The sequence below is a fragment of the Drosophila nasuta genome, chromosome 2L (genome assembly GCF_023558535.2).
Source record: "Drosophila nasuta strain 15112-1781.00 chromosome 2L, ASM2355853v1, whole genome shotgun sequence".
Taxonomy (NCBI): Eukaryota; Metazoa; Arthropoda; class Insecta; order Diptera; family Drosophilidae; genus Drosophila; species Drosophila nasuta.
The window spans coordinates 22,732,121-22,850,694 of record NC_083455.1 but is presented as its reverse complement, the minus strand read 5'-3'; the positions used below and the strand labels follow the sequence as shown (position 1 = coordinate 22,850,694).

Below are 118,574 nucleotides of genomic sequence, written 5' to 3'. Positions count from 1 at the left end.
TATTATCCTTCAAATCCTTGAATGCCAATCGATATTCCCGTTTGTTGTGATTAGAAAAAAGTGCATCCTTGCTAGATCCTTAAGGATTTGGCAGAGCTATGTCTAAAAAACCAATGGCCTTTTCGAAAACAAGCTATATCTCGGTCATATCCTTCGAAAACAAGCTATATCTCGGTCATATCCTTGCACATTTTCAAAGGACGTGTATTGCCAGGATCGCAAGGACGAACTCTATCGATCGGCATCAAAAAAGTATGGGGTCATCTAAGGATCCAACACTTGTAATTTTTCAGTCCTGGGGCCCAAGAAAACCGGCCGAAATCACAAATTCCAGGATATCTAGAGAACCGCAAGGACGATTGGGATGCAATTTGGCAGGATAATAGTCCTTGCCAAGAAACTTCGATTGGCATTAGTCCGGGATGGATCGGACAGGATATGGCCGAGATATAAGCTATTTTCTCTGAACAAAAAAGTCCTCGTAACTTTGTTGCTTACAGGACATTCGTCCTTTTTGGTATGTCAATCGGTTTGTATTTAAAAGATCTATCCTTCTGCCAAAGGACATCCGGATCGTCCTTCTAATGGCCGAGATACGGCGGATTTTCTGAAATTTTGACAATTTTTCTACACCTACCCCTTGAAAAATTTCAAGTGCATTTTTGGTATTATCCTTCAAATCCTTGAATGCCAATCGATATTCCCGTTTGTTGTGATTAGAAAAAAGTGCATCCTTGCTAGATCCTTAAGGATTTGGCAGAGCTATGTCTAAAAAACCAATGGCCTTTTTCGAAAACAAGCTATATCTCGGTCATATCCTTCGAAAACAAGCTATATCTCGGTCATATCCTTGCACATTTTCAAAGGACGTGTATTGCCAGGATCGCAAGGACGAACTCTATCGATCGGCATCAAAAAAGTATGGGGTCATCTAAGGATCCAACACTTGTAATTTTTCAGTCCTGGGGCCCAAGAAAACCGGCCGAAATCACAAATTCCAGGATATCTAGAGAACCGCAAGGACGATTGGGATGCAATTTGGCAGGATAATAGTCCTTGCCAAGAAACTTCGATTGGCATTAGTCCGGGATGGATCGGATAGGATATGGCCGAGATATAAGCTATTTTCTCTGAACAAAAAAGTCCTCGTAACTTTGTTGCTTACAGGACATTCGTCCTTTTTGGTATGTCAATCGGTTTGTATTTAAAAGAGCTATCCTTCTGCCAAAGGACATCCGGATCGTCCTTCTAATGGTCGAGATATGGCGGATTTTCTGAAATTTTGCCAATTTTTCTACACCTACCTACCCCTTGAAAAAATTTCAAGTGCTTTTTATAATACCCTATAGCGTAGAAGGGTATTATAACTTTGTGCCGGCAGGAGCACACTCGACTGTAACTTTCTTAATTGTTGAATTTGTCATTTTAGCTGCTTTAATGAGAATTTCCTTTTACATCAGTATAAATACATTGATAATCCAAAATGTAGATATTTTTTCATATGATTTCTAACAGATTTTCAATGTCGCTTCTCTGCGCTTGTATCTATGGTCAGAAGGACCACAAGCAAGAGTTAAGCTCTTGAAGCTCATATAATATAAATTAGTAAGAAAGAAATAGACTTACATACGTATCTTATACCTATCTTATATTTTTCCTTGTGTTAGCGACTGTCGATGTGGTTCAGCTGTGGGGAATAGAATTAATAAAGCGTATGCGCATGCGTAAAAGCTGATTGCTATGGCCTGCAAGTGAAGACAAAGCTGTGACAACGAGCTTTTGTTGTTGGCCGCTATATACATAGTTATTTTAATGTGGGGACTTTTAACATTTGAATAACGTTTATACGTTTAATACGTTTGTACGTTTAATAATTTACAACGTGTACATGAACTAATTATTGCATTGAACTAAATAGTGCATTATAGTAAATCTTTTCCTAGGTATTCAATATGCAATTAATTAGATAATTTTTTAGGCATTTTGCTAGATTCTTAACGAGGTGCATAATCTGTTGACAAAATAAATAACTAAAAATACTTATAACAAATATTTACCTTAAGATAGAAAACGGCACTTTACAAAATCAATGTGGTTCTCCTGTGGTGAACAGACAGCTTTAGTGGACAAGGCTAGGTGCACTTTTTTTGTGAAAGAGGATTAACAAATGGGTATAATGGCGATAATGTTGGTCTATCTTTGCATTCAAACTATCAGTGAGTAACCCGTTCACTGAGTTTTTAACTTTATCCTTTTTTTATCACATATAACTTTACTAAAGGTTAACTATATAACCTGCCAACATCCCAATTGAAAGCAAAAAAAAAACATTTCCGGAAATCTTTGTGACATTTATTCCTACTCAAAGAGGTAATCGCTTATTCATTTTATGCCTGTCTTAAAGCGATTAGCTTTTCCAGTGCAATCCAAGCTTTTTAATTTGCCAGTACCATGTTTGATCAATAGATGGCGCTTTTTCAAGCTTTCGCAAACCAACCACGGACAAAGATACCTCCCACTTATAGCAAGCCCGATAAAATATGTAGTACAATTTTCTGAATCTCGCATAGCTAAATAGTATAAATTAAATATGACAACTACATATGTATATTTACAAATTATTCAATAAAAAAATAAAGTATGCAGATGACAAAAATTGCATACTTTACGGCTGTAATAATTTTTATACCCGCTACCCATAGGGTAGAAGGGTATTATAACTTTGTGCCGGCAGGAAATGTATGTAACAGGTAGAAGGAGGCATCTCCGACCCTATAAAGTATATATATTCTTGATCAGCGTCAACAACACACACAAATTGTGTGTGCGTCTTAATGTCGTGTTGTTTGGTTTTAGAAAAACGGAAGCTTTAATTATGACTTCACAGACAAAGACAGTTTTTGCTATATTATCAATGATTATAAAACTTATGTTAAATACAAACATTAAACGCTTTAAAAAACCAAAAAATTCTTGCAAATATTATGAAAATATTAGTAGTTCTGTTTGAAAGAGACTACAATTTTGTAAGTTTATTATTTAATTTCTAAATCAAGAAAGTATTTTTTTGGCCTATGAATATTTGGGGAATGTGCACATTTATTACAAAAATGAAGCGAAAGTAAAAGATACATACCTTTTTAAGTGGGTTAGAGATACACACACACACACACACACACACACACACATTTTGTGTGTGGCGTATTCCTCATACAAATAAATAACAAGTTCATAAATAAATCAAAAAATTGGACTTAAGTTGATAGGCGGTGGTTTAAAGTTCAAAGGTAATTCTAATAATGGTTGGTTTTAAAACTTACTGGTTCCTATAGTCTGCTTTTTGCATCCTGTGGCAATGATACTGCAATCTTCGGTAGACTTGTTTGTAAAAACGATCTTATCGAAATTGCTACTACTACTACTATTGTAGTACGTATTAAAGTTATAGCAACGGATGGCATAGCCTATAAACGAAATGCAAATATTCAGTGAAATGTTGAATGCACTTTCCGATAACTCTCATACCCGTGCTAGTCAAGACTACCAGAATGGTCAGACCCAACAGATTCCTTACAAAGAACACCATTTTCGAATACACAAAACTGGAATGCTTCGACTCAAAAAAAAAAATTCACGAAACGTTGTCGATCTATACGAACAAGCGACTGCTAGCGATCTTGATGGCTTCCGAGCTTTTATCACCCCGCTTGTTAATCTATATATATTGCACACGCATTCCAGAATTTATAGATCTTGCGTTACGCACACTAAGGCCCATATGTGATTTTGTCAAAACCACATTGTGATATTTTTAATAACTAAAAAATTGAAATTAATTATTGATGCATGTATGTATGTGATATTATATATATAATCCGAATATTCAGTCATCTGTAGTCTAATTATGATTATGATGATTTACAACCTTACATTTTGTTTTTATTTGCAATGTTACTATTTACAATTTACTATTACTAGAAATTACTTGAACTTATTTACTCTAAAAAAACAAATATACATATATGCCTTTGCTATCAATATTATGCTAAAAGACTAACATTTAACGCTTTAAAAAAACAAAAAGTGTCTTGAGAATTATTTAAAAATATTTGTTGTTCAGAGACTTAAGATCTTGTAGATTTATTTTTGAATTTATAAATTTTTTCAATTTGGCACCTTAGCTGCTTTTATGTTGGGTTTTTATATTTTATCACTTTTGCGTAAGGTTTAAGGGCGCTTGGCCTTAAGTGGCGTATTTCGCATGTAAATAAATAACAAGTTCATTTAAAAATTTATTGCTCATCGAATTAAATTTGTTTGGAAATCCCAAAGGATTATAGATTTTGTGTTATCGCATTTCAATACAAATTTAAAAAAAAAAACTAAACAAATTTTATCAAAGTGAGTAAGAAACAGTCGATTGTGCTCGACTGTGAGATACCCGCTACTCATTTTGATCAAAAGCAAAATATTGCGTTATTATTCTCAAAATGTACCAACATAATATACCACAGAAATGCCACAAAAATTTGTCAAATGGTATGGCAAAATTATAGCTGTATCTTTTGTAGTCTCTTAGATCTAGGTGTTCATACGGACAGACACACAGACACACAGACGGACATGGTTAGATCGTCTCGGCTGTTGACGCTGATCAAGAATATATATACTTTATAGGGTCGGAGATGCCTCCTTATGCCTGTTACACACATTTCCTACGGGTACTAAGCTATAATACACTTCTACCCTATGAGTCCCGGATATAGCAAGAGAAGAAATTCCATAACAATTATCAGCGCGTGTTAATGCCTTATGCGACAAGGGAACACGCCATTGAGCACTTGAGGGAATCAGAATCAGTATCAGAATCAGTATCAAAATCATATTCAGAACAGTACATTTTGTTTTGCGCCGCCATTAGGCACTCTCATAAAACTCAGAAAGCTATTGAAGTCCGGCGATAGTGAAGTCCAGTTAGGTCAGCCAAAATAATGAGGAAATTAATGACGATGTCTTTACAGAAAAGTCATACAGTGGCCAACTCAGTTGTTAATAAGCTGGAGTAAAATACAACAAAAAATTTTAGTGAGTAGTAGAATATTTATGTTTTTAATAGATACAAATTATAAAAGAAATGAGAAAAATATATTTTCACTATTATTCTCTAAGCCAACAAACGAGCCACACCGAAAAACAGGATTATTGCACCAGCAATGGGAGCCAGGGAGGTCGATCCATTGCAGCCATCCTTAGTGCAGATATCGCAGGCCAATAGCTTGAACACCTTAGGAACTTTGTCCAACTGACATGCATCCTTGTAATTGTCAGAGTAACAACTACGTATAATAACTGCAAAGTAGATTAAATAATCTGTTAATTAACTTACATCGAATGCGAATATATGCAATGTATTTGGAAAATGGAAATTTATGTGATTGCTGTTCATAAAGTACATTAATATTTTGCAGTTTTATATTATTTTAATTTAATTTACTTTATTAAATCTTATAAAATGGCAGCAAATAGAATTAAGTTTCATATGAAATTATTCACTCTACCAAAACAAATATGATATGGCAAGTAGCAAGTTGAAACATTCATGAACAACTCAATTATCAGTATATTTAGTAATGGTTAGGATGCCAATTATCAAAAAAAGAATATATATATATATATATTCTTTTTATATATATATATATGTATATACATACATATATATAAATTTCCACATAGAACAATTGGATTTTTAATAAAAACACAAAAAATCCGACTTAAGTTGCTAAGCGACTAGATTCAAATATTTGTTGATTTAATAATATTAATTAATTTGAGATCATTCAATTGAGATGGGTTCTTCAAACTTACAAAATTCGAAAGTAATCTTCGAACAGCTTGTGACATTGGTAACATCGAAAAGGTTACTACTGTTGCAGTCAGTCAAAACGCCCTTGGAACTTAATTCCGTGAAACCCTCATAGCAACGGATACCATAACCTATGAGCAGAATTTTGATATTTAGTGAAATGTTGAATGCACTTTCCGATATCTCTCATACCCGAGCTGATCAAGACTGCTAAAATGGTTAGACACAACAGATTCCTTACACTGAACACCATTTTCGAATATAAAAATTTAGTGACTTAGAAAAATATTCACGGAACGTTGTCGATCTACACAAACAAGCGACTGCCAGCGATCTGAAGGCTTAAGAGTTTTCATCAGTTCGCTTTTTCATCCACACAAATCGCACTTGTATTCACACTCACATTTACACTCACACTTATTCTCAAACTCGCACTCAAAGGCATACTCAAGAGCTCGTCAATATTGTTCGAAACCACTTTGAACATTATTTTGGGACAAACACTTTTGGTCTTATTCACGTACGCTTTCATTTCTTACGATGATACCGATCTTTTTATATGGGAATTGATATTAATTATCATATCTTAATGAAAGCATATTTGATCAGTTGATCAGTTGTTTCTGTCTATATTCTAGATAGAATTTATAGCACACACATGTGGAAGAATATGACAGACGCCGGCACAAAGCTTTAACACTCTAGCCTTACTTTTATAAACATGAATGCGTGTGTGTGTTATTGTTGTGTTGTTTTTTTGTTGGTAGCACGAGCGGGAGCTTTAATTATGACCTCACAGGCTAAGACAGCTTTTCCTTTCAATGGTTATAAAGCTTATGTTAAAGGGTTAACATTAAATGCTTTAAAAAAAAATCTATCGAATATTTTATATTTGTATTTATAAAATATTTATAGTCATGTTTGACATAGACTACAAATTAGTCAAATACTTACAAATTTTGAAACGCATTTTAAATTTGGTAAATAGTATTTATTATGTTATTCATTATGATTTAAAGATGCAATAATTTAGAAATGATTCCTTGAATTGAAGAATATTTGGAGGAGTGCGTACGTTTTTATCTATGACAATAAAAAAGATGAAAATACCGCCAAAGATGTTTTTTAAGCCAACAAACGGGATACACCGACGAAAAGGATTATTCCACTGGCTATGGGAGTCAAGGAGGCGGAACCATTGCAGCCATCCTCGGTGCAAACATCGCAGGCCAACTCCTCAAGCGCGAACGAATTTTTATTCGTTTGGCATCCTATCTTGTTGTCCACATTGCCAAAGTAACAGGAGCGAATGAAGTGGTGATGACCAGTATCTTCAAAGTAAACTAAATAAAGCTGTTGATTAATTGAGAATACAAAATGTAGTTCTTTTTCATATGATTTCTAACAGATTTCAAAAGTTGCTTCTTAGCGCTTGTATTTTTTTTTAAACATCGATGTTTGCTTTCAATACAAATCGACTCATCACTCAAACAAAACATGTGCGATAATTGCCTTTAAATACAAAACAAAAAGACAAGAAGCAAGTTGAAACTTTCACAATTATCAACATATTTAATGGACAAAATGGATGTCTCAAGCGTTAAAGTATATAAATATTTGCAAATAGAATAATTGGTTCTTTTATCAAAACACAATTCTCGAAAATCCGACTCAAATGGCAAACCGGCTACACATATTCAAAATGTTTCCATAATTTTTGTTGGTTTAATAATAATAATTAATAGGAATCACAGATGGTGAAATGAAGATGGGGCCTTAAAACTTACTGACTTTCAGAGTCTTCTTCATGCAGCCTGTGGCATATTGCCAAGGAAAATATTCGCCGACCTGATGAGAAGGTGTAACGTGACTGCAGTCAATCAAATCAATCCCGTTAGCCTCAAAATTCGGGCCGCAATCTTTATTGAACATCGAGTTGCATTGATAGCACAGAATGGCATAGCCTATAAGTAAAATTTAGATATTTATTGGAATGGTAAATGCTCTTTCCGAGATCTTTCTTACCCGTGCTGACCAAGAATGACAGAATGACTAGACACAAAAGATTCCTTACAATGGATACCATTTTCAAATATACAAATGTTGCGACTGAAAAAAATATTCACGGAACGTTGTCGATCTAAACGAACGAGCGACTGTTGGCAGACTGATGACTTAAGAGTTTTAATCTGGCTAATTCATCAACACTCCTTTCCTAAGTTTAAAAAACTCTCAAAAAACTTGTTAAAGAGAACAACTAACTAGGCATGTGTCTGTGTCAGTGTTATTATTGTGTTGTTTGTTGTTAGTAGAGCGGGAGCTTTAATTATGACCTCACAGGCAAAGACAGCTTTTGCTTTCAATGATTATAAAGCTTATGTTAAACATTTAACGGTTTAAAAATAAAAAATAGTCTTGAAAATAAACGTTTGCAGTTCAGTTTGCAAGGGACTTAAAATCTTGTAAGTTTAATTTTCTATTTATAAATATTTATAGGTATTTCCTTGTAAATAGTAATTTAGAAAGTATTTATTTGACCTATGAATATTTGAGGAATGTGGAAGTTTATTACAAAGAAGATTAGGGGAAAACCGTCAATGAGACTTCTAACAACCGTGTGGCCAACAATCGGACCACACCGAAGAACAGGATTATTGCACCCCCAATGGGAGTCAGGGATTCCAATCCATTGCAGCCATCTTTAAGGCAGACATCGCAGTCGAATCCTTCGACCCCATTCAGGTTGGGATCCAATTGGCAGCCCTGCTTGTTACTGACATCGCCAAAGTAACAACCACGTATAATTTGCTGATCACCGGACACTGCAAAGTGAACAAAATAAAGATGTTAATTAACTATCTACGCAAAGTACTTGCAAAATGGAAATTTATGTGATTGCTGTTCAATAAGTACATTAATAGTATGCAGTTTTACATTATTTTCACTTAATTTACTTTATAAAATCTTAGGAAATGGCAGCAAATAAAATTAAGTTTCATATGAAATTATTCACTCTACCAAAACAAATTTGATATGGTAAGTAGCATAAACATCACAACTATCAATTATTAAAAATATATTCACACACAGAACAATTGGATCTTTAATCAAAACTGAAATCTCAAAATACGACTCAAGTTGATAAGCAGCGACCCGAGTTAAGAGAGAGAGAGAAATTTAAATATTGGTTGGTTCAATAATAATATTTTATATGATATACAAAACTTACAAAATTTCACAGTTTGCTTCTTGCAGGCTGTGGCTTTGGGCCTTTGGGAAAAATAGCTGAGGTAACGAGGAGGTACAACGCGATTGCAGTCAATCAAATTACTTTCAAATTCTTTCACATTCAAATTCTGGCCACACTTGGGATTGGATACCGAGTCGCAGATATAGCAATGAATGGCATAGCCTATAATCAGAATTCAGATTTTATTAAGTGAAATGTTGAATGCACTTTCCGAGATTTTTCATACCCGCGTTGGCCAAGACTGCCAAAATGGTTAGACACAAAAGATTCCTTACCGTGGACACCATTTTCGAATATACAAATTTAGTGACTGAGAAAAATATTCACGGAACGATGTCGATCTACACGAACGAGCGACTGCCAGCGATTTGATGGTTTAAAAGTTTTAATGAGCTCGCTTGTTCATCCACACGCATCCCAATCGCTTTCCTAAGTTTATAATCTAATGTCACGCACACAAAGTTAATATATGTGATTTTGTCAAAACTACATTGCCCTCTTTACTTGCGTTATCATTTCATTCGATGAGACCGATCGCAAGAAATAAAAGCAAAAACATAATATGTCAAAGACACGATTTTTGTTTTTGTTTTTTTGTTTTTTTTTTTTTATACAAAAGAATAAAATAAAATTAAATTTTGATGTGTGTAAAATCTCATTGGTATTCATTTTTAAAATGTATTTCAAAATCTGTTTTATTTTATTTTATGTTTTTATGTGGTGCATTGATATTATACGAGTATGTCGTATCTTCAAAGAGATCATATTTGATCCGTTGATATATGTAGTTTCTTTTTTACGAGGCGATACTATAAGATAAATAATCTTTTGAATAACACACTATAATAGCAGTGTAATTAATTTAATTCATTAATTTAATTTAGATAATTGGTCTTGGAACTTTATTTCTAAAAATTTAAAAAAACAACATATAAATAGGAGTTTAGATTTTACCTAAACACACATATGTTATGGAAGGAGATGGAGACTTATCCACTTTGAATAACAGCAACAAACTTGCTAAAGAGCATAACTAACTCGATAAACATGATTATGTTTGGGTTTTCAATAATTATAAAACTACTAAAAAAAGCGAATAAGTCTTGAGAATATTTTAAAAATGTAATTTTAAAATTCAGAAATTGCTTTTCAATTTGGCACTTTAGCTGATTTTATTAGTATTTTCTTTTAAATGGAAAACATAAGAATCTTCAAAGAAAGAACACCGAAGAATAGGATTATTGCACCAGCAATGGGAGCCTGGGAGGCTGATCCATTGCAGCCATCTTTAGTGCAGACATCGCAGTGGAATCCTTTCCCGTACTGATTGGGATTTAATGGGCATCCCTGCTTGTTTCTGACATCGCCAAAGTAACAAGTACGTAAAATTTCTAAATGATCAGGATCTGTAAAGTAAATTAAATAAAGCTATAATTAACTTACATCGAATGCGAATCTATTCAATGTATTTGCAAAATGCAAAATTAATATTATTATAAATTATATATTATATATAATTTACTTTATTAAATGTTGCGGAATAGCAGCACAATAAAATTATTTTTATATGAAATTATTCACTCTACCAAAACAAATTATAAATAAATATATTTACACATACAGTTGGATCTTTAATCAAAACACACATTTCTAAAAATAAAAATAGTTGATAAGCGGCGACGCAAGTCAACAAGTAATTTAAATATTGGATGGTTCAATTATAATAATTTATATGAATCCACGAATTGTGCAATTAAGATGGGGTCTTTAAACTTACAGATTTCCACAGTGTACTTCATGCAGCCTGTAGCATTGCCAACTTTGACTTCTTGGCTAAGGTAAGGATGAGGTGCAACGTTACTGCAGTCATTCAAATAACTCTCATTAGCCTTAAAATTCTGGCCGCACTGGGGATGGAATATGGTGTTGCAATTATAGCAATTGATGGCATAGCCTATAAGTAAAATTCAGATATTCAATGAAATGTTGAATGCACTTTCCGAGATCTCTCATACCCGTGCTGACCAAGGCTGTCAGAATGACTAGACACAACAGATTTCTTACAGTGGATACCATTTTCGAATATACAAATTTAGTGACTGAGAAAAATATTCACGGAACGTTGTCGATCTAGACTAACGAGCGACTGCCAGCGATATGATTAAGAGTTTTAATTAGCTCGCTTGTTCATCCACACGCATCACAATTGCTTTCCTGAGCTTAGAATCTAGCCTGTGATAAGTGTGATTTTGTCAAAACTACGTTGCCTATATTCTTGCGTTATCATCCGATGAGATCGATCCAAAGAAATAAAACCTATAACGTAATAAATCAAACACATGATTATTGCCATTTTTTTTTATACAAACGCCAAAAATCCTCTTTTATTTTGTTTTTTGTTGTTTTAATATATAATATCGTATCTTCAATGATAGCATACTTGCTCCGATGATATGATATATGCACGTGATATACGTGGCTATTAAGCAAATAGATTTTTGGATAACACACAATAATAATAGTGTAATTAATTTAATTAATTCAGATAATTTAAATAATTTTTTTTTTTAATATTTCAAAACATTGTTTTATTAATAAAATAATTGAATAGAACTAATATATATTCTGGATAGAATTTACAATTCACACATATGCTTGGGAAGAAGATGCAGACACCGGCACAAAGGCTTTGTGCGTGTGTGTCTGTGTTAATTATTATTACAGAGAAGAAGAAGAAACTTCAATTGCACTTTTAAGTCAACAAGTGGGCCACACCTAAGAAAAGGATTATTGCTACAGCGATGGGAGCTAAAGAGGCCGATCCATTGCACTTGTCCTCGGTGCAAACATCGCAGGACAATGCGGAATATCGCTGTGACTTCATCTCTTCGGAAAACTGGCAGCCCTGTTTGTTGATTACATCGCCAAAGTGGCAGCTATATAGAGTTTCCGGACGTGGCATGCTCGCTTAATAGAAAATACGAAATTTATGTGAATACTGTTCAGAACGTAAAGCTGTTCGCACATAAAGTACGTTAGTATTAAGCAGTTGTATATTACTTTATATGAGTGAATGAATGTCAATTAGTTTAAATAATTGGGTCAACCTATATTATATATATATTTATGTCCTTAAATTTTTTACAAAAGATTTCTTAATATAATATATAGGGGTTATTTAAATGTACAAGTTTGAGTTACTATGATAATTATATTTATATAATATTAGCTTTCAGGAAATCAAGGATGTTCGAAATGTTGGACTAGGATGTGTGGGACAGAAAAGAGAGTGGGAATTGATTTCGAAAGAATTTAGCACGTAAGAAAAGTAAAAATGTACAGTCTAATAGTATATATGTTATTTCTATAGTTATTGGTGTATTGTTTAAGCTTAAAGATTTGATTAGCTTCTTAGAGAGCAAATGAATTCGGTGGAGAAAATTGAGTTTATTATTATTAGGTCTTCTGTAGTAGAAAGAAGTTGAGTGAAGAGTTTTGCATCCGTCTGTGTATATGAATGTATTGTTGGGTAGACTTTCTTTGATATTAGGAAAGTGTTTTTTTTTAAGATTATGTCGGTGGTTTGTTGGGTTGGACGGTAAGAGAGGTCTGTGTTTATTATGCTCAGGAAGTGTTTAAATGTCCACGAAGGAGTTTTGAAGTGGTTGCGTAATGTCTAAGGAGGCTATCATTACCATACCGATCTTTGTTAATTTAAATGATTTATTGTTTAATTTTTTAGCTATTATAATTAGAGGTGAGTCCTTAGCAGAGTATATATTATTGATAAGCCCAGCTATGGTTATTTTAATAATAATAATTTAGATAACGGATTGTGCACTTAAGATGAGTTCTTAAAACTTACGGTTTTGTTGAATACGCTTTATACAGCCTGTGGCAGCGCCAACTTTGCTAAGGTGAACAGGAGGTTTAACGGTACTGCAGTCTATCAAATTACTCGCATTTCTCTTGCAGGCTTTGGGGATGCCAAATGTGTTGCATTGATAGCATTGGATGGCATAGCCTATAAGCAAAAGTTTGATATTCAGCAAAATGTTGAAAGCACTTTTCGAAATCTTTCTTACCCGTGCTAGCCAAGACTGCCAGAATGGTTACACACAAAAGATTCCTTGCAAAAGACACCATTTCGAATACTCAAAACGGGAATGTGCGACTTCACGAAACGTTGTCGATCTATACGAACAAGCGACTACTAGCGATCTGGATGGCTTCAGAGTTTTTATTAGCTCGGTTGTTAATCGGTATTACACACTCTTTCCTTAATTTAGAATCGTGTGTTACGCACACTAAAGCCCATATGTGATTTTGTCAAAACCACATTGTGATATTTTTAATCAAAAAAAAAAAATAAAATAAAATCAAGTTTTGATGCATGTATGGGATATATTATATGTATAATCTGAATATTTTGTCATGTGAATGTACTTAATAAAGGCATTATGAGGGGTCATTCATAAATGGTGTAGACACGATGAGTTTTTCCGCAGTTTTTCCTATGGCCAACCTTAGTCTCCCTATAGAGGTTAAGTGACATGTATGTAATGGCATTGAAACGAATTTATTAACACGTAAAAGTATGCAATATATTTGTAGGTGTCTTGCACTTATCACTGACTAAACATATGCAATGAGTGAAAACTCTGATCCAATAATCCAACAGCGTCGGAAAGTATGCAATAAGTTATTATTTTTGGGTAATTGAATTCTAAATAATATGATGTATTATATTTTAATACAACATTATGACTTACAACCTTAAATCTTTTTATACCCGCTACCCATAGGGTAGAAGGGTATTATACCTTTGTGCCGGCAGGAAATGTATGTAACAGGTAGAAGGAGGCATCTCCGACCCTATAAAGTATATATATTCTTGATCAGCGTCAACAGCCGAGACGATATAGCCATGTCCGTCTGTCCGTCTGTCTGTCTGTCCGTCTGTCCGTATGAACACCTAGATCTCAGAGACTATAAGAGATTGAGCTATAATTTTTTTTTTCGACAGCATTTGTTATGTTTGCATGCAGATCAAGTTTGTTTCAAATTTTTGCCACGCCCACTTCCGCCCCCGCAAATCAAAAAAATCGAATAACAAGCGTAATTTTAAAGCTAGCTACGAATTTTGGTATATACAATAAAACCTAGAGTAGTTATGATTCCTGAAAATTTGGTTGCGATCAGATAAAAATTGTGGAAGTTATTAAAGAAATACTTTTGTATGAGCAAAAACGCCTTCTTACTGAGGGTCTTAGTTGCTTTGGCTGACAATCTGTTATATTGTGCCGTCTATGGTATATTTTGAATGCGGTACTATATCGATATACCAAATATACCATTTGGTATATTTTTTAGTATTTTTGTAGTATATTCGGTATATTTTGAGAAAAATACCGCAAAGTATATTTCGTTTATTCAAAATGGGTAGCAGGTATCTCACAGTGGAGTACACTCGACTGTAACTTTCTTACTTGTTTGTTTTTGTACTTTTTTACAATTTACTATTACTAGAGGTAAATATTTATTCAGGAATTGCATGTATAGGAAGAAATGTATCAAACAGGTGTCAAGTGATCTATCTAATACTGAAGCACAATAGAGAAGTTAATGAATTCATAATTAATAGTTATTAAATTGGTATTCTTAGTATTTATGCTTTTGAAACAGCTTATAATTTTAATCACTTTATTTTTGTGCGGGAAATTGAAGTTATTCATTAACCAAATTTGTAAGTTCACTTAGGGCCTTTAAGTGGCTTTTCCCCAGCGATCGCATCGAATGCTTTTCTTTCATAATTTACTATTTTCTTCAATTGGTTAATTTCTCAAATTATGCCAAATGAGTGTGGGTTAATTGAGCAGCCGTTGCATCTACGGAAACTGGACGAAACTTCCCCGCACCTCCCTGATTGCTGAAGTTTCTTGACCTTATCAATGTGTGCAGTGAAATACATGTATGTGTTTAACACTTTGTAAATTCAGATTCGACTTGGTTTGAAATTTAACTCAATTAAACATAATTAACAATGCAGGCGCACATTCAAGATTCGTCTCAACCCACGCACATATTGTAAGCATGAGGGCGAGTGGCCCTTTTTTTTTGGAGAAGGGTCACCGGATTGCGCGTGACCTTTCCCAGTCTCAAAAATTTGTTATTCATGCTAATTTAAATTGCTCAGGTATTACTTTCAGTCTAGAGCAGCAATCGACAAATGAGTCACATAGCTTATGAGCTAAGTTTTGTATATAAACTTCAAGTACTTGTCAACTACGAACACACCTAAGTATTTAATCAGTTCACGTGTGTTTCGATATACTATAGAAATCTCAAGCTGGCAGTAAAATGTGAGTGTCATCTGTTTAATGAATACAGTCATCATTCATTATTTACTATATAATGGATACACTTCATAAACGCTACGCTAATTTACTCATAAGCTGTGATATTGAAGGGCTAAATATATGAATAATATTTATAAAGAGCTGAAGCACAAATGTAAAAAGAGATCAAGGAAATACAATAAAAATAAAATCTATATTTATTTGTAAAGGCAAGATTAAATACATAAATTCTTATGGCAAATAAAACAAGTAACTGTTGAGCACAAATTATGTTTGTTTTTCACAAAAAAAAAACCACTTTGATATAATTTTATATATTTTTCATTTATTTGATTTAAGAAGATAGCGATGTAAATGTAGAATGAGGGATTTTTAAATACTTATAATTTGATTCAATTGCATTTGAATTAGGCACAAATTTAAACGAAAATGTTTCATAACTATGAGAGGCAGATCAAATCAAATGCACTTAAGAAATGCGGAAAGAAATGCATAAATATAGTACAACCGAAAAGATTAAGAACTACGACCAATTACAATACATAGACTGAAGAGATCTCTAGGCCAAGATGCGGGCCACGCCAAAGAACAACAGAATGCCACCAGCCAGAGGTGCCAGAGATGAGGATCCATTGCACTCATTACCGGTGCAGACTTCGCATCCCAGTTGCTTAACGAAGGGCAGCGATGGATCCGACTGGCAGCTGCCCTGATTATTGTAGATATCGCCAAAGTAACAGGTGCGCACGATCTGCGGATGACCCACAACTGGAAATGGAAATGCAAGTGACCAAATTTGAATTACTATATGTTATCAATAGGAAAACTTTCACTTTGTTTTTCATAGTTTTTGACTGCAAAACAAATGTGTTCATTATTTGTCATTTGATGGTGTTAACAATGCGAACTGTTTGTGCAATTTTATCTGCGTCATTGTTTACTATGAACAACTCGTTACGATCTGTGAGGCGTGCTAAAAATTCATAAGTCAACAGGTTTTTGTAATTGCCATTTAGCTGATGAAGTCAAGCGAACTGGCAACTGGAGAGTAACATATTTATTGTGCCTGAAATGATTAACTCTATGCCTTTGTGACCTTAGATAAGTCGCAGTTTTGTTATGACAGATTACAAATCTATTTGTGTGTGTATTCAAAGTGTTCATTCGCAACTCGTTCCCAAGCTAATTTGAATCATTAAAAAAAACTTATAAATGCAAATTAAAATATTTTTGTATACAAAACTGAAATACAATCACGTCACTATTATTTCTAATCTCCAAAATATACGAAATTACACGAACTCAGCAGAATACAAAAAAATATGACAAATATCACCGACAAACAAAAAAAAAAATACCTAAATATAATCCAGCAACTGCGCAAAAGAATATATGTGTGTGTGTTACATGTACATAAAATGACATCACAACCATAGAGAGAGAGAGAGAGAGAGGAGCGAAGCATAAAGCGATACGCGTTTGCACGCACATTAAATCCGCATTTAATGGACGCTTTGATGCTGTTAATTGTTTCGCTGATTTCGCTATTACTTACCACTCTCGAGCGTCTTCTTCATGCAGCCGGTGGCGTTACGTGCGGGGAAGAAATTCTGCAGATAACGCGGCGGTCCAATTCTCGAGCAATCAACTAGCATGCTATCATCAGCCTCAAATTTCAAGCCGCACTTGGGTGAAGTCAGCGACTCGCATTGGTAGCACCTAAGTGCATAGGCTAAAAAATACAAAATATGAAAGAAAAACACGTTTCACATTGCAAAACAATCACTGCATCTGCTGCATGTAAAGTGAAGTGAATCGGAATCGACTAGTTTACACACCCGAACAGGCCAAGCTTAGCATAACGGCCACGGCCAAACTGCATTTCACGGCGGACACCATTTTCAATATACAACCAAAATAAGTGTTGTGTGTGTGATTTATCAAAGTTTTCTTTAGTTTTTTCGAGTACTCGAAATATGTACGAATCTCAACCTCCGTTGGCGATGTCTGCTGCACGTCTGAAAAGTTCACAATTTGGTTGAACGGTTCAGACGTCTGGCGTTTCCACAATTCACCATACACCATCCCCTGTTTCTCGTATCGCTGCTGCGTTGACTGCGCTGCCGCAGCGCTGCCTGCTCCAAACAATTTATTTGTTTTGAGTGGAAGACTTATGTATATAATCATTACATACGCAAAACATAAATAAGACGCTATGTGTTGTTAATATTGAGCAATTTTCAAACCGGTTTCTTCGCTGCTTTCTTTTGCTTTTCAATTCGCTGTGTGTTTTCAAATTTAGTTTCAAAGCGAGTTTTCCAATCACTGCGAGAAAACTGCTGTTGATCACACTAAAGTTACATAATATATTCCTAATTAAATATAATAAATGTAATTAAGTTTTTATTAAGCTGTCAAATGACTTTAGTCCAATCATTAAGCTTGATAATCTGACTGCAATAAATTATTTTAGCAACAAACTCATTAGCTTGCAATTGTCAAAAATTGTTAATTTTATTTACAGACAATTCGTCTTTAATGTGCAAAATGCTTTAGTTGCTTGAGTACTGCAAATCCAAAAGAACAACTTTGAGTCGAAACAAAACTAAATTGTATATTACCTCCTAAAAGTAGGCAACATGTTTTGAAGTTATTTTTTTCTCGCATGCGATATTTGAACGCAGACAGTTTCAATGATCAAACTTTAGGGGAGCTGTCATTGAATGGGTTGACACAAATCATGCTTAAAGTTTCACTCTGATTAAATTAATGTCACAGTGCGCGACAATTGCTCTTTTGTTTGAGTTAGAGGGGGTGAAAAACCCCAACGTGCAGGACAAATATGGAATTAGGTCAACGGAAAACCCATAGATTATTCACTTGTCGCTAAATTGGATTAGGTGTTAGTGAATTAGTGGAATTACCAAAAACTTGGCTTCGGACATGGGCATTGCAATTGCATAAGGTTTCGAGTTTGGGAAACCTTAAAATATTTTCTTTAACACTAAACAAAATGCTTTAAAGAAGTGTCGATTGAACTGATGAAGAGTATTGACGCGTATCTAGTTCAACATTCATGTAAATCAAATGAGGCGACCAGCTGATTGCACACGGGGGGCCTAACAGTTAAGAATGGGATGCACTGCATTCGCCATTTGCATAGATTTAATTAGATAGTGTCAACAAAGATTTATTGGATGACTGTGTCAACTGTCACGCTGTCACAGATTGGGCACAGCGATTGGCAGGACAAACGCGGTGACAGGTGCAGGATATTTGAATGGGTCAGTGGCAAATAAAGTAGGTCGCCTAATTGGATTACTGCTGGATTAGTTTGCTGTCGCTATAGGAGACTCCAATGGCAGTCAATTCTGGTCTACAAATGATGATTTAGTATTCAATAAATCACCCATACTGATCATTAAAATGTTAGTTCTTATTCACCCATAAGTAAGTCCAGTTGTCATTTTTGTATTATGAACTTTATTCGGTGTGTGTTTGTGTGTTGAATGCAACTGTGTTAATTACATTGGTGTCTGGCTTAAACATTAAAAATATTTCTCTTGTAGTTTCTTTGACAATTTCATATATTGAATTATTAGAGCGGTGCTTCTTTAGTTTATGGTAGTTAATAATATATAGTTTTGCTTCGTAAAGCATTTGATTAATTGTATTTTATTTATGTGGTTTATGTAATTCTCATCTATTCATTTACTAAGTTAAAATGATTAGTTAAAATGCCGCCGTAAGCTGTGTTAAGCAAATCATGTAATTCGTGTAAAATTCAACTATATGATAATTATAGAACATTAACCAAGAGCCTAACATAAATATATAATACGAAGTAATACAAACTACAAACTAAACTATTTAAAATATATCTGTTATATCCGCAGCGGGCTAAGCACTTGGGGGGAGGCTAAATAAAATATCACGTTCGAACCGAAATTGAGATAGAATTGTCTCCCTGCGACTCTCACTTAGTTGGCCACAGCCAAGAGCGGCAACAGAAGAGCACTGAGAAAGCCGACCAAGGAGCCAGCTCCATTGCAACTATCTTCGAGGCAATCCTCGCAGAATATTCGGCGCACATTCTTGTCGGGGCTGGTCATGTTGCAGAGATACAAGGGATCCGCTTTGTTGGTGTAATAACAGTATCGCTTGGTGATCACCTTGCCATTACCTGCAATAGATCGAATTTCAATGTTAATGGTTTTGCAGTTAAGCGGTTTTCCCTTTTACTACTTACTTTCCTCGACTGTTTTGCGGCAAACAGGACGCTCGTGATCGGAGTTGATGCTGCTGTTGCAAGTGCGTAGCAAATTGATGTTGCGCTCCTTGATCAGCTCTTGGGGTATATTGTCCTCCTGGAAGGTTACATCACAGAAGTCCTCGGCTCCAGCGGTCTCCGAGCTGCAATGCCAGCACTGCAAAGGTTTCCTTTCCTCTCCTATGGAAGACAATTCGATTAGTTTGCTTGTGACCTTTATGGTGCGCTCTGACCTCTATTGAGATTTCGCTCGATACATTTTGCTCATTCACAAGCCAAGTTTGTCAGCATACTACAAGCTAAAAATGGCGACAGAATTTCACAAAGTTTTTGCTGTTGACATCATCGTTCACTTGCCAAAAACAAAACTAAAGGACACCCCCAAAATATAGAGAGTTCAACCCCCGGTTTCATTGAGAGCAGCAGCTGCCGCAGACAGAGACACAGTCTGAGCGGAAGACGCTGAATTATGCGTAGCCAGTCCAAGCGGCGCCGTCATTGAGTATTTTTTATTACGTATACGCAACTTTATAGTATTGTAATTGAAATTGTAGTGAACGCTAGCTATTGAATGGCATAGTTAAGCGCTAATGACTTGCAAATAAATTATTCATTCTTGTGGCAAAAAAAAGCTCGTGAAATAACCATAAAAATGCTTTTTTGCATAAATATTCTATTAAAGTTGATCATTAACAACATTAAACATTTGAAGCATGTTTGCGGATATTCTATAAAAATGGTTTTTAAATTCCAAACATTGCTCACGGCATTTTCTTATATTTATTGCAAATATTAGAATGGACCACATGTGTGAAAGGCAGCAATAAAATTATAAATATATAATTCCACAGTAAACATTGACGTATGGATCATCAATCAATGTTGATTTACAATTATAAAGTATTTATTATGAAAGTATACATTGAAAGTGCCAAAAATGCACAAAAATTGATTTGCCAGCTAATCACTCAACAACTTGCTCACAGATTGATTTAGATTTCTCGTAGTGGTCAATTTTTTATCAAGCTGTTTTGTTTATTTATGCTTTCTTTATAATTTGTTTTTTCTTCGATTCTTATTGAATTTGGTAAACATTGACGCCGCGTCAGACATTGACCGAGAGAGTCTGACGAAAAAGAATCACGTATTTATAGAACTGATTCGCATAAAGTGAATATTTAATGCGGCTACTTAGTAACATATTATTCTTTTGAGGGGAGGAGATCAGGCATTAGTTGGCTGCTCGACTCGTCCCCAGGAACCACCTGCTGGGTCATAACGAATTAGCACACAAACATTTAGTTTGCGTGTGTGTTTTGACTCAGATAAGCACTACTATACTATGCGTGATTAGCTTGAGGGGAGAACACTCACACACGCCGCAGCAAACGGTAGAATGTCAAGATCAAGATGGTTTTTCCGCAAGGCCTTGAAAGTATTTCGCATGTCCACAACACAAAAAACAACATGATGTAAAGGTTGCCGAAGGGATCAAGTAAGGGGGAAAACATTTGCTTACATATTCAACAGCCAACTTACCATAAATCTAAAGTAAACATGCCAGTTGGACAACGAAAAGGAAAGGGAATAGGAAATTAGACCTTGAACACGCGTTTTAGGTGCTGACCAGGCAAAACAATCCCTCGAGGTATCTTTAGAGGTTTGAGGTGCCAAATATTGACGCTGACAACATTTGCATTTCATATTTCAGCAAAACGGTAAGTACGTTCATATTAAATTACGCTATTATGAATTAGAATTCGAGCTGCTTGCTGCAATTTTCTGTTGTGTCGAGAGTTTGTCCTTCGCCTGTCAACCCTGAAGACGAGGCGATGGCGGGTTGTATTTGGCTTTCTAGTTCAGTGGTTGTTCTCACTATATACTACTTGTGTAGTTGTTGTGCCTGTCTGTTCTTGTTATTGCGATTTAGCCCTGTTCAGCGCCCACGCCTTCTTCTTCTTTTGCATTTCAGCCTTGTCCGTTCTAGTTCTCAAGCTTCCTGTAGACTGACGTGAAATTGCAGGTAATTTGCCAGAAGCCACGACAAGGAGTTAAAGAGTCTCACTCTCTCTCTCTCACTCTTCTCCACTAGCTGCTTCTTTATAGAGGTGAGTGTGAGTAATTGATTGTATATACCACAATTTTGCGGAGAAGTCAAGGTCGCGGCTTCTCAACTGTTTTGTTATCGTCACACTCACGCACAGGCAATAAGTTGTGCTACCAGGCTCAGTATTAGGTGGCATAGTTGGTGCAAATAATTGCTACTTAAAATGCACTGAATGCAAAGAGTATAAGAATAAAAAAAAAGTATATAGAAAGTATAAAGAACTCTATATTTTTTTTTAAATAGTAATCGAATATGCTTATACTTTAATTTGTTTTTTTGCAGAATTGAAAGCTTAGCTTGCCTTTGAAATTGAAGTGCACAGGAAATTCTTTTTTATCTGTATCTGTATGCAAATTTGGTAGCTTGCTTTTCAACCCTTAAACTTAAAGTTTAAAATTGCAACACTATACCGAAAAAGGCTTCCACACTTACGCCTCACACCACCACTAAAGCAAAAATTAGAAACCGAAACTGTCAGGCATAATGAATAACAACAACAAGCCATAATTTGATACGCATCGGAAATGTGTTGTCGCCCGCAATTAAGTAACAATGTGTGACAAAAGCGGAGGGTAGCAAAAGTGTGAGGGTATCAAGCGGGGAGGCAAGTGTTTGTGGCATCCTGTGAAGCGTGTTCAATCTGCGCATCCTGTTTTGATAGCTCATTCCCAGTCGTAGTCGAAGAAGGCGACAAACAACGCCTGCTCATTATCAGTAGCGTCGACGAATTACGCAATTCATGCCAAGGAATTCGAGCCCTCGCATCCCAGTTTTTGATCCTTGTATCTTTATCGAGGTCTCTGACACAGTTTACACACAGGGGTTGGGAATCGTGTACAGTTGAGATACCGAGATGCTCGGTCGCTGCTGGAAACTGGAGCAGACGACGTTGTGGCGCCAGTTTGACATGCGCACAGATCCAGACTGCTGACTGCCGACTGCGCAGCGGGGTCCTCGACATGCCTCTGATTGAATGCAAGCCAATTAGATAATTGTGGAGGAGTCCGCACAAAAGGCTGTGCAACAGGACACACAGGCTTATTCAATTCTCTATTCAGCGAATCTAACTCAATTAAAATCCATTACAATTAACAACATAATTCGATGGCAATTAACGTCGATGCTAATTAAGTCGAAGGTTGATTTTAATAGATGCATTGAAATGTGTTTTACAGTGAATCGTTTTCGAATATTTCTCATTCATTTTGTGTGTAATAACGCCAACAGGCTTCGAATATTTTTAAAATAAATAAAAGCGAAGAAAGATATTCCAAAATACACAGAAATATGTGAAATATATACGAGAGTGTGTGTTTGCGTTGCCAATCATCGAACAACCTGCAAATTGCCTAAGCTGCCAAAACAATTTGACACATACATTTTTATGGGCGAAAAACTGCGCGAATTTTCTGAGCATTGACCTATAAATTGCTTGCGTGAGCGATAGCCAGAAAAGTCAGAAAACCGAACCTGGCCAAGCCCTTAAAATCGGTGTGCTGAAATCAATTTTCTACTCAAAGTTTGCCTTTTAAAAAAAAAAATGCTATTAAATTCTAGGAAATCTCGGCAAAATTCCAAACAATTTTTATAGGAAATGTTGATTAAACGCAACGAGTAGATGGAAAATGATTGATATTCTTGTATCAATCATTCAATTTCACTTTGTTTATGACATTCAGAGAGTCGTTAAATGGCTGGAAATAAATGGCAAAAAGTCAGCAAGATATATTTCCATACTTAGACGTGAAATCATCTGAGTTGATTTCGTCCAGTTGAGTTATGGAAATCAATTGTTTAGCTTTTTACAATGTTATGGTGCTATTTTTAAGAATGCTACAAATTTTTATAAACACCGCAAACAAAATCGTAAAAATTTCACCTAAAAGAAAATAGTGAAATATATAAACACATTTCATGATCGCACCTGAGTTTTTCACTCTCGCACTTATTCGTTTTTGATTTAAGAACAACACACAAATGGCCAAATTGTGTCGACCTTGCCGAGGCAGATGTAGTTACAGTCCCAAATGGCACTTCATTTACAAATATGAACCACAACAATTTTCAGTTTTTGTCTGTTTACGAATGCATTTCGAACGACACGTGCAAGATCTGCGGAGATTGTGAACTCACCTCGTATATTGCGTACGGTTGATAAGAGGCAGAAGCCAGCGATGATGTACTTCATGGATGCTGTCATAATTAGTTCGGGATTTCTAGGGAATTCTAGGGAATGCTTCAGTTGGATGCTCTACAGGGGCGACACAATGGCGCCGGTTTTCCGGTAAACAAGTCAAACAAAAAAACGGGCTTGTTGAATTCCTTGTATATCCTTTTGTAGGGTGCTCTCAATCTGTCAGTTGGGGGGAACTCCTTGATTGTTTAATGTGTGTGTGTGTGCTTAAGAGTGCGCGCGATGCAAACGGTTGCTCGTCCGAGTAACGACTGTGCTGCCCAGCCAGCCGCAGGCTCTGCTGCCACATAGCCACAGCTCAGCGTCGAGCGTCGACGCTGACAGCGACTGCGACGGAGACGGCGACAGCAGCAGCGTCGTCTCTGAGTGCTTATGACGTTTCCTGGGGATGCCCCATGCTGCTACTGCTGGCGACTCTCAATTGAAACACTGATTTACTCGATTGTAGTATTCTACTACTATACTATATGGTTGTGCTTCTGTTTGACTGATGACGTCTGATGTTTGATAACGAGCAAACACATTTCAATTGAATTAAAGTATAGCTTAAATTACGAATTACATTTGCAGTATATCTCATAAGCCATTGTATGATTTAACAAATTTTAAAAAAGGAAAAACGTTTTGGGATACAGCTTTACTATTCTTTATCTTTTAAATAGCCTCTTTATTGCTCAGGCTGGTCACCCTAAGTGTGGTGTGAAACTTTGCTAAGTCAATTGCTGAAGCTTTTATGCAAAGCTCTCGGCTTGCGTTAAGTGAATCAGTTAATTCTTGAAGAGCAAAACTACTTGCATATTTACTTAAAATTATCAACGACTTTTGATGTAAAACAACAAGAATAATATCATCTTATACTAAAGATTTAAACTAAAAATTTTGGTTATTTTTTAACGTAGTGTGCCAAAAATGTAGATCTTACATACATAATTGATTGAATAAATTAAGATGAAAAGCAGTTCACAGTTCATCAAAGTATGTCTAAAAAAAGGTCACTCAACAACTTACTTAGTAAAATAATAAAAAGATACAAATGTATCTGTAAGATACTAAAGCAATTGCAAGATACAAATGTATTCAGTTCTCTGCAGAAGTATCTGCAGCGCAAAGCGAGTTAAATTGCAAAAGGGGAAAGCTTGCTGCGCTTTACTTAGCAGCTTACCAAAGCGCACAAGAGATGGCGCTGTTGTCAGTACGTTTGTAACGTTTGCAAATGAACCAAAGGCAATATTTGGTTAAAGCAAATGAATCAATTGAATCAACTCATCAGTTAATGATTCATGAATAGGCGACACGCACATAATTTGGCCAACGGATTGGCTGCGAGCTGTGCGGTGTATTTAGCCAAATTTGGCAACTCTCTGACCGCAATTGGCAGTCGAGGCGCTGACACGAGCAAGCAGATATATGATTTCATATGCAAATCTTGACATTAAACTGTAGCATTAGACGGCAGTAGCTGCAGCATACTGTTGACTCCTCCTGCTACCAAAAAAACACAAAAAAAAAAAAAACTCTTGACAAAGCGTGAAAAATGCGAGTTGCTGTGGCACGCACACACACCAAACACAGCGATCGCACAGCGATCGAGAGCGACGCCATCGACGCAACTTGGAGTTGATTGGCGAACCGGGTCTGAGTCGAGTCGAGTCGACTTGCAGCCAAATCGTAATGCACACGGCAACGGCAACGGCAAACGGATTATGGGGTTAAGTTGAAGCCAAAGCGTAAGCGCAAGCGCAATAAAAAGTCAAATCACATCATAAACTTGAATGTGGCGGCGGTCTAGCGACTTAGACTATTGACAGCCAGCCTGGGGCCATCGGGGCGTATGCGTAACATTTGCAGCCACAGCCAACGCAGCTGAACAATGTCGATTAACAATATTTTCAAATGCTCCCTCCATGATAAATGGCCAGTTTTATTACATAAACTGTACGACATTTTCGCTAGGCACGTCATAAAATACAACAACAACAACAAAAACATAAGATAAAATAAAACAAAATACATTGAGTGCGTGTAGTTTTTAGAAAACAAATCAAACTCGAACCGTGCGACAAGTTTAAATGGCCAAAACGTTTTCGTTGCGCAGTTGCCACCCATTTTGGCTACCCTGTAATCATTACACTGTTTAATAGGGTATACACAAGTTGTTTCAATTTAAAAGCTATACTTATTAACTCAATATTTTCGTTTAGCGTAAACGTTAGTCAACCATTTATTTTGTGCATTTAAATATAGATTTTTCGTTTATTTTTTTTGCATTTAGCTGTCGTGCTTGTGACAATCTTTATTTATGGTTGTTTTTATTTTTATGCGTTTTTAATGTAACATAATCGCATAATCACGCCATAGGGCGTTACCCAAAACTCCCACTGCTCGACTGCATTAAAGATATGCAAACATAATTGACTCGGGTCAAATGTCAATGCTGACATTGAAATCTTTTGCGTGGTCGGCAATTAATTTACCAACTCTGAGAGCAGAACTCATTTCCGTTCTGAATTCATATGGATGATGAGTCGACATTGCATTCAAGTCCCCTCGCTTTTACTGATCTTCTATCTTTTATTTCATTCTGTTTTTTTTTTGTGGTGCACAGTTTTTTACAATCGCAATGTCAAGCGCAATGATGTGAGACAATTACTGTTGATTTGCTTTTGAAATTAAACAAATTAAGGCAAGGAACTTGGACTTGAACGGTGAATATCAAAAGACGAAATCAGTTGCAAAACACAGACAACTAATTATGCACATTAAAAGATTGCTGAAGTGAAGAAGAGAATAAGTGGGAGGTAGAGATTTTTGCCAAAGGAATTTAATACTTATGTAGAATAGAATTCTAAATTCTATAGCAAAAAAGTACTAAGGCAGTGCTTACTTTTTCAATAACTAACAAATACGAAAGCTACAGTCGAGAGTGCTCAACTATAAGATAGTCGCTAACCATTTTCAATAAAAGAAAAACAGTGATGTATTATTTTAAAACTATACCTAATTTATATAGAGAAAAATTCTAAAATATACCAGCTGTTGCATTTGGTATATCAATATCAAAATAAGTCAGATTGTCAATTAAAACAGCAGACAAACAAACAAACCACAATAACAAGTGCTGTCGATAAAATCTAAAATCTCTGTTATAGTTTCAGAGAACCAGTGTTTCATATGGATATATCGTCTTGACTGTTGACGTTGATCAGGAATATACATATAAACAAAATAAAAATAAATGAAACCACATTGCAGCTACTTCAAAATTTAAGCTTATAAGCTCTCAAGAGCATTTCATAATCCCAAATTTTTTTTTTTTAAAACGAACGAGCAATGAAAACATCCACAGTTGTGTTCCTGATCTTCACCTACCTTTTGGCTGTGTTTTGCTACAGTAATTATTAACTTATTATTATTATTATTATAACATTCGATTAATCTACTGAATTATTAAATGTTTATTCTCAGATGCTGTGAATTCTCACGGGCCACAGGGTTCTATCACTATACCGAAAAAATTACCATACCGGCAATGTGAAGAAGAAATTAATGGAATATTGACATTTTTTTTGTGTAAAAAAAATTGTACGTTGCAAAAATAGTGAATAACTCAAAATTCATTAAATTAATAATATATACAATTAATAAAGTTTCATTTATTATAAAATAACATTTATTTTTATTATTTTATGTTATTTGATTGAAAAATAATTACTGGGTTCTTTTAAAGTTGACTTTTTTATCCATCATCAGATTTATATCACATTATATGTGATGTATATGATTACAATGAAAGGATAATAGAGGAATATACGTATACGAAAAAAAAAACATAAAGACTATAAAATCAAATGAATTGAATTAATAGAACCTAATGCGCCGTTTTCACTCAGTTTTTCATATTTGATCAAGTTCTCCTTCTGCCTATTACATACATATCCTGAAGGCACAAAGTTATGCTACCCTTCTCCCCTATTGGTAACGGGTATAAAAATATATTTAAATATATTCCCACTTAGTAAATAAATGCAGTCGAGTCACTTTCGTACATTCTAATCAATTTATTTGTAAGACACCATAAAAAAGTGTTTTTTTTTTTGGTTTTTAATTAGAGTTACAATAAGTATTACATTATTACAAAGTATATGCGAATATCCATATACATCTGAATGTAAGTGTATGTGTGACTGTGTGTTCATTATGCAATTACGAAATATGATAACCAATTTGTGCGTCTGTGTGTGTGTGCATATGTATTTAAATCTGTTTGCCGGCAGAATGGAAACCTTTTGATGCGCTACAGATACATAACATTCCATTCTCTGGATTTGTGATATCTTACGAATTGTGAGTGGCTTTGTGCTTAGTTTTGACTATCAATTTGCAAAAATTTCAATAGAAATAAGTTAGAAGAACAAGACTTAACTAGATGAAATTAGAAAATATTGCAATTGATTTAATTGTTGTGTGTTTTGTTTTGTTTTGATTTTAGCTCGAAGGACTTGAAGTTCATTTTGCATTCATGCAATTAAGTGCAGTCTCCTCCTCCATCCCCGCTCAGTGGCTCATTTGCATAAGAGCTGCCTCAGTGCGGCAAGCAGCGGCAACAACAGCAATCCCAGCATTGCCGTTAAACCGCCAGACGAGTTGCAACCATCCGTGGTGCACGTGCGGCAATAAACGGTCTTCGTGTAGGATGAGGTCGTGTCCATGGCACACTTGTCGGCCGGATCATCCATGTCCTCGTAGAAGCAGGAACGTGCAATCACCCGCTTGCCATAGACTGCAACAAAATAAAAGTGGAATTAATGCCATAATAAAGTTGAAATATATTTTTGCTCGAAACGATTTTAATTAAGAGAGGGCAAAAATTGTTGCACATTAAATGTAATTTATGTGGTCAAGTATGTTTGTCTGCGTGGGCATTTTTCTAAATACATATGTACATATGTATTTTGTGTTGTTGTTTCTTCTGGTTTGTGCTGGTTTTAGTTTTCGAGGCGCTTTTGCGGCGTGTCTATCTCAAAAATGTCATTTCAAATGTCGTCCAAATCGTCGATCACATGCTGGCTAATGGCCAGCAGCCAAATAGCCAAATAGTCATGTCGTGAGCTAACTACAGCTGATGCAATTCAAACAGCCTAAAAATAACATTAACTTGATGGCAAGGTGCAACAGGAAAACTATGCAGTTGATGGATGGAAAATACTTGAAGCTAAACCACAAATAAATAATGATAATGACTGTCTTAGATCATTTTGTGTTTCTGCTTTTTATTTTATTTTTGTCGGTTATTTGTCGGTTCCAAAAATTACAAATTAATTTTACTTCTGACTACTAAGAAATCTCCAGCATAATGCTATTAATTGAAAACTAGAAAAATATAATAACTTTTATGTTAAAGTTGTTTCGTCTTCAAGCATCGGTTATATATGAATAATAATAAACATGTAAGAAAACTACAGTCAAGGGTTCTCATTTCAATAAAACGATATTCTAAAAATATGCCACAAAATACTAAAACATGCTACAATAATACTAAACATACCACAAAAATACAAAAGAGTGCCGAAGTTTATATGTATGTGATATCTCCATGATGTACTATATTCAAAATATACCATAGAGTAAAAAATATACCAAAATATACTACACTGTGCTCGCCTGTGAGATACTCGCTTGAGATACACATTTTCAATAAAACGACATTCTAAAAACATACTAAACATATACCACAAAATACTAAAATATACTGTATTAATACTAAAACATACCACAGAAATACTAAAAAGTGCCGAAGGTTATATATGTATATACGTGATATCTGGATGTTATACTACATTTAAAATATACCATGGAGTACAAAATATACCATATACATAGAGTACAAAATATACCAGATTGTCAGCGAAAGCAAAGGAGATCCGATTGCATTTGGAGTTTTTTGCCAAACAAAAAGCTGTTCATACGGACATGGCTATAACATCTCGATTGTTGACGCTGATCAAGAATATATAAATCGGAGATGACTCCTTCTGCATGTTACATGGTAGGTACCTTATTATTACCTTATGATTGATTCATCTTAAGGAGAGTGTAACCAAGTACCATACAAAGACAAGCTACTCTAAGTAAAGAATAAATCGACTTTTAAGCTTACTCTTTTAAAGCATCACTACATTCAAAGAGTAATATCTTAATGCTAGTAAAATAATACAACTTTTGAATGAAATCATTTCAATGTTTGGAAATTATTCTCAATATTATGAAAATGCATTTGTTTGGTTCAGAATTGAGACAACGTAAATGTGAAGACATAGTTAAGGGCAACGCGCTCCTAATTTGTCAGTCGTATCTATCTTGTCAGTCGTCGTCTATCTATTAGAGCTTGAATTCCCACTAACTGCAATATTATACTTTTAAACAACATAAAACATATTCCAAGAGAAATTCGTGGAGTCTCATTTGTTTCTAATAACTATGGGAAAAACTCTACAGCTCAACATTTTTTTTTTTCTTGCCTATAAATTATTGTTTTTCTTTATTGTTGTCCCTTAAATGGTCTACAAACTGCTGCCTGATTAAGCAACAGACAATCAAATAGTTTAATATAGATTGAAAACAGTGCTGCAAACAGAAATGGGTTCAAGGCTCGATCTGCGCCACAACGATTGCAATTTGCAACCTGAGCGATCGTTTGCCTGGTCAGGCTAGGCCCGGCTTGGAGTGGACTGGCCAACCCGTTGAACAAAAACGCAACAGAAAATGAGGCTTGAGACTATGTCGAGAGCTGGCTGGGGCAACATACGAGTACACTGCCAAAACCGAACGCAAGAATCAGTAAAACGAGACAATTTGCAATCAGGCAAACGGCAAATGAAAACCAGAAAAAATCCACAACAAATTGCGTTTTCTCATTGCGTGTGTAACTAAGATATTGTGTGTATGTGTGTGTGTGTGTGTGCAGAACAAAACAACATATAAAAAATCAAGAGACGAAATAAAACAGAAATCAAGCAAAAATAAATCGCAATAAAATGAAATAAAACTTTAAAAGCTGCTCAAAAAAGGTGCGCGTTGACCATTTTTGTGATTGGCTCCAAGAAGCAGCGGTTGCTTCCAAGTGCAAGCGAGATAGAGCGAGAGAGAGAGAGAGGAGGAGAGACGAAGCTCGCTAATAAAATTGTTGACAATTGTCGCCTTATCACGGCCGCGGCATCAAACAAGGCACACAGAATGCAGTTCGCAGCCAAAAGGAAATTGCAAACAACGAAAAACGACAAGAAAATTGCGCATACGCCGCGTGCGCCGTGCGGCGTAGCAACCAAAACCAAGTTGGAAATGCAGCATTGTGTCATAAATTTAAATTTTAATTAATTTAATTATTTATTGATCGCAATGTGTTTGGCAACATTTTTCACAGTAACAAAATCGAAAGAGCAACAACGACAGGCGAAAAAAAAAGTCTACGACTAAAAACGCCAAACAACAGCAATAATCGCAACAACAAAAACAACGACAACAACAACAACAACGCAGCACGCACAGAGAAAAAAAGTCAACGCAATTGGCCAAAAATAGGCAAAAAATCGACGACAACTTTTCGGTTGGCCAAAATGCAGCAACAAGTTGCAAAATATTTGCACAGTGACGCACAGTGACAACTAAAATTTAACGCACAGACAGAGAGAGAGAGAGAGAGAGAGACTCACATGCACACACTGATAGCTAATTGCTTGGCTTGACTGTTGGTTTTATGGAATTATGGAATACATTTTTAATTTGACATTTGCCAAAAACTCAGCCAGTCGTCGGCCCAAACTTCATAAGCAATTAATTTAACGGCATATAAATTGAGCAGCAGCAACAACAGCAACAACAACAACTGCAGCATCGCCTAGTTGCATTTTTTCTCAGACATTTGCCTCTGTCTCTACCTCCATCTTGCCCCCTCCTCATCTCTGTCGTAATTGAGCGCTTCACGCTGTGCAACAACTTAATTAATTTATATTTTTGTTGTTGTTGTTAGTTTTGTTTCTCTAGGCTGCATTTATTCGGCGCATTATTTCTGTTCGCATCTGGCTGCTCATTTGGAGACTCACTCTCAGTCTGAGTCTCAGTCTCAGTTTGAGATTTGAGATTTGCAGTTGCAATTGCAATTTTAATTGCCAGCCGCAAATCTTTGCAAATATTCGCAGCGCCAATTTGTAGACGCTTGATTGCAAAAATTTAATAGTGTTCATTAATTGGCCATAAGAAATTAGCTAAATGCTATCGAAATAGAGAACAACAAAAACAACAACAACGATGACAACAACAAGCAAAAGCCGGCACTTGAATTCATGTCATTTGATAAGATTATGTGTAAATTACAGTTTATTGCGGAATAAATGAAATAAATTTGGAACGCAGTAGGAAATGAAGAGAAAGAATGCCAGCGAATAAATTTGAATATTCATAACTATAAATTTAGCACGAAAAAAGGATTAATAATGAATAAAGCTTAACATAAATGCTAATAAAATAATTTATATTTTTTTAAATTAATTCAAATTTTAATATTGAAAATACAGCACAAGTAAGGATTAATATTCAAGTTAAGTTGAACATGCTGTCAATAAAATATTTCTAAATGTTTGAATTCAATTTATGTTATAATATTACAACTTAAATTCAATTTTGTATATTTTAAGTTGTATATCTCTATTTTAATTTATATTCATTCAACTGAAATATTTGTTAATATTTTCTGATAATTCAACTGACACTTTTACAAATAAGGAATACATCACAAACTAGGATTAAATTTAAATAATACTGCCAACAAATTTAATACAAACTGCTTTACATAAATTCACATTTTTATTATTATTATACAGACATTTTTATGCATTTTATATTGTATTTCTGGCAGCCACAAAAGCTACTTAATAATACTATCTTATGTTCTATTTTTTACACACAAATAAGCGCAAGAAGTCGTGAAATAATATTAAAAAAACATTCTGAATTGAATTTAAGTTAAAGAGTATTAAAATTTAAAGTCAGTTTATACATTTCAAATTATAACAAAACTGGGTATAAATTTAATTAATACTGTCAACAAATTAAATGAAAACTGCTTTAAATAAATTTACGTTTTTATTATAATTTTCTGATAATTCAACCGACATTTTTATGCATTTTGTATTCTTTTTCTGTCAGCCACAAAAGAAACTTAATAATCATATTTTTTTTGTGTTATTTTTTCACATAAATAAGGGCAAGAAGTCGTGATATAATGTTAATAAAACATTCTTAATTGAATTTAAGTTAAAGAGTATAAATAATTAAGTTCAATTTATACATTTTAAATTATCACAAAACTGGGTTTAAATTTAATTAATACTGTCAACAAATTAAATGAAAACTGCTTTAAATAAATTTACATTTTTATTATAACCTCTGATGTTTCAGCTGACGTTTTTATGCATTTTGTATTGTTTTTCTGTCAGCTACAAAAGCAACTTAATAATCCTATTTTATGTGCTATTTGTGGCACAGAATGCAGTCGTAAAATATTGTTATTGAAATGAATAAATAAATTTCAACAATGGACTCTTCTGCACAACAATAAAAGCTGCGAGACTATTTGCAACTGCAATCCAGATCAAAATACAGCGATACGCAACGTTTGGCAAATTGGTCAGCATGCAAAATTTTCAATTTCATTTAGCTTGTGCATTTTGATGTGAACTTTTGTGTTTGTTGTCGTTGTTGTTGCTTGTCAAATGCAAATGCCAACAAGCGGCACAATTTGCCACAGCCGCAGGCTGAACAATAAAAAGCAAAGAAACCCAAACAAACAAAAAAAAAAAAAAAAGAGAAGGAAAGATCGACGACTGCAACACGAATATCACTCATACGCCGTGTATGTGTGTTGGCGTTTTCTCTCTCTCAATTTGATTTTATTTCGTTTCGTTTCGTTTCGTTTTATTTTATTTTGTGTGTGCTCGCCACATAAATTTGCCGTAAATTAGCGGCACATGCAACTGGCTTCGACTTTGGCTTCAAGTCTTGTCTTGGGCCAAGTGTCGCCACTTGTGTGCAGTTTCTTGCCACGCCCCCCCAGTCAACGCCCAGCAGCTGCAACGCGATCGCGGACTGTGGCGAGCAATTGTGTCGTTGTTGTTGTTGTTGTTGTTTTGCCATTGCCCCTATGGATTTGTATGCCGCACTTGTTGTTGCCGACGACATTGTCAGGCCAATAAATCTCAATCTTGTTTGACGCTTTGTGGCAGGCAACAACACGCCACCAAGCATCGGGTGTGAGCCACCACCGGTGGGTCTCGCACACCACACACATACACCACACACACACCACACACACACACCACACACACACACTCACGTCGCACAACAATAGCCAATGACAGTGCAATGAGTCTATAGCTAAATAATTGTTTTTTGATTGTGTCTGCTGTCTGCCCCCGTTAGACCGTTTGCCACCTTGTGGCATGCCACTCACCTTCCTGCACGAGTTTCTTGCACACGGGTCGCGTATTCATCGACTTGGCACCCACCGAATAAGTGCAGTTCACATAGCTCCAATACCGCTGCTGCTCCGAGATCGTGTCTGGCTGGAAGGGATCGTTGCAGAACTCGCCGTTCGACACGTCCGTCGAGCAGCGCCAACAACGAAGCACGGCAGAAGCTGCAAGCAGACAAAGAGATATATGTTATTAATATTCTTATTACTATTTTTTATTTAACGAATAACGAATACAATTTCTAATTGCAAAGGCTTACTATTAATAATCGACAGTTCAATTCAGACAATTCATCATCATTAATTATGTCTACACAATTAACTGATTATTGTTATGTGATATATCTCAAATATATCTTCTATGAATACCTTCATCATTTTCATTAATTATGTTCACACATATTCACAGTTTTCAACACTTAGATACATATTTTACACATAGCTGTATTTATTTTAACTTTCCTTGGTATACTAAATAAGCTTAAATTTAACTAACATATAATTGAAATTCATTAAAATTTACAGCTTTCAGCGCAGCATTTTTATATTAAAATATTTTAGTTTTCATTTTTTTTTAATTTATCGAAAATGTTTAAGATAATTCTACAAAATATTAAACTATTAATTTTAAGTTATTCCCTCGCTTTACTCACATTTATATAAATAACAGTGAATGAGCTTACCCAACTAACAAATGAATATACATAGTATTATTTTCGATGTTGATGTTTTCGATATACACATATAAAAATATATAAATTTTTTTTTTTTTAGTTTTGCATACGAAATTGTTAATTTTTGCAATTATGAGAACAGAAAACAAAACAGAAATAAAATTCAAACCCCATTCTTAGCCCTGATTAAAGTACTTATCAAGAGCTATAAAAATAACATTTTCTTCATTTTAAAATTGTTTCAGTTTATGTTATTTTCAATTTAAAGAGTCTCGCAAGGGACAAATTCCGTCATGGAATTACCCATATGCACAAAAAACACTTTATTATGCTTTGAATATTTTCTATAGGGTAGAAGGGTATAATAACTTTTGAATAACAAGGATTATTTTGAAGCTATAATAGAGTCTTAGTAGCTTTGACTAACAATGTGGAATGTTTAGAACTCTATGGTATATTTTCAATGTAGTACTCTATAAATATACCAAATAAAGTCGTCGGTATAATTTACTATTTTTGCGCTATATTTTTAGTATGTTTGGGTATCTCACAGTCAGGCACACTCGACTGTAGCTTTTCTACTTGTTTCTGTTGTGGCTAAATACAATTGTGTACAACAATATTATTAACACACATAATTCTCTCGCTTTACTCATTGTACACATGCAGTAACATTCTAAAATACTTTCATATTTTTGTAGTTACAATAATCGACAATCTTTCCTCACGCTGTGCTCTTATGCAAATACACAAATACCTTACTCAATTGATTCTTAAAGTCAAGTTAGCAACTGCACCCAATAGAAATTCCTAGCATACTTGTGCAAATAGATAAACGATCCACCAACTAGTTGCACTAACTGCAAAATGAGCCACTGAAAAACTATTCAAAGCACGTGCCTGTGACACGAATATAATTATAAGTAAATAGTGTTGATGATGAAACATTTATTCAAATCAAATCGAAAGCAAAATGCTAATTGAAATGCCAATTGTGAGAGGCCCCGTGATGATATATAATTGCATTGAAATTGTATCCCAGTTTGGGTTTATCATAAACTAAGTAAGTAGTTTTCGCTCGCCAAATGCAATCAAGCGATGATTTTGTGGCCAGTTGAAAATAAATAATGGGCCATAAGCCAAATAGATGCCTGCTGCGTTGCGTTGATGTTGGCCGTTAGATTTGTTGCCCGCTGGCGGTGGCTTTTGAAAAATGAATGCAGTTGAAATTAATTAGACACGGGAGCCTTTTGCGCTGAGTTATTTATGGGACAGTCGATGGGAAAACTGCCTTATAAAAGTGTCAAAACTTTCGGCTTGAGCGTTGTTTATGCGCACGATTAACCAAAGAGCGTGTAAATAATTATTAAACATTTTATTTTTTTTGGGGGGGAAGCCAAACAAAATACTCTTTGACTTTAGCTACAGGTTCTTGGCATTGGGTTTTTTTTCGCTCTTTTTTTTCTTGCTTAGACAGCGGATGTCGAGAAGTAAAAAACTCGTTTAGTTGGTGACCAATTTAAACGTCAAACGCTAACGTTCAGGTTAAATGCACTTAACCAACACTTTTGAGGTGCGTTTAAATGAAAGCTCAGATAAGCTCAGCTAAAGGGGGAATAGAGACCTGGCCTCTGAAACTGAAACCGAACTGTGCCAACCCCACAATCCGACTAAGAAACGTGTTTTTCTTTTTCGTTTTCGTTTTGATTTTGTTGTCTTCAGCTCTTAGCCGAATTTGGCCATAAACAACAAACATAAACATTACAATTTGCTGTAGCATTTGAATATTGCAATGAAATTGCCAATGCAATGGATACTTTTGCCGTTCATTCGTCCGTTCGACTTTAGAAATTATTATCATTTACAATATATTGAAATTAATTGACAGTCGGAATTGTCAGATGCTTGGCCAAAATTGTTTATGTAGTATTTTTGTGGAGTGTACGCACTGCGCAGTGGCAGTGGCAGTTTACTAATGGTAATGACTGTAATTGTATGCAACATGAAAATTGATATTGTGCGCGCGTTTATGCCAAATGTTTTGGCAGCTCCAAAAACACAAGCGACCCAAAAATGGTTGCAAACACAAAAACGCAGAGCTTTGTGCGTAACTAAGTAGTTTGAGCAATTGAGTGAATATCAATAGATATTCGCAGCTGTATATTGCATTTGGACAACAATGATTGAATAACTTACTCGACATTAATTATGAAATATTTACATAAATGGGAAACGTGAATTTCAACCTTTTTAGTTTAAAAGAGACGAAATCAAAGTTATTCATAAGAAACAATCAATTAGCTTGAATAAAGACAATGATTTAAATAGTAAGCTGTTACAAATAATAAAGTTAAATGAAATAATACTCAAAGATTCACAAGCACTTTTTCAATTTCTTTAATGCCATAAAGAATCATATAATTGGATTGAGATGAAATAACTACAAATAAACAATTTGTACAGGTATTACATTATAAATTACTTTAGTCTTTCCGATGGTTGAAGATGTGGTTGCTATCGGATAGTTTGTAGATACATATATATAAGTTATATAAGAAGTCGAAGTTATATAGATTAAGTTATATATTTCGACTGTAATAATCATCATTATTCTTCATTTCCCTTAGCTACTTTGCTTAACAATCTGGTATATTATGCACTCTATGGTATATTTTGAATGAAGTGCTATATCATTATACCAAATACTTCCTTTGGTATACTTTTGTACTTTTGTGGTATATTAATTTGGAATATTTTAAGTATATTATTTATTAATTTCATAATTTAAACATAACCAAATTTGAACTATTTCAACTGTAATAATCATTATAATACAAGTACAAACGATCTATTAGCTATTCTTCATTTCCCTTAGCTGCTTTGCCTAACAATCTGGTATATTTTGCACTCTATGGTATATTTTGAATGTAGTGCTATATCAATATACCTATATACATATATACATATATATATATATATATATATATTTGGTATTTTTGTGGTATATTATTTTAATACCACACTGTTTTGCTTCTATTCAAAATGTGTAGAAAGTGTTTCACAGTCGGGCTTACTCATTCTTAACTGTTTATTTTACCCAGATTTGAACTACATATTTCAACTGTAATAGTCATTACAGTACAAGTACAAATGTTCTACAAGCTATTTCTCATTTCCCTTAGCAGCTTTTAACTTAATCACTTAGGAATGTATTTCAATTATAACAAAATAAACATAAAGAAATACTTGACTTTACTTGAAATTTCTAGGAAACCAATTTGCATACACTCGAAACCATTTAGATACAATTTGCACTGTCGATAACATGGCAAAGCGACAAGCAACTCGAATTAAGATACAGCCACAAAATTATGGTGACTTTCGAGCAATTTCCCCTGACTTTTCTTTTCTTTTTTTTGCTGTAGTACGTCCATGTTATTACACAGGTTGAATGGCCGTTGAAATCAGCCCTATTACTTGATATGACTGCCAATGAAAGAGTCCCCAACAATAAGCCGCAAACTTGGGTCTGAGTTTCCCACACACACACACACACACACATATGTTGATACAATTTGAACACACACATGTGGCAAAGTTCACATGCAATTTCAGCATTAGCTCAGTTGGGATTTACTTGCAGTCAAAGTTGCGATTGCAGTTTGAAGTTGGCGGTGGCGGTGGCGCTTAAAAGCTGTAAAAAATGTGTTGATTATCAGAGCAACGTTGGCAACTCCCCAAAGTCGACGACGACTTGCACCGCCACACCATATCTTAGCCATAAAATCGACAACTTACGAGTGTGAATGTGTGTGTGCTTGGCCCTAAACGTAGAGGGAAAAAGACTGGAAAGTCGAGTTGCATTGCAGAGTTCGTTCAACTTGGCTTAAACGCGACTCATATCTGGCCTAAATACTTGCATATAATTAGAGCCATATTATAGAGAAGCTGCTTGGGCATCGTTTATCATCATTGAAACGCACCCACAAAACAAGGAAAATAAAAAATTCCATTGAATTGCTGCAAAATGATTTAATGACACAGACACAGTTGAGTTGTCGTAATATGATGACAGTTTGTCATGCTTTTGGGCATTTTGGGTGTGCAAAGGGAAGAATGATGATCAAAAGGTTGCCTAGAGCATTACAATGATTGCTTCGATTGTATCTCAAGTAAATTGCACTAGAAACTTGTCAGACATGCATATACTATATGAAATAGCAATTAGTAAAACTGAATTACAGCCTTGCCCTCTAATTAATTATGAATTTTTGTTTATGTAAACACTGTAATGTCAGATTACAGCTTGAGATCATCAGCGCTTTAAGTGTTATGCCCTCTATAAAGATGAATAATCTCGAGCAAAAAAAAAAAACTATATCTCATTTGTTTTAACTTTATTTCGGAAGTGGGTGCGACATAGTAAAAACAATAATGTTAGTTGCAAGCACGAAAACTTCACATGAAATGTATGTCAGACTGTTTTTTGCTGAGAGTGTTTCAGCAGCATTTCATTGAGGTGCGTGTGCCAACTTGTCAGTGGACACAAGCCACACAAAAAAATTCGGCTGACATTCCGCTCCGGGGTGGGGGCAAAAGGCAGTGGCAGGGGCAATTGCACACTCCCAGAAAAAAAAGTCTAAAACCAACATGAACTGTCAGTAAAAAGATATGACGACATCAACTGTCTTTGTGGGACTGTCGAGAAGAAGTTACACCAAAAAAAAGTGAGATGACAGTGGATAAGGCCCACTGACTAGGAAAAAGAAAAAAACTTCGCATACCTTAAAGAAAATTATGTTTGTTTATTAGCCTCTCAGTTGCTTTGGCTATATTTTTAGTGCACACAAATTTAATCGGACTTTCTAATGAAATCAATTAAATAATTATTTCTATTATACAAATATATTTGAAATTATCTAAGTTACGAATAATGAAATACAAAAATATGTTTTTTATTCATTTTGATATTTCCCAAAATATAATTAATCTACATTTATTTCTATGATAGATATGACGACATCAACTGTCTTCGTGGGACTGTCGAAAAGAAGTTACACCAAAAAAAAGTGAGATGACAGTGGATAAGGCTCACTGACTAGGAAATAGAAAAAACTACACATACCTTAAAAAAAAATTATGATTGTTTATTAGCCTCTAAGTGGCTTTAGCTATATTTTTTTTGCACAAGATTTTAATTCAGACATTCTAATGAAATCAATTAAATATTTATTTCTATTATACAAATATATTTTAAATTATCTATTCCTTTATTTGTAGGAATACAAAAATATGTTTTTTCTTTTTCATTTTGATAATTGCCAAAATACTATAAATCTTCATTTATTTCTATTTCTTTCACAAAACAAAGCTTTAAGTAACATACTGCTTTGACACATGCATTTATGCTAGCTCAGTTTCTTGTTCATTTTTCTCAGTGCACTTCCTTAGCTGCCCACGAAGAAATAGAGAAAGATATCTAGTCTGTTGTAGATTCCCCCCGTCCATTCAAATGCTGCTGACAACTTGGCTGGACAGTCTCATTTATTTATTTGCCAGCCTGTTAACAGTTTCAATTCAATTAAATGTAGTTCCCATCAATTTAAAAACTAGCAACACTTTTGTATTGTAGTTCAGTCTGCTTGTTGTCTGTTGCTTGTATCTTCAGCTTGTCAGCACAATATGGCACACAACATTTCTGTGTGCACTGCACACATGTATCATCTATATAAGTAATGTGCTATTTATGTACATGAAAATTTCTCGAATTTTTTAAGGTCATGAAAATATTTTTACACAGACACGCGGAGGGTGTCAGTGAGCTGTTGTATAAATAAATAAAGGAGCGGACGGGTGCATAAATATTAACAAAAGAAACATCATAATAATAAACGATGCAATAATCTGTGTTGCAGGCACTTCTGACAATGTTAAGTATACGCCTCGTTGGAGGCTGTTTTGTACACTCCTAATGCGAGACAATGAATGCCAGCTGCGGCTTATCAATTGAGGTCAACGAGGAACTTGCTGATTATCAATATTTATAATTGATTTTCTATTTTTGCAATTTAATGCTGCTTTCAACTTTTGCGGCTGCTAAACCTACAATTCATTCCCGCTTAAATTCCTTTTAGCTTGCTGCTGTGGTTCAGTGAACTCATTTTAACTTGGGGGCACATTCATTGAGTGGCTGCTTCACACACACACACACATATACACACGCACACACTTAATTAGCGAGCACTTTCATGCAAATGCACGCACAGCATCTCGGCAACAAATATAAAAAAAAAAACCCACCTGCATTCAAATTAATGGCCAGGACGAACAACCCCAGCAATAGGACACAGTTGGCAGTGGGCGACATGGCCAAAAGGGGTTAACAACTTGTTGTTTATCTGCTTAGACGAGAGGGCAAAGCGACGCAACTTGATTCCACTGCTTTTGCTTAGTTTTGCTTTCTGCTGTTGTTTCTCCTTTCGATTTACTTCGTTTATGCTTTCACACAGCCACTTTACACTGATTTCATATGCAAATTTTCGTAGTATTCAGTAACAAATTCGAAAACACACGAAACGTTGGATGTTTGCTGTTTTTGGAACTGAGGAGCAAGCATGCGACGCGTTGACAAACTGAAAGCGAACTGAATCAAAACTGAACACGAAAATGCGCCACAAGTCGAGAAATAGCAGCGACAAAACGAACCAATAACAAACCGAACGAATCCAAGCGACACAACGAGACTTGGCCTGAGAGAGTGAGAGAGAGAGCGAGACAAAGACTAGTTGAGAGAGCGAGATCGTTCAATCAGCCCCCTTTCAATGCACTTGATTGAAATACAAATTGAAAGCAACATATGAAAGCACGAGACAAAGAGCGCAAGCGACCGAGAGAGAGAGAGAGAGAGAGGGTTGGCAGGAAGACAATGATACGCATTGAGAACTTCGTTCGAGTGTCGCTGGATTTTATATTGAAATTAGTTATTTATATGGGACTGGGTTAGGAGCTAACGCTTGAGCACTCGACGCTGGCCCGCACATCTCAGGCGAGCCACAAACACTTGCAGTTTCAACTACTGCACAGTGAGGCCAATGCATAGAAACTCAAATTGAACAACTTGAAACTATGAAAACTTGCTTATAAACATTGTGTTAAACTTTAATTATAAATATATTAAATATTTAAGTGCATTCAACTTTATAAAAATGAAACACAAACATTGTGTTTAACTTTAAATATAAATATATTAAGTATTTAAGTATATTAAACTTTATAGAAATTTGTTTGGAAAAGTAACTATGCAAATTATATTAAATTTAAATAGAAATTCAATGAAAGCATGTAAAAATTCAAAAACAAGTAAGAAAGCTAACATCGAATAAGCTTTCAATAAAACTATATTCTATAAATATACCAAAAATACGGTAGAAAATACTAAAAATATACCGAAAACTATATTTGGTATATCGATATAGTTACTTCATTTCAAATATATGTACATATTGCACATTTTATATTCAACTTAATTCTAACTTTCAGTTAATCTCTCAATCTAAAATCTGAAAATAAAAAAAAAAGATTAAAAGTATAAAAAATGTAAAATTGCATTAACTTTAGTAATTTACGTTGCTGACTTAATTTGCAGTGCATCACATCTAAATTGAGCGTATTTTATTATAATCTTATCGTTCTTTTTACACCATTAAATTTTCTGTATACCTTTTAACACCTTTGTCACACTGTGCGGTAAACCGTTGCTATTTCTTGCACCATTGCCGTTTAATGGCAACTCAGTCCATCTATCCGCTTGTCGGTCCGTCCGACTGTCATTCAGTCAGTTCGTCGACAGTTGCAATTGAATGTTAAGAGCGACTTTGTCGTCAATGTTGGCGTTCGACTTCGTCGCCATCTAATCAAGCGCAGTATGCTGATAAGGAAATGCAATGTTGACACTTTGCAACATGGACAGCAAACTCAACTCAACATCAACTCCGCGCTTGAATCCTGTAAAGTCGTGGCTAAATTTCTAGCAGATATTTTATGCGTTTTCTATGGCATCGTGAGTTGTCTTTTAACGAGTCTGTTTGCTTTTAGGGAATCGTTTAATCAGTTCTAACTGGAGTACATTGACTTATAAGTTATTGTATGTGTGGCTCAGAGCTTAATGACTTTTGGGAGATATTAAGTGCATTAAAAGAGCTTCAGCTCTTTTTATGGCTATAATTAAAATGAAAATACTATCAAGAAATATTAAAGAGATGTGGAAAATTGTTTCAATTTTGAAGTAAACTATTTTTGTCAACATTTATAATAACTTCTTTTATATTTATAATCTAGCAACGACAAAATTCAAGATACATATTTAATAATAAGCTTTGCTTTATTGAAGTCTAGTCTCGTGCAGTTCGTTGTCCAATAAAATAATGGTTAAGCAGTCAATAACTTGGGTAAATACTACAGTCTAGAAGAAAACTAACAACCACAATTTGAAATTACTTTTACCTCTAAATTGAACAATCGAGGTTCATTGGACAGAAAATGTGTCAACGGGAACCCAAACCAATCGACGTATTTCCAATAAACTACGACTTCGATGACTGGCAATGAACAAAGACGAAGACAACGAATAAGATGGTTGTAGGCTGATAAATGGAGTTTGACATATTAATAGTGTGCTTGGGGGCGTATGCGTAATGTGCTTAAGAGAACAACGACGTCATTGTGGCTGAAGCGAAGCCATTTTGTTGATTTACTATTCCAAAAGACTTCTATTTGATAGCTGCATACAAATTAGAAAATAATTGTAGTTCGACTCGTAGTATTTATCTTCTATGCGGAGTTCTTAGAACTCGATTAGCACAATATTCTAGGGTCTCGTTTGGTTTTATGTTGCTTGATGGTTCGTATGGTGAAACTAATTAAATCTCGCATACATTGTTAATTAGCAAATCTAATGACAAAGCGGGTGCACTGACAAAAAGATTTCAGAGATAAATTTTGATTTGCTTTAAATTAGGAAAGACAAAGGAAATTCAATAAAATGAAACTTGAATAAAAAATATGTTGAAGGAAATATAACAGAGATTGTACAAAGTAAATATTTACTTCCACCACTAATAAAATGGAAATTAATTAAGTCTAAATACACATGTTATTATAGAAAATAAATTAGTATGTATGAAAATAAATAAAAATCAATAGTTTCTTTTGATTTTCATGAAAAATAAAAGTTCAATATTATGTGTATATAATTTTAATTAATTTAGAAATTCCTAATCGATTGAAATAGCTATCTCTTCAATCAATCAGCATTCATTGATCCAATTAGTTATCCAATCAAGATAATAAACGAATTTTGTTTGAAAACTCCATTGATTCCCAGCTGTGTCAATTACTTCCCTTGACAATACCAGCAATTATTTCAAATTGCGTTTGAAAATAGTTTCGCTTGCTTGGTTTAATAATAAGGCCTCGCTTAATTATAGTTTTGTCATTTGGGAAGTTTACCTAAACAATTTCAGCTGAGTTATCTGCAGTAATTTTGCTTACATCAACGGAAATGGAGCTAGTTAACGTTGTGCAATTAAAAAAATAAAGAAATTACAAAGCAAACACAATGAAGATCAAAAGATTTAATGAGGATGTCATTAGCATCGAAAACGAAAACGATAACGAAACCGAAAGTCAAGTTGAGAACCCAATTAGCCAATGTCGCAACCATTTGGTCAAATGCAACCCTGATGCCTTCTGGCCAAAAATAGTTGCCATGGTAATCAAGCGTCTAAACAAACTGTTGAAAATAAAAGTTAATGCAGTAAACTAGAAATGAAACTAAAGACACGCATTTGCAAAAGAAGTTCGCTAAAAAGTGCGGAAAGTGCACAAGAACGCAACACAGAACCCTCAAGTTATCCTTTAAGTTGTGTGGACTGGAGCAGCAATGAGGAAATCTATTTTGTGAGGTAAGCAAAGCAAAGAAAAAAGAACTGAAGTTATTTTCTTTTACTACAATTAAACTAAATTTTCAACAGCGACGATCATCAGATCTACAAATGGAGCGATGTGAGTCGCGATTCCGTTGAGGTGGCCAAGCTGCCGGATGACTTTATACCCACAGACTTGGACTGGCTGCTGCTCGGTGGTCGCAGCAGTGGCGGTGGCAAGGGCAGCGACACTCTGCTCATTGCCAGCAATGATGGACGCTTCATCATTCTCAATAAAAGCGCACGCGTTGAACGCAGCATTTCCGCCCACACGGCGGCAATTAGTTCCGCTCGCTGGAGTCCAGATGGCGCTGGCCTCTTGACCGCTGCCGAGGATGGGGTCGTCAAGATCTGGTCACGTTCAGGCATGCTGCGTTCCACAGTCATTCAGAGCGATGAAGCCATACGTTGTGCTCGCTGGGCGCCTAGTTCAACGGCAATTGCCTTCAGTCAGGGTGGTCACATTTCCATCAAACCGCTGGCAGCCAACAGCAAGCTCATAAGGGTGAGTTGCCCTTTGAAAAGGGGGTTGTTATTAGAGGGTTAACTAACTATAGTTTGCAGTTCTTTGGTATGATAATTATGAAAGGAAACTATTAGTATTATTATGTTATTTAAATAGAATAGAGCTAGAGCGGCTTAAATTTTTATCTACGAATAATAGTTGATGACGTATAACAACTGCAACATCAGATTTGAGTTATTGTCCTCACTCTTGAGCACTTTTGGACTTTCAATTTATTAATTTGGTGAAAACTTTAGTATAATGATACAATTTTGTATGTGTCCTTTTAAATATTATATATTTAATTATATTGCTAACTATAGTTTACAGTTAAAGCAAGTCTTCAGAAATTATTAGTATTATTATGTTGTTTAAATAAACAATATAGCTAGATCGACTTAAATATTTGTCATACTACGAAGAATAGTTGATGTTGTATAACTACTGCAACTGCAGATTTGAGTTATTGTACTCACTCTTGAGTACTTTTGGACTTTCAATTAATTTATTTGGTGTAAGGATTAGTATAATGATACAATTTTGTATGTGTTTCTTTTAAATGATACAATTTTGTATATGTTCTTTTAAATATATTCAATTATATTGCTTTCACTGCAATGTTATTTATAAATTATCATTCTGTTCATCAACTATGAGGATATTATATTATTATTATTTATTTAATTATTATACAAAAATAATATAATAACTAAAAGAAGGGAGTACTAGCTACTAAGGCCATCGACTCTATGAGGATATATTTTTTTTAATAATTCATTATTTTTATTCGATATAATTCATTTTTCAATGTCGCACTCTGTTTGCCTAACTGGAAAGTATATTTTCTAAGTTTTTCAGTATTGTCTTAAATTTACTTGTATATTTTGATTGAATACCGTATTTGTTCATAAACTGTTCAGCTTAAACTTTTCGATTTCACCAACTATTCTAGTTAGAGAATTCAGCTGTGTGCTTTCTGTACTCAATTTTGTTTAAATTTTGCTTTCTTTAAGCAAGGTTTTCGTTTCAATTTGAACTAAAACTATCTTAGCTTCAAGTATGGCAAATATATTTACTTCCAATTTAAAAACTTTTAACTTTTTGAATTAGAACTAGGAAGAGGAATTTTTAAAATACTTATTAGCAAACCGCTTACTTAGTTCAATATCTAGTTTTGGGGCATCTACAATCCTTTAAATTTAGAGAATTCAGTTGTGTGCTTTCTGTATTCAATTTAGTTTAAATTTTGCTTTCTTTAAGCAAGGTTTTCGTTTCAATTTGAACTAAAACTATCTTAAACTATCAATTAAAAAACTTTTCAATTCTTGAATTAGAACTATTTAGTGGAAATTTTAAAATACTTATTAGCATATCGCTTACTTAGTTGAATATCTAGTTTTGAACCATCTATAATTCCTGCAATCCTTTAAATCCTTCATCCATTTCAGTGGCGCGCTCACGATGGCCTCGTGCTATCGCTCAGCTGGTCGGCTCAGTCGAATATCATTGCCTCTGGAGGAGAGGACTTTCGCTTCAAGATCTGGGACGCACAGGGCGCCAATCTCTTCAGTAGCGCAGCCGAGGAGTATGCGATAACGAGTGTGGCCTTCAATCCAGAGAAAGACTATCTGCTGGTGGGCACCTTCAACATGCTCAAACTCTGTCACAGCACGGGCGTAAGTTGGAAGTGTATCTTTCAATTCACACTTAATACATTACACCTCTTTGTAGTGGTCTTATAGCAGTGCTCGCTTTACGTCGCCTAGCGTCGGTTCGTTCTACACGTTGGCCTGGTCAGCGGATGGCACACAGGTGGCATGTGGCACGTCGACGGGACAGTTGATTGTGGGCTATGCGGTGGAGCAGCAACTCATCTCGCGCAACTTGAAGGCGACGAGCAGCAGCCGCAAATCGATTGCGATGCAGGACATTGCCAATGGCACCAACGATGTCCTCGACTTTCCGCAGCGTGTCATCAATTTTGCTTTGGGTTATGGTCATCTGGTTGTGGCGACCACACATCAGCTGCACATCTACAATGAGAAATACGTCAACACACCGATTATAATTGATGGCCGGAATGATGTACGCGTTATTGAAGTGGGCAAAAAGTGGGTGTGGCATGCAACTTTACTTTACTCTTCTTTGCTAAACTTTACTTCTCTTTCTAGATACTTTATGGTGCTGGATGCCAGCTCCATTTGGGTTTATACCTACACGGGTCGCCTGCATTTGAATCCACGCTATCCAGGATCACAGGCTCAGCTACCTTTGCTCAATTGGCGCTCGATTTCTTTGGGTCTCGATGTTCTCGCCATTCGTGACAATTCAGAGACAACTTTACTTCATTTATTCGACTTAATTCCGGGTGCCTCAAGGCAATATGAGCCACAATCGCTGAGAGCCAAGCAACAGCTGGCGGAGATTGCTGCCTGTCGTGCTGGCAATGCAGATGATCAATTCATTGCGTTCATCGATAGTAATCGAGAGTTGTACATCAGCGAGACGAAGAATCAAAGTGCCAGCAACTCATCGAATGGCAGCGCTGAGATCTATAAGATTGGCACTCAACTAACTGCCATCAAATGGGCCAGCGAGACGAACATTTTGGTTGGTGTTCACGATTCCTGCTACAGCATTTGGTATTGTCCTGGCGAAGGAGCTGCCGATCCTACGATTATTGCACTCACCACAATTACACTGGACACAGCGTGAGTTTCAGTTGTGTTGTGTTGCCTATTAATTTTAGAGATTTCAATTCAGTTTTTATACCCATAGGGTAGAAACTTTCTACTTTCTACAAAAAAAAACATAACCTGAAACAATTTTAAAAAAAGGAAAAGGTTATTTTTGTAGCTCCAGATTAGTACTTTAATTAGTGCTAAGAATGGTTTTGGAATTTTTATTCTATTTTGTTTTCTGTTCTAATAATGGCAAAAATTAACAAATTCGTACGCAAAACCAAAAAATGAAGGAATTTATATATTTTATCGTCAAACAGAACAATTTCCGAAAATCAATCTTAGCTCTGAAAATAGTGCTAATCCCAATCTTTAAGAATAACCTTCACTTATTTTTAAAAGTGTTTTACTTTATGTTTTTTTTTTTTTGTCACTGTAAAGCTGGTCGCACGCGACATTTACCAGAGAATTACCCATATTTATTATTATATTGTTTTTACTATAGTATGAACAATTTTGTAAGGCATTGCCACTCGATTCCATTCTGTAAGGCTTACAAAATCTAGTCTAGTTTATTAGGCTGAAAACAATCTTGGATTCCAGAATGATCTCAGTTTCATTTTTGAACTTTTTGTTTTTCAAATCAAGAGTTATTCAATTGAGTTGTGTTAGCTTGCAATCTGAATGCAAGTTTTTAGAATGGCAATTCAATAATTTTTGTTCTCAATTTCAAGTTTTTCTTTACATTCATGTTGTACTTCTCTCTCTTTGCAGTGAATTTGGCAAGCATGTGGCCATCGAGAGCTTTGAGGACGCTGTGATTACATTTCGCTGTGCTGGCGCCCTTCTTCCCATCAACGTGAACATCTACTGCGAGGTGCTGCATCGCTCCCTCCAAGAGGGTCAATGGCAGCAGGCGTTGCGCATCTGTCGCCTGGCTCAGCACACGAGTCTCTGGGCCACCTTGGCTGCGGTGGCAACACGAAAGCATCAGCTGCAGCTTAGCGAAGAGGCTTATTCGGCAGCGTTGCAAATCGACAAGGTCAGCTACTTGCAGCACCTGAAAACGCTGTCGCCATCGAGTGCGGAGCAGATGGCTGAAAACTCTCTGATGTTGGGTCGCATGATGGAGGCGGAGACCATCTTGTTGCACAATCGCAAGTACGATCAGGCTGTCGCCTTATCTCTGCGCATGCACAACTGGAAGAGGGCGCTGGAGATTGCACAGAAGCATCAGGCGGATCAGCCGGATGTCGAGCTGTTGCAGCGTGTTCTGCAGGAGCGACAACGCTACCTGAAAGCTTTGCAGCGTGACGAATGGGACGCTCTTTATATGACTTATGCAACTAAGGATGAGAATTTAAGTGATTAAAATTGAGCTGTCAAGGTACTTAAATAAATACTTATTGTAGGGTTTTTTTATGCTAAGAAATTTAAAAGCAAAACAACTTAAAATATTAATTTAAAATCTTCTACTAGCAATAGTATATATATTGTATATAGCTGTGTAGAGTAATTTAGAAATAAACAAAAGATATTGTAGAAATATTGAGATTTCCTTTCATATGGCAATCCAATTCTGTGTATTTATACCTATCCATTTCGAATTGAAATCTGTCAACAATTTTACATAAATAACGACCGTTATTGTCTAGGAGAATTGTGCTTTTATCAGGAGAAACACAAAAGTAAATCAAGCTTATACTTCAATTCAATAAGCTGGTCTAATCATGGGCTTTCCCTCCATGGCGTTAATGATATTGTTGGCTGCCAAGAGGCTCATCTCAATGGTTGTTTTCCACGTCTGCGTGCCCAAATGCGGCAAAATAACTACAAGCATTGTAAACAGCATTAGCGTAAAGCAAAATCAGTTAACTATTTAAATACTTACCACAATTGGGCAGCTTCAGCAGCGGATCGTCAGCTGGCAAAGGTTCCGGCGTGGTGACGTCCAAGCCAGCGGCAAATATTTGACCTGTAGTCAAGGCTTCATGCAAATCCTTTTGCTGCACAAGACCTGAAATTTAAAATGAATTAAATTGAAATAAAATAAACAAATTCATACAAAAATCTAATTCAAAATAATGCTATCACACTCAGAATTTTAAAAAGATAGAATACAAATGATAAAAATGCATTTGTTGTCAAGAAAAAATCTAAGTTGGATAAATTAGATATTCTTTATATGAAACGAACTAATATTTTTACATATTAATGTTTGGAAAGGAGAATTAAAACTGCATTTGTTGTCAAGAAAAAAAATAAGTTGTATAAAAAATATATCTATGCTAACAAACACGTGAATTCTTTTACAAATTTGAAATACATATATTCAGAATAATGATTGACTTTTTACACATTTGAATGGTGAAAGATTCCCCGTAAATATATACATATATAATAAAATATTTATTTATTACCTATTCATAAGCAATCTTAACTTTATCTTCTACTCACCGCCTCTGGCCACATTCACGAAGATTGCACTTGGTTTCGTCAGCTTAAAGGCCTCGGCATTGAACTTGCCACGAGTCTGATCGGTGAGAGGCGCTGCCACGATCAAAAAATCGCTCTCCTGCAGCAGCCGCTCAAAAGGCACATGCTCCGCCTTGAAGTCGACATCGTTCTCCTTGCGTGTGCGGGTCGTGTAGATGATCTTGGCCACATCCCAGCTTTGGAGACGCTTGGCAATCGCCTGACTAATGCCGCCAAAGCCGAAGAAGCCCACAGTCGAGTCACGTATCTCGTGTCCCATTCGCCAATCAATGCGCTCCGTTAACCACTGCGAACTGCGAAAGCAAATCAAAGTGTTAGATCGAAATTGAAACGAGTTGGCAGCTCGCTGAGCACTCAAAACAAACGAAGAGCTTTCAGCTAAAAAGCTCAAACAGCTGTTTGCTTACTTCTCAATGTCTCGGCGACCGGCATGAAAATTGCGACCTGCCGCAAGCATTAAACCAATTGCCAGATCTGCCACCGAATTCTTTACCACACCCGGCGTGTGTCCCAAGGGAATCTTTCTCCGCTGAAACTCCGGAACATCCACGAAATCAATGCCTGATGACATGGTACTGACTGCTCGCAGTTGGCTGCCAGCTGCATCCAAAATACCCGCATTCAGTGGCTGATAATGTGCCCAGTAAATGGCATCCACGCCGGGAACCTTCTCCAGGATCTCCTCCCTCGATGGCGGCAAACTCTGGCATATAATCGTCTCGGCACCGCGAGAACGCAGCAATTCCAACGCCGGTGTCGGGACCGTCGGATGCGAGACGAGCACTTTGAATGCCCTTGAAACGCTCATCGTGAATTTCCACTGCAAGTGTAACTGTTGTGTGTGCGAGAGACGCCACTTGACTAACACAATGTTGAGCATTTTCAATGAAAGCACAATGCTTGAGCTTTTTATTGTGGCTTTCCCTCTCACGGTCGCTCTCTTTGGCCGCGTTATTCTCTTAAGCTTTGCCAATTGGGGGCATTGCTCTAAATTAAAGTATATTAAATTAGAATATTATTTCATTGATAATTGAGCCATCATTCTATTCTTTTGTAAATTTTGTTTAAGAATATTAAACAATTCATTCATAATTGAGCCATTATTCTATTATTTTATAAATTTTATTTAAGAATATTAAATAATTCATTCATAATTGAGCCATCATTCTATTCTTTTATCAATTTTATTTATTTTTAAATACCTATTTGCTTATTAAGTTATATTTTACCCTTTATAGTTTCTTCACTCAATTATATTTACTGTTTTATTCATTTATTTGAATTTTATATATATATTTATTCAATTTTTTACTGTACTTCGAAACATCCTTTAATTATTTTATTATTTTTTTAATCAATTATCGTTTTTTCTGTTTTTTCATTATTCATTTCATTGTTTAATTTATTTCGAATAATGAATGAATTAAAATTTATGAATTTGTGGTTAAAGCTTCACAACTTAATTCATTTAATGTATAGTGTTATGCCCGCTACCCATAGGGTAGAAGGGTATTATAACTTTGTGCCGGCAGGAAATGTATGTAACAAGTAGAACGAGGCATCCCCGACCCTATAAAGGAAATAAAAAAAACGCCTACTTACAAGGGGTCTTAGTTGCTTTGGCTGACAATCTGGAATATTGTGCCGTATATGGTATATTTTAAATGCGGTACTATATCGATATACCAAACATTTGGTATATTTTTAGTATTTTCGGTATATTTTGAAAATAATACCGCAATATTTTGCTTTCATTCAAAATGGGTAGCGGGTATCTCACAGTCGAGCACACGCGACTGTAGCTTTCTTACTTGTTTAATCAATTTTAGTTTTTTTTTTTCTTTATTTATTTCACCGTTATATTTACTTTAAATAATGAATAAATTAATATATAATATGTTGATATATTAATATTATATATATATTAATATTCATGCACTTGTGGTTAAAGATTCAAAACTTAGAATCCTTAATTCATGTTATGTCTAATCTCTTTTTATTAATTTCAAATAATATTTACAACAAATGTATTTTTAATTGTTTCAAAAGAATATTTATATTGTTGCTGCATTTATTTGGCATATTTCTTGATTTAAATGCAGCAAACAAAGATTTAAAATTATTGAGAATAGAATCCTTGACATTTTAGGAAAACTCAGTAGTCAGAGCAAACTAATTGATTTTAGTATCCCGTATAAATGAAATTTCGAATATCATTCAAGTCTTTTTTTAAAATAATTTTTACAACTTTTACATTGGATTATAATACCGAAATTGACGATGTGTAATTGGGATTGCTTCGATAATTTATGCTGCTCCCCGCGAGAGAAAAGCATATTTCTAGCCGCGTGGACTTTGGCCCATGCAATACATTTGATTGTAGGATGCTGGCGTAAGTAATTCTACAACTACGATATTTAAGAAACTCAACCATTTGAAACTCAATTCATTGCATTTGTTTCTAGCTGTAATTCGTATAGATGATGGCCTTTACATTGTGTTTGTTGTATTCATTGTAGTAATGGCTCTTAGTCATGTGGCAGGAACAATACTTTTATTTATTGGCATATATAAGGTAAGCAAACGTTGTATCAAATTGTATAATATCTATAGTTTTACTATCTGTTTAGGAAAAAGCTATGATATTGAAAATTGGGGTCATCATAAGCTCCATATATCCATATTTTCATTTCTTTACGATTTATCTGCCAGGTAAATAAAATATAACCACGTTAACATATATTTGATCTAATGCTTTGCTTCTCTTTTTGCAGTTGTACAAATTCTGTTCACCATAGTTGTGATAAGGTATAGTAAAGAACTTGATTAATGATGATTATGATGATGAATGATGAATATAACTAATAATAATAATTTTCGTTTAATTCTCATTTATTCTTACTGCATTTATAATTATTCACACAATTGTTTGTGATTGTTTTCACAGCTAGTAATAGCCATTAAAGCCAAGGTCGTCAGCTGGTTAAGTAGTTCCCTAGTAGGCAGGTGAGAGCATTGGTTCGCCGGCCAAGCCACGCAGCACATTGTGAGCAGCTATCGTGGACATGTCGGAGCGTGTGCGCGTGGTCGCAGATCCAATGTGGGGCAGAACAACTGAAACGAGATTGTAGTTAGCATGTGACGTGCAATTACCCGCTGAAGGTCGTACAGTCCAGTCTACAAGTGGTCTGTGGGGGGATTATCAAGTCTTATATATTTCTCTGACGTCAAGGTGACCAAAGGGTCGTCTTTGCTATCGTGATCATCTGTATATCGAATGGCATGCCAGAAGAGGGGCTTGTCCCAAATGTTTTTGATAAGATAAACTAAGTGACTTTACTTTATGACCTACAAAAATACCTCAAGTTCCCTCTTAAGAAACTGTTGACAGCTTAAGCTTTTAGTTAAACAGAATTGTAGTGAATTTGACAATTCTTTGCAGTCAAGGTTCTTTGAAAAATATTTATTTTAATGCCTCTTTACTCTATATTGTCATATTCATTTTAACGCCTCTTTTTAGTTGTTTTACTCCATTTCTCAATTGCAATCCTAAATCTATCTTTTTTACTCAATATTTGTTAATGTTCTGTTAAGTAAAAACTTTTTGGTTATTCAGTCAAAAAACAAAACTAAAATACTTTATCAAAATAACTACCTAATCTAAAATTAGCATAGAGACTTTAGTTCCCCTGGTTATAGAATTTATTTCTACGCTGCAAGAACCCCTGAGGAAAAGTCATAAGTAAATAAAAAACCTTTATTACCCTTCACTCATTTGATTTGTGTTTCCATTTCGCAATTCCTTTATATCGGAATTCTGTTGCTCATATCAATGTTTTTATAGCTAACCGGAAAAGCTGCACTGACAGCTGCCAATCGCACACAATACGTCATTTCAAAATCGATTTGACTTTTGTCTTCCTAAATCATTTCGCATTAAAATACCTTAATACATTTGGCAGCATTGCTCTTCAAACATTATTCGATAACCTACAAGCAACCTTGGCCATAAATTGTCAATGCCCAAAACAAAAAAACTAATCGTACTACAAAAATCTGTACTACTTAAAACAGAAAATAAAAACAAAACATTTGCTAATGATAAGAGGCAAGTCGTAATTGCGATAAGGAAGTCAGAAGAGAGAACGAGGAACAAATGCGAGTAATTATCGCTAGAATTCACTAGTTAGACCCTGTACTCGAAAACTATGCAAAGTATGCTTGGTTTATGACACCGTGCGACACTCACCAACATTGTCGAGGGTAAGCAGCTTGTCAGTGGGTGGCAGAGGCTCGGGATCCATGACATCGATGCCAGCAGCAAAGATGCGGTTGCTCTTCAGGGCATCATACAGATCATTCTGATTAACGATTTCTGCAATTAAGAAATGATCATGTGACAATTGTTATTATAAAAGTAAAGAACAACTTACTGCCGCGTGCAATGTTCACGAGGACGGCGGTGCGCTTCATTTTGTTGAAGGCGGTGGCATTGAAGATGCCCTGTGTGGCAGGGGTCAGAGGTGAGGCGATAACAACAAAGTCACTCTTGGCCAGCAGCTCATCGAAGTCGACCTTCTTGGCATTGAGCTCCTTCTCGGTTTCCTGATCGATGCGACGACGTGTTGTGTACAGCACCTGATCGATATCGAAGCCGGAGAGACGCTTGGCAATGGCCTGACCAATGCCGCCAAAGCCAAAGAAACCCACAACGGAATCACGCACATCCTGACCCAGCAGCCAGTTCAGATGATAGCTCTCCCAGTTGTCGCTAGACATAAGAACATTCAATTAGAAAATCACTTCGACAGTCATATATTAAATATACCACTCACCTATCGATCTTCCTGCGAGCCTCGTGGAAACGACGTCCGGCAGCAATGAGGAGACCCACAGCGAGATCAGCCACAGCATTGTCCAGCACTGTGGGCGTGTGTCCCAATGGGATTTTGCGACGCTTCATCTCAGCGACATCGACATAATCAATGCCCGCCGACATGGTGGAAATGCATTTCAACTGTGGTCCCGCTGCATCCAAAGCCTCGGCATTGAGTGGCGAATGTCCGCCCCCAGAGAACGGCATCCACGCCCTTTATCTTCTCCAGCAATTCGGCACGACTTGGGGGGCAGACTCAGCACCTGGGTCAGTTCACAGTGCTCCTTGAGCAGATCAATGCCCGACTGTGGCACCTCCGGGTGGGTGATCAGAACTTTGAACGGTTTGGCGGACATGCTGCGATTCCTGGCTCTAAACACAAGGGAAGCATCGTTAGGTGCAATCAAACAACAACTGGCCACAAGACCGAGAACAATTAAAGATTCAAAAGCCATTCTGCTCTAAGCGAAGCTTGGCCTACAACTGAGCCGAATACACACCCAAAGTTCTCATATAGACGCGACGTCTGAACGATAGACGATAAACTTCTGAACCTGTTTAGCATTCTTAAAGATTTGTTTGCTCTTTAGCTAAGTTGAAACCGGTTTCAAGTTAAGAACAACAGAAGAGAACGAATAAAGAGAAAAGGGTATTAAGAGAGAGTGCTCAGTGTGTCAGATTTCTTATCAGCAGTATTTGCGGAAATTTGGCATTATATTTAAGTCGTAGCTTTGGCAATATTTGTTATTTATTTAAAGAGCGCTCTAGTTGCGAAATTAAAACCCCCTGTGAAGAACAGAACATTCCGGAAATGACAACAATTTAATTACAATTAAATTTAAAAGCACAACACTATAAAGTTTCGATCTAATCACCGACGCACGACATAATTTCGTGTAGTGGAAAATTACTCAAATATCATTCACAATGTCAATGATCGCAAAAAATTACTCTCACACACACTAATTAAGAGATCACTCAGAACACAAATACTATGTTTCCATATACAAAATTTTGAAAACAAAATAAAAACCTGTGACCAATATGAAACAGAGCACAATTAGAACTAAAAGTCAAAGCACTTGAATGATAGTTTAACGAAAAAGCTCTTAAATTGTTGTGTTCTCCCATTCGCACTCTTTACTCCTACTTACTCTCGCTCTCTTTCTGGCACTGTGTGGGGGGAAAAAAGTTGACTGCTGGACGACGATTGCCGCGCGACTGAATGAAAGTTAATCAAAGGTTTGCTTTTTATAGCGTTACTAACAATCAGTTGCAGGTGTCATTAAAAGCTTTTGACGCGCTGAGCAACACCATCAAACCTATAAAAAGGAATATGATTAAAAATTCGTTGTGTTGTATGTGGAATTCGATCGAATTTCAAGCAATTGAAAATGTTCTTATCCCGACATACGATCAGCCTTTTTACAGCTGCACTGCTCACACTCATGGGGGTGAGCTGTGTTGTTTCATTTATCTCGCTGAGAATGCACATTTTGTCGCTCTTTGCTTATCTCGTTTTTATTTCTTATCTCACAAATGGCCAGTTGTCGTGGTCTCGTTGTCTCGCGTCTCCGTCTCCAGTTCTGATTTCGGATTGTAAACTCTTTTTTTTGTTTTCTGTTTCATCCGCTGCTGCTGCTGCAAACTGTGCGCCTGTTGAAAATACCAGTTGGGGATTTTTCCCATGTCATTTCTGGGCGTTTGCATGCGACCGATTTCCAATTGGAATGGGACAGTTGAACCAAACACTAGACGTCTAACTCACCAAAGTGGAGCTGTTGGAACGTTGTGGAACCTACTTACGGAGTAGAAATACCCCACCAGCAGCTACTAAACAAACACTCTGCTTGTCTCTGTCTCTGTCTGTGTGTTTGTGTCGCGTCCCACAGCTGCTGCGGCTTTTTTTGTGAGCGGATCTGCTCAAATTTTGTCCGCAAAGCAGCAGGCGCCCAGAGTTCACAACTGCTTTGTTCTCTCGCTCTCATAATATAACGCATGTGTCTGTCTCTATGAAAGCAGCCACAGCGACAGCAACAACGACAGCGACAGACGACAGTAAAAGAAACGTCGACTGCGACGTCGTTTGCACTCAATGTGTGTAAGTGTGCGTGTATTTGTCTGTGTTTGCATGGATCCGGCGGGGTAATGGGGCTGACTTGCAGGGCTATCCCAGAAGCACGCAATTCTACCCTGCAAATGTTGAAGACCTTCAGTAGGGAGTTTACTAAATGGATGTAAAAGTTTAGAGTGGGTATTCGCAGATAGTACTTTAAAAATATACTAGAATTTGAATTTATTTAATTAAATTTTACACAACGATTTAAAAAAAATATGGAAAAATAAATAAATTTAAAAGAATATTCAAGTTATACATCTAAATAATTACAAACATTATGTATGGATGAGGAACACGAACAATAATTGTTAAAATAGTACAAATTACATCAATCAATAAATAAATATTATTGTATTATATATATATATATAAATTAGAGTTACTGATAAATTTACGATATTCAGACAATATTTTGAGAAAGTGTAGCACATAAACAATTTATTTAATTAGCATGCCCTTTTTATCCAATATAGATTTTCCAACTTTACCGGCTAAATAGTTTTATTAAGTGACATACTTTTAGGCTGGTGAATAAATAAATGATAAAATTAGCCACGTTTATTTTTTGCAAAATAAACTCTGATTGATTTTCAGTTGTGTATTTCAAAGATTTGTTTTACCATTCATAAATAATCACACAAAATATTATGTTTTTATATAATTGTACAGAATTCATAAAGCATAATGCAAACAAAACACCAAAACAATGCATGACATACAAAAAACTGCATTGTCATAGGGTATTCGTCAGTCGACTAATGCATACATTTAACATGGCTGCAATTTGAATTAGAACTCTGAGCCTGAGAAGCTTTTTGTGCTTTCGTAGACGACGTTGCTGCAATTTTGCCTAATTGCAGCAAAAGGTTATTGGCCCCGCGATGTCTATGGCAGACTGCAGACTGCGAACCGAGAGCTGAAGCTGCCCCCTCTCTATGCTCCCCATGCTGTGTGCGAGGGTGGCTCAACGTGGGCGCCAAAAACAGAACAGAACGTGTCGCGCGCTCTTTTGGTGACTGCGACGCTGATGTTGCTGTTGCTGTTGCTATTGCTGCTTGCGCTTTGTTCTTTTGTTTTGTGGTGATTTTCTTTTGTGGTGTCTGCCTCTCGCTCCAGTACTCGACCTCGTTTGTGCTTGTGTGTGTGTGTGTGTGTAAGTGTGTGTGTGGGGGCTTTTGGTGTCTCGGGTTTTATGCTTTCCTGTTACCAAAACACGATGCGTCATTTTGACTGACGTAACCAGGAGACAGCTGTCTATCAGATGCGACGACGCGTCGTGGCCGTCGTTCGTTAAACATTAGCGCCCGCTGCCGATGGCGGCGATGACAGCGCTCGCTGCGGTTAACCGAACAAGTGCACAGCATTTGACAGCAGCAAAATAAGATGAGACAACACATATACGTACACTTGTACATAGATAGAGAGAAAGAAACAGACACGCAAGATAGCGTGACGCCTGTCATAAAATCCAATTGGAAGAAGTATGTAACAATGCTGAAAGCTCTCGCTGCTCTCAACTCTGCCGCTGTTGCTGCGCTTGGCTACTGCTGATAAGTTGCTCTGTCCCCATTCCATTGCAGTGTCGTTTGATCTCGCTGCTAACGGTTAAATGTCAAGGGCAGAGATGCTGCCGCACATTCTGTTTGCTTCATAACCAACTACAGCGCCATTAAAATCTAAAATGGTGGCCAAGCTGCAAGCTACAAAGCTGCAAAGCCAACAGCAACAGCAACACCAATTGCAGCTCTGCCAGCGGGGGCGTCAGCGCAGTCACTGCGCATGCGCCAAAAGACGAAGCGGCGCCTACAGCGGCAGTCTCAAATGGGCCACAGTCGCCAAACTCCGAAAGCAGCAACAACAAGAAAAGAGAAAAAAAAACTAACAGCTGCTGTTAATTTTTATGTGGCGGCTCCCTAAAAAATGAACGCGCAGCATTGAGGCAGGTCCCTCTACGCGATACGAATGAACAGGCGCTCAAGAGGCGACAGCAAGTGATTCGGTTCGACGACAGCAGCAAGAGTAGAAGCAGCTGCTTAGCCGGCAAACGACACATACACACATAGTAAAAGCTTCAAGTGAGCGTGAGTATATGTGTGTGTGTGTGAGCGAGAGACGTCGGACCCAACAAATGCGGGCGCCTACGTCACAGCAGCACAGCAAATGCGAGAGTGTGGCTGAGAGCGAAGTGTGAGAGAGCGCCGATTAGAGAGCAAGATGGCGTGGGAGTATTGTGAGCGTGTGAGTGTGAGACATGCAAACGTTTTGTTTCGTGTCTTTGCGAGTGCTTAAATTACACACTTGCTTGTGTTCGTACCTAATGATGTTAACATTTGAGTGACGTCAGGCACGAGTCGTGGAATTAACAGGCCACTGTTAACACTCTCTTCCCTTTAACAGAGCAGAGTTTAGCAGAGAACACAGTCGAATACAATTTACAGTACAATACAATTTACGATTTAAGAACAATTTACAAATTGAGTGACATTCAATCATCGAAAGTGCATTTTAGAGACCATTCCCATTCGGATCGGCATCTGCGTCAAATTCTAAAGATGCTTCGCTGGCTGTGACAGCAACAACTCTATACGGACGTCTGCGTCGCGAGGAACGCGATCTCTCTGCCAACGGCGACGGCGACGTCGACGGCGCTTCTCCTCTGCTGCCAGCATTGCGGATGGGTTCGAATAAATGATGAAATAGACTATGCGACTGAGCGGCAGGTTGGTTTCTCTGCGATTCTGGTCGCGACATGCTAAAAGTCTGTGGCTGATATAAGATTGAGTTAGGTGGAGGTGTCCAAACAGTCGCTGCGACTCTTCCAACTCACCTGCAGCAATGTGGTGTACATCTGATCCGCGTAGTTAAGCAGCGTACGCAGTCCCTGGAAACCTTCCTCGCGTTCAGGATGCAGTCGCAGCTCTTGGGCTGCTGCATTGGTCATGCGGGTTAGGATTTGCACCACTGAAGAGAGACTGCTAACCAAACGCATCATATCATTGGTGAAATCAACCGTTGTTGGCAGCATAAACCAATCGGAATTCGAGCTCGTTAGATTTGTAGTTTCCGCAGCTCGACGTAGACGTGGCTCAACAATCACAATTGGCTTTAGAGGCCGCGGGGCTAAGCATGTCTAACAAACCAAAAGGATTATACCATCCACGAAAAGATTAAAGTACTACAAATTACCTGAGCGTCGTCGTCTTCTGCGTTTATCGACCAATCGCCAATTGGTTCCGGATCCGGATCCGGAGTCTTGGCACCACCAATTTCTTTACTGTACAACATTGAGGGATTTGAATTTTCTATAACTTGAGATTTTAAACTCGATCCATGCATTTTGCAAATATTTCAATAACTACTGAATGAACTAAAGGCTTTCAGTTCTTATTGAAATATGAAATATTATCCCAGCTTGCTGCGATATCAAACTAAATGTCAAAAAAATAAAATATTTGATGGATGAACATATATAACACCTCATATACGTAATCCAATGGTATTTAAGGAATATTAATAATACAATTTAAAAAGATTCATTCAGCTTTCAAACTCAAGAAATTTCTGAAAAACATAGCAACCTGGGAAATTGCATTTAAACTTAGCTAGAACAACATAAAGGCAAACAGAATCAAACAATCGAAGTTGCAACATAAAAACACACTATAAAATAAGAACACTCAAAACAACTTAGAAACCCAATTCCAATATGTCTCAAACATCCTCATTTTCAAGCGATACTACCTCTAAGCCTACAATAAGAATCCGTCGACAAACAATATGGAAGCGAATCCTTCATCAAGCGTATCCATTGCCTGAAGCACCACCCGAGATGTGTCGCGATGCATTCCTCGCTGAGTTGCTGAAACCCTACGGAGGGTCCACACCAACTCCGTCCCTGAGCTCTGATGATAGCATCATGTCGAATAGAGTGAAATTTGGGAATTCCATTGAATTTACGAATGTCGAGGCGAAATTGTTGAATCAAATGATAAGGACCGACAGACGACAAACCTATAGGAGGGATTCGGTAGTGACCGATACGTCATTATATGCACCCGATTTGAATAAGCTGATGAAGGAACGTTATGGCAACATTGCCACAGCCATTGGATTTATGGCCACTATTTCTGAGCTGCAGCAACTCAAGTATCGCATGGTCATCTTTCAAGAGCTGTGGCAAATGAATGTCTCGATCGATAAAGAGCTGCGTTTATTTGGTTGGTCCATCAAAGATTACTTGGAACGCTTCTCTCAGCCCAATCTTGTGTATTTGGACACTGCCGAGCGATTGTTGGGCAAACAAATCGAGTGCTTCAAATTCCGCATGGACTTAAAAGAAATCAATCGCCTGATCGATTGTGTCATCGATGATGTTCGCAGTAAACGCAATATTTGCAATGGTTCAATGGAGTTGATAAAGTGAGTATTAATACGATAGTCTCGATATAGTATTATTGAAATATTTTCTAAGGGATGCTGAGGTGGATATCGAGGAACTGTTGACCAACTCTCAAAAGCAAGCGACTGAGGAACACGCGAAAGCCGCCAAAGCTGCCATTAATATGCCTCGCTCAGCGGATCCATTTGGAAGTCGATCAAAGGCAATTTACAAGAAAATCAACCACAACGATTGTGAGTTTATATATCATATTCTTGATCATTTATATTATTATTTGAATATGTATTTAGTTGTTTATCCCATCGAGGCGCGTTATCGAATTAATTGGGCGCAAACAAGCTTGGAACAGTCCACAGCCAAGGTTGAGTTTAATGAGAAGGTAAGGCATCAGGTTATTGTTCATTCATCTTTATAAATGATTAAATGTCCAGCGTCTACAAGCTGAGGTAGACGGACTAAATGCTCAGATCGAAGAAGCTGGACGTCTTTGGGATATTAGTAGCATAGCTTATCATATGCAGATACTCGAATTGAAGAATAACATAATGAAAAAAGAAATGGAGTACGAAGCGGCCATGGAAGAAGTGGATAATAATATTGAAATGACGCGACAACGCTTGACTAATGCCAAGAATGATCTCAAGTATTATCAGGAGCAAGTTCCAATGTTCCATAGGAAAATTGCCGAGGTACGAATTACTAAGGCACGACAAGAGGAAGACGCTATAAGGGCATCAGTAAGTAATCCAATTTGAAGTTGGTAATTGGATGTCAATTAATCGGGTAATTACAGCAAATGCTAAGCAAGCCAATTCGACACTCTTCAAAGACCAAAGTGCCGAAGAAAAAATACTGAAATCTAGGCAGAAAACAAAATACATTTGTAATTAATTGGAAATAAATTTGAATACATTTTCTAATAATGTTGTATATTAAAGAGTAAATATATTTTAAAATCATTGATTTTCCTATGCCAAGTAAATGCGAATGCAATTTAATTATAATGAAATTCTAATATAACCAATATATTATATTTTCTGCCTTACCAAGAGAACTAAAATATTCGCACAGCTCTCTGCGATTTTGTGTCAGTAAGAAACAAGTAAGAAAGCAACTGTGCTCGACTGTGAGATACTCGGTAAAGGATTTTAATACAAATATATGAATAATACCCCAAAAAATTTACAATACACCAAAGACTATATTTGGTATATTTTTATTGGTATGGTATATTACTTTCAACTATACCATAGATTACAAAATATACCAGATTTTTAGCCAAAGCAGCTAAGACCCGATTGCAGACGTCGTTTTTATACCCGCTACCCCTACCCTATGGTAGGGTATTATAACTTTGTGCCGGTAGGAAATGTATGTAACAGGTAGAAGGAGACATCTCCGACCCTATAAAGTATATATATTCTTGATTAGCGTCAACTGCCGAGACGATCTAGCCATGTCCGTCTGTGTGTCTGTCTGTCCGTATGAACACCTAGATCTCAGAGACTATAAGAGATAGAGCTATCATCTTTTTTTCGACAGCATTTGTTATGTTTGCACGCAGAACAAGTTTGTTTCAAATTTTTGCCACGCCTACCTCCGCCCCGCGAATTTCGGTGTGTACAATAATATCTATAGTATTTATGATTTCTGAAAATTTGATTGCAATCAGATTAAAATTGTGGAAGTTATTAAAGAAATACTTTTGTATGGGCAAATCTGGTATATTGAGCTGTCTATGGTCTATTTTGAATGTGGTACTATATCGATATAACAAATATACCGTTTGGTATGTTTTAGTATATTTGTTTTATTGGGATATTTTGAAAAAATACCGCAATATTTTGCTTTTATTCAAAATGGGTAGCGGGTATCTCACAGTCGAGCACACTCGACTGTAAATTTCTTACTTGTTTGCCATTTAATAGAATTTCCTAAATAACTTTTAAAATTTTGATATGATCAAAACTAGAAAGACAATCTATATTGGCTATATTTCTCATCTGTTGACGCTGGTCAAGAATATATACCCATTATGGGGATTAAGACGACTCTTTCTGCCTGTTACAAAGATTTCCTAGAAGCACAAGTCATTTCCTATGCAGCGAGTATAAAAATGAAAAAATATATGATAATACAGAGAAATACACTTCTTCAACACACTTCAACTACTCAAAATAAAATCACACTAATCACAAAAACACAAACAAGCAGAACACACCAATACAATACAATACAATACAAAACAATACACTAAAAAACACAGACACTGAATTACAAGATTACCCAATTACAAGATGACAAGTCTTTCGCGATTAACCACATTGTCTCAAGCAAATGTCGCCACCTCTCATCATCGCACAATCCGAATCCATGAACACAAGAAATGGAAGCGAATCCTCGAGCAAGCTTATCCATTGCCTCCGGCTCCACCAGAGATGTGTCGCGATGCGTTTCTTGAGGAGCTACTAAAACCTTACGAATCGGAATCGTACAGCAAAACCATCGATACTGAGGATAGTATCTTGAACAAAGTGCAATTCGGCGAGATTACCGAATTGGGGGGAAATTATTTCAATGCCGAAGAGAAGCTATTGAATATTCGAGTGTTATTCGGTGATAAACTCAAAAGAAGTTCCATATCGGCAAAGGACTCCGTAGCAACGGATTCATTGCCGTATGGCCCTGATTTGAATAAACTGATGAAGGAACGTTATGGCAACATTGCCTCGGCCATTGGCTATTTTGCTGTCATTTTTCAGTTGCAGACGCTCAAGCATCGTATGAACATGTTTAAAGAACGTTGGCGAATGGATCTCTCGATCGACAAAGAACTGCGTTTATTCGGTTGGTCCATCAAAGATTACTTACAACGCTTCTCTCAGCCCAATCTTGTGTATTTGGACACTGTCGAGCGATTGTTGGGCAAACAAATCGAGTGCTTTAAATTCCGCATGGACTTGAAAGAAATCAATCGCCTGATCGACTGTGTCATCGATGATGTTCGTACTAAACGCAATATTTGCAATGGTTCAATGGAGTTGATAAAGTGAGTATTAATACGATAGTCTCGATATAGTATTATTGAAATATTTTCTAAGGGATGCTGAGGTGGATATCGAGGAACTGTTGACCAACTCTCAAAAGCAAGCGACTGAGGAACACGCGAAAGCCGCCAAAGCTGCCATTAATATGCCTCGCTCAGCGGATCCATTTGGAAGTCGATCAAAGGCAATTTACAAGAAAATCAACCACAACGATTGTGAGTTTATATATCATATTCTTGATCATTTATATTATTATTTGAATATGTATTTAGTTGTTTATCCCATCGAGGCGCGTTATCGAATTAATTGGGCGCAAACAAGCTTGGAACAGTCCACAGCCAAGGTTGAGTTTAATGAGAAGGTAAGGCATCAGGTTATTGTTCATTCATCTTTATAAATGATTAAATGTCCAGCGTCTACAAGCTGAGGTAGACGGACTAAATGCTCAGATCGAAGAAGCTGGACGTCTTTGGGATATTAGTAGCATAGCTTATCATATGCAGATACTCGAATTGAAGAATAACATAATGAAAAAGAAATGGAGTACGAAGCGGCCATGGAAGAAGTGGATAATAATATTGAAATGACGCGACAACGCTTGACTAATGCCAAGAATGATCTCAAGTATTATCAGGAGCAAGTTCCAATGTTCCATAGGAAAATTGCCGAGGTACGAATTACTAAGGCACGACAAGAGGAAGACGCTATAAGGGCATCAGTAAGTAATCCAATTTGAAGTTGGTAATTGGATGTCAATTAATCGGGTAATTACAGCAAATGCTAAGCAAGCCAATTCGACACTCTTCAAAGACCAAAGTGCCGAAGAAAAAATACTGAAATCTAGGCAGAAAACAAAATACATTTGTAATTAATTGGAAATAAATTTGAATACATTTTCTAATAATGTTGTATATTAAAGAGTAAATATATTTTAAAATCATTGATTTTCCTATGCCAAGTAAATGCGAATGCAATTTAATTATAATGAAATTCTAATATAACCAATATATTATATTTTCTGCCTTACCAAGAGAACTAAAATATTCGCACAGCTCTCTGCGATTTTGTGTCAGTAAGAAACAAGTAAGAAAGCAACTGTGCTCGACTGTGAGATACTCGGTAAAGGATTTTTAATACAAATATATGAATAATACCCCAAAAAATTTACAATACACCAAAGACTATATTTGGTATATTTTTATTGGTATGGTATATTACTTTCAACTATACCATAGATTACAAAATATACCAGATTTTTAGCCAAAGCAGCTAAGACCCGATTGCAGACGTCGTTTTTATACCCGCTACCCCTACCCTATGGTAGGGTATTATAACTTTGTGCCGGTAGGAAATGTATGTAACAGGTAGAAGGAGACATCTCCGACCCTATAAAGTATATATATTCTTGATTAGCGTCAACTGCCGAGACGATCTAGCCATGTCCGTCTGTGTGTCTGTCTGTCCGTATGAACACCTAGATCTCAGAGACTATAAGAGATAGAGCTATCATCTTTTTTTCGACAGCATTTGTTATGTTTGCACGCAGAACAAGTTTGTTTCAAATTTTTGCCACGCCTACCTCCGCCCCGCGAATTTCGGTGTGTACAATAATATCTATAGTATTTATGATTTCTGAAAATTTGATTGCAATCAGATTAAAATTGTGGAAGTTATTAAAGAAATACTTTTGTATGGGCAAATCTGGTATATTGAGCTGTCTATGGTCTATTTTGAATGTGGTACTATATCGATATAACAAATATACCGTTTGGTATGTTTTTAGTATATTTGTTTTATTGGGATATTTTGAAAAAAATACCGCAATATTTTGCTTTTATTCAAAATGGGTAGCGGGTATCTCACAGTCGAGCACACTCGACTGTAAATTTCTTACTTGTTTGCCATTTAATAGAATTTCCTAAATAACTTTTAAAATTTTGATATGATCAAAACTAGAAAGACAATCTATATTGGCTATATTTCTCATCTGTTGACGCTGGTCAAGAATATATACCCATTATGGGGATTAAGACGACTCTTTCTGCCTGTTACAAAGATTTCCTAGAAGCACAAGTCATTTCCTATGCAGCGAGTATAAAAATGAAAAAAAAATATATGATAATACAGAGAAATACACTTCTTCAACACACTTCAACTACTCAAAATAAAATCACACTAATCACAAAAACACAAACAAGCAGAACACACCAATACAATACAATACAATACAAAACAATACACTAAAAAAACACAGACACTGAATTACAAGATTACCCAATTACAAGATGACAAGTCTTTCGCGATTAACCACATTGTCTCAAGCAAATGTCGCCACCTCTCATCATCGCACAATCCGAATCCATGAACACAAGAAATGGAAGCGAATCCTCGAGCAAGCTTATCCATTGCCTCCGGCTCCACCAGAGATGTGTCGCGATGCGTTTCTTGAGGAGCTACTAAAACCTTACGAATCGGAATCGTACAGCAAAACCATCGATACTGAGGATAGTATCTTGAACAAAGTGCAATTCGGCGAGATTACCGAATTGGGGGGAAATTATTTCAATGCCGAAGAGAAGCTATTGAATATTCGAGTGTTATTCGGTGATAAACTCAAAAGAAGTTCCATATCGGCAAAGGACTCCGTAGCAACGGATTCATTGCCGTATGGCCCTGATTTGAATAAACTGATGAAGGAACGTTATGGCAACATTGCCTCGGCCATTGGCTATTTTGCTGTCATTTTTCAGTTGCAGACGCTCAAGCATCGTATGAACATGTTTAAAGAACGTTGGCGAATGGATCTCTCGATCGACAAAGAACTGCGTTTATTCGGTTGGTCCATCAAAGATTACTTACAACGCTTCTCTCAGCCCAATCTTGTGTATTTGGACACTGTCGAGCGATTGTTGGGCAAACAAATCGAGTGCTTTAAATTCCGCATGGACTTGAAAGAAATCAATCGCCTGATCGACTGTGTCATCGATGATGTTCGTACTAAACGCAATATTTGCAATGGTTCCATGGTGTTGATAAAGTGAGTTTTAAATCGAACTTATTGGTTTTCGTATTCAAACTTTATTCCAAGGGATGCTGAGATGGACATCGAGGTGCTGTTGACCAACTCACAAAAAGAAGCTACTGAGGAACATGCAAAAGTCGCTAAAGCTGCAGCTAATATGCCACGTTCAGCGGATCCATTTGGAAGACGCGCCAAGGCAATTTATTCGAAAATTAATCACTTCGATTGTGAGTATATAGAGTACATTCTTTAGTCATCAATTTGTATTCATAATTATTCACTTTTATTTAGTTGTTTATCCCATCGAGGCACGTTATCGCATTAACTGGACCCAAACCACCATGGAGCAGTCTATTCTTAAAGTTGATTTTGATGAAAAGGTAAATGATTAAATGTTTTCCTATTTGTTATCCTTCGCATTCTTCCACAGCGTTTAAGCGACGAACTTAACGGCATCAAGCAGCAGATCGAGGAAGTAAGAAGCCTATGGAAAATCAGCAGTGTGGCATACAACGCTCAGATATATTCCTTAAAGAATTCCATTATGGATAGGGAATTACAGTACGAGGAGAACTTGGAATTAGCTGAAAGTCAGATACAGATGACACGTCTACGCTTAGGCAAAGCCAAAGACGATCTCAAGTACTACAAGGAACAAATTCCCATGTTCCATAGGAAAATTGCCGAAGTGCAGAAGATTTTGGCACTTCAAGAGCTAGAAAATAGAAAATCCTCGGTAAAATAGAACATTATTCAATCATCATTATCAAAAACTAATCAATCCAATCAATTTAAAATAGCGCGCTTCAAGAAAGTCGAGTCGCAAGTCATCTGGGGCTAAATTGCTAATGAAGGCTAAGAAGTAACATTGATGGACATTTTACACAATGAAATTCATACACACATTTAGCTTAACGTTTAGCTACAATAAAATTTATTAATACCAGAAACTAAATTTGTATATAGATATATATATTTTATGTGTATATATATATAGTGTAATTTGTTATTCATTTTGCAACTCTTTCAATCGTTCGCTATATATTAGGTATTATCAATCTGGGCTTAATCGAAAAGTACTCGGTGTATATATACTATATATTCGGTCAGCTTAAACACTAAAAGCTACAACTGCCCTGTTCAGCTCTCGTCTCACATTCACATTCTATTCTGACTATAGCCTAAACATATGCATACATATATATTTTATCGGTCTATATACGCACATGCTAATATATCAATATCTCATTCAGCCAATACGGTTTGAGTTTTGTTTTCCTTTTTTTTTGCCGGAAGAAGAAATGTTTTGTAATGCTTTAAAAAACAACTAAAACTTTATACAATTTTTACACACACAGACATATTCTCGTAATAATAATCATAATCGTTATCGTTATCGTAAATGGTAATCGTTATAGTAATATATTAAACGTTTTTGTCGCACACAGAAATGTTAAATGATAATGGCTTAAACTTAAATAGTCTAGAACTAATCGCAATCGTAATATCAATCAAAGTTAATTCGTCAGCGACAATGATTTGAACAATTTGAACGTTAGTCCGATATACAAATATAACACGTACATTACATATAAAAAAAACATATATATAATAGTTAATTAAACAGAATTTTGGTTAGTTCACAACTAAAATTACGATTAATAATGTTTCGATTTTGTTTTGTTTTGTTTTTTTGTTGTTTGTTGTTTTGTTTTCTTGATTTAGCTTAGTTTAATTGGGCGCATGCGCCGTACGCAGCTTGGCACGCACATTCAGATACTCGGGATTCACATACTGACGCTCCTCAGCCTCCTCGGCATCCTGTCGCTGGGCTGCCGCCTCGTGCTTCTGGGCCCGCTCCATGATCACACGTCCCAGCTCCCCCTTCAGTCCGGGTATCCCGCCAACCAGTTCCGCTTCCGGTGAATGCTGCTCGGCCGCCGCATGTCGCTCCTTTTGCTTCTCATACGCTCGCTGCAGCTCCGTCTTCTGGTTCAACACGCTCTTGCCACTGCAAAGTATCGGATTCAGGATTATTAGCCATTTGATTCGCAGAGTGGAAATAAGTTTAGAGCTCAAAAACAATCTAGACAATTGCGTTTTTAATTTAGGTCCACACTTTGAACAAGTTTTGCTAATTTCGAAATCTTTACGTTTAATTTGAAAGCTAATTTCTACAAATTGCAATAATTAGCAGTTGCTGTAGGTTCATTTATCAATGAATATGAAATTTATATCCTCGATTGAACTAATCCTCGATTGAACTAATTTCAATTGAAATCTACAAATCAATTGCTTGCTTTAATAATTTATTTGAGAACTAGTCTAAGAAAAGTAAATTTGTTGCTAATAATGTTAAAAAGTTGTCTTAGAATTTTTAATATAAATTTGAAATGTTCAAACTTCATTTTTAATGAATAAAGGAGAATAAGACAAGTAAAGAAAAGAAGAAAAAGAATGACCCATGGAATATAAAACTAAGAGTTTTAAACAAAAAATTATCTCTAGTATGACAAAAGTGTATCAAACAGGATACTAAAATATGAAATGTATTTCACTTTGAATATTTAATTGTTTACAACATTTAAGTATTTATCAAGTGTTAGTTAAAGTTATCCATATATGAAATGGTATTTTTAATTGTTTGAGTATAAATATTCCAACAGTTTACTATTCCAATTGAAATCTTTTCGTCAAATGTAATACAATAATTTAGAAAAAATAAACATATTCATAGAAAGAGACATTTGGCAAGCTGATTAAGTTACAGATTCATTTCAACTATATGTTTCTCATTTAATGAATGAAAATCACTCAAGAAAATGAATATGGATTTCAATTCAGCTATTATTTAAATTTACGAAATTGCTATCAATTCTTTATTAATACTTATCGATGTATTTAGTTTATGGTATATTTGGAATGTATCGGTATATTAAACAGACGTTTGACAAGCCGATTTAGTTATTGATACATTTCAACTATAAATTTTTCATTTAATGAACGAAATAGCACTCAAGAAAATGAGTATGGAGTTCATTTCAGATATTAATTAAATGTCTGCAATTGCTAGCAATTCATTTTTTTTATGGTATATTTGGAATGTATTAGTATATCGGTTTATTAAAAGAGATGTTTGGCAAGCTGATTAAGTTATAGATATATTTCAACTATAAGTTGTTCATTTAATGAACGAAATAGCACTCAAGAAAATGAATATGAAGTTCATTTTAGATATTAATTCAATTTATAAAATTGCTGACAATTCTTATTTATGATATATTTGGAATGTGTATTAAACAGTCAAGAGCTGATTTAGTTATAGATACATATCAGCTATCAGTTTCTCACATAATGAATGAAATGGTACTCAAGAAAATGAATATGGAGTTCAATTCAGCTATTAATTGAATTAATGCAATTGCAAAATTGATGTGTTTAAGAGATTAAGATTGTTTTTTAGATCTCTGTAAAGTGTTGATTAAATCTCTACTTACATTCTCGCATTGAACTTGAGCTCGCGATGCAGCTCTTTGCGATCGGTGCTCTCCATGCAGGGATTGATCAGTTTCTTTGGCAATATGAGACCATCGGAATCGGTCTGCACACCGGTGGGCGTGGCTGGCGGTGAACTCGACATGGACATCATTGTGGTGCCAGCTGTGTCGATCTCAGTCAAGCTCTGTGCGCGCGACGTTGTATCTGCATGATAAAAGAGAACGAGATAATCGATTAATGCAAATTCTTGAACTTTCTACAAAGTGTGAGTGTGTGCCGTAAATCTGTCGCTCTCCTGCTGTTGCAAAAGCTTAATTGGCACTTGGCCTTCGTTCCATAAATCAAACACAATGCAACCAGAACAACATCAAGAAGTAGACAACAAAAAATGTGAGCCAGACAAAAGACGAGCGGCAAATGTGTTGGTCGATGTCTTCGTCTAGTGCTTGGCTTGCCTCTCGTTTATTAAGGTTAAATATTTCTTGGCATTCATGTCATTGTCAATTTGTTGTTACACAAACAAAAAACCAAAACCCGACATAAAAAAAGAAACGAAGCTAGCAGCAAAGCGACGCCAACTTGGCAGAACCAAACAAGCAACGAACCAAGCCAAGTCAAGTCAAGTCAAGCCAAGAGACAGTCAATGTTAAAGATTCTTTTTCTTTGGCACCAACTTCTTTCTTTTGTTGTTGTTGTTCTTTTGTGCCGTTCGCTCGTCATCATAACCCACATTTGTCGAACAACAACAACAACAACATCAACAATGGCAATCACACAGAAATAAAACTTAAAGCCAGAACCTAAACTAGATTAATAGGTAGCAGATAAGGGCCAAAAAGCATCGCATAATGCTGAAAATGCCGTTGAAATTTGCTGATGAGACAAATCACATTGTGAAAGCAATCAAAAATTTTTATGTGAATTCGGCAACGAATAGTTATTTGAAATACCCTATAAAAAACTACGAAAATAGCTGCACATAAATTAGAATTCGATAAAGAAATAATTTTAGCAATCTTAAGAGGCTAATAAACATTGCATGCACTATCAAAATATTCTGAAAATAAAGAGCTCAGTTGATGATGTACTTCATATAGAAAGTTACTGATAAGCAGCTCAATTTAAATGGTCAAGATTGTGCAGTATAACATTATTAAATTAGTTGCAGCAAACTGATAAAATCTGTGACTAAAGAAAAGTAGAAATAATGAGAAAAAATATATATTATTGCCATGTAAGTTTTTAATGTGGAAAGCTATAAAAAAGAAAACGTACAAAATAAAAAAAAAGGGAAGACATACAACTCAAATTTAATAATAGAAACAAATAAAAAAAAAGTGTTTTAAATTTTTTCGCAAAATAATAAATATTTTGCGCACATCACTCTAAGAATACCCTCTAAAAAGTGGGTGAATGAATCACAGACAATAAAGAGAGCGAACAAACAAAATACCTCTGGTCGAAGTTAATGAATGGTGAAAAAAGTAATAAAAAAAACAAGAGCGTGAAATAAGTTTTGCAGCAGTTTTTCATGCTTTTAGGCCTATGTAAATACCCTGTAAAGCAGCCATGCAAAAGTTCATTTAGAGAACTTAGTTTAATGACTTGTGAGAGCGTTCAATGCGGAAGTCTTTTTGAATGCTCCAAAGCAATTAGGCAAAAGCGTGAAATGCGATTAGCAGTAAGTTTTGTTTTGGGGCGTATCTGAGCAGTAGATACCCTGTATAAAATGTGAAATAACAACTGCTTTCTACATACGACAAGTTTCATTTAAATGAATGAACAATACGCGTAATGTGCGGGGTTAACAGTACTTGAATGTCATGCCTAGTTTAACTGGAAACTCGCTGGGTTCTTGTTCCAAGTCAACTTTCATTGCATTGCGGGTCGTATCAAAGCGTAAACGAAAGACAAACAAAAAAAACTTTCATTCAAACACACACATGATAATATTACAAGTTTTCAAATGATAAATTAAACACAGACAGACGGAATAAAGTAGTCTTGATTTATGTGCAAGTTGCATAGGAGTCGCATTGTCTGGTTCATTGTGGGTCGCAGACGCGACTAGGGAGTGTAAAACATATATACATATATATAGTAGTATATGGAATGGTCACTCGGTGAAAACAAATTGCATATAATTAGTTGTATGGGGGAAGACCCCCTTATAAAGACTCAACTTCATTTCACACCAACCACAAGCCTCGCCTGCTCATTAGTTTGTTTGGTTTGTGCGGGTTTTTCTAATAAGGCGACGACGCATTCAATTGCGCAAATGAAAAACTTCACTCGGTCTGCAATCGTCATCGTGTAATCGCTATCGTAATCGAAGCCAACTATAGAAGACCATTGTGCATGCCTCAGAATGTGGCAGCCATCAAATACAAATGCAAATGCAAATGCAAAAAATGCTTATCCAAATTAATCAATAAAGATTTGCATACGATTTCCGATTGACACACACACGCTCGCTTTTTAAGTCTTTCGAGTTGGCCACGTATTTCATAATTGATCGAGCCCAAGAGGTTAATAGTTCGTCGCTGTCATGGCCAGCACAAAAAGCAGCCAAGTCAACAGACAATCAATTGGAATTGATGTTGTGGAATTAGTGATAATTTGTCGGAATTGTTCGAGTCTTATGAAACCCATTTGATTGATCGATGGGAAAAACTATGTCAACTCGAACTTTGAGCTCTGCTCAATTGGCCCTTTTAATGCCACTTTGCTGCTCCTCAAACATACAAAACTCTATTAATTGGTATGCAATGGAGTACAGTTGAATGACCTCAAGAGCCAGGGCAGCACTTCACAACACTCGACGAGGCATTCAACTGCATTATTTTGCATATTTTTGTAAGCTAAGCTGCAGTTGCGAGTATTATTCATATTGATGTTTAAAGTGTCTTCATTTTTAATTAATTTGTGTCATCTAAAATGAATGCATGTTAAAATAAGCCTGAATGCCTCGAGCGTTTTGGGCAGCTTAATTTTAAACCGACAAATAATATATAATAAATGTATAACGAAATCGTTTCTATACCAATTTTAACATAAACTGTCTTAGTTACTTTGATTCACAATATGGTATATTTTGAATACAGTAGTATTAATTTCGTATATTTTAAGAATAAGACAGGCAGCTGAATTTTAAACCTACAAATAATATGAATTTTTCTTATCAAAGCACTTTAAGAGAATATTGTATAATTGTAATAATTTTTGTACAAATTTTTATAGACATATATGGTCTTAGTAGCTTTGGTTCATAATCTGGTATATTTTGTAGTTTAGGGTATATCATAAACATAGTATATCTTTGTATTAATCAGGTATATTTTTATTTAAATGGATACACTTTGTAGTTTATGGTATATTTGGAATGTAGTAGTATATATCATAGCAGTATTAATTTGGTATATTTTAAGAATAGCGCTCTCTTTTTTATGGTATATTTGGAAAGTAGTAGTATATAGCTGTATTATTTTGGTATAATTTAAGAATACCGGCCACGTTTTTTTCAAAATGGGGATATTTTGTCGTTTATGGTACATTTAGTGGCCTTAGTAGCTTTGGTCTTTGGTTGACAATCTGGTAAATTTTGTAGTTTAGGGTATATCATAAAAATAGTATATCGTTGTATTAATCAGGTATATTTTTAGAATAATACCGCCCTCTCTTTTTTTTAAATGGGTACATTTTTTAGTTTATGGTATATTTGGAATGTAGTAGTATATACTTAGCTGTATTAATTTGGTATATTTTAATAATAATACCGAATTGGTTTTTTATTGACAATGGATTTTTCACAGTCGAGTATACCCGTTTGTAGCTTGTTTTACTTATTAATTTTAGGTATCATTTAAAATCAAAGTAATTTTACGGATATAAAATACACAAATAAATGATTAAATTATAATGTGCACATTGTTTAACCCTATGCAGTAAAAGCAAACAACATTTGATATATGTTTTCTCCAAGTCTTTTAACAATTATTTCTCCGAGAAACCGAAATTACTTTCCAAATGTCTTTGATATAATCAACAACTGATCAAACATGAACCAGACACAAAGCTACATGCAAATTCGCAGCCTTTTACAACACTAACACAACACTGGCTGGAAGTGAAGTGAACTCGGTACTTTCTTCGAAACGCGTAAAGTTAAGATCTGCATTTCAATCATGTTAACAGTTTTTCTTACAAATGTGCTTGTTTGAGTGTGAAATTGAATACAAATGTCTTTGTTATTGTTGCTTGCATTCATTTGATTCATTCCAATCTCGAGCACGAATCTTTGAATACCACGCTTGGAGCATGTTTTTCATCGTCGCCTGTTCACACATACAACAACAACATACAATAAAAGAAAAGATCTATGGGCAAAGAAGTTTTGTTAACATCTAAAACACGCATCGAGTTTTGCATTTGCAAGACACTTTTTATACCCGAATATTTATGACCAAGTTAAGATCGCGATTTCACCGTCTGAAGAAGAGGGGGACGAACTCACTCTCAAAGATCGACATGCGGTTCATGATGCTCGTGGAGATGTGCGGCCCGGGACGTTGCATGGTTGCTGTTGCTTGCTGTTGTGCTTGTTGCAACAAGAAATTTGTTACTGCCTCGCGTTGGCTAATTGCAAATCGCAAATGCCGATCAATCAATCAATCAATTGTCCGCTTGTTGTTCTAATTACACACCGAGTGCATTCACCACATTGCCACATGGTTTCGCATTTCCATTTCATTTTCCACTTGCATTTTCATTAGCATATTTCCCTTTTGTGTTTTCACTGTACACTTTTCACTTTCGTTTTCGTTTTCTGCACACACTGCGCGTTGTGTTCTTATCAATGCAACTTATGGCTTCAAACTGCCCGGCGGTTGTGGCAAGGCAAAAGCAGCAAAATGAGCCTAGCCAAAACCCGAACCCGACTTGCAACGTTGCAACGTCTGCAAATCGATTCGAGTGTGTACGAGTGTGGCTTTTTTGCTATTTTAGGCTTCCTCATTTGCAGCAGCAACTTGCCACCCAAAAATGGGTGGTGGTTTTGTCGCTTTATGCTGCTGCTGTTGCTGCTGCTTATGCAACACGACAACGACAACGACGCAACTACGGCGACAAGTGACCCAAATTTTTCAGCTGTGAGTTTTGTGTGTTGGTTGCACGAACGAACATGCAAAAATCGACGCATTGTGTTCATCCTTGCCACGACGCTGCAAGCATGAAAGTGAAAGCTTTTGTTCACTCATCAACACCCCAACCCCCCTCAACGCTCACGCTTAATTCTTAAATCAAATTTACCCCACGTCACACATGAGCAGGTTGCAGCGTCTACACTTGCAGAAAAAAATACGCAAACTATTTTAGCAAATCTTTTTATTTGCACATTTATCAATAAAAATAACACAATACAATTAATTACTTGGCTTTTAGCACGTCTTTGTCTTTTTATGCAACACATTGCATCACTCAGTTTGCATTATTTCGCAATTCTAAATCGAAACAAAAGCCTCGAGTTCGATTACCTCAAGGCTACCACCAGCTGTGTACACATTGCTGACGGACAAAAGCTGATTGCTACACTCAACATATTGCCACATGCAAAAGCATTTCCTTCCTCTATATTAGCTATATTTGGCGCATTACAAAACATTTCGCAATATTTAACAATGAATGTCTGTTTCTTAAGTATTCCTCTTTATAGATAGTGTGCTGAGTAGATTTCTGACATCTGTGTTGCGTATACGCAATTAACGTGTGACGAGTCGTATACGCAATGTGTAGTTAGTGTAAATGAAATTCATTCCATGAATTAACATACAAACAATTATAAATAAATGAAAACCTTTTAAAATTAAGTATGGCAAAAAGATATTCGTAAGAAAACTACAAAATATTCAAAGTAAAATATAATTAATATAATATAAATATTCAGACATCTGTGAGAAGTTACGGATACGCAATTAATGGGTGACGAGTCGTATACGCAATGTGTAGTTAGTATAAATGAAATTCATTCCATGAATTAACATACAAACAGTTATAAATAAATTAAATGAAAAAAAACCTTTTAAAATTAAGTATGGTAAAAAGATATTTGTAAGAAAACTAAAAAATATTCAAAGTAAATGTTAGAAAAGTTAAAAAAAAAAAAATATGCGAAAATTTAAGAAAACAAAAACGTAATGAAAACAGACAAGTTGAAAGAATATAAAATAATATATAGCAAAAATAATTTATAAAAACCATTCAAAGATTTTGAACTAGTTGAGCTAGTTTAAAAATACTCAAATTTCTAACTCTAACTAAACGTAATAAAAAAAAAATTAGACAACAAGTGGAAAGAATATAAAAGAATATATAGCAAAGAGAATTTATAAAACATTTCAAAGATTTTGAACTAGTTGAGCCAATAGAAATTCATATTTAATATTCAAATTTCTAACTGTTTATATAACAGTGAAATATATTCGCATTTATTAAACAATAATTCTTAAATTAGTATAAGAATTGTTGGATAAAGCCTGAATTAACACATCTAGAGAACAAGCTGAGTATAAATATGCAAAATGTGTGTTTAAAAAGAAATGTATAATAAAATGATATTCTTATGATTTATACAACAAATTTAGCAGATAAAGAATTTACATAATTCCAAAAATGTGTTTAAAAAGAAATGCATAATAAAATGATATTCAAAATCAAAAGAATCACAAATAAGAATCTAGCGCTTGCCAAATAATTTGTATAAACTTTCAAGTTCGACAAAAAAGTATCTCAATTGGAATATCTTTGTATCTGCAGTTTTTGTTGAGTGCATTTGGCTTTTTGCAGCCTCCGCAAATTGATGCGCTGCATTGCCTTGACCTGCAGACATTATGTGGCGCGTTTTGTTGGGGCAGCTGCACACACGTGTGTTCGTGGCACACAAGGCCAAAGCTCTGTAGAAGCTGCGTACAATCATTGGCTGGCTTAAGCCTCCCTCCCACCCAACTGCGTAGGTGTATGCGCATGTGTGTGTGTGTATCTGTGAGTGTGTGTGTGTATTTGTTTGTGGCACATTTCAGGGGCAAGCATGTAGGAGCAACGCAGCCAGTCCTGGGCAGGAAAAGCGCCTCCGCCCAAAATCAATGGACGTTGTCTGCTCGCTTGCTGTTCGCCTGGTGCTAATTGGCTCCATGGAGAAAATGGCCGCTTCACAGGCACAGGGAAAATGCACACACACACACACGAACATGTGTGAAATCAAAGCTGAGCTACAAGATGCAGCAGCGTCTAAGACATTGTCGGTGCAACTTCTTGGGGCAAAAAGACGCACTCGACTCCATGCTCAACACTTCTCCAGCGCGAGAGTTGCGGAGTTTGAGTTGCTTCTGCCACAAGGGGGCGGACGGGGGGTGTGGCTGACGTGTGAAGCGCGCCATTCAACAACTCTAACTCAAATACTCCGCCTCAAAACAGCAGGCGCTCAGCAAATGGCAGCAAGCAACTGACCAGCAACAGGAGCAACAGGAGTCGACGTCGTCAGCAACAACAGGAACAGGAGCAATGACGTCAACAGGAGCAGGAGAGCTTTTGTTGTAGCGAAAAGCTCAAATAACAGTTGAAAGCTCGTTGATGTTGTTTTTTTTTTCTTTCGTTTGTATTCAGCAACTCGACCCCTACAACAGGTCAATGCTCTGACGTCACAATGGGGAGAGGGGAGAGAGAGGAGGCTGGAATTGGGGGTTGGTCTCCACCATTTGCACTTGGCGAAAAACATCAATAAATAGATTTCCCTGATTTTTCAACAGGATAGCAGGAACACACCAAACGACGACGACGACGACGGCAACAAAACATTTCATTGAAATTCACCCTGGAGAACTTTGTTTTGTTCCTTTGCGGTTATGTTGGGGATGACTTCCAACTCCCCCAATTCGAAGGGGGTTGCAACAGCTGAGACCAAGACCACATATAAAGAGAGAGAGAGAGAGAGAGTGGGATGCTAAAGGGTGCAACGTGAGCTCAATTGTTTGGAATTTGTTTGCAACTGGCGATCAATAAACAAACATGTTTTGTTGATTTTGAATTTTTATTTTTCGCACAATTGCTTAAATATTTATAAACAATTTGCAAAGCGTGAATAGATATGCAAATTCTGTGGGGATGTCGATAATTAAATGAATAGCGAACAATGAACATTTTTCGCAGACAGCATTCATTTGCATAATAAAAAATATGTATAGAAAATGTTTGCATTTTATCCTAGTTTTCATTAATTGTAAACAATTCATTAAGGCAATAATAGTTTAAAATAAAGTTTGTTTTATTGCAGCTTTATTAATATTATAATCGAATAATATTTTAGCCTGAAAATGCTTCTTAATCATTTAACTTGTCAGGAATTAAACCAAGCACTCAATTTGCACTTTAGATCCGCAATCTTTATTGGTTAAATCTAGAACGAACCACTAAAAGAATTTATCCTTTTTTTTTAATGAGCTAATTAAAATGAAAACTGTGTTCAAGGCAATCTAAAGCACAATTTACATGCGATTTTATCGCACTTTTGTCACGTTAAAAGTTTAGTAGTAGTTTTTTTCTAGATCAAGGTCTATTCTCAGTATTTTCCAGTCGGATCCTAAATATACTGTATCCTCTCTTTAGGTATCAATGTCATTGCTGGCGCGTGTTAGTCATTGCGATTTGTGTTTACTATTTACTATTGGTATTTGTTGTTCTTGTTATTGTTATTGTTATTGTTATTGGCTTGTTTGTCTGCCTTGACATTAAACGAGCCGACCACGCGACACACGCGATGATGATGATGCGCCTTCAAAATAGTAAAGCCTCAACCTCCCAACCTCCCAACTTCCCCCCAGAGAGACACTCAACCGCACCAAGGCTAAAACCAAACGAACTCACACCCAACCCAGACACCAAAATTCCTCATATGGTTTGTCGCGATGGCATGCGAGTTTTCTTAATACCCTGAGAATTGTGCAAAAAGTGGAATGTAGTAAATACTTGTACACATTTTATACAAATATATAGCGTGAATTTGCTTTTTAAAAGACTTGTCAATTTAGCATGCATCTATGAAATTTAATAAGTTGTTCGCCTTTTAAATATTACAATTCGATTTCACAACTTTCATATAAGATCGTCAAAAGAAAATCAAGAATTATTTAATAATAGATATACAAAGATTTTTCAATGACCTGCTAAAGCTTGAATTAACTTAATTTATTAATCATTAATCACTAGAAAATACATCTTAAAATTAATTAAAAATGTTTACGACTCAACTTTGATACATTGGCTTTTTAATTAAATATTTTATAATCTGCACATTCTGCACATTTTATAATAATTATGCAACTTTTTATACCTGCTATTCGTAGGATAGAAGAGTATTACAACGTAAGAGGTAGAAGGAAGCATCTCCGACCCTATAAATAATTTGGTTGCAACAAATAAAAAATGTAAAAATAATTTCAAAAATTCTCTTCTTACTTCGTTTCTTAATAGCTTTGGCTGACAATCTAGTATATTTTTCGTATGTATATGGTATATTTTGAATGTAGTATTGCAACAATATACCAAATATAGCCTTTGGTATATTTAAGTATTTTTGTGGTATATTTTAAGAATAATACCACACTATTTTGTATGTAAGTAAAAAGAAGAAGGAAACATGTAACCCTATAAAGTATATAATTTGGTTGCAATCATATAAAAATTGTAGAAGTAATTTCAAAAATTCTTTTGTATGGGAAAAAATGTCTCCTCACTTTGGGTCTTAGTAGCTTTGGCTGACAATCTAGAATATTTTTCGTATGTATATGGTATATTTTGAATGTAGTATTATATCAATATACTGAATATAGCCTTTGGTATATTTAATATACCAAATATACCCTTCGGTATATTTAATATACCAAATATATTCTCTGGTATATTTTAATATACCAAATAAATTATATTTTATATACCAAATATGTTGGTATATTTAAGTATTTTTGTAGTATATTTTAATAATAACACCACACTATTGTCCTTTACTTTCTTAATTGTTTTTGTTATTTATAGAGTATCTTCAAGTTGAACACGCTCTCACTTGTAGCGTTTTGTTTGACTTTTCAGCTAATAGTGGCGTGTCAGAATTTATTGGCCCGCTCGTTTTGTGGCCCATTAACAGGAGTTTCAGTGGGGGGGAGCGGAGGCTCAACGGCCATTTATACGCTCAGCTGACTCATGAATGAGAAATTAGCTGGCATCCCAATCGCAATCGCCATCTCACTCCCACTGCCTCAACATTTCCTCAGCCACTTGTGTTTTTGTTGCATGTTGCAGCGCTCAGTGGGAGATGCACAAAGTTGTGGCACCACAGGAAGTGTGCACATTCGAAAGAAATGCCTTCACAATTCACAATAATAATATAAGACAGCTGTAAAGTGGCTTACTTGTGGCTTTCACTCTCTCAGCGCTATTCACTCAGAGTCAGTTAGTCAGCCAGTCAGCTACTCATTCACTCATTCCATCATTCATTCATGCAACTCGCTTCAACATTTTCCGCGTCGACATCGTTTGTCGTCTTGTTTGCGCTTTTTATAAACAATTTTCGAATTTTCAGCCAGTTTTTATTTTTTTTTTTAATTTTTTGGCTAGCCACTTGACAAGTGCCTCCGTAATAAAAAAAGAAACAAATTACAGAGTATTAAAAAACCGGACAAATTTTAATTGCGCAATGCACAGACGAGACACACTTGTAGTTACATATAGTAAACTGACCTCTTCTGCGAATTTCTGTTTGTCTAACAAATTGTTCCAACTACTTTTTTTTCAGTTCAGTATTTTCCAACACGTCGATTCATTCCACGAACTGAAACTACACAACTACAAAATTCTATGGCTTGTTTATGAAACGAAAATGAGAAAATGCGAGGATGCGAGAAGAGTAGGATGGGGAGGGTAGGGAAGGGGAGGGGAGGAGAGGAGACGCAGATGCCACTCGCTTCCCATGTGGCGTTCTGGTTTGGCATTCCCCATAAACAAAACACACACACACACACAGACAACTAAAAGGCGGAGCGCATAAACATTTACGATAAACAAATTGAGGCTGGCAGCACGTTTAAAACCAACAACAACAAATAACAAACAACATTAAAATGCATAAATGATAGACTAATAGAAATGCTTTAGAAATTGAGTTCTTTACTATATTGAATTTAAATAAAAGTTGCTGAAAATATCCTCAAATATACCCCTTGCACAAATCATGTTTTTACAGGGTATTCAGCGCGCGTTTTAGTCACCGAGTCGTTAGCATTTTTTTTTCATTTCGGAGTTAATTTCAAGAAAATTTCGTAATGCCGAAACAAAACAAAAAAAACGAAATACAACTAAAGAGCTAATCAAGCGATATTCGCGTCTGGAAAAACACACAAACAAACACACACACTTAACACAAATTTACCTTATCAACATCCACACGGAAACTCACAAATGAATTTTAATGAATGTTTACGTATTGAACAGAACATAAATAAGCAAAATAAGGGCAGGTATTAAAAACTAGGTAAAAACAAATTGGATTTACCTAAACTCTTTTTCGAATATAAAAACTATTAAATTTATAAATTTATGATGGCTTTTAAATCTTTATAAATTTAGGTGACGTTTTAATTTGTGCTACAATCAAATTTTTTTGAAATTTTCTTCACGAATCTCTTTAAAATCTGGTCAAACATTATAGAACAAAAAATAATAGTACGAAATTTCTTTCCGAATCTTTTGAAAAAGGGATATAAAAATATCATATTTTTTAAATATTAGTTTACTCGCAAAACTACCCCAGTCTAAATTAGTTTATCAGAACCGAATTTCAACATTTATCTCCCACTGCGATAATCCCATACACCGTATTCTTTTATCTGTTTGGTCAAAAATAAATTAAATCATAAAAATGTCGACATAATGGCAGATAAAAAGCTTTTAATAGAGAATAGATAATATTAAGTAATCGCCATATGGCGTGCAGAACAAAATGTAAAAGAAAATGCATAAATTTAAAATATCACTCAAGTGTTCATTATAGCGAAGCTTGTCTGTGCCACATACTTGAGATTGTGTGTGTGTGTAAATTATGAAATTATTTTTTGTTTTATTGATTCGAGATTTGGAAATTTTGCGCGTTTTCCGACGATGCAATCATACAATTATTAATAGCAATAAGAAATGAGCTTTTTATAGGGAGGAACTTCCCTAATATATGGTATATAGTAATAATTCTGTTTAAGTATCAATTGATTATAGCTTTGGCTGATCTCATTAGAGGGGCCGTAAAATATTTATGCATATGACCTAACGATTTCCTTATATGCATTGCATAAGTCATAAGACACCAAGCGAACTCAGCAGCCCAACAAGTTAGCGTTGAAATATTTCACATAGCGGCGTCTTTGAAAGAAATATCTTAAATCATAATGCGAGTAAGTGAGCATTACAACAAATGGCCTTCATGAGGCGGCTTAAAACCGCCGACAAGCCACAGCAACAGCAACAACAATTTCACAATTAGCCAATCAAAAGCATAAAGTTAACGTTTAGCTTTTAACAAGAAAATGTGGCGGCAGGTTTTGTGTGAGTGTGAGTGTGTGCGAAAGAGATGCAACGCTGGTTTTATGTAATGCGGCGAGACGCGTAAAAATTGCGACAATTAACAAATAAAACATAGATGGTCACATTTCAAGCTAAACAATTAAACACCAGTTGTTACGGCTAAAAACATAAACAAGCATCGCATTTGGCCTTTCACTTTAGCCAAAAAGAAATGCATTAAATGAAATTATCACCAAGTGTGTGTTTGCGAATAATACAAAGAATCTGAAAAGGAAACATTTACATACTTCATTTTTTGTGCAGTTAAAAGTTGACTTTTGAAACTTTCTCGCTTGATTGCTTTATGTTGTCATTAGTAAATATAACGAGTTCATTAACATGATAACAACAGAACATTAACAGTGTGTGTATGCGCACCTCACACTCTCTCTCTCTGTCTTTCTCTGTCCCTCGTACACATGTATCGCATGCAACAAGTTTCTTTACATTGAAATATCCAAATGTTCACAGGAAATCATCAAAATGTGCAAGCGCAAGTCGTTCAGTATATCCAATAAGACTTTTTGACTTGCACACTCACACACACACTCCTATACACACGCACTCTTTAGCCTTTGCTCGTGCTCGCTTTATTGTTGTTGCTTGCTTTGGCTCTCTTTTGTGCTTTTGGGTGCCAAAGGGGCACAACTCAGCAGTGAGAGCGACCAAGCGAGTAAGTGAGTGAGAGAGCGCGAGACAACTGGATTGCTTATTTGCTCACTTGCCCCCTTCCACACATGGGGAGTTGTATTGCTATTGCTATTGCTACTGCTACTGCTGCGTGTGGGGTTGTAAAGGCAAGGCAAGGCAAGAAAATCGAAAGCGCCATCGTGCGACGTCAGCGTCAACGTCAGCGCTGCTTGGTGGTTGTTGTCTTTGGACATTGCACAGTGGTCGCCAGGCTACATAGATCGTCCGCACTGATTACGAATGTGTATGTGTGCATGCAAATACAAAAAACTCAACACGAAGACAATTGAATTATGCTCACTTGCATGCATGTATTTGTGTACGTTATGTGTGCGTTGTTTACAACTGTGAACCACTGTGTCTGGCTTTTGTGGATGATGACGATGACGACAAGCGGTTGAAAAGTCAAAGTCAAATGCAAGACATAAAACAACGGCACAAACAATAACAGAAATAATAATAATAGCAACAACAATAAACTATGTACACACAACAGCGGCAGAAAGCAAAAACAAGTTTTCACTTTTATTATTTCGTTTTGAGCCGAGTTCCTCGGGTTGCTTCGACAACGGCTTTTTGATGGTGAGGTGGGGAGTGCAAAGGAGAGGGAGGAGGCCTGTGCAGCATTCATTACCAAATGGCGGCGATTCAATTGCATTTGCCTGTTATTGTTGTTGTTGCTGTTGCTGTGGCAAATTGTGGCCATAATGATGAATTGCATAAGCCGGAATCGCAATCACAATCGCAGCAATCCGCATCTGCCAGCTGCTTATGGCAAGCGAATGAGAGAGTGAAAGAGAGCGAGCAAACGAGAGTGCAAAGCTTAAACTGCAAAGCTGGCTTATCAAAAGCACACAAAACATGACCATATAAAGTAAAAACAAAACACAAAATGTCTATTTGCGGCTAATCGAGACAACACCAAAAACCAAAAACAACAATAACAAATGATGATATGTAATCACACTCACACATACATATGCATATTCAACGTAACCCAGCATGGCATTCATTCATGCCGTTAGCTTACGCTCATTCTCATTCCCATTCTTCGTGTTGCTATTGTTTCTATTCTAATGTTTTTTGTTGCTGTTGTTTTCGAGTGACCGTCGCGGCCTTGCCTTTGCCTTGGCGCGCTATCCAAATTCAAATCCAATTCCCGTTGGGGTGTGTATGTGTGTGTTTATGTGTGTATTGAGAGCACCATAATTGGAAGTGGGAATGCCTTTGTATTTTTGCTCCTTTTGTTTACACTTTGCTTCACATTGCTAATTTTGGAATTGCGGTAAATTGGAAACTGCGGCTTCTGAGTGTGAGCGAGACAACAATAATGAGCATGCGACGAGCTTCAGCCAAGCTGCGTCATTAAGAGCAAATTTGTTGTTGTGCTTTAGGTGAAACAAAAAATAAAAAACAACTGTGCGAAGAATGGCAAAAATGCGAACCGCAATGTGTGCAAAGTAAACGAGTGGATTATGCTTTATTGTATGAGGTAATAGTTGATAAATGAATTGCCAGAAAATTTAACGCTTGGCTACCAAATCAATTAAATTGCGCAGATCGACAAACACCATCAATCATTACGGCATTATACAACACTCAATAAATGCAAGTAAACGCAAAAAACCCAATTAGAAATTCATTGACAAAAATCATATCTCAAAATCCCTACGAAATGAGCGTCAAAGTCATGTGAGTGCGATTGCCTTCCGAGTGCTTTTCCAAAGGGCTCTCTCTCTGTCGTTCCCTCTCTAACTCACTCACACACAAGCATGCTAATCACGTAAGCGAAAAGAGCAAAACCAACAAGAACCACAATGGAGCAACACACAAAAATTAAACAACAACAAACTCGCCTGACAACTGGGGAACTGGAATTGCTCCGTCGTCTTGCTGCCCTTTGCTTGGCGCCTGTTCAAATAAGTTTCAAATTTTGACAAATAAAAGCATGGTTTTGTAATTTACGAGCGCATTTTGCCCCAAAACACATACAAACACACACACACAGATCTAATCATCACGATTGAGCGAGTGCCAGTGCAATGTGGAGTGGAGTTGGAGTGAAGTCGAATTCTCACGCCCATTATTCACACTCAGTAGCAAAACGAGTTTGAGGACGACACACTCGTTCTGTCCCGTTCTCTCACGCTGATGTTCTGTGGTCGCCTCCAACGAGAGAGTGCAATAAAAAGGGATTATATGTATGCGTGTGTATGTGTTTAGCAATGTTTTTCTGCTGTGATGGAGTTTGAGTGCGCTGAAGGAAGCTGCATCAAAGTCATCTCCCCAACTGTCTAGACATTTCATTACCCGACACACAAACACACTCAGACACAGGACATGCTCTTGATGACGAAGACGAAGAAGAAGCAGAAGAGCTTGACTTTGCCCTGAGGCCGAGGCACAGTGAACTCGACTCAACTGTCGTTAGATCACCTCCAATGATAATTGTTAGTGTATTTTTATTGGTCTTGCGGCTTATTAGGGAGTGCAAGCTTTTACATGGTATCTATGTATGCATGTGCAATAAAAGTGTATTTACTTTCTTATCGGTTATTACTTTCACATGCACGCATACGTGCGCATTCTTGTGGAGTGGGATACAAATTTATAGATGACATTTTCTGAGCACATATTTACCTAATGATAATTCTATTAGTGATTCTTATTGAAACTAGCACATTAAAAGAAAAAATTTATTGAAACTTAAGGAAAAAAAGGCATTTTTAGTTATTTTTGAAATGAATAACAAGAGTCTTTAAATCCGGCTAGTTTCATTAAATGAAATGCAATAATAATACTAGGTATACATGTTCTATAGGACGATACAAATTTGTAGATAGCATATGTACATATTTGGCTAATGATAAATCTACTAGTAACATGAAACATGTATGAGATCAACTCTATTTTATACTAAATAATAAGCAATTTTATGACTGTGACGAATAAGTATTATATTGACTTCGTAAAAAGCAAATAAAAAGACTACATTTATTTTCTGCGGAATCTTAAAAAAAATACTGATAATATCATTAATTCTACAGAAACTAGTGCTTCATACGTAAAATAGCGCATATTCGATTAGCTCAAAATGTTTTTTAAAAAATGTTTTTTTAACTTAAGAATTCGCTATATATTCATAGTTGCTGGTTGTTCTCTGTTCTCTGAAGCAAAACACAAAGTGAAGAAGCAATTTGTCATTCTCCTTTTTTACAGATCATCTGAAATAACAACAGTGATTTGACTTATCGTCGTACTAATGCTCTGTAATTTGAGCCTCAACTAATTCCTCCATTACCCCGAGCTCATTAGCAGTTTCTGGTTACTCAAACTACGATTTAGATAACTCGGTCTACTATATTTCCTGAAATGGAAAACGAGAAGGCCAAGCTCACTCTACAGATTAGCAGAATCTTCATCATAAAAGACCTCATATCTATTTTTTGTTATTGTTGTCGTTGTCATGGAAAACCAGCTAAGGAAACAAAGGCTTCGGACAAGGAAATAATCTGTTATCTGATGAATTTCTTTCGACTTGAATAACTCTGGCAGTAGGTCTGGGAATCTTTTTTTATTTTGTAAGACACACTCGATGATGGTTCGTTCGTAATCTCATACGTTTCGTCACAGTGCATTAATCAGCATTGTGTCTATTGTTACCGGCATCTTGCCTCACTGTAAGCCGACAGTGATTGAAGGGAGTTGCGCACACAATTATCGACATGCAACCACTGTGCAAGGCACACACAGGCTTGTCAAGGACTCTTTTTGCACACTCGATATGCCTGCAAAGGTCACTTACACACACACACACACACAATCCATATCTAGCTAGCAAATAGGAGCCTTGACTTTTGCACTTTCGTCAAAAGAAAATAACAAAAAGACTGCAGTAAAAATTGAAACTCACCACTACTCAGACGACAAAATGCTTCAAGTGTCGTCGCCTTCTCTCAGCGTCCTTTGCTGTGGTGAATTTGGCGGCGCAAGATAAAACTGGAATTTCTTTTTGGTTTTCGTTTTCGTCGTCTGTTTTGATTGTTGTTGTTGATGCTGCTAGCGCAGTTATTTTTGTTGTTGCTTTATCGACTGCTTCTGCTCTCTCAGCTGCTTGTGCGTGCCTTGTTGTTTGTATTGGTATTTATCTTCTTTTTTCTGTTGTTGTGTGTGTGCGTGATTTTTAAATCCTTTTGTTTTGCTGCTGATTTTTTGGCGCGCAATTTTCGTTGTGTCTCACACGCGAAAGTGTTTTGTTGTCGATGATTTTGTTGCTGTTGTTACTGTTGTCGTTGTTATTATTATTGCTGTAATTTGCATTTCACGTTTTGCTGCTTGCCTAATACGAAACAACAGCTACAAACACAATAACAACAAACAAAAACACATACACTCACTCACTCACTCGGTCGTAAAAGGAAGCTGTGTCCGTTTTGTTCCCTTTTCTTTTTTGCCGACTTCGTCCAGATTTTTTTTTGCTTTTATTTACTCACTGCAGTTTGCAATTAACTAAGCAAATAATATTTAATGCTTTTGGCACTTGAAACTCATTTAAATCTGTAGCAAAATGCGAATGTTTTGAGGCTCCGACTCCGAGCGACGGCGACGCGTTGGCGACAAAAAATGAACGCTTCACGACACGAAAAAATTAGACGTCCGCCTTGAATGCGCGTTGAAAACGAACTGAGAGCCGAGCAGTAAGCAAAGCAAAGCAAAGCAAAAAGCAGAAACAAAACACTGAGAGAGCCAAAGCCAAAAACACACAAGCTGAAATGCTGCTGGCAATGGGAGTCGGCTTCGTAATACCCTGTATGCTCAAATGCCGTCAATTAATACTAAAATAAAATAAATTAGGTATTTTGACAATTGACGCAACGCATGTAATACGTCTTTGAATTTTAGCATAATGTAAAAGGGTAACAGAATTGCATTAACAGAAGTAATGTGGACAGTGTGCGCTGTTAGTTGCAGTGGCCGGTAAAGTGTAATTGCAGGGTAGACAGTTGAGCGCGCTCTCGCTCTATCTCACTCTGGCACATTTCACTTAAAATACTTCATTTTTTGAATGTTTTGCTGGAGTGCGGAGAGTAAGCGAAACAGCAGAATGGAACATTGGATGTAAAGTAAATAAAAGAATCGTATGTAAATATGTATTTACATTACTGGGAAATCTGCATATTTTTTGGCATATGGATTTAAATTTATTCAATTTAATGAATAGTTCAAATTACTTCTTTGAACATAGGAAATTTATTTGACGCAATATTCTTGGCACATTGCCAAGTAAAGACTTTTTGGCAGTTAAGTCTATGCAAACTTACGTACATACATACATACATATATATCAGAGCAACCCACATAAAATGTTTTAAAGATTTATGGCAATACACTTGATAAGCAGTCTCGATGCCCGCATTTAAATAGTTTTCAAGTTTACGCGGTTATCAAAAAAAATTTCCAACTACGCAGAACCCATTCATGATATCGCCAACAAAGCTTAGTTCAATATGCGCCCCCAAATCGCAGCTCGGCATTAAAAAATACAAATATTTATAGAGATTTCCTACTAATAGAGACCCCCACTCATTGTCAAGGCTTAATACAATAATTATTGTGATAAAGCAGCCCCAGCTTGAACTATGCACTTGAATTTTTATACATATTTATTTTGTGTGTAGGGTGCCTTTAGTCAATTGTATTTATTAGATCATGTAGCACGAGCACATAATCAACGCAAATGAACTAAATCATGTCGTTGGCCATTGACTTGAATGGGGGACAAACCGAAAAGCTCACACCAAGCAATTTTTAAAAACGCGCGCCAAGTTGCGAGGAACGTTTTGGGCACCAACGAAACAAAGTAAAAGCTCGTAGCATAAGAGCAATGCGTGCGAGCGAGACAACTACTGTGCTGCCAGCCGTGGAACGAGGCGAGAACAACAACGATTACTTGAAACAAACAAATAACGTGCTCGCAGCGAGCTTGTGCAGCTTTGCTGTGCGCCTGCTACTATTCCGGTCTAAATCTAAATGATGCTGCTCGTTCGTTGCTCTAGTTTTTTTTCTCCCTTTTTGTACAAACAAAAATTACGCGCGATATGACGACGAAACCGCAGCACACTCAAAATGTTGAGTCGCATATGGATTTCAAGCGCCATTAGGTCCCCTAACAAACACACTCACAAACACCAAGAGACGGACGCAGCACGCAATTGAACTCTTGAACCGGGCAGAGTGAGAGAAAAAGAGAGCAGCCAGTAACATCACCCAGTTCCCCAAGCCGCCATTTTGGACATGCGGTCGCCGTCATCGTTGCACACAATTTCAATTCATGGACTCTAATGAACAGGCGAACAGCGGAGAGAGCGCGCTGTTTTGAGAGATTACTCGCCGTGACATTCACTCGGCCTGTGTTCGCCGTTTCATTTCGTTGCGTTTAACTGAGTGTGAATTGCGAGTACGTGTGTACGTGTGTGAGTGAGTGAGCGACAGTGTGAGTGTGGGCAAAAAAGCTTTGTTATAGAGGGGAATAGAGCTAAAAGCATGGAGGGGAGAGTGTGGAACAGTTGTTGCCGCCATGTGAGCAGCAAACAAATCCACTTGACTTAACAATGAGTTGAAGTTTTCTTTTTTCGTTCGTTTCGTGTTCGCCTTTTATTTTTTTGTTGTTCGATGAGTGATATGAAACTTGAGCTTTAATTTGTAAGTGCTTTTTATTTTCTTTTGTTGCATTGAGTTGAAGAATAGTATTGGAGAGTGATGAGGTTAGTCTGACGGTTTGACGCCGTATTTAGCGCATTTTTTGTTACTTCTGTCGAGTTGAGACGACAGGATAACAGCAAAGCTTAGAAAGCGATCAACAAAATTGCCAAAAAACCAAAAATCCAAAGCACAGGAGGGACATAATACGAGTACCAAGCTCTGAATGTTAAACGAGTGTGCTCATGACCTTTCTAGCTGTCAAGTACACTCACACACACACATGCACACAGGCATACACGCATGAAGCATTGGCATGCCTGGAAGCATGAAAAAATCCTTGAACGAATTGATGAACCAGGAGTGCAGTAGCCGAAGCTGGGCATTGCAGTCAATTGGCTTCAACAATAACTGGAATAACTGCTACAGCCATGCCATCCATCCTCTCTCACTCTTCACACAATTCCGCTTGGGGTCTCTGATCTGAGCCAAGTCAAACGAGTGCTCTTGTCGGCCATTAGAAGTGCAGTCAAGGCCAGTCAAGTGGGCAAGAATTCTTCTCTGGCAATTTTGAAGAGGCAACCATGACCACAAAAGTTGACTGACATTTTGCAAACTTTGCTGGTTGAATGCACCCCAAAAAGATTCAAGGACGCAAAAGTTATTCATACGCATAGTGGGATAAGCGTTTTTCAAAGATATTTCAATTTATTAATAATAACGTGACATAAATAATATAGTATTTTATAGTAAAATTCAAATTCAATATTTGTAAAACATATATTCTTAATGTATTATGAATAAAATCAATAAACTATATAATTGAAAATGTAAATAAAATAATAACAATTTATGGGAGTGTAATATTATAATAATATTTAAGTTAAGTATACGTTTTCAGGCGTTATCTTTTAACTATCGTTCCACTGTGCATATCTGCTACAAAAGAAGGTCATTGCTTAGAAAATGCAAAAGGAATCTGTAACCGACGAGACTTTTGTCGGCAATAAATTGCAGGAGTTGATTCAAATATATTACAGTTTAACTGAAATTTAATTTTTAAATTTTTTTGCTTTCAAAAATTTAATTACCTATAAAATTGGTAAAAAAAATTATATTTAGATATACAGAACATAATTCCATTTTCTAATTCCTGCCAAAAATGCGAGTAATATTTACATTTTTTGTTTAAGTTTATTTTAAATAAATTAATTTATAAAAAAATATAACATAGTTTATGGATATTGAAAATGCCTAAACATGTTTGTTATTTTAACTCCAAAAATTTAAAAAAAAATGTATAAAAAAATTCAAAAATACTTTCAGTGGAGATAAAGGTAGATTTTATTTATTAATCCTTCAGATATGAAGTTAAATTTTAATATTAATGCGCTTGCATCCCTGTCAAGCAGCCAGAAACAAGAATTTGGCTCATCAATACATACGAAGCATACATAATGTGCAAGCATGCATGTGTGAGTATGTGTATACAGGGCTTCATACGCGCATGTGTGAGTGTGTGTGTGTGTGAAGCAGGAGACGCGTTGATGGCCAGCAACCGACCCTGACAGCAAATTCAATGCAACAACAACAAAGAGTAAATCTCTTGTATGTGTGTGAGTGTGCGAGTTTGTTGTGTGTGTGGCTGTGTGCTGTTTGCTTCTTCGTCTGTTGTCTGTCCCAAACTGTCCGTTTGTCGCATTGTTGTTGAATTCTGCTTCCTCTTCTTCGTTTTGTGTGGGAAAATTCAGGCCGTGGGAATTACATGTGAAATTTCGATGGTGTGCTCGAACAGGCGAACAGCGTGCAAAGCCAGCGACATGGCAAACAGAACCAGGCAACAGAACAGAACAGAGACACACACACACACACACAAACACAAACTATGCTGTGTGCATACTTGCGAGTGACAGAGACGTGGCGAGAGGTGTGTGCACACAAGGAGAGAGAGAGTGAGTGTGAGTGAGAGCGTATCGCAGGCAGGCAGCATAGGCGCAGCATAACCACCACGAACCTGCTCTCTCCTCACAATTGCCATTACCCCAGTCTTCTGTCTGCACTTCTAAGCAGCCAGACAAGGAGAGCAAGCGTCGCATGGAGTAAAGGAGAATGCGCGAAAGCGAGTGCGACTGACTGAGTGAATGAGCAGTGCAGTGCTGTATTATCAGACCTCATCTCGGTCGGCGTGCGAGTGTTGAGCCCTTTGGCTGTGTGCGAGCGAGACAACAGATGGATTGGCATTGGCCCTTTATGTGTTGCAGCTGCTGTTGCTGCTGTGCAACATTTTGCGGCAGCGCACAGATTTTAACGGAACAATTTGCCATGGGCGAACAGCATTTTCAGCCAGTTGCACAATCGCCATGTTGCAAGTTGTGTGTTGCATGTGGCAACAAACACGCACACACATACACATACACATACAACAAGTGATAATAATTTCGAACCTAAGCGATATTTCAGCTAACAAAAGGGCGCTGCCACAATCGAACATGCAACATGCGCTATGCTGCCTGCGGCCATCATTAGGGTAGAAGGTTTCGATTCGATTAGAAACTGCAACAGGCAAGCAGCAAAATGCAGCAAGCACTCAGCCCCAGAGTCAGAACTACAACAGAGCCACAACCACAACAAGAACAAAAACAACAACAACAACAACGACCATAACCACATCCCATTGGAAAACCGGGTCGCAAGCCCTTTTGCTCTTGCGAAACGGCGGCAAGAATTTTTTGTTGTTCTGTTTTTTGTTTCTTTTTTTATTTATAGCCCTGACCAAATGGGATGTGGCAATGAAGAATGCGATAAGTGGACAGCGACAACAGTATGTGGCAAGACAGGAGCAGGTTGCCATCAACCTGTCATCGCTTGCAGAACCTGAAAGCTAAATGCTCTGCACTCAGAAATCCTGTTGATTTTCACATAATTTAATAATCGTAATTTCACTTAGAATATTGAGAGTTCATTCGGCAATCAATAAATTTACTTCTACTAATTGAACTGAACGAAATAACTTACGGATTTTTATTATAAAACGTAATATTACAAAATGTTATTTAAGCGTTTATGAATTACAATACAACAAATTCTTGAGATTGAAATATATTTGAAATTTAAGGGTATCTTCAAAAAATTTAGACATTAATATGCAAATTTAAAGAATATGTTCTATAAAAACAAGTTGATTTGTTAATTAAAACAATTAGTTATAATAATGGAACAAGAAATTTTGCAAAAATGACTTTAAACTAGGAATGCTAAAAATTAGTTGTTTCTTTTTTATGTACTCAGATTAACACTAACGAAAAATAGTTTCTTTTTTTATGTCCACAATTTACTTAACATATATTACAAATTTATTTTTGTTAATTTTATATAGTTACTTATATCATTAAAAGTCGTAAATTTCACTACGTAACAAAATAAGAAAATATTTTTTAAATATTATATATATTTTTTATTTTATACCAATGCAAAAGTAAACGTATCTAAAAATGTAGATAAGTGTAATGTTTAAAAAAAATACAAATATTTTATATTATTAATACACAAGCTAAAATTAATAAGACACTTTGAAAACATATATTTTCTCTACATCGTTTTATTTTTTATGATTTACGAAGCTTCTTGCCTTCTTTCACGAAAAAAGCAAACAAAATATAAAATTGTCAGCAACTTCAGGCATCCGCTATGTAATGAGGCAATTCGCTTTTCCACGTAATTTCATTTTCGACGTCTGGCTGCATTTTCCTACTCCTCATGCCCAACATAAAACTCACAACCAGCTACCGAAGGGAGCCTCGATAAATCAAATTGTTTGGAGCAAGGGTTAAGTTTACCAAATTGAAGTATTATTATTGGTTGTTATTTATTTGGGTTGCAAACACAACTCTGATTTGCATATTCGGAATTCACATATTCTCTTATATCTGCACTTACAACTAAAAATATTCCATAGAAGAAATGAATATTAGTTTCTCTCCGATGTTAATCTTGCTTAGTCTTGCTGTCGACAGTTGGAATATCTATGACTTCAAAATCTCTGTCCTGGCCTCCACTAAGGACAACTGGAGGTGGCACATATGGAGCTCCACTGCAAGTAGGACAGCTGAAAGAGACAGAGAGAGAGAGAGAGAGAGTTTGTGGGTTAAAAAATGATTAGTTTAAAAGCACACATTGACTAACCCATCATGGCGAAGAAGAATAACGACGGGCGTCTTGACGATATGATGTCGATATGGACAGATGAGACAATGTGCCACAAGTAGCAGGGGAAGAAATAGTATTGAACTTAGCAACAATCCAATCCAGAAACCATTCTGTGAAATACAATGGTTATCAAATATTCTTAAATTAAATCTTAAGTTAAGACAACTTTTCAATCTTTAGAATACTTTCTTGCAAGAAGAGCTGCAATCAACGACATGTGAATAAAAATTTCTTAAATTGAATTTTATTTCATAAGATTTGCATAACTTTAAGTTTTATAAAACAATAGTTTTTGGCTTCAATCCACGATTTAGGATTAACAAACTTATTATTTTGATAAAAGTTTATCTATTTATCAACATTTTAATAAGAACACTAAAGAAAATATAAAGAAAAATCTTTATAATAAATTTGATTTCAGATTTTGCTGTGATCAACTTCAACATACATACATACATATTCTAACAGCAATATCAAGAATGATCAATCTATAAATATGTACAGTACTTAATCGAATACTCACAATGGGATCGATCAAATTACGACAAGCGAAGTTAGTCCCACGATCAAGATGATAAATCAATGGACCGCAGGGACCAACCTTATGTTGGATATTCCATTGAGTATGTTGGCGATATTCGCGAATACGATCCTTTAGCGATTCGGTTAGATTTAGGCCAAGTGTGTTGATAATATGAAGGCCACGATATCTGATAAAGTTCTCGCAGCGTTTAATCTGATCATATAGTTTGAGAAGTGTCTCACCAAAAGTGTCTTCCATGTTTAGAATGAGTGCATCGATCTTAGTCGTTGCTTCCCGAATGCCATCGATGCAACGTATAATGTTTGGCTCCTCGTTTTCAATAACTAAAGCATCGGCCATCGCCTTCCAGGGTGTGGCGCATATATGAAGTCGACTGTCGTTGGGGCAAATTACGAATTTATTTATTTGGGCTTCTACCCAATTCCGAACGTTATAGGAAACTTTATAATCAATTGGTGGAATTCGCAAATCTTTGCATAGTGTTTTCGTATATGCTTTTCCAATATAGGGATATAAATCAAATAGCGTATGATTAAGCAATATTATCTCGTGCATAGTTACGATCACAATATCGGAGAGATCACCATCCCATTTTTCCCATTTCACATCGTCAACATCGATGGGTTCGTGTGTGTCATTGGTCAATATACGTTCAATATCATATAACTTGTATTCGTACAGCAAATCATATATATGCTGATCGGGCCGACATGCACTTATCTTATCCACCGTTCGCAACGATCTTCTTTCGTAATCACCCAAACTATCTAGGCGACGACAGACTGCTTGATATGTCACCATGCCGAGGATATAATAGTACAATCCCATCACCGTTATGAATGTGAACACACAAAATATCATTATAATGGCCCTGAAAAGTTAAAAAAAAGTTCTACATTAAGTTCGATCAAAAAGATCACGCTTTACTCACAGTATCAGGCAATAAGATCCAGCGTTGTTTCGTCGAACGCACAAACCAAAGAGCAAACCGAATATCAATGCGGTTATTATCTGTAAAATGTTGCAAACAAACTAGTGAGATAGTCGAATAATGGCAAAATTAGGCGGTAATATTAAAACCAAATTAATATACCGAAATGTATATTTGGTGTATTGATATACTATTTCATTCAAAATATACCATACAGGACAAATGATACCGAAAAATACCGAATTCATATGTGGTATATTGCTATAATATTTCATTAAAAATATACCATACAGGACAAAAGATACCGAAAAATATCGAAATGTATATTTGGTATAATGCTATACTATTTCATTCAAAATATACCATACAGGACAAAGGATACCGAAAAATACCGAATTCATATTTGGTATATTGCTATAATATTTCATTAAAAATATACCATACAGGACAAAAGATACCGAAAAATATCGAAATGTATATTTGGTATAATGCTATACTATTTCATTCAAAATATACCATACAGAACAAAGGATACCGAAAAATACCGAATTCATATTTGGTATATTGCTATAATATTTCATTAAAAATATACCATACAGGACAAAAGATACCGAAAAATATCGAAGTGTATATTTGGTATAATGCTATACTATATGATACCGAAAAATACCGAATTCATATTTGGTATATTGCTATAATATTTCATTAAAAATATACCATACATGACAAACGATACCGAAAAATATCGAAATGTATATTTGGTATAATGCTATAATATTTCTTTCAAAATATACCATACAGGACAAAAGATATCGAAATGTATATTTTAGTATAATGCTATACTAATACCATCCAGTATAAAAAATACCAGATCACTTCGTTTGTGCTTCCGAAAATTGAGCAATAAGTATTTTTCCAGTCATTTAAAAGCATATAACTTATTTCAATAGGTTGCATATTTACCATTAAATCTCATTAAATTTATTACTTTGCTTGTTTAGTATTTATTTTATTTATTTAATTTTGTTAATTTCTTTAAATCAAGAAAATATCGACTACCACTCATGAAAAGTTGCTTTATTTACATTTTTGTTCTTTCAAGACACCTTTTCTGAGTAATTTCAAAGGACTTACCAAAAATAACATAAGGCAAGCAATGCTGCCATATACTAGGTAATCAACTCCCATTTTCTCGTGAATATCTTCAAATGTGTCTGCTGCATTTCGGTCTCTGTAATCAATATCACTAATTACAGCTTCGATGAGATCATTTAAATATACATATTCGTCCTTCATATTGGATTCCGCATTTTCAATTATGGCCATGATGGGTGGCCGAATAGGAGCAATCGCCTCTTTGATTGTGATTTCAATCTCACTTAATCGGCGAAGTCCGTCTTCAGCAATTTCAGCTAAATTCTTATCGATGGCAGCTTCTACGGGACCAATAAAAACTGTCGTGTTTGGCATCTAGTGATAAGTAAATTTGCATGTCATTTGCAATGTTTTTGTTTTTGATAAATCATCAAATGCTTACGTCATCCACATGCAGACAATGCGAGGTATCCAATCTCATGAATGCCTGCAGATATTTGGCACACTTATCCACTTTGCAGAGAGTAAGCATACTGAAAATGAGATCTCGCTTCACTCCACGCCAGCCTATTTGTGATAAGGAATTACATATTTAGATATATTTGGAATGTAAGTTTTAAATCATTTACTATCTCGATGTAATGATCCAATGAAACGCAAGTATTTCTCGTAATTTTCAAGTGTCCTCAGTAGTCGAAGCACCGCTTCCATATTCTTTAATATTCTCTCCAATTCGACGAGAGCATTTGCACCACTTGTATCGGCTAATTCCAGGAGCACATGCTTATGAGCATCTTGAAGTCGGAAATTTCGGAAGAGTAAAAAACCAAAAATGGAAAAATTAAAAAAGTATTATATAATTATAAAGCAAACAAAGCAAACAATTAAAAAGACTATATACAAAAATAAATAATAAATAAATATGAGATATAAGCGATCTTAAATATATGGTATATTTTAAAGTATACTTATGGACATTTCATACTATCTATCTCTTCACTAATATGTTTTGCCAATCTCTCAAAATTGTGAAGCATCAAAAATCGCAGATGCTGTGAGACGTCCGCTAAATAGATGCAAGTATCCCTGGAGCCCTCACGCATTCTCTGGTAGCTATATCCAATATTTCGAGACATCTGCTTAAGGCTGAGCAGCGCTAGAATAAATGCCAGCCTAAGAATAAGTCAGTACAATTAAATCACACGACTCTTCATGCATTAATACGTGACTTACACTAGTCCGAGGATAAGAAAAAATAGTAAAATACTGCACAATGATCGTCGCCACTTGAGGGTTTTATCGCAAGGCGCACAGGTTTTTTTGCATCGACAGCAGCAGAAGCAGAAGTAAATCATTCTATCGAATTAATAATAATAATTTTGGTTTATCTTAACATTTTTAAATTAAAAAGTAAGAAAACAACAGTCCAGTTTTCTCGACTTTTAGATACTCGCTACCCATTTTGATGTAATAGAAAAATCGTGCGGTATTCCTTTTAAAATACATATACCAAACTAATATACCGCAAACGTACTAAAAATATACCAATGATTATATTTGGTATATTGCTATAGTACTGCCTTCAAAATATACCATACAGTGCAACATATGCCAGATAAGTAGGCGTTTTTGGTCATACTAAAGTCTTTCATTAATACCAAAAATCGACTCTAGCTCGATCGATTTTCGAAGGTGGGTGTGGCAAAAATTTTAAACAAAGTTGATTAGCGTGCAAACGTAATAAATGATGTCGAAAATTATAGCTCTATCTCTTATAATCTCTGAGATCGAGATCTTCATACGGGCAGACGGACAGACAGACAGACGGACGGTCATGGCTAGATCGTTTTGGCTGTTGACACTGATCAACAATATATAAACTTTATAGGGTAGTGGATGCCTCCTTATGCCTGGAGGCACAAAGTTATAATATACTTCTATGGGTAGGGGGTATAAAAATGACATAAAAGTAATAACTTTATGAAATCGTAGAGATAATAATATTAAGTTATCAATTGAATGAATCTTACTTATTTAAATAAATATAAAAATTTAGTCTTAATTTAATTGTTTAATGCAGATAATTGCATTGTTTTTTGCACTTGCACTTATCAACATTACACAGCAGATTTCATAGTTTTAAGATATTTTTTTCATCATATTACTTACGCAACAAATGGCATAATGATTGCAAGTAAACACAGAGGAAGCAGCCAAAGTAGAATTAACAAGTTGTTCTCTTGCAGCAGTTTGAGCCAATCATTTTCCTCAAATTTTCTGCCCAGGTTAAAGGCGGATTTATTTGTATGCACAACATAGTCTATATTGAACATTTTGAATGGAAAGTGAATCGACTGTATTATCATTCAACATACCTGGCAGCATGTACGATGCATTATCGGGATGCAGAAAATTGAAGAGTTCATGGGTTAAGTTGTAAACTGATGCCATTCCTAATGAGCGAAAGGGTCGTGCTTCGATGAAGCGAACTCGTGACACGTACTCCTCATATTTGATCTCAGGAAAATGAGCTTGACCCAACAGATCGTCAACCGGGTGATAGTCCCCATACTCAAAATCGTCTTCAGTAGTGGATTCACCCACAACATTGGAGAAAGCATTCAATGTGATTAGAATAAAGGCAAAGCTGATCATTATTTGTCTTTTCATTGTTCACTCGCCAGCACATTTATTGACTTTCTTTATTTATTTTTTTTTATTTATTTATTTTTGATGTTTATTGTATTGTGTTGGTTTTTTGTTTGTTGCGTATACTAAAAAGTAACAGTTAAGTCAGAAGCTCCCTTGATGAACCCATAAAACTTGCATCAAATATATATATGAAATTATCAAAATTCGCGATCCAAGCTTGTTTGCATTTTTATTGTTGGGTTTCAATCAATGATAGATGTTATCAAGAAGTATTGTTGTATATTTGTGAAAATAAATTTGGTGTAGCGGATACTGGGGAATCATGTATTCCATGCGTTGATGACGCTTCAATGCGCATTCAAGATACTTGCGACTCGAGTTCATCTTTCTGGTGTGACATTCTTCTGATCTGCCTTGAATGTAGAGAATTTTGCGAAGCTCCCAAAAATACTTACGCCCTTGTTGTTCGATATAATAAGATCTAAAATTACTTATCACTTGTGTTTTAAGCCATCTCAAGACCCTTGGCTGATTGTAAATGGTCGATTTACCGAAACACACCGTGGACAATTTGCCAGTGCTATCAAATAGTTATTAATGTAACATATACATATAATTTAGACAGTGTTCCATACATACTTTGGATAGTAGTTAGTATCTTTTGCTGGAAGCTGAAAACCAAGCCTCCTAATTAGCCCATCACTGGGTTGAGTTATTCCCGGGGTTAAATGAGCATTATCGAATTTACGCAAATCCTTTTTCTCGAACACGCTCGGCTATATTTTAAACATAAAGTTCATGTATTCATATTAATTAAAAAATATACCTGTAATGTAGATTTCAATTTAAAACGCTCGTCATTCTTGAGTTTTCTTTCCATTGTGGTCAGATAGTTATTTCGCAAATTCTGCTGATTTAGAAACCATTTGTGCTTAGGAACAACTTCTGTTTTGGGTATTATTCGTATTGGCGATCCCTCCGATTTGGCCAGCATTATAAACTACAAAAAAGTGATTGAAATAAATATAGTTCTCTGTGTTGCATTCACTTACAATTAAAAGTACACTTGTTCTGAGATAATTAAAACCCTTTTGCTGTGGCATTTTTGTACGCAAAAAGTAAATGCAAAATAAATTGCTGTAGTTGTATTTATTTTTTTTTGTATAGTTTTCTTTGTGTAATATTTTGGCAATTAAATGTCATGTGAAATAAATCTCTTAAATTCATGGAACTAAACTTCAATTCAGTAAATAAATTTTCAAAAAAAAGAACACAATTAACACATTAAGAAAAATACTAAAAAAATAACACACAAAATGGAGGAGGTAGAGCAGGAGGAGGAAGATCTTATGCTTGAGACGGAGACAGAATCAGATCTATCGCTGTCGAATAAAGATATCAATTATGAAGATTATGGCATTACATTTCCATTGCCACCGCATACCGATGAATCGATATGTCGCGATGAGTTTCTCCAACGGCTTTTCGTCAATTGTCCTTTAGATGAGAGATATTCAAAGAGTCTCACAAGGCAAAGCAAACGATCGATGTCATATCGATCGCGTTCCACAATTGGCCGAGGTGGCAACATGGAGGCATTTGCTCTAATGCGCCTAAGGGCTGCAGCTCCTATTGCAACATCAGACGATGAGAGTGTCAAGAGCGACAAAAGACTCGAGACGAGAAAAATGATGAGCAGCCAAGAGAGAAGGGTCATCTATAAGTTTATTCTGTTGCGATTTCAACGTGCTGCCGTTGAGTATTTGTCGGTTCGTTTGAAGAAACGCTTGGAGATAATCGCGAATGTTTGGACAGCTGACACAACCGAAATACCCTACAATCTCTTTAGGTGGTCGGAAAGTTTCTTTTTGCACCGCACCACGGTTAATCATCTGTATTTGGATGTGTTAACCATGGAGAATGATATCACCGAACTCAATTGCAGTAAGTTTGCCACTGATGTGAGTGAGATCATCGGCATACTGGATGTGATCAGGGAGGATGTGCGCGAAGATCGAGATTACTGCAAAAGCTCCTTGAAATTGATGGAGTAAGCTATTGTTTTTTATACCCGCTACCCATAGGGTAGAAGGGTATTATAACTTTGTGCCGGTAGGAAATGTATGTAACAGGTAGAAGGAGACATCTCCGACCCTATAAAGTGTATATATTCTTGATCAGCGTCAACAGCCGAGACGATCTCGCCATGTCCGTCTGTCCGTCTGTCGGTATGAACACCTAGATCTCAGAGACTATAAGAGATAGAACTATAATTTTTTTTCGACAGCATTTGTTATGTTTGCACGCATATCAAGTTTGTTTCAAATTTTTGCCACGCCCCCTTCCGCCCCCACAAATTAAAAAAAAAATCGAATAACAAGCGTAATTTTAAAGCTAGAGCTACGAATTTTGGTGTATACTATAACTACTATAGTAGTTATGATTCCTGAGAATTTGGTTGTCGAAGTTATTAAAGAAATACTTTTGTATGGGCAAAAACGTCTACTTACTAGGGGTCTGAGTTGCTTTGGCTGATAATCTGGTATATTGTGCCGTCTATGGTATATTTTGAATGCGGTACTATATCAATATACCAAATACGGTATATTTTTAGTATTTTTGCAGTATATTCGGTATATTTTGAGAATAATACCGCAAAATATATTACTTTTATCAAAAATGGGTAACGGGTATCTCACAGTCGAGTACACTCGACTGTAGCTTTCTTACTTGTTTATTATTAACAAACATAATCGCGATTAAACTCAATACTTATTTAATTTTCCAAATTTAGGACTACAGTTATTTGAATTTCTTTTAAAGATGTAATTAATTAAAATAATTTTTAGGGACATGAACTTTGAAGTGCATGCCACGTGGATAAAAGAGCTTGAGATGCTTCGCGGGGAGAAGGAACGATATGAAAGAGACTCGATAGTTCGGCCTCGCAGTGATTCGCAGACACATGTCAGCCTGCGCTTCGCCCCTGACGATCTATCCGAAGCTTTATTGCCCATCGAGAGACGATATCGCCTCAATTGGCTACGCAGCGCTGGAGATCAGCATTTGATGCGCATACAGGGCAAAGAGAAGGCGCTGCAAGATGAACTCGATAATCTGAAGCTGTTGATCAGGGAGAATGGCACAGCTTGTGATTCACGAGAGTTTGTTTACCAGCTGGAGATTGAGAAGTATCGCGTTGCGATTGCTACTTGGGAGGAGAAACTTGAGATTGGTATGGAACAATTGGAGTTGAAGGGGAACATAACACGAAATCTATTGGGAAAGGCCAAGGATGATCTAAAGTTCTATAGGGAACGTGTGGAAATGTTTAAGCAAAGAGTGGCCGAAGTGTTGCTGCTCGAAGAGACGGAGGAGGAGGAAGAAAGGAATGGATTGCGAAAAGGTTACTCCGTTAAGCTGGCTGTGAGTTCCATTTCCTAATCTAATATTTTGACTTTTCTTTTTAATTGGACTCTTAAACACACAGTCTCCGCCAAAGAAGAGGAATTCGAAAAAGAAGAAGTAGCATCGTATTTACAACTCATAAATTGTCCGTATTACGTATACCAACACACAGAGGTTGGCAACACAGTTCTGATGAGTGTGCTGTCAGTCAGAACTGTGTTGGCAACCGAAACAAACCAATAAACCAATAATGGAACTTAAAATACAACGAAAGGATTCGTTGATTTGCCAAAAGTCATTGCTAAGCCAAACAACTAAAACTCGAACTCGAACTCTCCGAACTTTGATCAAACATTTACATTCCGCACAAATTTTGAAAATGGGGGAAAAAGAAAATGCCGCCAGACAGCGACAGCGACAATGAAATTATGCTGAAAACCGATTTGCCTGATTGCCTGCCTGGCGGAAGCTTGCAGCCGTTATCCTGTCGATACCCTGTACAGTGTACACATTGTAGATGGGTAGCCTGAACATTCATTTATGTTTGCTTTAGTTTTTGCCGTGGTAACGCCTTCACATGTTCACGTGTTTAGATTTTTTGGGTTCGATGCATTTTGGTTAACGTGATTGTGATGTGCTTGGCAACAGGCAAGCGCTGCGCGTTTAGACCGCTTCGTGTTGCCAACAACAAAATAGTATGACTTGCCACATCAACGGTGCTGCAATCGAGTGCGAGAGATACCGAGTTTTAGTTGCTTTAAAAGTACCTCACATTATATTCAGTTGCTGTTGTTGCAATGCCAGCGAATCTGCGACCCGCCACCAATGGCGATACCCCAGAGGATTGGCATGTCTTTGAGCTCTTATGCAGCAATTCGACATTGCCATCGCCATTGCCAATGTCAACAGCACCGCCCATCGCCTCCACCTCCATCTCCACCTCCACATCCGCCTGTTATGCTCCTCTTTCGAAGGCGGTAAGTTGCCGCGATATCTTCGACTGTCATATTAATGTTAATGCTGCTCGCTGATTGTCTAAAATTAGTGTTACGACTTCCATGCAAATCGTGTGACAAATTGCCATATACCAGGCAGCATAATGCCAGTTGTAATAACCCATCAAACCAAAGATTTATGCATGTGTGTGTGTGTGTACAATATCTTGCCATATATTTTGGTTATACTCAGTTGGTTATGAACTTGAATCAGTCATTGCCAAGTTGTTTACTAAAAACTTGTGAATAGAAAGCATTCCATTATTTTGAATATTTTGTAAAGTGGTTCGAAATTGAAAAGTTTTGTTGACTTTTTAATTTTAAGCAAAATATTTCAAATATTTATTTAAAAACAAAAAATATTCAAAAGAATTCTTTATGTTCTATGCCAATTTGTTTTAAATTGTGAATGTTTATTAGCTTGTTTTTGTTTTCGCATCTTCATATTATAAATATTTTATTATTTTTTATTTTATTATGTAAAATCTAGTATTAAATGATTATTTAATTATACTGTAAAGAGAGTACTAAATATTTTGTATTTTTTATTAAAAATAAAAGGGCACTTTTAAATTCATTATTATTTCCATATAACTTATTTTATTTCATAGGATAGGATATTGAATTTTCGGCAACAGTTCGAGTAATATTGAGCATGGTACATAAATATAGAATTATTCACTAGGCTGCTTATCAACAAGAGTCGAATATCACCTTTGTTTCTTTTTTAGTGTGAAATTTATGCGGTTGTTAGGGACTTAAATGCTTTGTTATTATTGTTGTTATTGTTTTGGGCCTGGGCAAGTTGTGATAGTTTTTATGCGATTTATACGTAGAACAAGTGCACAGTGGTTGGAAATTTCGCATTGTGATACTTTAAGGATGAATTAATGGCATATATTTTATGTAAAAAAAAAAAATTTGTATAATATATTTAAACAGAAATAATAATGATAGATTTTTATTCATTTTGTTATAAGTAAATATAAAATGTATTACATATTTGGTAATGAGGAATTAATTTTTAATATATTATAATATTATATAAATATATAGTATGTACATATGTGTAAAGGTTACTTTGGCTGACAATTTGGTATATTTTGCACTCTATGGTATATTTTAAAACGTATGCTGTCAATATACCAAAAAAAAAAACAGCCTTCGACATGTTTCAGTATTTTATCGGTATATTTATAATAATATTAGTATATTAATTTGGTATATTTTAGCAACACACGACTGTAGATTTCTTACTTGTTTTTAAATTTGATGAAGTGCGATATTATCTAAATATACTATATAACATATTGTTGGCTGATGTGTTATCCTAATTTGTCTCAAGTCCTTTTCTTAATTCCCAAGTCATTATATATCTAATTCTTTGAATTAACTATATTCAAGATGAAATTGATTTTATTTAATACTCATTTTATTTAATAGATTATTTCTTTCAATATCGATTAGAAACTTGTGCTGAACTGTTTTCAAATTCAATTTTCTCAGACCCTTCCTTCTCCCCCCCGAATCTGTAATGCGTTTGCAATTATAACCAATTTGTAGTTGTTGTTCTGCATGTTCATTACTCACTGTGCATGTGCAGCTTTTAGACTGAGCTACCTCATAGAGAAAGTTCTTTACACACACACACTCCCCTCGACTCGGTTGTGATGTGCGTGCGTTCGCATGAATTGCAGTTGAGACCCTCGTTGAGCTCGGTGTTGGTGCCATGTGAATGACCCAAATAACGGCAAACAAACCGGAGAAAAGAACTCTACTGATAAAAGTTGCCAAAGTGCAAATGTAAATCGGTTTAGCAGGGAGCTAAAAACTGTTTTCCTTTCCTTGTCCTGCCCATTGCCATTGAGCTCGTTTCCTTTGTGAGCATAATTTGCATAGAGTTCGTAGTTGTGTTCGTAGTCATTGTTATAATCATAGCTTGTGTGATGTTATGTTGAAGTAAATTCCCTTTTGGCATGCCTGGTTACCGAGCTTCGAGCTGCCTGATTCGAATGCGAGGCAAGTTGTTTAGGCTGTTGCCTGGTGGCAAGTTGCAAGTGGCATGTGGCAGGTGGCAGGCTACAGTTCAATTCAGTTGCTGTGCAGCGCTTCGCTGGAATAGTTCAGTGCTTCATTCTTTTCGGGATTTCGGGATTTACTGCGGCTCAATTATGCCAAGCGATAATCATTTGCATCATCATCATTTGGGTCTCAGTGGTGGACTGTCGCCACATCATCATCATTTGGTTAGAAACTCCAGTTTGGATTTGTTACAACCCAAAATTGAATAATATGTTGCTGAGTATATTTTTATTGTTTTCTATATTTGTGATTTTCAATGCAACTTCCTTTTAAAATTTTAGGGAATTGTGAAATTAATTGCATATATTTTTGATAATTGAATAAATTTTGAAAGCTTGAACAATAGTAATTGAATTTAAATTGTATTTTATTGTTTTTATAGTTCTTATTTCAATAGTTTTTATTATTTTTTATATTTTTGCTTTTGCATAGAACTCATTTTTTAAATTTGTGTAAGTCGTGAATTTAAAATTTAAAGTCTAAGTTTGCAAAAGGCTATTTAAGCTATAAAAATGAATGTAATTTAATTATTTATTTGAGTGTTTCTAAGTGGTAATCTTTTTTTGCATGTTATTATTAAGGTGGCTTTCAAATGTAATTTATATTTTAATAATTACTCCTAGCTTATTTTTGATTATTTATATTTGAATTGTATTTATTATTTTTTCCATTTGATAGCAAATTCTTCATTATTTATTTTTCTATGATTTCATTTGTGATTATTTTTATTACTGCATTTACTATTTTGATCAATAATATTGTGAATGTTTGTTTAAATTATAATAATACATTTTATTTATTTTACATGCATAATATTTAAACATAACAGCGTTTTAAGTGTTTTTCTAGTTTATGTCTAGTATTAAAATTTTTTTTCTAGATGTTTAATTAGGTTTTTTTTGTTTATTTCTGTTAATGCCAATGTTAATGTTGTTTAAATTTCAATACTACATATTATTTGTTTTACATGCTTTTAAATTGATAAACATATTATAATTTTTAGATTATTTCAACTTATTTTTGTATTTACTTTTTAGTGTTTTTCTATTTGTTTTATAGAAAAATGCTGTGATAAATTTAATTTTATTGATAGAAGTGTATTTGTTTGTTTTGTGATTTAGTTGTTTAGCCCCTTCTAACTCTTCTTCTTTCTATAGCTGGATAATTCTTGTGGCAATGCGGGCATCACAGTGACAGAGCATCATCATGGCATTGATATGACAACGACACTACGAAGCGAATTGGCTGCGTTGTCCTACAAAAAGGAGCGACTGACCAGTGAGGTAAATCTTAAAAGTATATTTAAATCTGGACTCCACTCTACTTAATACTTGATGCCCCTTTGCAGCTTTCGGAGACACGCAGCGCGCTGTGCAGCAAGGAGTCCGATGTGGAGAATTTGCGTGCTCAGGCGGCGCGACAAACGGCGTTAATTGGATCGCTGCAAGGACGTCTGCAGGCATCGGAGAGTCGGGAGCAGGCGGTGCAAGCACGTTGCGATGCCACCATACAGACGGTGCAGCGAGAGAAACGCGCCTCGGATGAACGCAACAAGGAACTCCTCTGCCGCATACAGCATCTGGAGGGAGCTGCGGCCAGTGAGGAATCGCACAAGGAACAGGCCAAGGCGCAACTACATGATCTGTTGCGTCGCCTCAGCGTTTGCCTTGGCATGGATGTGTGCGAGAACAATACAAACAGTCATGCCACACCCGAGTGTGTTGTCTCGCGGGCCGAGGAGGTGATGATTGAGTTGCAGCGTGCCAAGGCAAAGGTCAGCTCCACTTGTGACACGCTCAGCTCGTGTGAGAACGAACTCTTGAATCTCAAGTCGTTGGCCAACATTGAGAAGCAACGTTTGAGCGCTCAGCTCGATGGCGCTGGCAATCATAATCATGAGCTCGAGGGTCGGTGTCGACAGTATGAACGAGATCTGCAATTGCAACGCGATCGCCTCACAGAGTCCGAGATCAATGGCGAGAAAATGAAGGAGGAGCTGCGTGGCTTCGAGTCGCGTTGCCATCGCTTGCAGAACAACTTGGATCGCATTCAAGCGGATCGCTTGCAGTTCCTGCGTGGCCTCAGCAATCTCCTCAATGTCCCCGAACCCTGCGAGACGCTGATCAAGGACAAGCTGCGCGAACTTCTCGCCGAGAATCAGGCCATGCATGCGGTAAGAAAATCACAAATGGTTTAATAGAAAGAGAAAGCTTTCTCGCAAAAAAAATGTTTAAGTTGTTAGAAAACGTTCGTTAGAATACATTTTTAGCCATGGAGGACTTAATAGAATGTAAAAATTATAAAAACGATCTGAGCATAAAATAAGCTTGAAAGTATATTTATATTTTTGAATTTCTTCTATTATGTGTTCTTTACAAATCAATTTTTTATGTTTCTTACATAATTTTTCTTTTTTTAGTATTTTTACTTTGTAATAAAATTCCAAGAACACAACAACATTTTCATTTTGAACATAAAGTGAAAAAATCCTTATTAATATTTACTCTATAATTTGTGCTTTTTAAACTGATTTTTTTTTCTAAATATATAATTTTTTGTATTTTGAAGCAATTTTTGTACAAAAATAACTACAGTATTTATGATTCCTGAAAGTTGTGATCAAATAAAAAGTAGTAGAAGTTATTTAAGTAATACTTTTGTATGAAATCGGGTGTTAGTTGTTTTAGCCAGTTAGGTATATCTTGTACTCTATGGTATATTTTCTATCAATATACCAAATGTAGATTTTGTTTTACTTAAACATATTTGAAGTATTATTACTATTATTTAAAGGTTAGTTATAATTAAAATTAATACTAACACTAACACAATGGCAGCTTTATTTGAAGAATATTAAGTTAGTATATTATAAAAATTGAAAATGTGTAGTGGGTAACTCACAGTCGAGCACACTCGACTGTAGCTTTCTTTCTTATAACCTGTTTTTTAAGTTCATTGTTTAATAACTAGGAAATAAATCAGACATATGTAAGTTAGATCACATATTTGGGAATTTAATTAATATATATATTATTTCTTTCCAAGTTTAATTATTTATTTATTTAAATGTTAATTAAAATACCAAAAAAATATAATAACTAAAAGAAGGGAGTGCTAGCTGCTAAGGCCATCGACTCTCAAAGTTTTATTGCGAATGAATTAGTTGATTCAATCATTTCACTTCTAACTCTTCATTATTTTCTGCTGCAGCAAATGCACTCGCTGCGCGATCAGCTGAGCAATGAGCACGAGAAGTTCAAGGAGACGCAAGAGTCCGCCGAGTGTCGCCTGCGCACGGGGGAGGCACAGAAATGCGAGCTATCCGAGCGCCTGGAGAAGTGCCACGCCGAGATTCATACGCTGCGCAAGGAGCACATGGGTCTCTCCGAGTATCTGCAGCGTTTAGCCGCCGCACTCAGCTGGAGTGAATGCTCAGAGCCGCCAGCTCTTGGCGCCGACACCAATCTGATGGCTGACAATTTGCTGGAACGGGCCGAGCGTCTGGCAGCGCACTGCGAACACGAGGTGTCGCATCATCATGCGGGTGGGGAGAAGAGCTGTTGCGATCACCATCATCATCATCATGGACAGGGCAAGCTGCGACGCGAACGCTCCTGCCACGATATACCGCTGAAGGAGAGCAGCAGCGTTTACAATTTGCAGCGTCGTGTTCGAGTGCTGCGCGAACAGGTGCAACGACGTGATCTCCATTTGGAGTTGCTGCGTCGCAAGCTGGCCATCATTGAGGATGGGGCACGTGGCAAGTGCATGTTGCAGGGTGAACGCGATGAGGCCGTGTGTCGGGCCAAAAAGGCGGCCAAACAGGTGGACAAACTGACCACACAACTGGCGGATGCCCGTGGCCAGATAGCTGAGGTGAAAGCGCAGCTGGCCGAGGCTGTGGAGTATAAGATCACATCGCTGGAGCGTGCACGCAAGATCGATGAGCTGACCACACAGATCTGTGATCTGGAGGATGGGAAGACACGCATGCTATCGCAGTTGAATGCCATGAAGGAGCGCATGAAATCGTCCTGCGAATCCAATCAGAATCGTCGCTGTCGCGATGAGGCGTTGATCAATGTAAGTCAAGTCAAAAATATTAAAATAAATTCAATCAATTAATGATTCCCATTCCCAATAGTCTCTGCGTGATGATGTCAGTCGCTTGAGCGCTCAGCTGTCCGATGCCAATCAGCGACTATCGCATTTGCAATCCTTCCGCACTTCGGTCGCTCGCACTTTGCATTTACGCGATTTACCCGAAACGGATCTTTTGCATCGCCTGCAGGCACTCTGCTCTGCCCATCAGGAGTTCACGCTGCTCTCGAAACGCTATGAGACTGCCTCGCCTGTCGGTGATCATCCGTGTCCACGTTACGATGATCCTGTGCCGCCCTCGAGTCACTGTCGTCCCCCACGTGACCTGAGTCCGCCGGCTGCACATCATCACACCTCTGCTAGTCACAATCACTCATCACACACTTTGTCGCATTCACATTCGCATGGTCATGCCATTTCTCATTCCCATTCGATGCATGGCCGTCATCATCAGCGACAGCGTAGCAAGAGTCGCGATAAGCGTTTGCATGACGAGTGCTTCGATTCGGATGTGCATCGTTTGCATCATGGCTGCAAGGATCAACTGTTGGCCAACAATTCTGGGGGCAGTTGCGATGAGGATTATGACTTTAAGAGCAAATACTGCTGAGCGTTAGAGTTGCAGTATAGTATTTCAGTGCATTAACCAGTTTTTGTAAGCATTTTCGAAATAAACTCGTCGATTAAAACTTATTCTCTTTACGGTATTGGGGAATTAACAAAAATTATTTCAGTTATGTAAATTTGAATGTTGAATATTGAATCAATTGATATTTAAATTGAATGAATTTGCAAATTCAATAAAAATACGATTCTTCAATTAGTTGTTCCTTTTAAATGCAAATTAATAGTTAAAGTTAAATTATTAATAGTTAAATTTTTAACTTTTTGGAATAAATATATTTTTTATTTTAATTTTTTTTTTCATATTTGAAATTAAATAAATTGAACTACATTTATTTTCTTTGTCGTGCGTATACTTGACATTTTCGCTTTTCTCCTTTTTATTATGCACAACTTCACCAAACAGTGCCTAGATGGCGCCACTAAAATGTGGTGTGTGTCTTTGCTAAATGTGGACATTGCCTTGCTTGCTTCCCACAGCAAAGCCGTGCATGCTGCAAAGCTGACTGCTATAAAACTCATGCGTTAAATTCAAATCGCTGCTGCTGGAGGAAGACTCAAACTAATTGCTTCTGCGATTTTTTCGAATGGCATATAAATCAAATACGCAACGCTGCCGGTTTTCAGTTTATCGAAGCTGACAGTTGTCGGTGGCGCTAGCATATGTGCAATTAATCAAAAATCGCAGTACAACAATTTTCGTTTTATTTGTGGTTGTTGCTGCCGCCAATCAAGATGCATAATTTTTGCATGTTTAAGCGACAGCAAATGGCAAAATTGCACAACGGGGCAGGCGCACGTGAGGCAGGCAGCAAGCGAAGCAAGCACAGACGTGGCACCAGACAGCGTCGGTGGGGCAATGAACTTGACTGACTGGCAAAAGATCGACCCGCTTGACTGGCTGCTGGCAGACAGCCAAAGGGCAAGAGGGTGCAGAGAGGGAGGGGAGGGAGAGAAGAGAGGCTGCGAGGACTCGCTAGCCTGGGCCAAAGAAGAAGAATGCTGTATGCTGTTTGCTCTTTGCTGTTGTTTGACTGTTGGCATAACCAAAACATGCTTTGCGAGGGGGAAAAAAAAACAGGCATCGCTTTGCCTGCTTGCCTGCCCCACGAGTCTCGTGTGGCAGCCACATATGCGTCGCCTCGGTTAGTGATCTTGCCACATACGAGTTCAGAACACTAAAATTCTCTTCTTTTTTTGATGTTGTTTTTCGCTGCGCCCCACCCAAGCCCCCAAGCAGCATGTCCAACAGGTTTGCTCTTTGATCTAACTCTCCTTTTGCCACAGTCAGCCGCAAATGCGACTTATGATCTCACACACACACACACACACACATTTGCTTGCCTGGGATGAGTCGGTTTTGTGTGGTTTGTGGATGCCACAGCTTGAGGAGATTCGCCTATTAAAGCTAAACTCACTCAGGTGCGGCACAACTCTTAGGCAGATGAGTGCACCTGGGTTGACTTGGCCTCATAAACATATACTGCTAGGCAAAGACTATATTGTTTTTCAATTGCATTGTTTAATGGTTATAATTATTGTGGAATAATTAAAAAATTTGTTTTCCTTATTGCTTTCTTAATATTTTATGACATTTTCTTGCTTTTCTAAAAAGTTGTTAGTTTCAATAGGTTTTATAGCTACAAATAATTTAACAACAAGTTTTACATACTTCTAAAACAATGTGTTTATATTGAATTTGATATATGAGTAAAGTGAGAAAGAATAAACCAAAATATTTCTTTATTTTGTAGCTATTGATTAGCACTTTACTTAGAGCTTAGATTAATTTTAGGAATGAAACAAATTCAGTCAGATAATTACCCATATGTATTTATACTCGCTCCTCATAGGGTAAAAGGGTATTATAACTTTGTGTATAGTTGCTTTGGATGACAATATGGTATATTTTGAGCACTATTTGCGAATTTTAAATATACCAAATTAATATACTGCAAATTGAAACCACTAAAATACACTATTTTTGTTGTATTAACTTACTACTGTCAACATACCAAATATAGAATTTGGTATTTGTTTTATTCTTTATTTATTTACAATCTATCTATCTAAAGATAATAAGTAAATTCTATGACGAAGAAGAGAGTGACAGAAATTTTTTTTTTTTTTTACATATAGGGATATATTTACAAGGAAATATTTACTAATAGAATTTGGTATATATAATTTACCGTACATTAATTTGGTATATTTAAGAATAATACTGGACTGTTTTGTTTTTATTCAAAAAGTGAAAAGGGTATCTCACAGTAGAGCACACTCGATTTTCTTACTTGTAAAGAATTAAAATCATGGTATTATTTTATATAAAAATATATAACAATTTTAAATCACTTTTCTAAACGACTAAAGATTGTGCGAATGTTAAACTGTCTGATTGATTGCAAAGTATTAAAACTTAAATGTTTCTTCTATTTATTTTAACGCAATGTGAAATCAATCATTGAAAAACTGCATTTTTGTTTTTGGGCACTTAAATTGCACAACTAATTAATAAAATGCAACAAATTTAAAATTGCCATTTTAAAGGAATTGAAAACAATAAAATAAATTGCATCGATATATTAATACAAACGTGCTGTGTTGTTGATAGAGCGCAATTTGAAATTGCCATGTCAAATATTGTTTAATTGGCATTTCGTATTCGAGTCGATGTCAACCATGTTGAATACACAATACACAATATAATCAATCCATAGACAAATATGAGAGCACGACATGGACACGTTCCGTTGAAGCTCGACTAATTCCAAAGCTCAAACGTTGACATTTTGAATATTTCAACATGCATGTGATAAAATTCAAATGCAATACAATGTCCAACAGTCCATCCAATTGTCCTAGCTTCGGAATGTGGCCTCACCGTGTGTATGTCCAGCTTTTGGTTGTAGTCGACGTTGCCATCGCTGTTGCCATTGAATCACTTTCAAACGTGCCAAAACTGTCAGTTGAGGATGGGACATGGTCAGGAACTAGGAACTAGGCCAACGGCAGCGTCAAATGGAAATCGCATAGAAATGGAAATGCCCAAGAATTTCCAACTAGATGTGTGTATGTGTGTGTGCGTGTACACAAATGCCTATGAAAAAGTCTCGGACTGGCTTTCAACGCTTTAGTTGCGAAAGTCTTTCAGAATCTGACACACTGTAAAGTGGGCTCGGAGATTGTTACATTATTTGCAGTTCATTTTAAAGGAAACAAAAGAGATTACCTATTAAAATTTTTAAATAATATTCGTTTAACAAAAATTTTAATAAAAAAATTGAATACAAAAATGTATAATATGGAATTTTTGTCATAACTTTATTTTATTTTTTAATTAACAACATTTTAATAAATGAAGAAATTAATAAATACTTAAAAAGTTAGAAATCTCATTGAGAAATTTGTGCATTTTCAAGATTATTTTCAAGATTGAAAAGTTCTTAAGTCAAGATTTGCAATCTTCTTTTCAATCTAGAATACAAAATTCTTGTAGCAAGTTTTTTAACTTAAAATAAAATGTTCTTAATCTTTAATTGCAAATTCAGCATAAAAATATTGACTTAAGATTTTTCCAATCCATAAATCTTATTTCAAGATTTTGATTTTTAACATCGAAAACATCTTAAATCCCGATTTTCAATCTAGATTTTTTTCTCTGTTTATTATTTGGATGTTCGTTTCAATGAAATAAAGTAAATTAATGTCTAGATTGCTTTAGTAATATTATTGTTTAATAGTTTAATGTGTTGGAATATCTTATTAATAAATAAATAACAAGATATAATACAAAAAAGGAAAAAATATTAAAAGTATCGATAAAGTCGGGAATTATAATGATAAAATTGTTTATAAGTAAATTTTTAAATTTAATGAAATTAGCTTAATCACTTTTGGCAGTTCCTCTTTCTTAGATAGACGTTTTATAAGTAAATTTAATAAATTCAGGTATATGAGAAGATTATTGTATTTAAAATTTATAATAATTATAAAAATTTAAAGTAATTGTTAATTTTACAAATAATTATCTAATGAGCTTATACATTCTTATGTAGTAAGAAGTACTTTGTAAATAAAATATTCATTGACTATGCTTAGATGCTAGTCTACAGGGTATCTGAGCTTTGCCCTAGGCCAGTGCAAATATGTGACTGCGCATAAGGTCACACGCACACACACACACACACGCACACTCATGTCCTCACCCATACACTTGAAGATGTGTGTGCGTGTGCGTGTTTCGTGTCACATCAAATTGTTTACAATACAAAACACGTGTTGAAAAACTGTCATAAAAAGCATAGCATACTTGCAGGCGCCTTACCTTGGCAAACCTTGGACATGTTGTTGAAGCGCCGAGATTGCTTTACTTTTGCTTTTGCTTTTGCTCTGGCGTTTGCTTTGCTTTGCTTTATTCTGCTTAGCATTTTCTAGCGGATTTAATGGTTTTTCAAAAGGCACAAAAGGAAACCCCAATGTGAGGGCGCCTGACTTGCATTTTGATTCGCAAGCTGCCAAGATGATGTTGTCGATGTCGATGTTGATGTTGATGTCTATAATGATGATGATCATAATGATGTTGAAGTTGTGGCGGACAGCTTTCAAGTTTCAGATTTCACATTTTTGCAGAGATTCGAAGCAGATGCCACACACACATTCACACACACCTTATCGAGAGCCAAACCACAAACTTCCGCTTATTGTTGGTGGCAACAATTAAGCCGCAGTTTGCAGCAGTCAACTTCATACTAGAGTTTTCTGCGGCTTTTCAGTTGGCACAACGCACCCACAAAACGAGTGCCAAATTTCGAACCCACCTGGATATTATCTGTGTGTGTGTGTGTGGGTAGCTGTGGCATTTTAACTACAGCAAATTAAACTATAGTTATGCATAGAGAGAAGCATCAAGTGTGAGTTTACAGGGTGCGACACAGCGAGCAATTAAGTATTTGCATTTGATGCTGAAAATATTGGGGATTACTCGACCATTAGCCTGCGGTCAGACAAAATATTTCAATTCATTCGCAACAATGCGTGGCATATAACAAGTGTGAAGGGGTATGCTCAAATCGAAGATACTGTGTAGGAATGTAGTTGACCATAAACTAAAATAAACTATAGAATTTTGATTAAAAGAAGAACTTAAGCTGAACTTGATTTAAACTTGGATTCATTATGGGTAATTCTTTTGCAGTAGTTGTCAGTATTTAAAAATTAATTAAATTTATTCTTATCGCTCTAGGTTTTTTGATTTACAATATACAAAATATTTCAATTCATTCGCAACAATGCGTGGCACATAACAAGTGTGAAGGGGTATGCTCAAATTGAAGATACTCTGTGAGCAAAGAGTTGACTAAAAACTAAAATAAATTTAAGAACTTTGATCATATTTGAATTGGAAAAGTGTTTGAACTAAACTTGATTTACATTTGTATTTCTGAAAGGCATTTTATTAGTTTTATTTCTTATTATTTTATATAATGTTGCAACACAATTTGAATTGAATTAAGTTCCCTGTTTCACAGATAGAATTTAAATCAAGTCACATAAAGGTGTGTGCTCAAATATAAGATACTTTGTGAGCAAAAAGTTGCATACAAATTAAAATAAATTTAAGAATTTCGAGCACATGTTTGCATTGAAAAAAGTGCTAAACTAAGCTCGATTTAAATTTTCGTTTTCTTTAGGAAATTTTTTTTTTATTTAATTTTTTTTAATTTTATATAATATTGCAACACAATTTCATAGGAATTTACTTCCACAAAGTAACATATCCCACTTCAGAGTTTTATGCAAATCAACACAGGGTATTAAAACGCTATTTGGCATTGTACAAACGGCTAACAAATTTCAATTAAAAGTTTAAATTAATATTTGACTACATTTTGAAAATAATTGACAAAATTGCTGTGCTAAACGTATTGGCTTATAATAAAATGATATTCTATATCCAGTCGAAATCGTTTATGAAAAGTTGTAAAGTTCTTCTTGGAAATACGATATAAATAAAATCGCACTT

The 118,574-nt window shown here is 36.1% G+C and overlaps 17 protein-coding genes and 1 pseudogene across 26 annotated transcripts; 6 read left to right on the top strand and 12 right to left on the bottom strand.

Moving 5' to 3' along the window:
- Nucleotides 1-5,161: 5,161 nt before the first annotated feature.
- Nucleotides 5,162-8,015, bottom strand: LOC132797545 (uncharacterized). Of its 4 annotated transcripts, XM_060809296.1 has the most exons (4): nucleotides 7,889-8,015; nucleotides 7,651-7,827; nucleotides 5,866-5,994; nucleotides 5,162-5,349 (listed from the first exon to the last, which is right to left on the bottom strand). In XM_060809296.1, the coding sequence occupies exons 1-4, from the start codon at nucleotides 7,947-7,949 to the stop codon at nucleotides 5,165-5,167; spliced, it is 552 nt and encodes a 183-aa protein (XP_060665279.1). In that variant the 5' UTR covers nucleotides 7,950-8,015; the 3' UTR covers nucleotides 5,162-5,164. The 4 variants fall into 4 exon arrangements, 3 of the variants coding, with proteins under 3 accessions (XP_060665279.1, XP_060665291.1, XP_060665287.1); XM_060809308.1 differs by lacking the exons at nucleotides 7,651-7,827; nucleotides 7,889-8,015 and adding an exon at nucleotides 6,056-6,186; XM_060809304.1 differs by lacking the exons at nucleotides 5,162-5,349; nucleotides 5,866-5,994 and adding an exon at nucleotides 6,849-7,206.
- Nucleotides 8,016-8,443: 428 nt separating this feature from the next.
- LOC132798155 (uncharacterized) lies at nucleotides 8,444-9,400 on the bottom strand. The gene is made up of 3 exons (XM_060809909.1): nucleotides 9,340-9,400; nucleotides 9,093-9,275; nucleotides 8,444-8,685 (listed from the first exon to the last, which is right to left on the bottom strand). The coding sequence occupies exons 1-3, from the start codon at nucleotides 9,398-9,400 to the stop codon at nucleotides 8,444-8,446; spliced, it is 486 nt and encodes a 161-aa protein (XP_060665892.1).
- A 2,319-nt stretch (nucleotides 9,401-11,719) lies between these two features.
- LOC132798481 (uncharacterized) lies at nucleotides 11,720-13,315 on the bottom strand. The gene is made up of 3 exons (XM_060810350.1): nucleotides 13,199-13,315; nucleotides 12,979-13,137; nucleotides 11,720-12,080 (listed from the first exon to the last, which is right to left on the bottom strand). Exons 1-3 carry the CDS (start codon nucleotides 13,257-13,259, stop codon nucleotides 11,866-11,868), a joined length of 435 nt encoding a protein of 144 aa, XP_060666333.1. The 5' UTR covers nucleotides 13,260-13,315; the 3' UTR covers nucleotides 11,720-11,865.
- A 2,462-nt stretch (nucleotides 13,316-15,777) lies between these two features.
- Nucleotides 15,778-17,494, bottom strand: LOC132798612 (uncharacterized). Its single transcript, XM_060810539.1, has 3 exons — nucleotides 17,311-17,494; nucleotides 17,028-17,204; nucleotides 15,778-16,240 (listed from the first exon to the last, which is right to left on the bottom strand). The coding sequence occupies exons 1-3, from the start codon at nucleotides 17,369-17,371 to the stop codon at nucleotides 16,032-16,034; spliced, it is 447 nt and encodes a 148-aa protein (XP_060666522.1). The 5' UTR covers nucleotides 17,372-17,494; the 3' UTR covers nucleotides 15,778-16,031.
- A 1,460-nt stretch (nucleotides 17,495-18,954) lies between these two features.
- LOC132783715 (uncharacterized) lies at nucleotides 18,955-24,305 on the bottom strand. The gene is made up of 3 exons (XM_060789063.1): nucleotides 23,983-24,305; nucleotides 19,722-19,922; nucleotides 18,955-19,655 (listed from the first exon to the last, which is right to left on the bottom strand). The coding sequence occupies exons 1-3, from the start codon at nucleotides 24,047-24,049 to the stop codon at nucleotides 19,453-19,455; spliced, it is 471 nt and encodes a 156-aa protein (XP_060645046.1). The 5' UTR covers nucleotides 24,050-24,305; the 3' UTR covers nucleotides 18,955-19,452.
- Nucleotides 24,306-28,077: 3,772 nt separating this feature from the next.
- LOC132798597 (uncharacterized) lies at nucleotides 28,078-41,893 on the bottom strand. The gene is made up of 3 exons (XM_060810522.1): nucleotides 41,543-41,893; nucleotides 34,548-34,733; nucleotides 28,078-28,823 (listed from the first exon to the last, which is right to left on the bottom strand). Exons 1-3 carry the CDS (start codon nucleotides 41,607-41,609, stop codon nucleotides 28,606-28,608), a joined length of 471 nt encoding a protein of 156 aa, XP_060666505.1. The 5' UTR covers nucleotides 41,610-41,893; the 3' UTR covers nucleotides 28,078-28,605.
- Nucleotides 41,894-45,067: 3,174 nt separating this feature from the next.
- LOC132783709 (intraflagellar transport protein 80 homolog) lies at nucleotides 45,068-49,841 on the top strand. Its single transcript, XM_060789058.1, has 6 exons — nucleotides 45,068-45,204; nucleotides 45,274-45,730; nucleotides 47,179-47,406; nucleotides 47,462-47,841; nucleotides 47,902-48,441; nucleotides 49,186-49,841. The coding sequence occupies exons 1-6, from the start codon at nucleotides 45,068-45,070 to the stop codon at nucleotides 49,781-49,783; spliced, it is 2,340 nt and encodes a 779-aa protein (XP_060645041.1). The 3' UTR covers nucleotides 49,784-49,841.
- Nucleotides 49,842-49,916: 75 nt separating this feature from the next.
- On the bottom strand, nucleotides 49,917-51,816 carry LOC132783713 (glyoxylate reductase/hydroxypyruvate reductase). The gene is made up of 4 exons (XM_060789060.1): nucleotides 51,315-51,816; nucleotides 50,869-51,200; nucleotides 50,303-50,428; nucleotides 49,917-50,241 (listed from the first exon to the last, which is right to left on the bottom strand). Exons 1-4 carry the CDS (start codon nucleotides 51,785-51,787, stop codon nucleotides 50,123-50,125), a joined length of 1,050 nt encoding a protein of 349 aa, XP_060645043.1. The 5' UTR covers nucleotides 51,788-51,816; the 3' UTR covers nucleotides 49,917-50,122.
- A 1,245-nt stretch (nucleotides 51,817-53,061) lies between these two features.
- LOC132783716 (uncharacterized) lies at nucleotides 53,062-53,758 on the top strand. Its single transcript, XM_060789064.1, has 4 exons — nucleotides 53,062-53,299; nucleotides 53,373-53,482; nucleotides 53,538-53,619; nucleotides 53,682-53,758. The coding sequence occupies exons 1-4, from the start codon at nucleotides 53,188-53,190 to the stop codon at nucleotides 53,735-53,737; spliced, it is 360 nt and encodes a 119-aa protein (XP_060645047.1). The 5' UTR covers nucleotides 53,062-53,187; the 3' UTR covers nucleotides 53,738-53,758.
- Nucleotides 53,759-53,781: 23 nt separating this feature from the next.
- On the bottom strand, nucleotides 53,782-56,254 carry LOC132783712 (glyoxylate reductase/hydroxypyruvate reductase-like; annotated as a pseudogene).
- A 4,074-nt stretch (nucleotides 56,255-60,328) lies between these two features.
- LOC132798214 (uncharacterized) lies at nucleotides 60,329-61,292 on the bottom strand. Of its 2 annotated transcripts, none has more exons than XM_060809991.1 (3): nucleotides 61,089-61,292; nucleotides 60,730-61,032; nucleotides 60,329-60,662 (listed from the first exon to the last, which is right to left on the bottom strand). In XM_060809991.1, exons 1-3 carry the CDS (start codon nucleotides 61,236-61,238, stop codon nucleotides 60,408-60,410), a joined length of 708 nt encoding a protein of 235 aa, XP_060665974.1. In that variant the 5' UTR covers nucleotides 61,239-61,292; the 3' UTR covers nucleotides 60,329-60,407. The 2 variants fall into 2 exon arrangements, with proteins under 2 accessions (XP_060665974.1, XP_060665973.1); XM_060809990.1 differs by having other exon boundaries at nucleotides 60,329-60,668; nucleotides 61,089-61,284.
- A 248-nt stretch (nucleotides 61,293-61,540) lies between these two features.
- LOC132798213 (uncharacterized) lies at nucleotides 61,541-63,245 on the top strand. Its single transcript, XM_060809989.1, has 5 exons — nucleotides 61,541-62,321; nucleotides 62,374-62,534; nucleotides 62,592-62,680; nucleotides 62,733-63,038; nucleotides 63,095-63,245. Exons 1-5 carry the CDS (start codon nucleotides 61,609-61,611, stop codon nucleotides 63,155-63,157), a joined length of 1,332 nt encoding a protein of 443 aa, XP_060665972.1. The 5' UTR covers nucleotides 61,541-61,608; the 3' UTR covers nucleotides 63,158-63,245.
- Nucleotides 63,246-64,444: 1,199 nt separating this feature from the next.
- On the top strand, nucleotides 64,445-69,319 carry LOC132790425 (uncharacterized). Of its 3 annotated transcripts, none has more exons than XR_009632801.1 (5): nucleotides 64,445-65,350; nucleotides 65,403-65,563; nucleotides 65,621-65,709; nucleotides 65,762-66,066; nucleotides 66,123-66,273. XR_009632801.1 is itself a non-coding variant. In XM_060798952.1 (5 exons), the coding sequence occupies exons 1-5, from the start codon at nucleotides 64,599-64,601 to the stop codon at nucleotides 69,234-69,236; spliced, it is 1,374 nt and encodes a 457-aa protein (XP_060654935.1). In that variant the 5' UTR covers nucleotides 64,445-64,598; the 3' UTR covers nucleotides 69,237-69,319. The 3 variants fall into 3 exon arrangements, 2 of the variants coding, with proteins under 2 accessions (XP_060654935.1, XP_060654926.1); XM_060798952.1 differs by lacking the exons at nucleotides 65,621-65,709; nucleotides 65,762-66,066; nucleotides 66,123-66,273 and adding exons at nucleotides 68,662-68,750; nucleotides 68,801-69,106; nucleotides 69,171-69,319; XM_060798943.1 differs by lacking the exons at nucleotides 64,445-65,350; nucleotides 65,403-65,563; nucleotides 65,621-65,709; nucleotides 65,762-66,066; nucleotides 66,123-66,273 and adding exons at nucleotides 67,471-68,385; nucleotides 68,437-68,597; nucleotides 68,662-68,750; nucleotides 68,801-69,106; nucleotides 69,171-69,319.
- A 724-nt stretch (nucleotides 69,320-70,043) lies between these two features.
- LOC132790441 (protein FAM107B) lies at nucleotides 70,044-90,016 on the bottom strand. 2 transcript variants are annotated; one of them, XM_060798973.1, is made up of 4 exons: nucleotides 89,610-90,016; nucleotides 89,126-89,551; nucleotides 71,868-72,072; nucleotides 70,044-70,381 (listed from the first exon to the last, which is right to left on the bottom strand). In XM_060798973.1, the coding sequence occupies exons 3-4, from the start codon at nucleotides 72,017-72,019 to the stop codon at nucleotides 70,102-70,104; spliced, it is 432 nt and encodes a 143-aa protein (XP_060654956.1). In that variant the 5' UTR covers nucleotides 72,020-72,072; nucleotides 89,126-89,551; nucleotides 89,610-90,016; the 3' UTR covers nucleotides 70,044-70,101. The 2 variants fall into 2 exon arrangements, with proteins under 2 accessions (XP_060654956.1, XP_060654948.1); XM_060798965.1 differs by lacking the exons at nucleotides 89,126-89,551; nucleotides 89,610-90,016 and adding an exon at nucleotides 76,382-76,698.
- Nucleotides 90,017-95,558: 5,542 nt separating this feature from the next.
- LOC132798609 (prominin-like protein) lies at nucleotides 95,559-101,430 on the bottom strand. 3 transcript variants are annotated; one of them, XM_060810534.1, is made up of 11 exons: nucleotides 101,063-101,430; nucleotides 100,857-101,007; nucleotides 99,921-100,043; nucleotides 99,673-99,860; nucleotides 99,317-99,481; nucleotides 99,130-99,254; nucleotides 98,727-99,062; nucleotides 97,593-97,672; nucleotides 96,641-97,532; nucleotides 96,094-96,227; nucleotides 95,560-96,016 (listed from the first exon to the last, which is right to left on the bottom strand). In XM_060810534.1, the coding sequence occupies exons 1-11, from the start codon at nucleotides 101,355-101,357 to the stop codon at nucleotides 95,896-95,898; spliced, it is 2,610 nt and encodes an 869-aa protein (XP_060666517.1). In that variant the 5' UTR covers nucleotides 101,358-101,430; the 3' UTR covers nucleotides 95,560-95,895. The 3 variants fall into 3 exon arrangements, 2 of the variants coding, with proteins under 2 accessions (XP_060666518.1, XP_060666517.1); XM_060810535.1 differs by lacking the exons at nucleotides 100,857-101,007; nucleotides 101,063-101,430 and having other exon boundaries at nucleotides 95,559-96,016; nucleotides 99,673-99,843; nucleotides 99,921-100,000; XR_009633955.1 differs by lacking the exons at nucleotides 95,560-96,016; nucleotides 96,094-96,227; nucleotides 96,641-97,532 and having other exon boundaries at nucleotides 98,727-98,823; nucleotides 98,874-99,062.
- Nucleotides 101,431-101,547: 117 nt separating this feature from the next.
- LOC132798344 (uncharacterized) lies at nucleotides 101,548-102,530 on the bottom strand. Its single transcript, XM_060810165.1, has 4 exons — nucleotides 102,392-102,530; nucleotides 102,166-102,339; nucleotides 101,979-102,115; nucleotides 101,548-101,919 (listed from the first exon to the last, which is right to left on the bottom strand). Exons 1-4 carry the CDS (start codon nucleotides 102,440-102,442, stop codon nucleotides 101,586-101,588), a joined length of 696 nt encoding a protein of 231 aa, XP_060666148.1. The 5' UTR covers nucleotides 102,443-102,530; the 3' UTR covers nucleotides 101,548-101,585.
- A 15-nt stretch (nucleotides 102,531-102,545) lies between these two features.
- On the top strand, nucleotides 102,546-105,007 carry LOC132798343 (uncharacterized). The gene is made up of 3 exons (XM_060810163.1): nucleotides 102,546-103,389; nucleotides 104,189-104,765; nucleotides 104,830-105,007. The coding sequence occupies exons 1-3, from the start codon at nucleotides 102,656-102,658 to the stop codon at nucleotides 104,866-104,868; spliced, it is 1,350 nt and encodes a 449-aa protein (XP_060666146.1). The 5' UTR covers nucleotides 102,546-102,655; the 3' UTR covers nucleotides 104,869-105,007.
- Nucleotides 105,008-105,140: 133 nt separating this feature from the next.
- On the top strand, nucleotides 105,141-112,535 carry LOC132798154 (coiled-coil domain-containing protein 170). Its single transcript, XM_060809907.1, has 6 exons — nucleotides 105,141-105,771; nucleotides 107,703-107,988; nucleotides 108,982-109,107; nucleotides 109,173-109,997; nucleotides 111,035-111,907; nucleotides 111,969-112,535. The coding sequence occupies exons 1-6, from the start codon at nucleotides 105,545-105,547 to the stop codon at nucleotides 112,533-112,535; spliced, it is 2,904 nt and encodes a 967-aa protein (XP_060665890.1). The 5' UTR covers nucleotides 105,141-105,544.
- The last annotated feature ends 6,039 nt before the right edge of the window (nucleotides 112,536-118,574 follow it).

What these genes read in the sequence shown, in the direction of transcription:
- LOC132797545 (XM_060809296.1), bottom strand. Translation starts at nt 7,949, where the DNA reads ATGGTATCCATTGTAAGGAATCTTTTGTGTCTAGTCATTCTGTCATTC. An exon ending in GTCATTCTTGGTCAGCACGG is followed by an intron (nt 7,828 to 7,888) that starts GTAAGAAAGATC and finishes TTTTACTTATAG; the next exon opens with GCTATGCCATTCTGTGCTAT. An exon ending in GAAGATTACTTTCGAATTTT is followed by an intron (nt 5,350 to 5,865) that starts GTAAGTTTGAAG and finishes TCTACTTTGCAG; the next exon opens with TTATTATACGTAGTTGTTAC.
- LOC132798155 (XM_060809909.1), bottom strand. Translation starts at nt 9,400, where the DNA reads ATGGTGTCCACGGTAAGGAATCTTTTGTGTCTAACCATTTTGGCAGTC. An exon ending in GGCAGTCTTGGCCAACGCGG is followed by an intron (nt 9,276 to 9,339) that starts GTATGAAAAATC and finishes TTCTGATTATAG; the next exon opens with GCTATGCCATTCATTGCTAT. An exon ending in GAAGCAAACTGTGAAATTTT is followed by an intron (nt 8,686 to 9,092) that starts GTAAGTTTTGTA and finishes TTCACTTTGCAG; the next exon opens with TGTCCGGTGATCAGCAAATT.
- LOC132798481 (XM_060810350.1), bottom strand. Translation starts at nt 13,259, where the DNA reads ATGGTGTCTTTTGCAAGGAATCTTTTGTGTGTAACCATTCTGGCAGTC. An exon ending in GGCAGTCTTGGCTAGCACGG is followed by an intron (nt 13,138 to 13,198) that starts GTAAGAAAGATT and finishes TTTTGCTTATAG; the next exon opens with GCTATGCCATCCAATGCTAT. An exon ending in AAAGCGTATTCAACAAAACC is followed by an intron (nt 12,081 to 12,978) that starts GTAAGTTTTAAG and finishes TTTTCTATTAAG; the next exon opens with CGAGCATGCCACGTCCGGAA.
- LOC132798612 (XM_060810539.1), bottom strand. Translation starts at nt 17,371, where the DNA reads ATGGTGTCCGCCGTGAAATGCAGTTTGGCCGTGGCCGTTATGCTAAGC. An exon ending in GCTAAGCTTGGCCTGTTCGG is followed by an intron (nt 17,205 to 17,310) that starts GTGTGTAAACTA and finishes TGTATTTTTTAG; the next exon opens with CCTATGCACTTAGGTGCTAC. An exon ending in GAAGAAGACGCTCGAGAGTG is followed by an intron (nt 16,241 to 17,027) that starts GTAAGTAATAGC and finishes TTCCATTTCCAG; the next exon opens with TTGTGGGTCATCCGCAGATC.
- LOC132783715 (XM_060789063.1), bottom strand. Translation starts at nt 24,049, where the DNA reads ATGACAGCATCCATGAAGTACATCATCGCTGGCTTCTGCCTCTTATCA. An exon ending in AACCGTACGCAATATACGAG is followed by an intron (nt 19,923 to 23,982) that starts GTGAGTTCACAA and finishes TGTCTTCCATAG; the next exon opens with GAGAGGAAAGGAAACCTTTG. An exon ending in CCGCAAAACAGTCGAGGAAA is followed by an intron (nt 19,656 to 19,721) that starts GTAAGTAGTAAA and finishes GATCTATTGCAG; the next exon opens with GTAATGGCAAGGTGATCACC.
- LOC132798597 (XM_060810522.1), bottom strand. Translation starts at nt 41,609, where the DNA reads ATGTCGCCCACTGCCAACTGTGTCCTATTGCTGGGGTTGTTCGTCCTG. An exon ending in GGCCATTAATTTGAATGCAG is followed by an intron (nt 34,734 to 41,542) that starts GTGGGTTTTTTT and finishes GTCTGCTTGCAG; the next exon opens with CTTCTGCCGTGCTTCGTTGT. An exon ending in CAAGAAACTCGTGCAGGAAG is followed by an intron (nt 28,824 to 34,547) that starts GTGAGTGGCATG and finishes ATTTTGTTGCAG; the next exon opens with TCTATGGCAAGCGGGTGATT.
- LOC132783709 (XM_060789058.1), top strand. Translation starts at nt 45,068, where the DNA reads ATGAAACTAAAGACACGCATTTGCAAAAGAAGTTCGCTAAAAAGTGCG. An exon ending in GAGGAAATCTATTTTGTGAG is followed by an intron (nt 45,205 to 45,273) that starts GTAAGCAAAGCA and finishes AATTTTCAACAG; the next exon opens with CGACGATCATCAGATCTACA. An exon ending in ACAATTACACTGGACACAGC is followed by an intron (nt 48,442 to 49,185) that starts GTGAGTTTCAGT and finishes CTCTCTTTGCAG; the next exon opens with TGAATTTGGCAAGCATGTGG.
- LOC132783713 (XM_060789060.1), bottom strand. Translation starts at nt 51,787, where the DNA reads ATGCTCAACATTGTGTTAGTCAAGTGGCGTCTCTCGCACACACAACAG. An exon ending in CGTGAATGTGGCCAGAGGCG is followed by an intron (nt 50,429 to 50,868) that starts GTGAGTAGAAGA and finishes TTTAAATTTCAG; the next exon opens with GTCTTGTGCAGCAAAAGGAT. An exon ending in GCTGAAGCTGCCCAATTGTG is followed by an intron (nt 50,242 to 50,302) that starts GTAAGTATTTAA and finishes CAATGCTTGTAG; the next exon opens with TTATTTTGCCGCATTTGGGC.
- LOC132783716 (XM_060789064.1), top strand. Translation starts at nt 53,188, where the DNA reads ATGTGTAATTGGGATTGCTTCGATAATTTATGCTGCTCCCCGCGAGAG. An exon ending in TTTGATTGTAGGATGCTGGC is followed by an intron (nt 53,300 to 53,372) that starts GTAAGTAATTCT and finishes ATTTGTTTCTAG; the next exon opens with CTGTAATTCGTATAGATGAT. An exon ending in CTTTACGATTTATCTGCCAG is followed by an intron (nt 53,620 to 53,681) that starts GTAAATAAAATA and finishes CTCTTTTTGCAG; the next exon opens with TTGTACAAATTCTGTTCACC.
- LOC132798214 (XM_060809990.1), bottom strand. Translation starts at nt 61,238, where the DNA reads ATGCATGGATCGAGTTTAAAATCTCAAGTTATAGAAAATTCAAATCCC. An exon ending in CAGAAGACGACGACGCTCAG is followed by an intron (nt 61,033 to 61,088) that starts GTAATTTGTAGT and finishes TTGGTTTGTTAG; the next exon opens with ACATGCTTAGCCCCGCGGCC. An exon ending in TGTACACCACATTGCTGCAG is followed by an intron (nt 60,669 to 60,729) that starts GTGAGTTGGAAG and finishes ATCTTATATCAG; the next exon opens with CCACAGACTTTTAGCATGTC.
- LOC132798213 (XM_060809989.1), top strand. Translation starts at nt 61,609, where the DNA reads ATGTCTCAAACATCCTCATTTTCAAGCGATACTACCTCTAAGCCTACA. An exon ending in AGGTTGAGTTTAATGAGAAG is followed by an intron (nt 62,681 to 62,732) that starts GTAAGGCATCAG and finishes TTAAATGTCCAG; the next exon opens with CGTCTACAAGCTGAGGTAGA. An exon ending in AAGACGCTATAAGGGCATCA is followed by an intron (nt 63,039 to 63,094) that starts GTAAGTAATCCA and finishes GGGTAATTACAG; the next exon opens with CAAATGCTAAGCAAGCCAAT.
- LOC132790425 (XM_060798952.1), top strand. Translation starts at nt 64,599, where the DNA reads ATGACAAGTCTTTCGCGATTAACCACATTGTCTCAAGCAAATGTCGCC. An exon ending in AAGTTGATTTTGATGAAAAG is followed by an intron (nt 68,751 to 68,800) that starts GTAAATGATTAA and finishes ATTCTTCCACAG; the next exon opens with CGTTTAAGCGACGAACTTAA. An exon ending in TAGAAAATAGAAAATCCTCG is followed by an intron (nt 69,107 to 69,170) that starts GTAAAATAGAAC and finishes AATTTAAAATAG; the next exon opens with CGCGCTTCAAGAAAGTCGAG.
- LOC132790441 (XM_060798965.1), bottom strand. Translation starts at nt 76,442, where the DNA reads ATGCAACGTCCCGGGCCGCACATCTCCACGAGCATCATGAACCGCATG. An exon ending in CCGCATGTCGATCTTTGAGA is followed by an intron (nt 72,073 to 76,381) that starts GTGAGTTCGTCC and finishes TTTATCATGCAG; the next exon opens with ATACAACGTCGCGCGCACAG. An exon ending in CTCAAGTTCAATGCGAGAAT is followed by an intron (nt 70,382 to 71,867) that starts GTAAGTAGAGAT and finishes GATACTTTGCAG; the next exon opens with TGGCAAGAGCGTGTTGAACC.
- LOC132798609 (XM_060810534.1), bottom strand. Translation starts at nt 101,357, where the DNA reads ATGAAAAGACAAATAATGATCAGCTTTGCCTTTATTCTAATCACATTG. An exon ending in TATTAGTGAAGAGATAGATA is followed by an intron (nt 99,482 to 99,672) that starts GTATGAAATGTC and finishes TCCGACTTCAAG; the next exon opens with ATGCTCATAAGCATGTGCTC. An exon ending in ATTCTTCTTCGCCATGATGG is followed by an intron (nt 96,017 to 96,093) that starts GTTAGTCAATGT and finishes TGTCTCTTTCAG; the next exon opens with CTGTCCTACTTGCAGTGGAG.
- LOC132798344 (XM_060810165.1), bottom strand. Translation starts at nt 102,442, where the DNA reads ATGCCACAGCAAAAGGGTTTTAATTATCTCAGAACAAGTGTACTTTTA. An exon ending in GAACAAGTGTACTTTTAATT is followed by an intron (nt 102,340 to 102,391) that starts GTAAGTGAATGC and finishes ACTTTTTTGTAG; the next exon opens with TTTATAATGCTGGCCAAATC. An exon ending in GATACTAACTACTATCCAAA is followed by an intron (nt 101,920 to 101,978) that starts GTATGTATGGAA and finishes ACTATTTGATAG; the next exon opens with CACTGGCAAATTGTCCACGG.
- LOC132798343 (XM_060810163.1), top strand. Translation starts at nt 102,656, where the DNA reads ATGGAGGAGGTAGAGCAGGAGGAGGAAGATCTTATGCTTGAGACGGAG. An exon ending in AGCTCCTTGAAATTGATGGA is followed by an intron (nt 103,390 to 104,188) that starts GTAAGCTATTGT and finishes AATAATTTTTAG; the next exon opens with GGACATGAACTTTGAAGTGC. An exon ending in GTTACTCCGTTAAGCTGGCT is followed by an intron (nt 104,766 to 104,829) that starts GTGAGTTCCATT and finishes TTAAACACACAG; the next exon opens with TCTCCGCCAAAGAAGAGGAA.
- LOC132798154 (XM_060809907.1), top strand. Translation starts at nt 105,545, where the DNA reads ATGCCAGCGAATCTGCGACCCGCCACCAATGGCGATACCCCAGAGGAT. An exon ending in AGGAGCGACTGACCAGTGAG is followed by an intron (nt 109,108 to 109,172) that starts GTAAATCTTAAA and finishes GCCCCTTTGCAG; the next exon opens with CTTTCGGAGACACGCAGCGC. An exon ending in GCGATGAGGCGTTGATCAAT is followed by an intron (nt 111,908 to 111,968) that starts GTAAGTCAAGTC and finishes CATTCCCAATAG; the next exon opens with TCTCTGCGTGATGATGTCAG.